Source organism: Macaca nemestrina, chromosome 5 (genome assembly GCF_043159975.1).
Source record: "Macaca nemestrina isolate mMacNem1 chromosome 5, mMacNem.hap1, whole genome shotgun sequence".
Taxonomy (NCBI): Eukaryota; Metazoa; Chordata; class Mammalia; order Primates; family Cercopithecidae; genus Macaca; species Macaca nemestrina.
In genome coordinates, this window is record NC_092129.1 from 68,192,451 (window position 1) to 68,327,654 (window position 135,204).

General features: G+C 39.0%; 1 protein-coding gene across 2 annotated transcripts; it reads left to right on the forward strand.

Annotated features, from left to right (window-relative positions):
• The first annotated feature begins 10,889 nt into the window (after positions 1-10,889).
• On the forward strand, positions 10,890-101,817 carry LOC105489001 (TGF-beta activated kinase 1 (MAP3K7) binding protein 2). 2 transcript variants are annotated; one of them, XM_011753555.3, is made up of 7 exons: positions 10,890-11,227; positions 61,179-61,369; positions 68,856-70,356; positions 88,008-88,168; positions 88,379-88,472; positions 89,555-89,635; positions 99,862-101,817. In XM_011753555.3, exons 2-7 carry the CDS (start codon positions 61,268-61,270, stop codon positions 100,002-100,004), a joined length of 2,082 nt encoding a protein of 693 aa, XP_011751857.1. In that variant the 5' UTR covers positions 10,890-11,227; positions 61,179-61,267; the 3' UTR covers positions 100,005-101,817. The 2 variants fall into 2 exon arrangements, with proteins under 2 accessions (XP_011751857.1, XP_011751859.1); XM_011753557.2 differs by lacking the exon at positions 10,890-11,227 and adding an exon at positions 68,084-68,148.
• Positions 101,818-135,204: the final 33,387 nt, after the last annotated feature.

Sequence of the window (135,204 nt, forward strand, 5' to 3'; positions counted from 1 at the left end):
CACTTGCTGTGTGCTGGGCATCCTGCCACTGCTGGGTTCAGCAGGGCAGGAAAGTTGCGGGTGGGGATGGGGAGAGGGAAACTGCATGTACAGAAATACAAATACAGGAAAGACCATACAGAGTTTATTTTCTTAATTTGTAGTTTGTATACTTTTGAAAACAGGAACTCCTTTTTAATCTGTGTTTCAAAATGTTGGTCCCCACATGACAGTAATTGTCTTTTTGTCTATTTCGTTTTCTAAACTTGGGACCTATATGAAATCACAGATTCATTACAATCACCCCATAGTCCCCAAAGGCTGCCCCTCCTCCAGCCCCAACATCTGGGGCTGAGACATCCTTGTTGTCTGTTCATAGATGGGTAGTGTTGTGAGTTACAGAGCAATTCTGCTGCAAATATGATCAGCATTAGGCCCCCAAGTCTCACAAAAGACTGGGTTGAATTGGGGAATTTTTCTGCCACCTTAGCACAGTTGCAAAGCCAAGAGAACTCTATGTCCAGATAACAAGGCAAATAAGATGAAATTCAACCAGGATGGGAGAAGAGTGACACGGACAAGGTGAGTCCTAAAGACTACTATTTGGGGAAATTTATGAAGTTTGGGGAACAATAAGGCCAGTAGCAAACCAAGGAAGACGTGAAATCCTCATTTATCTTCCATTCCACCACACCCCCACCCCTGCCAAGGAACCCATTTCAGAGAGGTCAATGCTGCTCAGATTTTTTTGTCTGCTGCCCTCTCAAGATTTCTTTTTCTTCAATACTTTTAACTGTTGTGGAAATGAGGTCAGTACTCTGTGATTGTCATTTTGTTCCAAATTCTTGGAATATTTTATTATTTACAAAGGTTTCCCTACTGACTTAGGACAGGAAAAAATATAAATGTGCAAAACCTGAGAGTCCGAATAATACAAATTTCAGTTATCATGGCTTTGGTTAAACCAAAGTTATTCCCAAAGAGTTTTTCAGAAATATTTAGGAACAACTTTTGAATAATTTTATTTTGACATCTTAGTAATCTAGTCATTGCTAAAAATTCAGAAAACGCCAGCAAAAAGGTACAAAGAATAAAACAAAGATCACTCCTAATTTTACCACCCCAAGGCATTCTGTTATGTTTTAGAATCTATCTTTCCAGACTTTTTTCTATACATACCCACATTCAGACATACACCCACATTTTTTTAAATTGGATCATAGTATTTTTGACAATCTATCATGAAATCTACCTCCTTCACATAATATTATATTATGACATCTTTTCATGTCAATGTGTATAAATCTACATTCTTTTTAACCACTACATCATATTTTATTGTACCAATGCACCATAATTTAACTCATTACCTAGTAAGACGTATTAGGGTTGTTTTCTTTTTTTTTTTTTTTTACTATTATTAAGGAATGTTGAGGTAAGTAAGCATCCTTTGACACACATCTTCAAATATACACCCAGTTATTTCTTCCTAGGAGTGGAAGAGGTCAAACAGTTTACATATTTAAAATTCCAATACATGTCGTCAAACAGCCTTGCAGGAGGCTTACGCTGATTATACTCCCACTCCCAGGATACAAGAATGCCTCTGTCTCCACCATACCAACACTGGAGTTTGGCTTTTTAAAAAAATCTTTACCATTAATAAACAAACGAAGAAAGAAATGTATCTTATTAGTTTTTTCAAGTGAAATTGACTACAGAGATTGAATTTATTTTCCTATATTTTTAACCATTAGTGATATTTTCTTTTTATTTATTTATTTATTTTTGAGATGGAGTCTCACTCTGTCACCCAGGTGGGAGAGCAGTGGTGCAATCTCGGCTCACTGTAACCTCCGCCTCCCAGGTTCAAGCGATTCTCCTGCCTCAGCCTCCCGAGTAGCTGGGATTACAGGCATGTGCCACCACGACTGGTTAATTTTGTATTTTTAGTAGAGATGGGGTTTCACCATGTTGACCAGGATGGTCTTGAACTCTTGACCTCATGATTCACCCACCTCAGTCTTCCAAAGTGCTAGGATTACAGGGGTGAGCCACCGCACCCAGCTGATATTTTCTTTTTAAAAAATTCTTTGGACCCTGTGGGTTTTTCTCCCTTATGATTTTTAATAATCTTTTGCATATTAAGAATATTAACTCTTAGTTTCTGTAGACTATAAGTTCCATGAGGGCCAGACCATCTTCTTAATCATCATATACATAGCCAGCCTCTAGTGTAACGCCTGACCCAGGATAGCTATTAAAAAAAAATTTGTGAAATGACTGACCTTGCTCATCATATATGTTCTAAGTCTATTTTCCCCATTTGCTGTGTTTCATCTTATTTTTTTAATTTTTTCTCTTCCAAAAGTTTTTAAACTTCATATAGTAAAAATCTATCGATATAGTCCTTCGTGATAGATGGCATTTAAGTCATACAGTTCACATATCAAGATTGTGACAATAATAGCAACAAATATTTATGTGATACTTCACGTGCAAAGCCTTTACATATGCTGTTTTACATATACTTTACATATGCTTTACATATAGTGTTGCAAACTCTTTACATATGTTTATTTATTTAATCCTTGTAACAAGTCTTTTATGACATTGGTATGTCATACCAATGCCTCCCCACCCCAACACCAATAATTCCTCTTTTTTTTTGAGACAGAGTCTTGCTCTGTTGCCTGGCTGGAGTGCAGTGGCGTGATCTTTGCTCACTGCAAGCTCTGCCTCCCGGGTTCACGCCATTCTTCTGCCTCAGCCTCCAGAGTAGCTGAGATTACAGTGGTGTGCCACCACACCCAGCTAATTTTTTTGTATTTTTAGTAGAGACAGGGTTTCACCTTGTTAGCCAGGATGGTCTCGATCTCCTGACCTCGTGATCCACCCGCCTGGGCCTCCCAAAGTGCTAGGATTACAGGTGTGAGCCACTGCACCCGGCCTCAATTATTCCTCTTTAAAAAAAAATGGTCTAACTATTCTTCTTCATTGATTTCATTAATTTTGATATATAATGTATTTACATTTTCAAACTCAGAAATAGGAAAGGGGATGAAATGAGATGTCTGTCTCTCCTTTGGTTGCCCATTTCCCTTCCCTTCCCAGGACAGTGTGTGTGTGTGTGTGTGTGTGTGTGTGTGTGTGTGTGTGTGTGTGAGATTTTTCCTTTCTTTACAGCAATCATAGCATGCTATACACAGTGTTCTGCAACCTGGTTATTTTATTTCACTTAATAAAATATCCAGGTGCTTTTAAACTCATTTTGTCAACTTTTGACTGTGACTGAGTTAAGCTTATAATCGCAGGGCAGGGTGCGGTGCCTCATTCCTAAAATCCTAGCACTTTAGGAGGCTGAGATGGGCCGACTGCTTGAGCCCAGGAGTTTGAGAACAGTCTGGGCAACCTGGTGAAACCCCGTTATTACCACAGATACAAAAAAATTAGCCAGGCATGATAGCACGCACCTGTGGTCCCAGCTACACAGGAGGCTAAGGTGGGAGGATCGCTTGAGCCTGGGAGGCGGAGGTTGCAGTGAAGGAGGATCGTGCCACCGCACTCCAGCTTGGGTGAGAGTGAAACCCCATCACAAAACAAAAACAAAAACATAAAACAGAAATGTGGGGGCAATTTTCATTTTTAAAATATTAAAACTTTCTATTCAAGTATATGTTATTTCTATTTATTTCCAACTTTCTTTGTCTTTCAATAGACCTTTTAGATTTCTTCTTACAAATCCTATGTTTTTCTTAAGTTTATTGCTGAGTAGTTTGTCTAGTTTGTTTTCTCAACCTTTATGTAATAGGCTGGAAAATAATATATTCTTTTTAAAAAACTTGCATTTACATGATTACCAATGAGGCTGAAGTCTTTTGTACGTTTATTGCCCATTTGCATTCTCTGTAAGTTTGGCCTCTCATCCTTTTATATCTGAATGACATAGAAGGCTCAAGAAGGCCCCCAGGAGAACTAAAATCATTGTTCAATACATGAAAAACTCTAACTCATTATTCCCATCAAAAGCAATATCTCTACATTACTTTACTATTTGTGTTAATAGAATAACAGTTCTCCATTATTCAGTCTCAAAATCACATAGTCTTCTTTGATACCTTTCTCCCTCACCCCGTGTTTTCCTTCATTTGTCTAAAGTGATAAAAAAGAAAAATCTACCATGGAAATTTATCTTGCTTCTCACTCTTTTTTTTATTGCCACAAGTGTGTTTGGGTTCCCCATACCTTTGCTGAGTGATGACTGACTCCATGGTCTCCCTACTTCCGCTCTCTTCCTTCTCCACCTGAATTGAGGGTAGATCAAGCATAGATCTAATTATGATCTAATTATGTTCCATCATTCACTAAACTTGAATGGTACACCTCCACCTACCAAATTTAGTTCACACTGCTACCTGCTTTGTCTTGTCTCCCACCGCTATCCTACATTTTTCCTACAGTTCTGCAACATCAGCTACTTCATGTTCCCTAAATATGCTCTATCTTTTCTGACTCTCTGTCTTTTTCTCCAGCTATCACAGACACCTGAAATGCCCTCCTGTTTTTTCTGTCAATTGAAATTTCAACTCTTGTTCAAAGTTCATGTGGAATATCTCCTCCAATAACCCTCTCCTGTGATCTTCTCCTCTCGAAACTCCCAGAGTAACTTAGTTTCTCTTAAACTGCCTACCCATTTTATTATTGTCATTAATAGTTGTTTGAAAATTGTTAAAGCACAGAGAATATGTCTTGCATGATGGTATGGTGAGGGGACCCAATGTATGGGGTCAGAAGATCTATTCAAAGCCCCGCTGTTCATTTACTAGTTGTTTTAGATTATGTAAGTCATTTAACCTCTTAAACCTCCCTATCTTTAGTTGTGAATTGGTAGTAGTAGTAATGATACCACTATTAATGCTAGTCGTAGTAACTGGTTTATAATTAGTAAATTTTGTATGCTCTAAATTCCTATCACATTCGTGCTTTACAACCTTGTATCAATATGCCATGTCCTACATTTAGCAATATTTTCTAAGATCTTATATTGGAACCTAGTCTCAAAAATGGAAACCATCATTGTTGGCCAGTTGGGAAGATAACAGAATTTTTAAACAACAGTTTGATAGCTATCCAAAGGTGAAGAAGAACCTTAAATGTATTGAGCACCCAAGTTCAGCTTAAAGATAGGTGATGTTATGACAGATTGTAAATAATTGCCAATTATGCTGACCAACACCATTCTGATTTTTATGAAAGAGACGACAATATGTCATGAAAGGAAGGGAGAGATGAGAAGATTACCTCATTCTAATTCCTTCTGTTTTCAAGTCTAGTCCTGATGCAAAGGGTAACTGAGTAGGTGAACAGGACTGCTGATTTCTCATGGACCCCACTGTTAGTATTCTCTGAAATAATTTTTTAATCATTCATAACAACTTCAGGTGCTTCTCCCTACAGTGGCATCACACAACACATACATATCACATTTTGTGCACATAAGAGCATGCATACATAAATTACCTCATGTATGTTAGAGAAATAAGACAAAAATGAATGAATGATGCTCTTCCTTTACATCACATCAGTTGATATCTCCTTTCCATGGTTTTTTTTTTTTAATTTTTATGTATTTATTTATTTATTGAGACTGAGTCTCACTTGTCACCCAGGCTGGAATACAGTGGCAGAATCTCAGCTCACTGCAACCTCAGCCTCCCGGGTTCAAGTGATTCTCGTGCCTCAGTCTCCTCAGTAGCTGGGATTACAGGTGCATGCCACCACGCCCAACTAATTTTTGTATTTTAAGTAGAGATGGCATTTCGCCATGTTGGCCAGGCTGGCCTCGAACTTCTGACCTTAAGTGATCCACCTGCCTCAGCCTCCCAAAGTGCTGGAATTACAGGCATGAGTCACTGTGCCCTGCCTCCATGTGTTTTGAAACCCCTAAGATTCTTTGCTTTTCACATATTTGAGAGGATGGAGGCCACCACAACCTCTCTACCGCTGGGTGAAAAATTCTGTGTATTGATCATGTACAACACGATATCTTGAAGTGTATACCTTGTGGAATGGCTGAATTGTGATAACGTATCACCTTACATAGTTATTTTTCGTGGTGAGAACACTTAAAATCTACTCTCTGATTTTGAAGAGTACAATACTGTAGCCACCACGTTGCACAATAAATCTCTTGAACTTATTCCTCTTGTCTAACTGAAATTTTGTATCCATTATCTTATCTTCTCATACTCTCAATCTTTCACCTTTGAATTTTATTCTCAGCCTAAAAACGTGGACGTGGCATTTTATTTCTTGCCTAAACAGACGTTTTTTTAACCTTACGGTTCCATCAGATTACCATCCTCTCTCTTTGCCACCTAATATTTTAAAATATATGCATATATATTATTTTTATTATTTATTGTTTTGAGACAGGGTCTCAGTCACCCAGGCTGAAATGCAGTGATGCAATCATGGCTCATTACAGCCTTAAACTCCCACGCTCAAGAGATCCTCCCACCTCAGCCTCAGGAGATCCTCCCATCTCAGCCTCTCTCTCCACAGCTCCTAACACTGTTGGCCCTCCTGAAACTCCATCTGTTGCCCCTGATTTCTGTGCTATACATGGCCCAGGTTTGCCTAGCTTGCTGACCGTGCCTTCCCTGTTTGCACCTCTCCCTCCAGGGTTGCTTTGTGGGCTCTCCTCACCCTTCCTCTCCTTTGGCAATCTCATGGCTTTATTTATTCTGTTTCTGCAGATGACTTCCAATGTACATCCTCAACTTTGATCTTCATTCTCAGCTCCAGTCCCATGTTTTCACCTGCTGGTCATATCCAGCTGGACATCTCTTTAGCATCTCAAACTGAGGACTATTACAAAAATCTTCTTTCCTCCCACAACTTCTTCTCTTCTCTTGTTCCCTACTCATTTGGCTCAAACCCTCAGAGTCATCTTTAACTCTTACTTCTCCATCTTTGACTCCTTGACACTTGTTCCACCATGTAGACCAGGGACTGATTCAGGAATGAGCATGCGATCCAACTATGGCCTAGGAGATGGGAGAGGAAGGGAAGGGAATTCAGTCAGGAGGTGTAGGGAGCAGTTTTGGGAAACATTTTCCCTCTCTTAAGATGATCTCTCTTCTTCTGGACTTGGATGCTTCTTCTGGACTTGGATGCTTGGAATGACCACTACCATATTCCATCTTACTATTAACCAGACAGTGATGCCTGCACCCAAGATAGCAAAGCAGAAATAGAAAGGACCTGTCCTTGATGATGTTATTGAGTTTCTGAATCCTTCAGACCTGAAGTCTATGCTACTTTGGAATTTCCAAATTTCCAAATTTGTGAGATATGAAATTCTTTATTACTTAAGCCATTACAGATTGGGATTTAACTTTAAACATATGCAATAGACCACACTATATCAACTCTCCATTATCTCTCATTTGGACTATTACAGTGCTATCTGGTCTTTCTGCCTTCGAACCTGATCTATTTCATGTACCTGCTAGATTATCGTGCCTAAAGAACCATTTGTTCATTTTGTCTGTCTTGTTCAAAGACCTTTACAAACTTCCTATTGCCTAGAGAACAGCAGCTCAGCATTTGTGGTTTCGTACAGCCCTACTCTCCCTCCTCTACCTACCTCCTGTTACAGATACACAGAATGAAGGGCTCTCACAGATATCCCTCCCTTTTCTGCTATGTGCATGTTTTCTCTGCCTGGAATACTCTTGCTTCTTGCTTCACTTTCACCTGTTTATGTGCAATTTTTTAATAACTTTCCTTGATATCTCTTCCACTTCCACCCTGTGCAAAGTAATCCCTTTTCCCCTAAGTTTCAATGGTATTTATTGCCAGCTACCTTGCATCAATGCTATTTATATAGTGCAGTCTGTTCTACTACAAGCCCTGTTCGATAGAACAGATGGAACACATGGTTTATTGAGCACTTAAAATGTGGCTACTGCAACTGGAGGTCTGAATTTTAATTTTGTTTAGCTAATTTAAATTCAAACAGCCCCCGGTAGCAAGTGGCTACTGTATCAGGACCATACTAGACTAAAAAGCTCTTGAACATAGTCCAGGACCTTTTTTTTTTTTTTTCCCTGTAATGACTACAGAGAGCACCTGAAAGCCACAGTCTTGTTTTTTCCTTTTTATTTTCTCCAGTCTTGAAGATAAAAGACACTGAATATTTACTGAATCAATAAATACAGAAATCACATTTACCAAATACACAAGGACTCCTCTAACTATTTTTGTCCCAAATTCAAACAGATTAAATAAGGAAGAAGAAAAGGCTGAATGACCAAAATTCCAGTTAGTTACTCAGAACAGAGGGATAGTTCCATTGTAAAAGGATCTATCATCTCTCTATAACAGTCCTCCTCTTAGTGAGATAAAGGAACTCTCTGAAGTTTAAAGCTCTTGGGTTTTAAAAAACTATTTACTTAGCAATAATTTCACGCTTACCAAAAAATTGCAAGAACAGTACAGAAACATCCAGATTCACCAATTTTTAATTGTTTTATTTTAAAAATAACCCAGATTCACCACCAAGGTTTAAATTGCATCAATCTCTTCTTTCTGTATATGTGTATAACAGAGATGTGTGTATGTGTGTATATGCATGTGTTTTATTTTTTCTGAACCATTTGGGAGAAAATCACATATATCATATTCTTTTACCCCTTAATATTTCAGTGTGTTTTCTTATAAACGAGGATATTCTCATGCAAACATATTCAGGAAACTTAACATTGATACAATTCTTTAATCTACAGCCCATATTTCAACTTCACCAATTATCCCAATAATGTCCTATATAACATTTTTCTCCTCCAGTAAAGGATCCAGTTTAGGGTCACGTATTGCATTTCCTTACCATGTCTTTAGTTTCTTCTAGTCTGCAGTCTTTGTCTTTTATGACATTGACTATGATTTAAGAATACAGGCTAGTTATTCTATATTTTATTTTCCTCTACTTGGGTTTGTCTGATGCTTCCTCATGACTAGATAGATTTAAGTTCACTGCTGGTGCAAGGATGTATTTCTTATACATACCTTCTCTGCCCCCCGCTGGTTTTTAGACTTGACCTACTCACACCTGTAAGTCTATTAAGCATTATATTTCTATTAAAATACGTACATATACATTCCATAAATTTTTAAAAATTTGCATAAAATACATTATCCTACCATTTCAAAAGCAATTGTTGGCTCTGTACTTTATAATGGTTTCAAAGACAAGTTAAATTTACTGACTGGATTCAATTTATCTAAAATTATTTAATCAATTATTTTATCATTGAGTATGGAAATAATTCCTCAGAGAACTGCTGTAAAGCATTAAAGTTGATGATTTCTTCTTGCCAGTAAAACTAGAATCTTTCCAATTTTGTAAACCCTAATTTTACTTTTGCTTCTCTTAATGATATCACCAATGGAGAATAATTAAATTCCGATATTGTAAATCATAAGTACGTTCAGCTTTTGAAGTGGCAAAGTATTTGAATTGGTGCTATAGCCCAGACTTCAGGTATTTTTTAAAGGATGAATGAGGAAAAAGGAAGTGGGGAGAAAGAACTTTAACTGTGGGGAAGGCTCTGTTACTTAAAAGATGCTTTAAAAAAATTCTCACTGTAGCTACAGTGCTCACACTGGAAATATAAGAATAAAAATGGTCCTTTAGGATTTTTCTCGGGAGTAAGAATTGTTTCAAGGAAGAAACTGGCAGGGATATGGACATTTTGGACAGGGGCAGAAAAATGCCCTAGTGTTTTGGACACCATGAAAGCGCTAGAATTTTTAAATAAATATTTTACATTGTGAGACGTGTCTGAGTGTTAAACACTTCTTTTCCCCCTAGGGGGAAACTAAACAAATATTTATTTAAGGAGATAGAAACTTGAAGGCCCCCCTCCTCCCCACAAAGCTAAAGCGTCTTTGGCTCTGCTTCTAGGACTTCTAGGAACGTGCAATTAAAATAAATCGAAACAACGAAACCCTCGCAGCGTTCAGATTTCTTTTCTCCCCCTCAACTGCTCAAGAAAAGTCAGAAGCCGACACTTTTTTCAAGTCTCGAAGTTGCCAGTTGTGAGGCTCCCAAGAGGTCTCCCGCACACCCCAGGGACGATTCCGCACGGGTCCCTCCCGTTAGCCGGCGGCCTCGGTGCGGTCGGGCTCCAAGGGGGTGTGTCCCGGCCCGCAGGCACCCGGCGCCCGCCTCCGCCGCGGGCCCACCTGCTCCTCTCGACCGCCGCTGCGCCCCGGGGTCCGCCCGGACCCCCGGACCCCACCCGCGCGGCGCCGCGGGCCGCCCCGCAAGTCCCGCCACCCGCTTCCGTACCCGGCCAGCCCCTCCGCGAGGTGCAGCTGGGACGCGAGCTCAGTTCTTTTCTTCCCTCAGCCCAAACTGCTAGCGGCCCCCGTGGCGGGAGGTGTGACCCGCACCCTACCCCCAAGGATGGGGGGCCCAGGCCGAGAAAGGGGGTCCCAGCCCTCCCCCGGCTGCCCGCACCGGCGCCCGCCTCGCACGTCCCCAGCGGCGGCCCGCGTCCTCCATCCAGCCCTTGTAAGATAGGCGTAGAGACTGCGAGTGTCAGGGGAGGGGTACGGGGCGGCGAAAGAGCATCCACCGTCCGCAGCCCCGCCGGCCGCTCCCCCGCCGTTGGGCTAGGGGAGGCCTCGTCGCAGCCACCGCCTCAGCCGCGGCCGCAGATCTCGCGGTGTTTGCCGGCCGCCGCGCCGCCATATTGTGTGACAGTATTTTGATTTGGACTGGGCTGGCAGAGCCGCGGCGAGAGCGAGCGAGAGCTGGGGGGGTGGGGGGAGGGCAGGCGAACGCGAGGGGGGTGGGGGCAGAGGGAGGTGGGGAGGCCGAGCAAGCCGGAGCTGAGGATCGGGGAGCGGCGACGCCGCCCAGCCGTCGTTTTTGATCTGCTGCAGCCGCCTGCGGGGCGACCCAGCCCGACCCCCTCCCCTCCCCCTCAGCCAGGAGCGGTGGCGGCGGCGGCGGCCGGAGGGAGTTGGCGGCGGCGGGCGAGCGGAGGGGGCTGAGCGGGGAGGGAGGGAGGGCTGAGGTGTCCCCCCTGCCGGGTGGAACCGGAGGCGGCGGCGGCGCTGGCGGCGGCCGTGGTGGCGGAGGCGGCGGCGGCGACGGTGGAGACGGCTGCCCTAGTGGGAGAGGCGGCGGCGGCGGCGGCCGAGGAGGAGGAGGGGGAAGCGGCAGCGGCGAAGGGTAAGCGGACAGCGCTGCCGGGCCTCGGCGGGATCCCCAGCCCGGCTCTCCCTTCATCGCCCCGCACCCCCCTCCGTCTGGAAGGGGCTCTGCCGCCTCGCGAGGCCCGTGCGGGGCGTCCGCTTCTAACTCACACTCTTCCTCCCTCCGTCTCTTTCCTTCCCCCAGTGGCGAGGCGGAGAGGGAGGCCCCCCGAGTCCCCCAGTCCGGTGGGGGTGGGGAGCATCGGGCCGGGCCTGGGCTCTGGGGCGTCCGTGCGGGGGGGAGGGGGAGCTTCATTGGAATCGTGCGCCGGGGAGAGCCCCGGGTGGGGGAGGGCCCAAGGGTCTGGGGAGGGCCCCTCCCTGCGTCGGCGCCCCCGACCCGCCCCCAGGCATGTGTGAGGTGGGGGCGGGGGAGGAAAAATCTCCTTTTGGGGAGCCGAGGTATAGTTAAAGATGATTTAGGGGCGGGGGTTTTTGGGGAGAGACATGGGGCAGTTATATGAGAATCGAGCGAGGGGGAGAACATCGTTCCCTTGCCGATCTTGATTTTCTGCAGCTCTTTGAAGTGGGGGGCAAGCCTTGCTCTGATTATGTGGCCCCTTAGATCTCACTGGATGTTTCTAGTTTTCTGTCCCATCAACCTCAAACCCTACGATTGTGGTTGAGGCAGGGAGGCTGCAAGGGTCTCTTGGCGTTGCCTAACAGGTGACAGGTGGATCTTTCTGTTGCTGATGCTCTGAGATGTTCAGGCAGAGTTGTACACCAAAGTGTCAGAGACCGTGTGAGTTTGTATTTATGTGTTTGGCCATGTTTCATTCCATATATAGTATATTTGAGATGTTAGGTTTCCATTCTTCAAGTCAGCTTAATTGTTGTGGATAAATTCTTCAAATGTTTCTGATAAGAGGGGTTTCCAGGAGAGTGGAGGGAATTTGCAGCTTCACAGGGGTTTCTCCGTAGTTCATGAAATTCAGGCCCCCAGTGCAGGCTGTTGAGTGCCCTTATTCATTGGAAAGTTCTTGAACGCTAAGATCGTATTCAGAGCAACTGTACGGCAATATAATTTTGCATCCATTTTGTCTGTTTTAGGTAAGTTTGTAAAGTGTCTTAATTTTGGGGTCAGATTGATTCACATTTTAGAAAAGGAATTTCGTTTCCGCTTTAGTATACTCTAAAGATTATGATGATCATTATGCAATTCCAGATTTGGCCGGGAAATTTGGTGGGCATGGAATAGAGTATTTGCTTTCAGTTTTTTCACTTCTGCTTACCACACTCTTCATACAGTAGCAGAGTATTGACACCTTTTCAAAAATATCTTTACATTCTTTGTAACAATGAAATCACGATTTTAAACTTTGACGGTTTGAAACTTTAAATTTTGAAACCATGGCAGTTTGTAATAAAGGAAGACTTGTTTTTCTTTTGTTGTATGCTTTGGCTGAGCATTTTAATTAGAAACAATGGGAAGAATTGTTAGATACTTGAGCTATAGGCTAAATTAGGGTACAGTTAGTTTAAGGATTCTACTGCTTTTAAAAAACATGTATGGAGAGAATATGTTGAACGATGGTACTATCAATGTGTTAACAGGAAATAGAACAAAAATTCCAGTGATTCAGAACTTCTGTTTGGGTTTTTCCCCCATAAGTCTAATCAGTTTCTAATAGAAGGTGCATAAGTTTTAAATCTTTCAAGAATCAAACTGAAAGTTGAATATATCAATTATAGATGAGTAAGTTATCCCTTGCATATACTCCATTATTTGTTTTTTCTCTTGTGTACATCGAATAACTTTTCCTGAGTTTAAAAGTATTCTCTTAACGACACCGATGAAATGCTACTATTGAATCCCCTTTAGTTAACTGTTTCATAGTAGAACGTGTGCTTTAGTGACTCATTAAGAAGTGGGTAAAATAATGAGAACCTCATCAAATACGTGTTCTCTGAAAAATAAATTTTAACTTAATCCCATTAGATTGAAATCACTCCTACACTTGGTCTTCTATTTAATGGAAAAAAGCACTTGCCTTCAGCTGAGGGTATTGCTAAGACTGGGAAACAATTTTTTTTTTAATTTTGTTTTTGTTTTCTTTTTTTTGTTTGTTTTTGTTTTTGTTTTTGTTTTGAGACAGTCTCGCTCTGTCGCCCAGGCTGGAGTACAAGTGCAGTGGTGCGATCTTGACTCATTGCAACCTCCACCTGCGGTCAAGCGATTCTCCCACCTCAGCCTCCCAAGTAGCAGGGATTACAGGTGCCTGCCACCACGTCCGGCTAATTTTTGTATTTTTAGTAAAGACGAGGTTTCACCATGATGGCCCGGCTGGCCTTGAACTCCTGACCTCAGCTGATCCACCTGCCTCGGCCTCCCAAACACCTAATGAAATGAGGAGGTTTTTAAACTCCGCAGTTACATAAGCAGATCCCCACTTAGGTCAGTATTGAGAATTGCTTCTTTAGTGTTAATAACATCTTAGACTTGGGTAAATGTCTTACTACATTTGTGTCTTGACAGAAATAGTTTATTCTACATCTGTAGTTTTCCCAGTAAGGAAAATTTATTTTCACAAAATACTGTTTAAAATGAAATGTACATATATGTATCTGTGAACGTACTGCATTTTGAAAAGTAAGTATAATGTAGGCTATTTTACTTTATGAGTTACTTGCAAAAAAAGTCCTTGAGGAATGTCTGTTTTCTAAAACAGCATTTTTTTTGAGTTATATAAGCAGATCAAGACTAAAAGTTTATTTTTTATCATATTTTAGAATTTTTGCCTTATTATAGATATTTTGGGGGAAGTTCCTGATAATCTTTTCAATATATAAAGTTCATAAATTAACCTGTAATTGAAAAATCGAAATTGTAATTCCATTATATCTCCCTCTGGCCAGATTCCCGTGACCCAGAACACTAGTAGCACTTTCCCTTTGTTTCACTTATGTCATCTTTATTTGATCTAATATTGGGTCTCTCTAGAATAGAAGGATTATGAGGTAGTAACAGAGGTACATGTGAAGATTGGGCAAAACAGTAATAAGGAAGAGAGACAGAGGATAAGATGCTAGCAGAGAATTGGATGAAAAGTTTTAGGCAGCTAGGAATGTGGAGATGTGGGCAGCGGTGGCTGCCAAGCACAGGAAAATGATCATGCTGAACTGTATGAAGGAGATTGCCTCTGAGCCGTTTCATAGGTTCTGGCACTCTCTATATGTCATCTTATTTAAAACCCTCTGTATTAAAATGATAAGAATTTGGAGACATTGAAATTATATGGAATTTAAATGTATGCATATTCATGTGTTTTTGCCTCTGACTCATATTTCCAGTATACTTAAAGTATTTTAACGTTTTGTTTCTGATTATTCTGGTCCTAAAAAATCAAGGACGCTGCTTAGTCAGAAAGCTAAAAAACCTGAGTAAGTACTCTTAGGAGTTATACTTTTTATGTTTTCTTTAGTTAATCACTAAACTTGATCTTGATAAAACTAAGGAATTAGAGATTGCTAAGAGGGTGCTATCTTTTTCTAAGTATCCCATCTCTCAAAACAACTTGTTTACTAGCAAGTGGTACTTTACCTACATTCATTCAGCCTCCTAAGAAAAGAAAAAGATGCCAGAATAATGATCACACAGCTCCTACATTGAGGTTATGCATTTTACTTGGATTTTTATTGGCTTATTTTACAGAATATGTTTACTTTATTTCCTGTTCCTGAAGGAATGAGCACAGTGAGAAGTGTCAGCTGACGAGTAATGTTTCAGGACATCCAAGTCAGAATTGTCACAAAGTAAAATTGTGTATGTTTATATGAATAAAAGATGTCTATGAAAATTGATTAAAGTTTTGGCACTTAAAAGTGCATTTGTTCAAAATTTAATTTACATACACCCCCTTACCTTTTGCTTCATAAATGAGGCTTTGCTGAATGTGACTTTTTGATTTGCCTTATTCATGTTTAATGTAAAACTTTAGTAAGAAATTTTATTTCATTTCTCATCATGTATTCCAGTTAAGAATATGATACCCAGGGAGTGATATCCTGCATAATAAAGGGAAAGGAACTAATATTTATTGAATGCCTACTGTGTGCCAAGCTTTTCTTCATTTCAAAAATATTTATTGAGCACTTATTATGTGCTAGGGACTCTTCCAGATGCTGGAGGTGCTGTATTGAAGAACAGACAAAAATAGCTGTTTTCATATAGTTTACATTTAGTGGTAAAAGACTTAATAAATGAGTACAGTGTAATATGCCTGGGAGAAAACAGTACTGTGCAGAAAAATAAAACAGAAAAGGGAATTAGGGAATGAACATTACTTATTGAACTTTTTAAAAGCTGTGTAATGGGTATTATCCTTGATTTCAAAAAGCAAAGCCTATCCCATACATAAAATTTTTGCTTTAAGAATACACTTCAAATTTCAGAACACAATTATATTTGTACTTCAAAGTTAGAGTTTCAACCGCGATTTCCTATTGTTAGTACTTCAGAAAGCTGTTTTATGGCTGGATAGAAAATTGGAATTTTGAATCCCGATTTTGCCACTTACTAGCTTGGCCACTAGATTTGGGACCAGTTACAATTCGTTAGCTTCTCTGAGCTTGTTTTCCTCTGTGTAAAATGGATATGATATCTTTCTTTTTCTGGTGAAGGAACATTGTGTCATATCTTGTTGAATAGGTTGATGAGCTGGATCTCAGCATTTTAACAAGTAAACAACAAATATTGTATAAAATTCCAATTCATGTAAATACTTTAAAAATACTTAGTACAGTGCCTGGCACATAGTAAGTATAGAGTAAATGTTTGCTTTTTGTCATTATTTTACTTGTTAATTCAAAGAATCTGTTACATAAATTATTAAGGAACGTTTTTGCAAAGATAAAATAACTCAAATTGTGAATGGGATTTTTGAGGAAAAGTGGAATAACCATGCAAGTTGCAATACTTATTTTCATGTTTAGACTGGAAGATCACGAAACAGCACCTCAAGGGCAAAACATGTCTTCCTTTCAGTCTTTACTTCACATTATTTTCAGGGCTTGGCCTGTAGTTAAGAGCTCAAGAAATACTGTGTGTTAAATGTTGAATGGTTCTTAGTGATCATTTTTCTGTAGATTACAGCTCTTTTTGTAGTAAACTCCTGAGTCTGAAAAGTGGCTGCACTGGAATCTCTACTTTTAATTTTAAGCACTGAATAAGGTATTATTATGCAAAGTCTTTTAAATGCTATGTTTTGAATCTAGCCAGAAGTTCAAAAAATATTCTAGAAATTGAGAGGAAGAAATCAATTATTTGTAGCTAGATTAGTCTTCATTAACCTATTTCTATGATGTTGTTGGCATCAAAGTGAAAAAGTAATATAGCAGTTTTTAAAACAGTAGAAGAAAATTCATGAATAATTATTTGCTCTTAACTGTTAAAGAACAAGTTTACCTTATCTTTTTAAGATAATTTCAATGAAAGTGTAGATTTGTCCTGGCTTTATGGATTAAATAGCTTAGTCATTTACTTACAATATTTCCTGTGATGCAGGAAATATTGGTGTTTTCACTGAAAAATGAAAACGTCCCACCAGCATCCCACCTCCCATCTTCACAGTAACCATTCTTAAGATGCTTAAATCTTAGTACCAGTCAACTCTTTCGTGTTCTGTTGTAAGTTATCCTCTACCTAAAGAAAATAATTTTAGCTTTCCCCAAACTTAAGTCTTCTGTCAAGTTCTGAGGCTTTTAGTCTTTTACCCAAAATATTTCTTGGATTTTTAAAAAGTTCCCGACAAAGCATGTATTGTGTGCTTTATATTTGAACAAATAGGGTGAAAAGTATTTCATTTTAGTATTTGGTGTGCCACATTACTATTTTAGAAATCAGATAGAAATACATACAACTGAACATTTTATACTCTTGTAATTTTTTTGTTTCTTTGCTTGTTTTGAACAACAACCATCTACTATAGGACAGAAATAATTCCTACAAGGTGTCAGTTTGAGTGGCTTCAGAAAGGAAGTCTGATTTACCTCCAACAAGTACAAGAGACAAGAGCAGTATAAGAATTTGTAGTATTTTAATTGCCTTGTTAAAAGAAAATGGAATTCTTGTTTCATTTAACAAGAAAAACAAAAACCGGCCTAGTACCAGTGCTCCTAGTACAAGTCACAGAAGCCAGATAATAAAGTAGAGGTTGGAAAGGTCCTGCAGAGAGACAGAGAGAGAAAGAGAGAGAGGGAGAAGGAAGCAGCAAGAGTATAGGAATGGGGATTTTAGCAGAGATTTTGGTAGAAATATGTGAATGCCGATTGTTAATAGTAGACTTGTCTAAAATAATGTATTTAAGTATGTGTGAAAGAGTAATTTTTGCTCTGTAAATTTTTATTCCCCAGTTTATTAACCATCATCTGAATCATTAAATAATATTATTCATATTTTGAATTTTAGCTTAAAGTTTTACTCTCACATTGATATTAAGGAAAATTATTTTTGACCTTTAATATCTTAATGTTTACCTTTTTAATGTTAGCAAAATTGAGCACATCACAAGTTTGCTTCCTGTCGGTTTGCCAGTGAAGCAGGCCAAAGATACTGCTTGGCTCATCAGTATAGAGCCAGTGGCAGTTCAGGGGAGTGACTTTCCATTCCTCATCAATGAGAGAAAATACTTGCTAATGCAGATGAAAACTTGAACTCAGCAACTTGACCTTGCAGAACATTGTCCTCAGGCCAGGCAAGTTTTGTTTAGTCAGAGAAATCAACAAAAGCAGTAATTCTGGTATGAACTGGGGCCATGGGGTAGAAGAGACTTTACCTGGTTTTAAACTGTGTAAAATACTCCTTTTTTTTTTTTTTTTTTTTTTTTGGAGTGCAGTTACACAATCATAACTCACTGCAGTCTCAAACTCCTGGGCATAAGCCTTCTTCCCACCTCAGCCTCCTGAGTAGCAGGGACAACAAGTGTGCGCCACTACACCCAGCTGATTTCTAAAAATTTTTTGTAGAGACAGGATCTCCCTTTGTTGCCCAGGCTAGGAAAATACTGCTTTTGATTTTGAGTTGATCTCTTTGTTAATTTGTCAGCTTCTCAGCCCCCACCGCTTTAACTAAATATCTTAACTTTACCATGTTGGAAGTCAGTGAAGTATAATAAGAAAAGCTCTGGGCTTTAAAACCGTATGAGCCCAAGTTCAAATCTGAGTTCTGTTGCTGACTGTAGCTATGTGGTTTTAGGCATCATTCACAATCTCTGAGCCAAGGAGTTTTCTTCAGAAAAATGGATATAGTATTACCTACCTTTCATAGAACAGGTGAATTCTTGTTCTAGTTACATTAGGATATGTAGTTTAAATAATGGGAAGTAATTTTACATTTGGAATTTTGCTTTGTTAGGTTTTTTCTTTAAGGTATCTGTCCACTTCATTTTTCTTCAACAAATATAATGAAAAAGAATTTATATACTTTTTAATTTACTGTAACTCTTTAGACCAAAGATGAAACAAACAGAACATCACCATTATTTTTTTAACTACATGCGGATTATTAATTATTTGTATTTTTCTTACCTATTCCTGTGGGAAAAGCTGCATTTTTGATTTGAAATTAGTCCACAAATCTATAATATAGTTCTTTGTAGGAAAAGCATTAGAAAATTGGCATGGATAAGCTTTTGAAAACACCTCAAATTATGAGGTTTAATATAATACTACAGAACTTGTGCCACTTGATCTGTGTACTTTTCTATTATATTTATGTTTTAAGGGAATGTCTCACTGTGTTGCCCAGGCTGGACCGCAGTGGCACAACCACAGCTCACTGAGGCCTTGACCTCCCAGGCTCAAGCGATCCTCCCACCTCAGCTTTCCGAGTAGCTGGGATTACAGATGCGCACCACAACTCTTAGCTTACTTTGTATTTTTTGTTGAGGAGAGTTCTTCCTATTTTGCTTAGGCTGGTTTGGAGCTCCTAGGTTCAAGCAATCATCTTGCCTTGGCCTCCTACCTAAATGTTGGGATTACAGGTGTGAGCTATCACACCCAGTCTGTTTTAACATTATAGCAATGGATTTATATTTCGGTAATAAGTTATCTATATTACTATAGTACCAGGAAGAGTAAACAAATGGTATTACTATGTTAAAATGTTAGTTACACAAATAGCATTCAATACTGATCATTACAGCAAAATAGTCTACAGCAGGTACACTGGTTTACTCAGTAGATTAAGACAAAAATTTTTAGCCTGGGTGACAAAGCAAGACCCCATCTCAAAAAAAAACAAAAAAACTCGTTGCGTTTTATTAAGTTCATAGGCTTAGAACATTCTGTAACGTATATACATGAAATCTCTTAGCCTAGAGGTAATAAATACTCTTTAATCTTACACATGTGCAGTTTTTGTGCAATCTGTACAATAAAACCAGAAGCGCAAATAGGAGATTGAACCGTTAATCACTGGATAAATGACATGTTATCATGGCAGAAAGAATTGTAAGGTACATGTTGGTCTTTTCAGCCGTGTGTGTGTGTGTGTGTGTGTGTGTGTGTGTGTGTTTTGAGATGGAATCTTGCTCTGTTGTCCAGGCTGGAGTGCAGTGGCACAATCTCAGCTCACTGCAGCCTCCGCCTCCTGGGTTCAAGCAATTCTCCTGCCTCAGCCTTCTGAGTAGCTGGGATTACAGGCACCCACTACCATGCCTGCTAATTTTTGTATTTTTAGTAAAGACGGGGTTTCACCATGTTGGCCAGGCTGGTCTCGAACTCCTGACCTCAGGTGATCTACCCGCCTCAGCCTCCCAAAGTGCTGGGATTACAGGTGTGAGCCACCGCGCCCAGCCTCAGCCATGTTTTTTTAAGTGGTTTTTAGCTTTTGCTGTTGGAAAAATCACATGTAGAGTGAAGTATTATGCACAGAAGTTTTATTTTTGTTTTGATGAAATGCCATTATTTAGAAAGCCTAACATTTTCAAATCCTTTTGGATAGGTCACTTCATATCAGTAATAATTAGGTCAGCAAATTAATTTTGCTTTTTTGTAGTTTGCAAGAGTTTATCTTATGTTCAGCAAAGCTAATACTTGCAGAAAAATTTAACTGGGAGAAACTGCCCTTTAAATATTAATATTCAGATCTGTGGTATAAAGCCTATTATATAGATATTTGCTTCCACATTCTTGATATCCTATGGACTATTTTGTCTTTTACGCTTTTCTTTTATACTAGCATTTCCTGGTTGTAGGTTTCTGTTAGTGTTGTCATCATTATAAAAAAAATAGGCAAGATGGTTGTTTTTTAAAAATTTAGGACAGATTAAATGTTCCTTTTAATTCATTGAGCACAAATTATGGCATAGTTGCTTGGTTAATTTTATTGATTTATTATTTATTTATTTAGAAATGGGGGTTTCGTTATGTTGCCCAGGCTGGTCTCAGTTCCTAGGCGCAAGCCATCCTCTTGCCTCAGCTTCCCGAGTAGTTAGGACTATGTATGGCATGCCACTGAGCCTGGCAACTTGGTTAATTTTTAAAAGGCAATTAGTGACCTGACAAACATGAGCGTCTGCTCTTCAGAAGTTAAGCAGCTGTATGTTGCAGATGTATGTAAGTGTCACAGTTAGGTAGTTACTAGAATTGTGAGAAAATGTGCTCAAGGAACCATCCAAGGGATCCATGTCAAGTAAAAGTTGCTAGAAATACAGATATTTTATAATTTGCGTTGAGAGGAACTGTTACTGTTTACCCTATGCTTAGCATGTACCTGAATTGTACTTGACTGAAGTACTGTTTGTCACTCTTAGGGTGATTTTATAGGAAATGGAAATATAAGCACATGGAAATGGGGATTTCAGAAGAAAATTCCCACTTCCACATATGACGATTCTGCTTTTTTGCGTATAAAAGTACATTGACACATGTTGAATGCCCTTTGAGATTTGTCTAGCTAAGGTTTGGCCTACATGAGACATACTCATTCTCTTCATGAGATATTTCCCCTCATGAACAATGCCATACATTTAAAGGATGACAGAGCCATTGCTGTAATTTTACAAGTGGAACAAGAAGTAAGTACTCTTATTGAAGGTACTTAGTTCATGGGAAGATTGAAGTGGTGATCCTAACCAAACCAAGCTATTTATCAGTACATCAACTTTTATAGAATATAAAATTATCAAAAGAACAGAAACTCCATAGAGCGTATTTCATATGTCCTCTATGACATGCTTATGCAGAATAGCTGTCTAACCCAAGAAATCTTGCCTTACTCATTCTTCCATTGTGTCTCATCTCTACATTCTGTTTGTTTGAGACGGAGTCTGCTCTGTCCCCTAGGCTGGAGTGCAGTAGTGCAATCTCAGCTCACTGCACCCTCCACCTCCCAGGTTCAAGCAATTCTCCTGCCTCAGCCTCCCAAGTAGCTGGGACTACGGACGCATGCTACCACACCCAGCTAATTTTTTGTATGTTTAATAGAGACGGGGTTTCACTGTGTTAGCCAGGATGGTCTCTCTCTCCTGACCTCGTGATCTGCCTGCCTCGGCCTCCCAGAGTGCTGGGATTACAGGCGTGAGCGACTGCACCCGGCCTCTACATTCCCTTATTATTCAAACTGCCTTACTTATCCAATACTTTTGAGTTCCTGCTGTGTGCCTATACTTTGCTAGGTCAAAGGGGTGGACAGATGTGTAAGATATAGTTCTTGTCCTTAAGAGACATATATACAAACAAATGTGATATACTGTGACAAATGCTGTGACAGGGTTAAACATAAAATACTTTAGGAATCCATAGGAGGTAGTATCTCCTATGGATAAGGATTAGGCAGTATCTCCTATTCAGTAAAGGATGAAAGGATATGACAGGGAAATCTTCCTAGGAAAAGTGACACTTAATCTGAGTGTGTATCAGATAGGCAAGGAAGAGAGTTACAGGTTGCAGTTAGAGAGGTCTTTTTAGACAGAGAAACACCATGCATGAAGGATGGAGGTAGGAAGGTCCACATGTACACTGTAACTGTGAGTAGTTCTACAGTGCATTAGGTACCAGTGGTGGGTTAGCTGAAAGTGAGGTGGAAAATTAGAAAAAAGAGCATTAAGATATCTGTATACTCCATAAAGGAGATTTGTGACTTCATCCTTCAAATGATGGAAGACAAGTCCTTAAATTAACATTCTAGAAAGATTCTCTGGCTGTAGTGCACAAAATACTTTAGAAAAGAGCCAGGCGTGGGAGGAAGAGGCAGGCATATAAGTATCTATTTGAGAGTTGATTAGGACCCGAACTAAGGCACTGATAATGGAGTAATTAAGAAGTATAGGTAATGTGTTTGAGAAGGAAATAGTGAATGTGAAGTAAAGCAGTGAAGATCGCACATGCCCTGGCTTGAGTTCCTGGGTGCATAGTTGTGATGGTGATATTCACCAATACATAACAGACCAGGGTTGCAACAGGTGAGGAAGACGTTTGAGTTCTGTTTATTAATTTTAAGGTTCTGTGGAGGGTGAAAGAGGAAGACTTCACTTTGTATGGAGGAGATAGAGAAAGCTTCTCTGACTAGATAACATTTGAGCAGGTACATGAATGAAAATAGAGGCAGTAGCAAATGCAGTGGCCTTTAAGTGGGATGTGCTTGCCATCTTCTAAGAGCAGGAAGGCAAATATAATTGGAGCTGAGCGGGGTTGTGGGGAGGAAGTAGGGTAGATGATACCCAACTTTGTATGCTGTTCATGTAGGGTGTTTGGATTGTGATAAGGACTTTAGGTTTTACTCAGGATGGGGTAAGAAGTCACCAAAGGGCTTTAAGATAAAATCTAATTTGTATTTTCCCCCCTCACTTCTTAGAACATTATTTCTTGGCATTTGTATGTGTGTGGTTCTGTAACATTATTATGGATATGTATAAATTCATGTGACCTTCACAATTAGGTTTTAAAACTGTTTCATCATAAAGAGACTCCTTTGTTTTACTCCTTAAGTTTCACCTTTCCTTCCAGCTTTAACTCCTGGCAACCACTTATCTGCTTCTGTTCTCTATCACTGTGTCACTTCAAGAATATTACATAAATGAAATCATACATGATGTTACCTTTGGAGATGGGCTTTTTTTCACTCAATATAATCCCCTTGAGATCCTTCCAAATTGTTGCATGTATCAATAGTTCATTCCTTTTTAATGCTACAGATTTTACCGTTATATGGATGTACCACAATTTGACTTTGGAATTTCCAACTTTGGGTTGTAAAAATAAAACTGCTGTGAACAGCTTTTACAAGATTTTATGTGAAAATACGTTTTCATCTCTGTAGGATAAATTCCCAAGAGTGCAGTTGTTGGGTTGTGTGATAAATGTATGTTTAAGTAAGAAACTGCCAGACTTTTCCAGAGTAGCTGTACCATTTTACATTCCCACCCCCAGTATGTGAGAAACCTACAGTTTCTCTGCATCTTCCCCAGCATTAGTATTGTCAGTATTTCTTATTTCACTCGTTCTAATAGTATATAGTGACCATTAATTTGCATATCCCCAATGGCTAATGATATTGAACATATTTTCATGTGCTTCTTTGCTGTCTGCGTATCCTCTGTGGTGAAATGTGTTCAAGCCTTTTGCTCATATTCTAATTGAATTGTTTTGTTTTCTTGTTGAGTTTAGAGAGTTCTTTACACATTCTAGATCCAAGTCCTTTGTTGAATACGTGATTTACAAATACTTTCTCCTAGTATGTGGCATGTCTTTATATTCTCTTAACAGGGTCTTTTGCAGAGCAGAAAAAAAATTAGCTTTGATGAAGTTCATTTTATGCATTTTTTCTTTTATGGATTGTGCCTTTCTTGTCAAGTCTGAGAACACTGGCTAACCTTAGGTCCCAAAGAAAAAAGACTATCCTTCCTTTATTGAATTGCTTTTGTACCTTTGTCAAAAATCAGATAGTCATAATTGTGAGGGTCTATTTCTGGATTCTCTGTTCTGTTCCATTGATCTTTGTGCCTGTCCCTCCACCAATACCACACTGTTTGATTACTATAGCTATATAATGTCTTAAAATTAGATAGTGAAATTCCTCCAACTTCATTCTCCCTTTTCAGAATTGCTTTAGCTATTCTAGTTCCTTTCCATGTGAAATTTAGAATCTATAGCAATGTCAGTTTCGGGGAAATTGATATTTTTATTTTGTTGAGTCTTCAATCCATGAATATGGTATGTCTCTTATTTAATTCTTATATTTCTTTTGTCAGCATTTTTTCATTTCTAGCATAAAAATCCCATGCATATTTTGTTAGATTTATACCTAGATGTATATTTTTTAGAACAATTGTAAGTGATACTGTGTTTTCAATTCTGATTTCCAATTGTTCATGTCTTATATGTGGCAGTATGGTTCATTGATTTCTGTGAGTGGATCTTAGATTCTGAGAGTTTACTAAATTACCAGTTTTAGGAGGTTTATTTTGTAGATTCCTTGGGTTTTCTGATGTGCCTGTGCATAGAGACAGTTATTTACATTTTTTTCTTCACAATCTGTATGCCTTTTATTTCCTTTTCTTGCTCTGCTACTTGCAATGCTGTTTCATAATAGTGGTGGGAGCTGACAAGCTTGTTTCTGATCTTAGTGGAAAAGCATTCAGTCTTTCACCATTAAGTATATGTTAGCTGTAGGTTTTTTGTAGATGCTGTTTATCAAGTTGAGAAAATTCCCTTTTTATTCCTAGTTTGTTAAGTGTTTTTATCATGAGTAGGTCTTCAATTTTGTCAAATGCTTTTTTTCCTACATCAATTGATATGGTCATATGGCTTTTCTTCTTTAAGCTGGTAACTCGTGGTAACTTACCTTTTTAAATATTCACTCTGTTATATGTGGAGTAGACTTTGGAGATAGAGCAAAGATTTAAATAGGGAAAATATATTAGAAATTAGTGTCTTGCTCTAGATAAGAGAGGATGGTGGCTGGGACCAGGACAGTAATAGGAAAGGGTGAGAACAGATCAGATTTTGGGTATGTTTCAAACTCTGTGTGGGAAGGAATTGCTGATGAATTGGATCTGAGGCATAAGAGAGAATTCAAGGATGACAAGAGATTTTTGGCGCAAGCAATTGGAAGTATGGAGTTGCCATTGACTCAGTTTGGGAGCGTGGTGAAGTAGCAAGTTTAGACTGAGCAATCAGGAGCCTTTTTTTTGGACGTGTTAACTTTGAAATGCCTTTTAGACATATAACCGGTGATATCAACTAGGCAATTCATTCAGTATAATGGAATTCAGGCAAGAGATTCAGACTAAAAATATGAATTTGGGAGTATCAGTGGAGTTGATGTGAAAGAAGTTACAGTGGTATTTGTTTAAAACTATACCTGTTACTGCTGTCTAGTTACTATAATTTCAGATTTATTAGCAAAAAGCCAGACTCTTCTAACATGTGAAAGAGCTTTGTGAAAATTTGGATTAGTTCTGCTGTGTATGTGACATGAAATGCAACAGAAATTATGGGATTGGGAGGTGATTTGGGGATGTATATTTAATATGTACTTAATCATACTTATTTGATAGGTAAATGGCTGTAATAGTGGTCATCTAATAGTGTCTTACTAATTTTTAGAGCTTTGCCCTAAATCTTTACAAAATGAAGTAACTACATGTCGTGGAAAGAAAGGGTTTGACGCTGTTATTAAGTGCCCTAATGACTTTCTGTGGCAACATTTATCTTACAGATAAAAACAGCCAGAGAGATAAATGAAAAATAAAGATGAAAAACAAGAATGTAAAATAGCTAGCAAGGAGAGGTTTAGGCCAGAAATACATCAGTAAAGGGAGCAGGTCAGTCTTAGTCACAGAGAATTTGTAGAAAGACATATCTTCTGAGTCCCGCTCTGACCGTGTTTACTTTAAATTAATGTAATTTGGAAAATTTTTAAAATGCCACACGTTTTTTCTGTTGTAACTGATTATTAGCTCCAATAATATTTCCTTATTGATAATTTATATCTTTCTAGCACTTTGTTTTATTTACCCCCATTTGCAAGATTACCATGTTGTATTCTAATTATCTATTTACCTTTCAGTTTCTCCCACTAAATGTCGGTTTTTATAGCATGAGTATGATACCTTGGCACTTGAGTGCTCAGTGAATATTTGTGAATGAGTGGACACAGACTACTAGAGTTTAAAGCTAGTAAACTTGATCGTTTTCAAAAGTAAATGAGTTTTTGGGATTCTGGAGTACAGGTTGTGGCTGAATGTCTTTCCGATGCTTCCAAACAAGCATTCTACCCCTAGAGATTGCACCCATACATAGCAGCGTCCCCAACCCAGGATTAGTGAGGCGTACATTTTTACCTCTCTTTTTTCTCTTTTCCCTAGTGGTAATGGATTTCTGCAAATTCATCTAAACTTTGGCCCAGATTTCTTGTGTTGAATGGAGTACACATTGCAAATAGTTGGCTAGGTTTAGAGTTGAGTCCATAATAGCATGTCTGCTAGGAAATTTCTTGTGCACATTTTAAAAGAAAGGAATGTTCATCTGACTATCTTCTACCCAGTCCTTCTGCCCATTTTCAGGTAGGTGGTAGATGTATAGGCCAAGTTTCTCTTCAGTGTTTTTATATACCTTTTCACTTTTGAGCTTTATAAGACAAAAATACCCTTAGCCCTTATTATTCCAATGCAGATTTAAATATTAGGAGATTCAGTACTTTTAAAACCACATATTCTTTTATTTCCAGATCCATTGTGTGTGTGTGTGTGTGTCTGTCTATATGTCTATATGTGTGTGCAGATACATATGTTGTGTTAGTCCATGGCAAATTAGTAAAGTTTGTAAGAAGAATGTCTTTCTCTTATAAACTTTGTATTGGTGTATTGTTGACACCAACATAGTAAGAATGTTTAAGTGCTTTGCATTAAGCATTTCAGAGACTAAGGAAAGGGAACTGTATAAAATAATTCTTTTTCTAGTAGGACAGAACTGTGTAGTTAACTGAGTCTCATATAGAGGTACCTGCCTCACATGATTATTGGGAGCATTAAATGAGTGAATGCATTGTAAGTCATTTGACCTAGTGCCTAGCACTTAGTAAATGTAAGCTATTAATAGAAAATTTATTGCTATAAAATTATAAAAATAATAAACTTTAAACTTCATAATCATTTTTGTTATAACTCTTCATTTGGCTTTCTTGATACCATTCTTCCCAGCATTTTCTCTGCCTAATTTTTCTGACTTACTCTAAGTTCTTCATCCTCAGGTCTCCTCTCTCTTGCCTTTTTTTCATTTTTTGTTTGTTTGTTTGTTTGTTTGTTTCATTGTTTCCTACGTCAGTGTCAACACCTTCTGCTGAAACTCACTACAGCCTATCTCTACAAAATCTCTTGCCTTTCTTAGGGAGGAAAGTGACATGATTCAGCCAGTATTTTAGGAAGCTAGCCAAGTTTGTTACCACTGTGGAATACAGTTTAGAAAGGCTTAGCCAGGCATGAGGCCTGTAATACCAGTGGCTTGAGAGGCCGAGGCAAGAGGATGGCTGAAGCCAGGAGTTTGAGACCAGCCTGGGCAACATAGCAAAACCCCATCTCTACTAAAAATAAAAAAACTAGCGGTGCAGGTAAGGTGCCCCTGTAGTCCTACCTACTCAAGAGGCTGAGTTGAGAGGATCGCTTGAGCCCAGGAGTTCGAGGCTGCATATTTATGATTACACGACAGCAGTCCAGCCTGGAAAACAGAGCAAGACCTTGTCGCTTAAAAAAAAAAAAAAAAAACTTTTTAAGAGTAGAACAAGCAGTCAGACAAGAGGTTATGGTGTTAGGTGATTGCCCAGGTAACAGATACTTGAACAAGGAGATTGTGGTGGAATAGAGAAATTTTTGTGGGAGTAATCAGTGACACTTTGCCATTGATTATATGTGGAGAGGAAAAGAATTGAGAACTCTGAAGTTTCTAGCTTTAGAAGCATGTCATTTATAATTAACAGAGAAATACATTAGTGAGTAGGAGACAGTGAGTTGAGTTTTGGACAAGATAGCTTTAGGTTGCCAGCATAGTATTGTCAGGCTATTAGTTTACTTGCTGCAGTCCCACCCCTCCCTTCCGCCTCCCTCCCTCACTCACTCACTGAATTCCATTGCTATTAGTCTAAGAACTTCGCTTTAGGAAAAGTAATTTTTTTTTAGTCACAGTCAGCAGTAGAGCTTGAAATGTGTGGAGACCAATTCCTCATTTCCTACCCACATTCTCATTATCCTCTTTTGGTCTGTTTCTCCAGGGAAAAAAGATTAAGATTATTTAGAATAATACCTACTACCATCATTACTACCACACCACCCTCCAGGAAATTGGTAGAAAAGTTTGTGTGTGTGTGTGTGTGTATATATATATATGTACACACATATGCACATACATACATATATTTGAAACAGTGTATTACTCTGTCACCCAGGCTGGAGGGCAGTGATACAATCATAGCTCACTGCAGCCTTAACTTCCTGGGCTCAGCCTTAACCTCCCACCTTAGCCTCTCAAGTAGCTGGGACTACAGGCACCAGCCACCATGCCTGGCTAATATTTTTTTTCTAATTTTTTTGTAGAGGCAAGGTTTTGCTGTGTTGCACAGGCTAGTCTCGAACTTCTTGGCTCAAGTGATCCTCTTGCTTTGGCCTCCCAAAGTGTTGGGATTACAGGTACGAGCCACTATACCTGGCCTAGTGTTTTATTTTTATATCAAATAAACGAAGCAACTTGGCAGGGCTCTTTGAAGAAAAATGCAATTTTATGAAGTGTTTCTGATTAAACTATTAATAAGCAGAGTAACACCTCATTCATCTAGTGTAGTTAGGTAGTAAGTACATAAAATGATTGAAACTTACCCCAAATCTATTTTAGAGATTTTATAGAGATTTTACAATATATTATATATATTATGTGTAGGTAAATATAGATATTCATACCTCCAAATCTATTTCTTTATAATGTTTCACATACTTTGCTGCTTTCTGAAATAGTAACACCTCCTCCCCTCCCCACCCTTTTACCCTGCATAGTAAACCTTTTCTGGAAGATAGAAATAATTTTTTGTTTCAGAGCTTCAGAATGAGTCAGGAACCCCAGGTTCTAGTCCAAGGCCTGGCACTAAGTTACTATATGAGAACTGAATCATAGACTCTAGAACAGTGCCTGGCATGTAGTAGTGCTTAACCAATATGTTTGGAATGAATTATTGTCTCATGCTGACTTTAGTGCTCCTTCCTTGATTTATTACTTGGAATTCATTGCTGCCTAGTAAATAAGCTTCTGGGTTCTTAATTAAATAGGAGTATCTAGGTTCTGATAGAGGTGAACTATAAGCATAATTTATGTCTGTTTTAACACCTTAGTGGAACTTTTGGCTTATCTTGATGTATTTTCTGGTGCTGAAAGTTGCCAAACAGATGATCTTCTGTGCTTGATTTATTGGGGGCACTTGCTGAGTACTTTATATGTGCCTGCATTATGTATAGGCAGTGTTGTAAACATAAGCACATAGCACATGTCTCCGGGGATCTTATAACTTACATGTAGAGACACAGAAGTAGAACTATGTAAGAAAATAATTAAATGTTGAATCATAAAGCATTGACCTACAGCTACATTAGTAGTTCTGGGAAAAGATCCATGTGGGCTAAAGCGGGATAAAAATAATTCAAGTAGAAGGTGAAATTGGAATTGGTTTTGAAGAGGTAGTTAAGATTTTGATAAGCCTCTAGATGAAGACATAACATTCTAAGCAAGGGCAGTAGCATAGTAAGCAAAGAAAGGAAAGTGTGGATTGAACATGTTCAGACAAGCCTGCCCAGATTCCTAAGGGCGTGGGGACTGCTGGGAAATAGAAGCAGGTGAGTTTAATAGAGTAGTTTTAATCTGCACGACCCTGAAGGGATCCAGGGATAGAATTTAGAGGGCTGCATGCATTTAGATGAGAAAAAAAAAAATGACATCTTTATATTTTTATTAACTTTGAAATGAAATTTAGCATTTCCTTTTAATGAGAGTTTAAGCAGCAGACTACAGTAGTATTAGCAGTACCTGTATCTTTTTATTACTAATAGGAAAAGCACAGATATTTTCAGATTACTTTACAGTTGATATCTCTAAATATATTTTATGCATATTACTACTTCAGAATTATGGTTTTTGTTAGACTCCCGCTAGATTTTATTGTATTAAGTATTACTAAAGAAGCATATGTATAAATATATCACATACAAGGTTTTTAAAAACACTTGGTAACTGTTTCAGTATAATCGGTTTTCTTGGTAATATAAATTTTATTTTATGCATTTAAAACCATACTTTCAAAAACAACTATATTTTAGTAAAACTGGTTTTCTTTATAATCTTAGGTATTGTAGTTTATGTATTTAAAACCACTCTGAGGGGGACTCTGTAGCTTTCTTCAGACTGCCAAAGGGATTCATGACCCCTGATCTAGTGGAACCAAACTGGAGAAGGCAATGAAAACCACACTGAGGGGGTTGTAGCTGAAGAGAAATATCGGCCCCCTGCAACCTCCACCTCCCAGGTTAAAGTGATTCTCCTGCCTCAGCCTCCCTAGTAGCTGGGACTACAGGTGTGCACCACCACGCCCAGCTAATTTTGTACTTTTAGTAGAGACGGGGTTTTGCCGTGTTGGCCAAGCTGGTCTCAAAACTCCTGAGTCGGGTGATCCACGTGCCTCGGCCTCCCAAAGTGCTGGGATTACAGGCATGAGCCACCATGCCTGCCCTCAATAATTACTCTTGAAATTTGTTTAATTGTTTTGTTTATATTTTATATAGCTGTAGGCCTTTACTTTACAATTCATAAGTAATAAGACTAATTTTTTTCTGTGTTAAACTTTTATTTGGATTCTACTGACATATTATTTTAACTTTATGTTTTTCTTCTATTAAATAAGGGTGTTGGACTAGATAATCTATAAGGCTCCTTTCAACATCAGATCTATGATTCAGAATCTTTTAAGTTTCATCAAGTAGAATAAAAAGCTTAAACTACAATTTAAAGGAGATTCTCCTTAGATTATGCTGTGAGTGTAAATAAGATGCCAGAGGAACAACTGAGAGAATGAATGTTACAACTTTACACCTACATCCTTTTGGCAAACGTTAATAAGAGGCATAGAAATAAGAATTCTAAGAAACTAAAATGCAGAGTGTTGACCGGAAAAGAAGTTTTCAGAAAGAAAAGTATTAGTAATGTCGAGCTAGTACAATAAAGAAGGAACCTTGGACATGAGGTTAGAAAGCTACAGATACATTTCTGGTTTTAACTCTGCTGCTTATTGGAGTTTTGATAATGGGTAAAAATTACTCAATATGTTTTTTTAAAAGAGTAAAAGCAAATTCATTATAATTTGTAAATAACATTGTATACCTAGAAAAGCCAAGAGAATCAACTGAAATATTGCTGTAAGTAATGAGATTTCAGTAGGATGACTAGTTAAAAAACTTAAAAAGTAATGGTTTATCTGAAGTGGTTTTTTTACTTGATGGTCTTTAAACTGAAAGCCTATCCATATGGGTTACTGAATGGAAATCCTCAAACTTAAATACCCTTTCCCCTTCTTTCTGAGGAATACAGTAATTCAGTCTTATCTAAGTTTTAGTATATTTTGAATAAGACACTTCCATGTAAACTTTTTAAAACTATTTTAAAATAAAGTTGTGGCAGAGAATACACTTAAAACGACTATCAGGAAATCATTTTTAAAAATTCCTTGTGGCTTGTGATACTTGATCTGTTACTTGGTAATGTTAGAGAGGGTGTAATCTGATCTTTGAGCCTTATTTGGTAAATAATAATTTTGTGTGGAACCTACTGTTCTATCAGTAAGAGGAAAATTATTGCCCATATATAAGGCTTTTCTTTGCCCTTAAAACATTCCCTGACTTAAAGACCAAATTATATCATGCATTGATTGCTTGTATGTTTTTTTAAAAAGCATTATACCGGATCTATATATAACTTTTTAACAAGAGGTGTGTTGACAGAAGTATTTTATACTTTACTTGGAAGGAGAAGAATTCCATGTCGTCTTGTTTACTACTAACTCTTCTTATATCCTAAATATAAATTGTTATATTTTTATTTATCATCAGCTCTCAAAATTGACCTCTCTCATATACTCACTTTGTGGCTATTCTGGAAGATAATCAGTTATATGTCTTAGAATGTGATTATAGTTGAATTATTTAAACTGAAATCCTGCTACCTAGTTGTTTGCTTTAGCATTTGTGAAAACGAAAACTTAAGTATACCCACATGTTTAGAACAGGAAAATATGTTACATTCTTTAATAATGCAGAAAAATATATTGAATGCTTATATGTGCCACACTGTTAGGTGCTTTACATACACTTTAGCTAAATCTCATGGACAGTACAACAGGGTGGGTAGTGATATTCCATTTAATAGAAGGGAGATTTCTGCAGTTTAAATTCAAGGCCATACTGAAGTCAGATCTGAACTTAGACTTCTGTCTCGCAGAATTCTTTGTCCTATAATGTGCCATCACAATAGATGGGAAATTAATATTTTTCACAAAAACTACTTTTACTCTGTTTTGCTGTTTATATTGCTAGTTACTGGAAATGCAGGGAGTTCAGTGTTTGGATCTTTGTCTTCACTACTTTTTTTTTGTCCTATTATAATTTTCACAATATCTATGATCATTTGAGAGTAGAGGAAAATTCTATTTATTTTGACTCCTGTGGGATTAGTTTCTTAGAGAAATTCCTAAGGGTACCAGCCTACCAAGCATAAGGACATCATTTCCAGGTTTAGTAATCAAATAGTACAAATTCTGCCATTTGTAATATCTTATCATTTCTGTAACCTTCATAGTTGCAAGTTTGTTTTTGGTTTTTGTTTTATATGGCCCTAACAAAAATGTTTTTTTAAAAAAAATCCATTGAATCTATTTTGGTAATGGAAAAAAAAGATTTTCCAGTGCGGTTTAAGAACCACATCTTATGAGCTGTTCTTTGCCTCCCTCTTTAAGAATTACCAAGTATTTTTAAAAATTGGAACTTAACATTTAGTTCATTGCTTGGATATATCTAAAGCATTTCTTTAGAAACCCCTGGGAATTGATCGTAGGAAATCAGGGGAGCATTTAGAAGATGATTGGAAATACGATAGTGAAAGGGAAGAGCAAAATGACCTGAAAATGAGGACTTTACATTTCCAATTTTGGATTTTGTTGTTTTTCTCTTTCTGTTAGAGTTACTCTGTGGTCTCCTGTTGGACAGTCTGTTGCTAAAAGCCATTAGAGATTTCATAAAAACTACTGTTTTGAGTTGCTGGAATTGAGAGTCCAGAATAACGTTGGGTAGATTAAAATAATGACTTAAGTAAACCGCATCCTTGGTAACTTGCAATTTAAGAGACCCACTTTCCCTTCAGAATATTTTATGTGAGACTTTGGGGACTACCTTACTGCTATTACATCTCATAATGTTATCTGGTCACATTTCTTGTTCTGTCTACCTCTAGTTTACTCTAGTTTCTCTTCTGCTTTCAAGGCTCCAGACCCAGTTCCTGGACCTGCCCTGGAAAAGAAGTATCCTGTAGAGATGAGCTCACTGCAGTTACTTAATTAACAATTTGTAAGCTGCAAAAATGGCAATGGGCCAACCAAGAACAGCTACAATTTGAATTTTTCTATTTCCAGGTATGCTAAAGTCCATGGCACCAGTCAAGCTTAGCTTGTGTAACTGCCTTATTATTAAATCTATAGTAACTAAAACTTGACTTTCAAAATGTATAGTCATCTTGCTTTAAAGTATAGTAACACTAACATCTAGGTAACATGCAGCTAGTACTGAGTTTAACATACCTTTTGCCTGAATATTTCTAATTTAACTTGTTTGCTAGTATTAGCAAACTAATGCAAAAATATAAGAAAAATAAATTTGAAATGCTATTGAGTGAAGCCCTATAAACGTACAAAAAAAAAATTGAAAAAGAACAACAACAAAACTGCCTTCCTTTAAAAGGTTTACGTTGAGTACAAGCAGTATAGGGAATTCAGATAATGAAACTACTTCCCTCTTCCTGAGATCCTCAACTATTCTACGCTACTAATGCCTTTACCTAAAAAGTTAATATATTTGTACATGGCAAAACCCCGCCTCCACTAAAAATGCAAAAAAATCAGGCAGGCACGGTGGCCTGCGCCTGTAGTCCCAGCTGCTTGGGAGCCTGAGGCATGAGAATCACTTGAACTCAGGGAGTCGGAGGTTGCAGTGAGCTGAGATTGCGCCACTGCACTCCAGCCTGGGCAACAGAGTGAGACTCCGTCTCAAAAAAAAAAAAAAAGTTAATATATTCTTCAGTAATTGGAAATTATACATATTATTTCTGGATAGAACCAAGCAATGTTTTATAGTACTTTACCTGAAGAATTTAGCTATATTTTTAAACTAAGTGTATAACTAATATTTGCTAATTTTTTTACTTGATTACCCAAAAGAAGCTAGCCAAGGAAGTTATAAATAGTCGGAATCATCCTGAAGTGTAACAGCAAAACCAAAAACTGAGGTTTCCTAATGCCTTAGATTTTAACCAAGAGAAAGCTACTCATGAATGGCTAGAGGGCCAAGATCAATTAGCTTTTAAGGGTGTTCCTTTTACCAATTTATATAGGTGCAGAAATAGAATCCCTGAAAGATGAATTTATTTACTAGATGGATAGATAATCATACATGTCTTTTGATTTTAAAGTTCAGTTCATCTAGGTTAGAGATTACCCAAAATTGAAGAGGAATTTTGTATCCCAATTGTGAATTTAAAAGGCAATTCTAATATTCTAGCATGTACTTAACTCCTTCCTTATATCCCTTTCTGCAGTATTAATGCATAATGAATTTAATATCTAGCAATTTAGTCAGTGTTAATTCACTGATTGTGTGCCACATTATTTGTTTGGTGTTGAAAGAATTATGTGTCACTGAGTGTTTAATTAGAGCTGGAAAGGGAGCTACTAGTTAGGGTCATTACCACTGTTGTGTGAATTGAAGTAGAAATTAAAGAAGGAATTACATATGAATATCAAGTCTTAGTTATTTTCGGTGGTGCTATTAATGGTGAAATTTTTCTCCATTATTCAGTGTAAATTGTGTGTACAACAGTATGCTAGACACAGCAGGAATGTAGAAATGAATAAACCTTGTTTTAGTGAGCTTACAGACAAGTAATATGAAAGTGTCATAATAGAGATGCATACAGCATACTTAAGAGTACTGGAGAGAATCAGCTTTGTGGAGAAGGTAATGTTTTTACTGAACCATGAAGGATAGATGGAATTCTTTAGAGAAAGTGGCAAGAGTATTTCTAAGTTATGAAGATGAAAGTATTTAATATATTATAGAAATTGTGAGCAGTCCAGTATGCATAGAGAATAGTTGGATAGAGGGGTGTGATGGGAGATGGAGCTATGACATGTTTTTGAATGTCAGATGAAGGAGTTTGGACTTTAGTAGGAATGGGAATCCGTTGAAGATTTCTCAGAACTGGTACGTGTTAAATCAGTGAATATTTTGAAAAGCTGACTACTGTAGAGTGAAGGTTGAATTGATGAAGTTAGAGGTTAGGCAGTAGTAATGCCTAATAAGGGACATTTACTCTGTCAGGCATTGTGTAAAGAGTTTTACCCTCAGTTTCTCACTTAATCCTCACTACAGGAATATTGTAAAAAGTAGCTGAAATAATACATGTTTAAGGCATTTAGCACAGGACTTGGCTCATAGTAAGTGTAGAACCAAAGTGATTATACTCTAGGCTCAGAGAAAGCAGTGTGTCTTGTCCACCATTGTGTATGATAGTACAATAACTTTCCATAAAGATACTGTGTTTATTGGGGGACTCTTACATTTAATAGTAACAATAAGCCTACTTCTCTTTCTACCACCCCTTACCTCTTTCCTTTAATTAAATAAACCATCTCATTGGTAGATGTGTAATACTTAGTTTAAGTGCTTGAGTAATAAATAGTTCACCTTGAGGTAGCCTTTAGGTAAAAAAAAAAAGTCACCTGGCTTCTTTGTTTTAAACAAGGATTACAAATTATGACACTAAGCTTAGACATGGTTAATCATGGATGGACCTACATATATAAATTCATAAGTAACATTTAAGTTAGAAAGTAACTGTAAATCTCATCTATCAAGCATCCTGATGATTGGTCAATGCTGCAGCTGTAAACTGCACATCCATAACAGTTTTAGCATAGACAACACAGGCTTTGAGTTATTTGAAAGTACCTGTGGTTGGCTAATATGGTTACTTTCAAATAACTCATTCTGTTCTATTCTTACTCTATCTACATATCAGAATACAAGTAATGTTGTGGAGAAATAAGTAAGGAATAACTTTATAGTAATGCATGAATATGTATTATTATAAAAATTGGAACAGATGACTAAACCTCCTTGGAATACCTTTCATCCATGTGTCATTCTACTCAGCTGCCTCTCCAGAATAATTAGTGTGTGTATACTTTCAAAATATTTCCTATACAGTCATATAAAAATATCTGTTTAAAATACATCTATTTTCAGCATCATAGGAAGGGACAAAACATTTTTTAAAAGTTTTTTAATGTAATACATCTTTTGTGTATCTTTAGTTTTACACAAAAGGTATTATACATGGAATCTGCATCTTGATTTTTTTTCAATCAATAATATCTTATAGGTCCATATAATTATTTGGATATCATATTCCACTAAATAACAATAACAACAACAAAAAAGCTGCATGGTGTTCCTTAGTGTGGCTATGCAATAGTGTACTTATTTATTCCTCCTAGATGGCCATTGAGGTTGTTTTTAGAAACACACACTGGGATGACCATTCTTGTTTATGCCACTTTAAACACATGTGTGTTTTTTCTAGATTAGATGCTTTAATTCATGTAGCTGGATAGATGATGAGAGGGAGGAAGGGGTGGATGGGTGGATGGATAGATGGATAGAAAGCTAGAACTCTGGTACCCTATTAGTAGTAGCAAATATCCATGTACACTTTGTCTAACTTGTAGACTAATTATCATACTCCTAGTGCTATTGTGCACATGCCGCACGCGCATGTGCGCGTGCACACACATACACCCCTCTCCCTTAGCAGCTGGCCAGTAGTCCTCTATGGGACTATGGGAAAAAGTCAGCTGAGGGCCATGACATTAGAAAGAAAATGAGCAGAATTATATAAGATGAACAGGAAAAACCATGGGATCAAGTAAGGGATTGAAACTGCATGGGGATCAGTTGGGTGATACTTTTTTGTTGTTGTTTTTTGAGACAGTTTTGCTCTTGTCACCCAGGCTGGAGTGCAATGGTGCAATCTCGGCTCACTGCAACCTCTGCCTCCCGAGTTCAAGTGATTCTCCTGCCTCACCCACCCAAATAGCTGGGATTACAGGTGCCTGCCACCACAGCCAGCTAATTTTTGTGTTTTTAGTAGAGATAGGGTTTCACCATGTTAGTCAGGCTGGTCTTGAACTCCTGACCTCAGGTGATTAGCCCGCCTCGGCCTCCCAAAGTGCTGGGATTACTGGCGTGAGCCACTGCGCCCAGCCAGTGATACTTCTTATAACTTTCTCTGAATATTAAGGTGCCATTTTAAATTAATATTTAACCAAATTATTAAAATTTCTACACATCATTGAGTTAATTGGTTTGTTATAAATGTTTATGGTTGATGTAAGATGAAAATTGGTTCCTTCGGGTGCTTTTATTTTCTCCTCTTTCCCTTTTACCCATAAATAGGAACTTATTATCATACTTAGCTCCTGTTTTCTTTTATAGATGATATTTATGCACAGGATAGATTATCCAAAAATTAGAGTGAAAGAGGGCAGTGAATGATAATGTATTGCAAAACAATAATGAGATATGAATTATAAAATACACAAAAGGTAGTCAGTTATATAATATGTTTTGATGAAGTATAACCATTCCGTCTTAGATTTATTGCACTTTTCTTGATCCTTAGAAAATGTAGTACCTACCACAAAACCACAATACATAAATTGCCAAGTGTGGCCGACTTGCACATTCCTTTTAGAAGAACTTATAACTGGTAAGCCTGTTAACCATCAGAAATTGTCAGCATTCATGGCCTTAAGGCAGTGCATTAAATGAGAAAATGGGAAATTTTCTCTTTAAGAGGAAGTAGTGTGGATTATTATGCTACTTTATTTATTAATGTTTATTGTTATTCTTTAGAAAGTAAATTATTAAGGCTTATAAAATTATAAAATCTAGTTTTTAGTAACATAATCATTTGCTCCCTTTAAGTTTTAAATCACTCTAAATCTGAACATAATAGCTAACTTAAAATAAGTAGCATTTGGATTATATTATTTTTGCAGATAACTGATTATCTGTGTGAAATGATTTAGTATTATAACTGTTTTGTGATAAAGTTTATGGTAAAGATTAATTATAGTTATCTCATTTTTATCTTAAATGGAGATTAAGTAAAGTTTGCTTTGCCTTGATAGAATTGTAACATCATGCTCCAAGAAATATAATTCCAATAATTTACTACAAAAAGTAAGTTTAAAAACTTTGTTAAATTAACATTTATAAATTCTTTTAAAGTTAATTAAATCTGAAGTGCATCAAGTATTACCTAACTGGTATATGATATGATACTTGTATAATATGTCAATAATGTAAAAGGTATTTAAATAGTATATGTACTTAGGTAATATGATTCTTATTTTATGTTTAATTTTGAAATGTTCTTTGAAGTCAAAAGGTTTTAAAATTTGCTTTAATTCAAAAATATTATAGCATCATCCAGCTATTCTGACTGCATTATCAACACTTCTTTCTGTGGTAAAGATATTATTTAAGAGTAATTCATGGCAGTGTGGTAATGTCAGCCAATTCACAGAAGAGAGAAATTGTAATTAATAAGAAGCTGGGCCAGGCACAGTGGCTCACACTTGTAATCCCAGCACTTTGGGAGGCCAGGGTGGGAGGATCACTTGAGTCCAGGAGTTCTAGACCAGCCTTGGCAATACAGGGAGCTCCTACCAAAAAAATATAATAATTAACCAGTTGTGATGGTGCGCACCAGTAGTCCCTGCTACTCAGGAAGCTAAGGAGGGAAGATCCTTTGAACCCAGGAGGTTGAGGCTGCAGTGATTCATGATTGTGTCATTGCATTCCAGCCTGGGTGACAGAACAAGATCCTGTCTCAGAAAGAGAGAGAAGGAAAGAGAAAGATAAAGAAGGAAAGAAAGAAAAAGAAACTGTTAGCATCATTTTGACAACTAAATAGATAGACTGAAACATTCTGCCATCCCATTTGGCATCCTGGAGAGGTTAATGTTAATAGTCAGTTGTTGAGCCAGAGGCATGTTCCTAAATATCACCATGCTATGCAAAGTCACGCAAAAAAACACACAGGGCTTATGGGGAAAAATGGAATTATGGGTATAACACTTGGAAACGTCACCTGTGAACATTAAAAAAAAGATAAGGCCGGACGAGGAGGCTCATGCTTGTAATCCCAGCACTTTGGGAGGACGAGGCGGGTGGATCACCTGAGGTCAGGAGTTTGAGACAGCCTAGCCTACATGATGAAACCCTGTCTCTACTAAAACTACAAAATAATTAGCCGGGTGTGGTGGCAGGCACCTGTAATCCCAGCTACTCGGGAGGCTGAGGCAGGAGAATTGCTTCAATCCGGGAGGTGGAGGTTGCAGTGAGCCGAGATCACGCCATTGCACTCCAGCCTGGGCAACAAGAGCAAAACTCCATCTCAAAAAAAAAAAAAAAAACTTACAGATAACAATTTTATTCATGTTAAATAAATTAAGAAATAAATACATTAAGAAATATGTAAAATAAATTAAGAAATATGTAAATACTACAATGAATATTATACTTTTCCCTGAATAAGACCTAAAGTTTGCTTATGGAAGGGAACACAAGAAGAGTTGCAGGTTGTGAGTTATTGTAAAGTAGTTGTGGCTGGGCACCGTGTCTCACGCCTGTAATCCCAGTGCTTTGGGAGGCAGAGGTGGGTGGATCACGAGGCCAGGAGATTGAGATGATCCTGGCTAACACAGTGAAACCCCATCTCTACTAAAAATACAAAAACTTAGCCAGGCATGGTGGCATGCACCTGTAATCCTAGCTACTCGGGAGGCTGAGGCAGGAGAATTGTTTGAACCCAGGAGGCGGAGGTTGCAACGAGCCAAGATCGCACCACTGCACTCTAGTCTAGGTGACAGAGCGACACTGCATCTCAAAAAAAAAAAAAAAAAAAAGTTTTTTGAAATCAGTAATGTGGCTGGGTGTGATTAATAACATGCAGATCTGTTAAGCTGAGATAGCTGGTAAATGTTTCAGATGTTTTCATGTTTACTTTTTGTATATTCATATGAATACACAATGAATATATGAATATACGTTTTGTATATTCGTATATTCGTTTTAGCTCAATATGGCTTTTTGTGTTCACCTAGTGTTTCTTACAAATGAAATTACAGCAAAATTCACTTAATGTTCAAATTGTTCTTTCATATCAATCGTGATGGAACATATTTACATTTTCAAAACAGATATAGCAGCACTGACTTATAGGTGAGGTTAAGGAAAACGCTTGAGTTTGCGGGGATAGATAAACACTTTTTACAGTAGTCTAAAAGCTATATGTATTCTGATGTTTATTTAGAGACTTATTGCAACAAATATTTGCTGAGCATCCACTTGACATATACTAAGTAGTTAGGATACACCAGTGAAAAATAGTCTCTCTGTTTGGGAACTAACATTCATTCATTCATTCATTCATTCATTCATTCACGCAGAGATGGAGTCTCTCTGTTGCCCAGGCAAGAGGGCAGTGGCGCGATCTCAGCTCACTGCAACCTCCGCCTCCTGGTTTCAAGCAACTCTCTTGCCTCAGCCTCCCAAGTAGCTGGGATTACAGGCACCTGCCACCATGCCTGGCTACTTCTTGTATGTTTAGTTGACGCAGGGTTTCACCATGTTGACTAGGCTGGTCTCAAACCCCTGACCTCAGATAACCCACCCGCCTCGGCCTCCCAAAGTGCTAGGATTACAGGCATGAGCCACCGCGCCCGGCTGGGGACTAATATTTCTCACGTAAAGAATTTTCTTTGTGACCAGGGCTTGGTTTTAAGAGGTAAATTGGATTGACTGGGAGAAGAGGAAGTCTAACAAGGAGACGACTGGGCACCAAGGCATTTTTCAGATCTCTTGAATTATACTTTTACAAGATAACTTCCTAGAATTCTGTCCAATTCAGGATTTTATGATTTACAGAAAAAATTATTGCCTCTAATGGTTACTTTAGAAACCGGAATTTGCTTTTAGCGTATGTTGAAATGGAAAAATCTCCTTACATTCTTGTACACAAGCTAAGGAAGAATCCTAATGTGGTTGAGAAGTGAATTTTATGTATTTCTTCCTACTACTGTTTGATATTCGGCATGAACCATATTTTATGTCTTTTTTTTTTTTTTTGTAAGATCTCAGTCACCCAGGCTGGAGTGCAGTGGCGCAATCATAGTTCGCTGCATCCTTGAACTCCTGGGCTCAATGGATCCTCCTTCCTTAGCCTCCCGAGTAGCTGGGACTACAGGCGTGTGCCACCGTGCCCAGCTTACTTTGTTAACGTAATTAAATTTGTTCCAACAAAACTCATAATTATATAAGAATGGGGTAAAGATAAAATGATGTATATATAGTTGGACATATGTTAAAACCTTAGCATTAGCATATCTCAAGGTCTTCTTGGATAAAGACCACTATACCTTGAAACCTTCATTCATCTTCTCATCTTCTCCTGTAACTACTCCCCATCCTGAGTACCTTCTTCATAATCCCCTTCTTTCCTCTTTGTCCCTCCTGCAAGACAGGTAACACGATCCCCAGAATCTGCCTTACTTGTCTTCTTTTATACTTTAAGTTCCTATGCTTCAATACTTTCCTACTTCCTCCTCAGCCCAGCGAGATCCCTTTAAACACCTATTATAACACAGTTTATGCCACTTATCTAGTACTTTGCACAATGTAATACTGTTGAGTTTGTCATGTAGCTTTGTCAGATTTCCCCAACTGCAAGTTTTTTGTCCCATATACATTGAAAAGGAAAGCCCTAAAGACTCAATCCAGCCCTACAATATTCTGCAACCAGGGTAATGTGCAGCCCTGTAAGGTTTTGTTCCTTTGTACTTTGTGGAAGTCCATGATATTTAGAATAAATAATTACTACTACTACCAGTTTGTACTTTTTGCTGTAGGCAGGACAGATATAATGCAGTTGGGTTTAATTATGTTGTCACTATCCTTGAAGCTCTTCGAGTTGTTTTCTCCATTTTACAAAGAATGAAATGATAGTATTGATATTTTATTTACATGTGTACTTACTATGTGCTCTTTTTTATTATCTTACATGGATTACTTATTTAATTCTCATAACAATCCTATGAAGTAGCTACTCTGTCATCACCATTTTATAGATGAGGAAACTGAGGCACAGAGAAATTAAATGATTTGCCCAAGAAGTTACTGCAAGTAAGTAGCATATTAAACTTCATAAATGAACCCATGGAATCCTAGAATTTACACTTAACCAGCTGTCACTATGTATCAAATACTGTTTTATATACATTATATCATAATTGTCTCATCTAGTTAGATAAGACAGTGTACACTTATGAAACTGAGGTCGAAATATTTAGCAACATTAGGTTATCTCTGTTTTAAACTATTAACATGTTCTTTCACCAGAAAATTTTAGAAGCATGCATGGCTAAGATAGAATACTGTTTCTTTTAATCTTACTCTTAGGAAACTCTACTCTTCAGGAAAGTTTATGCCTGTCTCAGAGTGACATTTTATTTATTCATTGATTCCTTTTCTTTGTTAAGATTTTAATAGTAAAGGCCAATACTTTGTCAAGTTTAAATTATGTAAATTGAGTAGTTTATGTGAGATACATTACTAGTTATTCCTTTTATTTTTAAAAGTTAGATCTCTGGGAATTTAACTTTGCTCCACCATTTACTTTGTATGGCACCTTCTTGATAGTAAAAGATTTTTCATAAATTTACCTGCCCAAAAACAGCTTTTATTTTATAATAAGCTTCATTTTTAGCTGACCTATGGTGATCCACATGTGTTTATTGTACAACTACATTTTCCTACACTCCTAAATATATAGTAGCTGCAGAACCTGTTTGTGTATACTTAATAGAGGTAATTTTTTCTTCCCCTAGTTACTTCTTCCCCATTGAATCAAGTTACATAAAAGTTTCTAACCATTCCTGTTATAGGCTTGTTGGTAATTGACTTCATTTTAGTAAATCTTTTTATTTCATTGCCTTTCACCTAGTTTTTTAAACTCATGAAATTCCACACCCCTTTCCATCTCTATTTTCCTTCCTTAAATCAATACTTTACTATGAGCACCTCTTATATGTGATCCTTTGACCATAGTCATCTTGGTTTTTGATTAGTCCCTTCCCTGCCTTTCATTTACTGTGTTATCAACTAGAAGTCTTGTAGGAACTGGAGTAAACTTTACTTTAAGAAACATTCAGATGAGCAGTTGTCATGAGAGGGCTCATCACAGTGGATTCAGAGATGAATCAGTGAACATACTTGGACTTTATACTTAGGGACTTTGATTCAGTAGGTCCAGGATGAAGCCCAGTGATTTTGTTTCAGGTGGTCCACAGACCAAACTAAAAAATGCTGGTCTAGGAAACACACCCTTTTCTTGATGAGGAGAGAGTTGTCATTTTTGTACCATGTCTTAAATCTTAAGGAGCTTTTAAGGTTTTGGCTCCTGCTTACACACTCAACTTTGTTTGCTCTAAGATTTACCTGTTTTGAACATCATCAGCCTTGTAAAGTGGAATTATTGATTCCATGGTTCTCTACCTTGACTTCCTATCACAGTTACTGGTGGAGTATCTTATTTTTACTTTGAGTAACAGAGATGCATGTGTAGACCCTACGTCCAGAAATTCTAATACTCATTGTTAGGTTTGAGTTACCTCCCCAACTTTGGACTGTGCGTTTCAAAGCTCTGTAGGTGCTGCTGCTGCTGGGTTGTTGCTGCTGCTGCTGATGCTTTCTCCGCCTTACTCCTTCCCCTTACTTCCCTCTTTTACTAGGTAACACAGGAATATAATACATAATTCAACAAGCACAAAAAAGTGTACAGTGAAGAGAAAGTCTCTTAAGCCTTCCTGCCCAGCCTCTATTCTCCCAGATTCCCTCTTATTCCTCAGATAATCATTGTTACCAGTTTCTTCCCCAAGTGATTTAGATGTGCATCCAGAATGGAGAAACACTAACTTAGTGCTAGCAAGCAGGATATTACATAGGCATTAGGAAAAAATTAAGTGGGGAACGACCCCTTTAAGTCTTTATAAAATAATCTGGCCGGGCGCGGTGGCTCAAGCCTGTAATCCTAGCACTTTTGGAGGCCGAGACGGGCGGATCACGAAGTCAGGAGATCGAGACCAGCCTGGCTAACACGGTGAAACCCCGTCTCTACTAAAAAAATACAAAAAACTAGCCGGGCGAGGTGGCAGGCACCTGTAGTCCCAGCTACTCAGGAGGCTGAGGCAGGAGAATGACGTAGACCCGGGAGGCGGAGCTTGCAGTGAGCTGAGATCCGGCCACTGCACTCCAGCCTGGGCGACGGAGCGAGACTCCGTCTCAAAAAAAAAAAAAAAAACTAAAGGTTGACCTTCATATTGTTGCCTTGACATTGTGAATATAAAGTCATGTTCTGAGGAAATAATTTAAATATGGAAATTATCCATGTACAAAAATCTTTTTGCATAGCTTTCTAGAGAAAAATTGGAAATAACCTAATTACTTGTTTACAAGACTGGCTAAATAGTAATATATTGACCTGATGGACTGTTATGCAGTCATTTAAAACAATGCTTATTTTCTAACTTTTCTTCAGGTGTATATTTTATTTCTCTATATATAGAGAGAGATTAAGTATATATATTTATATATTTGTGTATGTATACATATGTAAAGAGACATACATACATGTATATATTTTTTAACGCCAAAATTTTAACCCATTGAAACTTTGGAGTTCAAATTACATTTATGCATAAAAGTTAAATCCTGCTTCTCCATTTGCTTGCTTCTCAGTGTTGACAGATGTCTAGATAAAATTTAAATTTCTCTACAGTGTCCTTTACTGGATATTGGTTTCTTTATAACATTCATCAAAACCTCAATTATGTGCATCTAATTGGTCCCAGCTTCTGCTATCCAAAATGCAATCATGCCCTTTGAACACAAACACCTGCTTACCTTAATTAGTGTATCTGTATGCCGTCTTATGTTACCACATCAGTTTGTTTATTTGATCCTGAAATCGAAAGAGAAGTAGGTAAACAAGCACTCTGTAGAGCCTCATTTTGGATTGTGCAAATCTCAAAACTTTTGATTAAATAAGTACTTAATATGTTAGAAAGGTAGATCGTGTCACAAAATCATGTCATAAAATGTAATCTCCATTTTAGAACTTCAGGTAATCTCGGACTACATAACACTTTGAAGCATCTTCATTTTCCCAAGTCTAAATTGTAAGATGAAATATAAAACACATTATTTTCACTTTCTATTGAATATTTTTTATTACAGAAACAATATATTAAATAAAATAGGTTTTTCTAATTTAAATTATTTATGTGTTTTTTTATTAGAGAAGATGTATAACGAAGAGTAAATCTCCCTTAATTGTGTTCCCTAAAGGCAGCCAGTGTTACCAGTTCTTGTGTATCCTTCCAAAGATGTTCTGTGCACGTAAAAGTGTGTGTGTTCTTGTATGTAAGAGAATGCAGAACACTGTTCTGCACTTAGTGGTGGTAGTTTTTAACTGAGTATTGTATCTTGGGGATTATTCCATATTAGCACCTCATTCTTTTTAATGGCTGTATAGTACATTATACTCTTGTGAATGACCATAGTTTACACATCGCTATTAACAGATACTTAAGTAATTTTTGGTTGTTTATCATTACAAACATGCTTTGGTAAATATAGTTTTCTGTGTGACTGTATCTGCAAACAGGTTCATAAAAGTAGAATTGTGAAGTGAAAAGATAAATGCAGTTTTAATTCTGATAGAGATTGCCAAATTGACAGCTATAGAGACTGCACTCTGAGGTGAAGATTCCCCTCACCAAGTGATGTATTAACAGACATTTGGATGTTAATTAAAGATGATTATTTTTTAATAAATCAAAGCTCCCATGATCCGCCACCCCATACTTTTTTGTTTTGTCTCCAATTTAAAATTTTCCCCGGTGAAAATGTTTTACATGATAATGTCTTGCTGTTTTTACCAAATATTACATGACTATTTCCTTGCCTTTTCTGAGGTTTTAATAAGTTTTAATGTCTGCATAATAGTCAAGTATTAATAAATTACAGTTCAAAAAGCTGCTTTCCAAAAGTTAAGCTGTTTGGTTCTTTTTTGGTTTTTACTGTTAGAAAACTATTTTAAACTTAGGCCAGTCATGGTGGCTAACACCTGTAATCCCAACACTTTGGGAGGCCGAGGTGGGTGGATCACCTGAGGTCAGGAGTTTGAGACCAGCCTGGCCAACGTGGAGAAACCCCCGTCTCTACTAAAAGTGCAAAAATTAGCCAGGTGTGGTGACAGAGACACGTAAACCCAGCTTCACAGGAGGCTCAGGCAGGAGAATCGCTTGAACCCAGGAGGTGGAGGTTGCAATGAGTCGAGATCACACCATTGCACTCCATCCTGGGTGACGAGCGAAACTCTATCTCAAAAAAAAAAAAACTATGTTAAACTTATGTTGAATTACTTCCTTAGCATAAATTCCTAAGAGAGAAGGGTACTGCTGTCTTTTGATTACCTTACTTACATGACACTGTTTACCTGTGTGCTTCCTACCTCAAGATGTTTATAGGTAAATAGGATCATGCCCAACTAAATTTGGGAAATATTGCGTCTGTTGCGGCTACCCAAAGATTCACAGTGGAGGTTAAAATCCAGAAATAAAGAAACTTCCTTAACTTTAAGTAACAGCATTTTCAAACATATTGCCAAAAAAAAAAAAAAAAACAAACTTATTTTTCCATGTAACACTTAACAAAAGCCATTGAAAGGCTCTTTGAGAAGTGATAAATGACAAAGTGATATATTGGGTTTTCAAATAGATTTCGTAAAATTTGAATTACTGAATCTGTTCTGATACCTCCTAATTTAATCATATTTCCTAATGTCCTAGAGAATTCCAAATGCTTATTTCCTTCTAACTAATGGTAATGGTAGTTCTACTTTAGCACATGGAAATGTAGGAAACTGCCATTCAACAGGTATTTGTAGAAAACTTAGTATGGCCTTATTAAAGGCAAGATTTCACAGTGCTTCTGTGACTAAAATTGGGGGTTAACTGAAAGTGAGACTCAGCTTCATTTTATACACATAGATGTGGATTGTCAAAATAAGCAACCATTAAACAAGGTTACAGAAATAAGATGATAATCTTAGTTTATTCAGGCTGCTGTAACAAAATACCATAAGCTAGGTAGCTTATAAACAACAGAAGTTTATTTCGTATAGTTCTAGATTCCAGGAAGTCCAAGATCAAGGCACCAGCAGATTGAATGTCTGGTGAGTTCCCACTCCCTGGTTCATAGGTGGCACCTTTTAGCTATGTCCTCGCATGGCAGAAGGGGCAACTGAACTCCCTCAGGCCTCTTTTATAAGGCTACTAATCCCATTCATGTAGGTTCCTTCAAACCTGATCACCTCCCAATACTGTCATCTTGGGGGATAGGATGTCACATATGAATTTTGAGGGGACATGACCATTCAGACCATAGCAGGCAAGGATGGATCTAAAGCAAAAAAATTTTTCCAAACTTCATCTGTAGATCTTGACATCAGATGTTGAGTATTCACTCTTGTAGTGTAGAATTTAGGAGTTTTTGTTTGGTTTGAAATGAATTCCAGCATTAAAACAAAATCTCTTATATGATTAATTTGCTACAGACAGACTTTTACCTTTCCATAGAATTTTTTTTACAGTAAATTATAAAAATGCACCTGTCAGTTCAAAAGAGCATACATTACTTTTTACAGATAACCTTGACTATTCAAATTATTTCATTCACCAGTATTATGACATTTGTAACAGTCTAGTGGCTGAAAACTGAAATAATCGTGTCTTTATTATTTACTTTTAATTCATTTTTACTTTTTAAAAGTAGTGTGTTTTCAGTGTAAAACATTTTAGCCGCATGCAGTGGCTCACGCCTGTAATCCCAGCACGTTGGGAGGCCAAGGTGGGTGGATCACAAGGTCAGGAGTTCGAGAGCAGCCTGGCCAATATGGTGAAGCCCCATCTCTACTAAAAATACAAAAACTAACTGGGCGTGGTGGCACGCACCTGTAGTCCCAGCTCCTTGGGAGGCTGAGCCTGGAGAATCGCTTGAACCCAGGAGGTAGAGGTTGCAGTAAGCCGAGATTGTGCCACTGCACTCCAGCCTGGGCAATAGAGGGAGACTCCATCTCAAGAAAAAAATAAATAAATAAAAGAAACACATTTTAGCCTTGATGGGTATAAAGTAATAGTAGAGACTCTTTATCAATATGTAAATGGGTTACATTATATATTGTTTAGTCATATACTTCTGCCCCCTTGAACGGTGTTAATGAACATCTGCCCATGTCAGTACATTTAGATGAACTTAATACTTTACAACATTTAGCTTGTTTCTGTATTTATCATGTTATAAATTATACTCTAATAAACATCTTTTCATATATATCTTTTTTTTTTTCTTTTTTTTTTGAGACAGAGTCGTGCTCTGTCACCCAGGCTGGAGTGCAGTGGTGCGATCTTGGCTCACTGCAACCTCCGTCTCCCGGGTTCAAGTGATTCTCCTATCTCAGCCTCCCAAGTAGCTAGGATTACAGGTATCCACCCCCAAGCCCGGCTAATTTTTTGTATTTTTAGTAGAGACGAGGTTTCACCATGTTGGCCAGGCTGGTTTCGAACTCCTGACCTGAAGTGATCCACCTGCCTTAGCCTCCCAAAGTGCTAGGATTACAGGCGTGAGCCACGACGCCCGGCCTTTTCGTATATATATCTTTACATGATTGTCTGTTTTCTCAAGTTCCTAGAAGTGAAATTGCTGGATCATAGGGTCTGCAAATTAAATTAGATCTGCAGTTATGTTCTCTCAGAAATGTGTATATATAAGTTGAGTATCCCTTTTTAGAAATGCTTGGGACCAAAAGTGTTTTGGATTTTGGATTTTTTCAGATTTGGGGATATTCTGTATATATATAGTATCTTCAGGATGGGACCCAAGCCTAAACACGATACTGATTTATATTTCATGTCCACCTTATACGCATAGCCTGAAGGTAATTCTATACAATATTTTAAGTTATTCTGTACATGAAGCAAAGTTTATCTTAAGTACTTATGTGAAATTTTCGACTCATGGCATCCTGTTGGACTCAGAAAGTTTCCGGTTTTGGAGTATTTCATATCTTCAGATTAGGGATGCTCAACTTGTATTATTCTGTCTTCTGGCATCGACTATGACTAATTAGAAGCTCATCAATCTAGTTATTCCTTTGTAGATTATGGCTCTTTTCTCTGATTGTTTTAAAGATAAAATCTTTGTCTTTGGTACTGTGCAGTTTCACTACAATATATCTAGGTGCAAATTTCTTTTTATTTTTCTCTTCAGAACTTTGTGTGCGTGTGTGTGTGTGTGTGTGAGCGTGTGAGCGCGCGCGTTTTCAGTATATTATAAAGAAACATACTGTCAGTGTCTCAACCATTATCTCTTTGAATTTCGCCTTTCCCTTATTCTTTCACATCTTTCTTTCTACAAGTCCTCTATTAGATGCAGTATGTATTTTCATTCTGTTTCTCATTTTCTCTTCCATATATTCCATTGCTTTATAAGCTCTGCTGCTTTCTGGTTGCTATTCTCTTACTCATCTTCCAGTTCACCTTTCTCTGTGGTCTCAAGTACCTTCTGCTGTTTAACCTATTCATTGATTGTTACATTTTATGATGATATATTTTCTAGAAGTCTTAATTGATTCTTTTTCAGATCTTGCCTTTTCACTTTATATCTTATTCTTATGATTTCCTTTTATCTCCACAGTCATTTTAAATATTTTTATTTTATAGCTTCTTTCAGGTTCTGTTCTTTTACATTCTTAGATATTAATCATCTAATTAGTGTTCCTGATCTTTACTCATGGTGGATTCTTTGTGCTTTTGAATTTTATTTAACATGAGCTCATTTTCAATATAATGTTATTTGTTTTTCATGTTTTACCTCTAGAAATCCTTTGCTTCCTGGGTTACAGAAATAAGTCCATAGCAGTTTTGCTTTTGTTTCTGCCAGAAATCCTATGGTATTACCAGCCTCAGACCAATTTTTTTGTTAATTTCTATTTTAAGTTTCTTTTTTACACCTGTAGTGTAAATTTGGATTCCACACCTGTGTATGGTGCAGGCTCATGTCTTTAATTTTGTGAGAGAGATGTTTCCTTCCCACTCGTGGCTCTGGTGAATTTCAGTTCTTGTGGCTCCTATGTGGCAATGGATAGAGGTTTAGCTGCTTTTTCCTAGTAAGGAAGGACCTTCCAGAATCTAGGCTTTATTTATGCAACTATTTCATTTAAATAAAATGTCTTCCTGGTGTGGTCCTATAGTGTGTCTTCTTTCCACATAGCATTAAAACCCCAGCTACAGTATGTCTAGTTCTAATAACTATCTCTCTACTTCGAAACACTTCTCCCCCACATGTCACCACAGTATTTTAACTTAAACACTTATTATAGTGGCTTTTAATTCTGTCTTTGTTTCTGGCACCAGGGAATTCTTTTCTTGCAAGCTCTGCTGTTATAAAACAAAAGCAATCATTTTTTCATTATTTTTGGTTTTTCATAACAGAAGAGGTTCTGAACTAGCTCAGTACACTATCATTCTGGAACTGAAACCAAGTTTTTTTCTCCCAAAAGTAAGACTTAAATTTTCCTAAATGTGCTTTTAGTATCTATTGAGATAATAGTATAAGTAGTCTCCATTAACTATTAATATAATGGAAGTACATTAATAAGTTTACTTTAAACTGAGATACCTGTAATAAATCCAGCTCTATAGTTTGTATACTGTTTCCTAATCTTTTATTCAAAATTTTTGTGCCAGTTTTTTTTAAAGTAAATGCTCTTGATATATAGGTATTTTGTTTATTTGCATGTTAAATTTCTACATCAGAAGATGATAGCCTTTTTTTTCTGAATTTTTTTTTTTTTATGTTAGCCTGTGTTAGTTTGTTCTTGCATTGCTATAAAGAAATACCCAAGACTGGGTAATTTAGAAAGAATAAGGGTTTAATTGGCTCCTGGTTCTGCAGGCTATACAGGAAGCATGTTGCTAAGCATCTGCTCGCCTTTTGGTGAGACTTCAGGAAGCTTACAATCATGGCTGAAGGCATAGGGGAAGCCATTGTGTCACATGGCAAGAGCGGAAGCAGGGGAGGAGAAAGTTTTAAACAGCCAGATCTCATGACAACTCAAATCATGAGAACAGTGCCAAGGCGGGTGGCACTAAACCGTTCATAAGAAATCCACCCTCATGGTCCATTCACTTCCCGGTCAAGGTCCCATCTCCAACATTGGGGATCATAATTCAACATGAGATTTAGAGAAGATGGCATCCAAACTATATTATTCTGCCCCTGCCTTTCCAAATCTATGTTCTTCTCACATTTCAAAATATAATCATTCCTTCCTAATAGTCCTCTAAAAGTTTCAGCTCATTTCAGCCTAGCTCAAAAGTCCAAAGTATCATCTGAGATAAACCAAGTCACTTTTACCTATGAGCCTGTAAAATTAAAACAAGTTATTCACTTTCAAGATACAATGGGGGTACAGGCATGGGGTAAACATTCCCATTCCAAAAGGGAGAAATTGGCCAAAAGAAAGAGGGTACAGGCTTCATACAGGTTTAAAACCCAGTAGGGCAGTCATTAAATCTTAAAGCTCCAAAATAATCTCCTTTGACTCCATGTCCCACCTCCAGGCCTTTGAGCAGCCCTGCCTGTGTCTGCAGGGTTCAGCCACCACAGGTGTTCTCATGGGTTGGAGTTGAGTGTCTGCAGCTTTTTCTAGCACAAGGTGTAAGCTGCTGGTGGACCTAACATTCTAGGGTCTGGAGGATGGGGGTCCCTTTCCCCAGCCCCACTGGGCAGTTCCCCCATGGAGACTGTGGGGCCTCAAACTCCACATTTTCCCTTCATACAGCCCTAGTAGAGGTTTTTTTGTAAGGGCTCTGCCCCTGCAGCAGGCTTCTGCCTGGCCCCCCAAACTTTCTCATACATCCTCTGAAATCTAGGTAAAGGCTGCCAAGCCTCCTTCACTGTTGGACTGTGCACACCTGTAGGCTTAACACCATAGATGCTGCCAGGGTTTATGGTGGCTTACATTCTCCAAAGCAGCAGCATCACAAGTTGTTCTTGGGGCCCTTTGAGCCACAGCTGGAGCTGGAGCCGCCTGGATTCAGGGAGCAGTGTCCTGAGCTATGCAGGGCTGGGCCTGAACGCCTGAACCATTATTTCCTCCTGGTCTCTGAGCCTGTGATGGGAGGGGCTGCTGTGAAGATCTCTGAAATGCCTTCGAGGCCTTTTTCCCATTGTCTTGGCTGTTAGCACTTGGCTCCTTTTTAGTCAGGCCAATCTATAGCAAGTGGTTACTCCATAGCCTGCTTGAATTCCTCTCCCGAAAAAGCCTTTTCTTTCTCTGCCACATGGCCAGACTGCATGTTTTCCAAACTTTTATAGGTCTACTTCCCCTTTAAATATAACTTCCAACATTAAGTCATTTCTTTGCTCCAACGTCTGAGTATAGGTTGTTAGAAACATCCAAGCCACATCGAAATTTCTTCTGTCAGATGCCCTAAATCATCACTCTTAAGTTGAAACTTCCACAGATCCCTAGGGCATGAACACAATACAGCCAAGCTCTTTGCTAAGACATAACAAGGATGACTTTGCTCTGGTTCCTAATAAGTTCCTCATTTCCATCTTAGTTTTTATCACCCTGGCCTTCCCTGTCCGTATCACTATCAAGATTTTGATTATAACCTTTTAACCAGTCTCTTAAGAATTGTCAGATTTTCCCTCATCTTCCTGTCTTCTTCTGAGTCCTGCAAACTCTTATAACCTCTGCCTGTTACCCAGTTCCCAAGTTGCTTCCACATTTTTCAAGTATCTTTATAGTAGTGCCCTATTCCCAGTACCAGTTTTCTGTGTTAGACCATTCTTGCATTGCTGTAAAGACATACCCGAGATTAGGTAATTCAGAAAGAAAAGAGATTTAATCGGCTCATGGTTCTGCAGGCTGTACAAGAAGCATGGTGCTGGGCATCTGCTCCACTTCTGGTGGGACCTCAGGAAGCTTACAGCTATGGCAGAAGGCAAAGGGGGAACCTGGATATCACATAGAGCTGGTGCAAGAGACAGGAGGTGCCACATGCTTTTGAACAGCCATATCTCACAAGAACTTACTATCGCGAGGACAGCGCTGAGGGGATGGTGCTAAACCACTTATGAGAAATCCACCTTCATGATTCATTCACCATCAGGCCCCACCTCCAACATCGGGGAATCACAGTTCAGCATGAGATTTAGGGGAGATAATACCCAAACTATATTATAACCTTTTAAAGTAAATTGAAAAGTGAAATTTGTCTGGACTTTGGAACAATTTAAACTACACAAAAATTACCTTTTTTTGGAAAGTTTTAGAAAACTATCCCATCTGGTTTGGTGTACTGGGAAAGGGGAGACTAGTCAAGAGCAGTTAGCTTCAATCTTTGACAGACTTTGCCATGTTTTTATAGTCATTGTTTTGGTGTTTTGTTTTGTTTTTAATATCAAGGCAGCTTGTTTTCCAGAAAATAATATATCTAATGTAAATCTATAAGTTAAGTACAATAGCCATGTTTCTCCCTTGTCCCCTCCCTCCCATTTCTCCCCATTTTCGCTAGTGTTAGAATTGCAAGAGCTTTGTTATTTTATCAGACTTGGTTGAATACCAGCTTTGGTCACATATGATTAATATTCTACAGTTTTTTTTAATTAAAATTATACTTTTCTTCCCTAAGTACCACTACAGGAAGGTACCTTGGAGATTTAGTCCATCCCTCATTATTGACTAAGTATCTAGGCTAACAGTATTTATAGGGGGAAAAATGTATTTTAATATTGATTAAACAAAAATTGTAAAATAAGCAACTGGGCCGAGGAGTATAGCAGTGGAGAGGTATGGTATATAAAATAAAGCTAAATCTTTATTTTCTCATAAATGGCACTAAACCATTTATGAGAAATTCGCCCCCATGATTCATTCACCACCAAGCCCCACCTCCAACAATAGGTAGGAATCAAAGGTGTAGAGACATGAGGCAGGAAAGTTTCCCTGATGAGCTTTGTAGCACTTGCTGGCTTTTTAAACTGTTGACATGTTTTCTTTCTTAAACATGTTTTAAAGTTTCATTACAGGATAATGCCACATTAAAATATTTTCTGAACAGAAAATTCATTAAGAGATTTGAAAATCCATCTTTAAACATACTCTTCAGTTTTTTGAGGATAGAATGTTGACCACTGTGAAAAAACTAATAATTATTATATAATGTTTTATCTATAATATAACTAATGATATATTTAAATTATATGGTAGGATTATCTCATTCACACTCAGGTTTTAATTAACGCCGGTATCAAAGATGCCTCTCACATTTTTCTCTGCAGGTCAGATCTGTCCTTTGAGCGCTAGACCCGTATATCACAACTCCCTGTATGATATCTGTATTTGGATGTTTTAAAGGTACCCTAGATTCCACAGATTCAGAAACAAGCCTGTAATCTTCTCTTTGTTTGTACTCTTTGATTTTTCCCCTTGTTTCCTAATTCAGAGATGAGACCACTGTCCAGTTGAGCAAATCAGAAATCAACCTTGACACCTCCTTCACTTTTACCCCAATTTCTAATCCATCACCAAATTTGTATATGTTTTTACTTCCTAAATATCCTTTAAGGTTTTCCACTTCTCTCTACCTAGTCTCCATTGCTATCCACAGTACAAGCTATTACCATTTCCTGGCTGAACTACAGCAGTAGTTTTCTAACTGGTCTTCTCATATATTCTTTAACCCTTTTTCCATACGATAGCCATTTTTTATACACACATGATTTCTTCATCATGTCACCTTTCCTACCTCTGAGCTTTAAATCCTTCAGTGGCTTCCCATTGTTCTTAAGATAAAATCCCCAATTTTAAAGGCACTTCATGATGTGGGACCTACCTATTTTTCTTGATCTTTGCTCTCTACAGTTTTTTCTAATGTACCATGTTCCCATGCTCTGCTTTGGAATGATGTGAAAGAGATAAAAACGGGCTGTGATAGCCACAAGAGAGATGGCAGGCAGCAGACCCAGTGCAGAAGAAGGTAGACAGAAGATAAAATAATGGGCAAGTTAAAATAGTTATCTAAATTATAAGCTTGTATTTGTGTGCCTTTAACCTAGCAATTTCTGTGATCTGCAGGGCAAGGACGTTGACTCTAATACTTGTACTATCTCCAACGTGGTATCTCCTGCATACTAGGCACTCATTAAATGTATGGTTGGTAGATAAATAGATGATAGTCCCAGTTTTAAATACTCTTATCTAGTTGTCTCATAAATGCCCAGAATTTTCATGAAACCTGTATATCCAGTCGCATTCTTTGTTTTTGTTTGTTTTTTTAATCTGGAGACATGGTCTCGTGTTAAACAGTTAGCTTTTGTATACTCTTATGGTCCTAGAAACATCCACCATGATAAACTGCACTGAATATGAAGCATAACTTGTAGTCTGAGTGAGCCATTAACCAGTGCCTAGTACTCTTCACTGTTGTAGTTACTGAGAAATCAAAAATTGTTTAAGAAAGGAAAGAATATGGCACATTTTATAAACCTTTCCAATATGTTTACTTATGTTTTGTAGTACTGTATGTACTCTGCTATTTAGAATCCTTAAGGAATTAACCCTCCTAGATCATTTTAGCTGGTGGAAGTTTAGATGCCAAAACTTTATACCTATTGCTGCGAACATTTTATAAAGTATGATTTCTTTATTCTTTTTCTCAGGAGAGGGGTTATTTTGCATCTTAACCTAGGAAATGTGTGTCTGTTTATTATAAGAAATAATTTTACAGAGTAAGTTCATAAGGTATTTCTTGGTTTTTATTTTGAAATGTAGTAAATACCAGTTGTTTCAGTAATGTGTTTGGGCTGTACTTACAAATGACTTATTGCTCCACAAAGGCTACATTTTCAAATAGTTATATTGCTTTCACTCTTAAAGTTTACTTTTGCTGGATATAGTATGTGGGTTGATAGACAGTTTGGTTTTTTCCTCTTTCAGCACTTATATTACGTCATTTCACTATCTTCTGATACCTCCATTGTTTCTGATGAGAGGTCATCATTCACTTGAATTGTTGTCATTCTGTTTCTTTAGCGTTTTCAAGATTTTCTTTTTGGTTTTTAGCAGTTTGACTGTCTTGTGCCTGTGTGTAGTCTTTGTTTTTTTCTATTTGGGATTTGCTGATATTTTAAATCTGTAAATTTATATATTTTACTAACAAAATTTTTAGCCCTAATTTCTTCACATTTTTTTTCTATTTCATTCTTTTTCCCCTTTCCTTCTGAATCTCCAATTACAGGTATATTAAAGCTTGTGATACCTTACCACGGATCCCTAAGGTTCTATTTCTCTCCTCTCCACTACCCATAGTCACTTTTCTATTCATCCTTCAGATTGGATAATTTCTATTGCTTTGTCTTCGAGTTCATTGACTCTGCCATTTCCCATCCATGGTTAAGTCTACCCAGTGAAGTTTTTCAGATATTTTATTTTTTAGTTCTTAATTTTTTATTTGCTTTATATATGTATAATTTCCATTTCTTTGCTGAGAGTTCCAAGCATATTTGCACTTATATCCTTTAGCATAGTTAAAATAGCTGCTTTAAAATACTTATGTGCTAATTCTAGCAGCTGGCTCATCTTGGGCTTGGTCTCCATTGGTTGCCTTTTCTCTTGAGTATGGGTCATTTTTTTTCTGATTATGTGTAACAATTTTGGGTTTTATTTAGGACATTATGAATGCCATGTAGAGACTCTGGATTCTGTATTCCTCCAGTGAGTACTGGTGTTTGGTTTGTTACCTGTTTCAAGCCAGATAACTTGACTACACTTAAAGTATAAGCTCTGAAATCTCAGTTCAGTTATTTTAACCTTATCCTTGCTGCTTGAATGGAATTTGTCATACGTATGTATAGTTTGGAGATCAAAGATATATACAGGGTTTATGCACAGAATTTAGGGCTTCCTCTCTGTGGTTCTCTCCTTCCTGTGATCTACTCACTAAGCTTTCAGCTGTTGCGATTGTGCCATCGTCTGTCCTTTTTGGTTCATCAAGCAAGTAAGACTACAGGTTTTTTATCTGAGTTTTAGCTACCCAAACTAATTGGGACCTGCTCTCTGAGTAAAAGCCATTAAAAATAGAAAGTTACCCTTGCTGTTTCCTTCTTCCAAGTGCTGACCCCTTCTTCTTCCCTCCCCCAATTTGTTTCTGCCTTCAGGTAGTTTTTTATGCATTTCTGCTGTTTATAGTTGTTATTCATGAGAGATTTGGTCTGGTAGGCGTTATTCAGCCATTACAGGAAGTAGAACCCATAAAATAAAATTGTACAATTGAAGAATGTTATCAATTGTGTAAGTCATAGTCTTTATTAGAAAAGCAGGCAAGTATGGTGAGAGATTTCAGTATATGTTTTAATAATGAAATATGTTGAAATTTGTTTTCAGGGTTCATCCTCCTTTAAATAATAAAAATGTGTCTCAGACTATTTGCCTCTCCCTCAAATTGTGTATAAAAATTTTTTTTTTCAAATCTAGATCATTTGAAATATGTTTTGGAAGCCTTGTAGAAAGAAACTATAAAGAAACCTTATAATAAAATATTCATTTTATTCAATAAATGTGTTGCATCTTCTGTGAACCAGGAATGATCTAGATCCTGGCGATAGATCAATGAACTTCAGAGTCCTTGATCCCGTTGCGCTAATGTTTTGCGGATGGAGAGATAATAAAATATATCACAGGTATTGATACAGGCTATGAAGAAAAAGCAGTATGAGGGTGCAATGGTGGGAGATAGGAAGAGTTATGGCATTATTTTAGATAGAGGGGTTGGTCAAGGAAACTGTCTCTGAAGAAGTGACATTTGATCAACATTCTTAATGACATAAGAGAAGGGAGCCATGCAAGTGGGTCTAAGGGAAAACTGTTCCAGTAGTAAAGGAGTGGCAAATCCAATAGCCCTAAGGAAAGAACAAGAGTGGCTTCTTTGAGAAATCACCAGACTGCCATTTTAATTGAGGGAACAAGGAGAGGGTAGAAGATGAAGTTAGAGGGGTGGTAGATAGCCAGATAGATAGCCTTGTTATTTTGAGCAGGGAAAATGATGACTCTGATTTACTTTTCACAAAGATCACTCTGCTCAGTAAAGAAAATACTAGGGGCAGGGGAAGAGGTAGTATGTTGGCAAAAAGAATGAAGGTGCAAGGAGACCTATTGAGGCCTTTGCAGTAGTAGTCTAGATGAATTATCATAGTGGCTTGGACAAGAGCAGTAACAACTGGGAAAAATTGGTTAGATTCAGAACACTTTTTATATATAAGCAAGGAAGTCTTGATGGTAGATTAGATGTGGGATGAGAGAAAGACCAACTGGATGAATGATGGTACCATTTACTGACATGGAAAAGACTGGGAAAGGATTTATTTGGATGGGGGAGGAATTAAGAGTTCGATTTTGGACATAACCAAGCTTGAACTAAGTTGATGCACAAAAGATATCAGTTAGCCAGTTAGATATGTTAGTCTCAAGGAAGAAATTGGAGTTGGAGATAATAATATGCCAAGCACCAATATATAGATATTGTTTAAAGCAATATATTTGAATGAAATTGTCTTGAAGAGGAATGTAGATATAGTTGAAAGGAAGCCATAGATCTGAACTCTACCAGCCATCAACATTCAGATGTCCAGAAAAGGGAAAGGATCCAGCAAAGTAAACTTAGAAGAATCTGCCAGTAAGTAGAAGGAAAGCCAGAAGAGTATAAACCTCAGAAGCCACATGAAGAAATTGTTTAAAGAATGAGGTAGTAGTGGTTGAATGGGTCCTGAGCTACAGAGAGATCTAGTAAGTTGAGGACTGAGAACTCATAAACTGAAAGTGTATGGTGGCTTTGGTAAGTGTAGTTTCAGTGGAGAAAAACTATGAAAGCCTGACTGGGGTAGGTTTAAAAGAGATTAGGAGGGAGGGAGGAAGTGAAGACACTTAACATATAAACAATCCTTTCCAGGAGTTTTAGCCCAAAATTGGGGGAAGGGGGAGAAATGAGCTGATAGGAGTCAAGGAAGGCTTCCTTAAAATGAGCAGTTCTATAGCATGATTATCACCACTTAAATTATTTTAAAATGTCACTTACTAATTTCTAGTACTTTCTCTCCTGCAACCCATTTATAGAAAAACTACTTTTGAATGCGAAAATTGTGTGTGTATGTTTACATAGAAATAACGTTTGGAAAATCTATAATGCAAATAATTTGATGTGGCAGTGATTTTATACATGAGATGAAACTAAGCTAAAGCCACACAGACAGAATAATTAAGTACAATTTAATCAAGTGATGATAAAAAACTAAAAGGCTTATTACTGTGCATGATATCTAAGTGAGCATTTATTTTATTGAGCACTGAGGAGTTCTATAACTAAATCTACTCAAAACTATTTTAAATATCTATTATGCTGAAGACTGTTTATGAAGTGCTAGATACACAATAATAAAAGAGACCGAATTCCTACATTAATGCAATATATAGACCTGTATTTTTAGGCTTATGTTAATGAGGTTAAAAGAGAAATACCACAAATAAGAAATTAGTTTTAAAGAGATTGTCTTCTTATGAAATTTGTCCTAATGAAAGGTGTCTTCAAATAGCATGATTTTAAATGTCTTAATATTTTAAGTTAATGTACTTACCTTCTATTTATATCCCCAAAAGATTTTTCAACATTAAACATGGTTTACATTAGAAACAACAGGAATAAAAATAAGATAGGTAGTTTTCAACTTCGACCACACGTTAGAATCACCTTGGGATCTTATAAAACTCCATATACCCAGGCTGCTCACTGCTCAGCCAATTAAGTCAAACCCCTTGAGAAATATTAGTATTTTTAAAATACTGATTTAATAGAAGCAGAGGTAATAAAATGCTACTAAGCTCCTGAGAATGAATTGATTGTGCATTTAAGGATTAAGTATATTTGAAAAATAAAGCAAAATATTGAATGCATTGGGTTTTGAATCATTAAGTTTTAGACAAAACAGAGTCATTTGTCATAACATATTTTTTTAGTATCCAAACTTTAAGAATTTAGATTACTTACCTCGAGGTAATCATTAAGAAAAAAATCAGTGATGCTATTCCTTCTCCCTTTTTAAAAGACTCTGGGAAGACAACCTTGACAGTAATTTCTTATTTGAATGCTTTTTGGCTTAGCCATTTATAGAGCATATAAATATATAGGAGTTAGACAATATAAAAGTTTACCATCAGAGTTTATACTAAAAAGATAGTATAACTATATGGAAAGCACTTTAGGTCTAAATATTTTTATAGTTTATAATGTTAAGTGCTAAAGCACATATTCTTTTGTACTGAAATTTTAAATCCACAATAATCCTTCTATAATCAGTTCTCATTAAAATTTTTTTTTCTTTCTTTCACAGAAAATGCTTGGACAGAAGAGATGAGTACTATTTCCACTAAGGCCTAGAATTGCCTACTGTACAAATAGTCTTGATCAGGCAATATACGAATGGCCCAAGGAAGCCACCAAATTGATTTTCAGGTTTTACATGACCTGCGACAAAAATTCCCTGAAGTACCTGAAGTTGTTGTATCCAGGTGCATGTTACAGGTCAGTGTTCAATGATTTCTGAATTTGTTAATACAAACCTGTTTTTTTTTAAACATTGGAAGAAAAGGTCTTTTAGGTTATCTTCTTGTTGGTATTAGTGTACTATGATGAAAAGAGATAAGCTTTGGTGTCTGATAGTCATGTGGCCTTTAGCAAGATAGAGCTTTCTGTACCATCTGTAGTATAGATAATACTTAACTTGTAGAGTAGATGTGAGAGTTAAATGAGATCTGAATGTAAAGCATTGATAATCTCTGTACTTACTAGATATGAGCTGTCTTAACTTTTCTCCCACCTGTTCTGCCAGAAGAGCTAATTTCAGATCTTAGTATGAAAGTGAGAAAAATGATTAAGGAGTCAGGAAACTTGGGTTATAATCCTAAATGGGCACCCCAAGCATATCTGATAAAGAATATGTCCTCTGTGCTTTAGGTTTTTTTAATCCGTAAAATAAAAGAGTTTGACTAGACAATGCCTAAGGTCCCAATTCCAAAGTGGGGAAAAAGTCTGTTTTTATATTTTTAAATTTAATTTGTAAGTTTTCCAATTAATATCACTAACCCTCTAATTTGTACATTGTTCTTAGTATACCCAGTTTTAGAAATTCACAATTCCAAATATTGAATGATAGTTGTGCCTTTCTGTTTTATTAAACTGAAAATCTTTGTATCAGAAATGTATTTGGGGCCATGTGCTGTGACTCACTCCTATAATCCCAGCACTTTGGGAGGTTGAGGTGGGTGGATTGCTTAAGGCCGGGAGTTCAAGAGCAGCCTGGCCAACATGGCAAAACCCTGTCTCTACTAAAAATACCAAAATTAACTGGGCGTGGTGGCCCACACCTGTGGTCCCACTACTCAGGAGACTGAAGCACAAGAATTGCTTGAACCCAGGAGGCAGAGGTTGCAGTGAGCTGGGATCGTGCCACTGCACTCCAGCCTGGGAAACAGAAAGAGACCCTATCTCAAAAAAAAAAAAAAAAAAAAAAGTATCTGGGGCTCAGTCAAGCATATTTACTCTTGAAGTGATTTTTAAAGTTTGAAATTATATGAAATTTTTATTGAATCTATACTTTATATTAAATGACTACATTTTGTTCACACCCTTATCACCGTTATCACCTTTTAATTGGTCTACCTGCTTTACCTAACCCAGTTTTGGTCTCTCCAATCTATCCTCTTCTGCCAGAGTGCAGAGCTGTTCACACACTTAAAACCTGTTGATTGTTCCCTGTGCCCTTCTGAATGACGCTCATATAGCTTGACTAGGGCATACAAGGTCTGTGATCTGGAATCCTGGCTGTTTCTACACCCTAATCTTTGTCCAGTCCTTCCTCTTCATACCGTATGCTCTAGTCATCCTGAGCTGCATGGAATTCTCCCACCAGCAATGCCTTTTCTTATGGTATAATGGTTAAGAGCATATCTTTTGGCAATAAACCAGACTGAGTTCAAGTTTTGACAGTTACTAGCAGTAACATAATTAACTTCTCTGACCCTCATTTTCTGACTTTCATTTCCTCAACTGCACAGTGGGAATAAAAAAACTTAACAGAGAGTTAAATCTGACAATGTAGGTAAAACAACCAATAGGGTAACTGATTCATAATGAGTATTCAATAAATGTTAGCAGCCAGTTCTAAAAGGAATAACAACAGCAGAAAGCCCATAATATATATTTGGTAAATGAATCAATAGTTTACACTTGTTAATATAGAATGTGAAAAAGAGAGAATAAAAACATGTAATAAGGATGGAGTCAGAAGTTAAAAGAAAGTGTGGGAAAGGAGCAGAGATAGTGGGGAAAAATAGTCTCCCCCCTAGAACCCAAGTAACTTCTCCCTAACTTTTCAAATAAAAGAGAATTTTGTGGTAAAAGCTATGCTATTCAGTAGGTTATTTAAAAACTAACAGGAAGATAACTATAAGTTCTTCGATAAATTTCTGTAGACTTCGTTTTGAAAGAACTGTCCAGAACATTTCCCTACATATAGTACAGGTATAGAGATTTTGAAATACCCTAACTGGGAGTAAAACATAGAGCCTTTTGTAGAATTACTTTAAAATATTTAAAAAAAAAAAAAAAAAAAAAAAAAAAAGAGCTCTAATGCACTCTTACAATATAAATCTCCAGTACGTGTTAAGAAAAACAAGATGCGGAGCAGAGTATATAGATAGAACAAGGCAAATAAATATCTACACACCCATGTATTTGTCCCTGTTTGCATAAAGAAATACTGGAAGAATTAAAAATGAAATTAATAAAAGATAGTTATCCATAGTAGGCCAGAGGGAACAGGCCAGATGGGACAGAGTTAGGACTCAGACTTCTCAACAGTTATCTTTTTTTATTGTTTTAACCTGTGTCAATGAATTACCTATTTAAAAGTAAAATAATTAAGCATGTTTTCAGCTTTAACCCAAAAATAAGAAATGAATGGTTTTCCATTTCCTTTGGGCATCTAGTAATATCACCTTCACAATGTTAATCTGGCTTTACAGAAGCAAACTCCTCTACTTAGCATGCTTCCCAACACCTCGTGTTAACTAAAATGAAATATTTTGCTTGCCTGAAACAGACCACACTTTTTAAAAGTGAGTTGATAATAATTTAGGGTATCCAGGTAATGTACTTTTTAGCTGATATAACAAGAAATCTGACAAGAAAGGCATAGGAAGAGCTCCTTCTTCTGTGGTTACAACTAGGGTGCAAGTTTCCCCAAATTTAGAGCAATATTTTTAAACTGAAAAGGCAAATTAAGCTACCTCTAAATGACAGCGTCTCTTTTGGGGCTGCTCTTCCTTTCTCAGTTGGGTGGGTTTCTGTTCTTCTGACAGACCCTTCCTACAGTATACTGGTTCAGAACTTTTTAAAAATAGTGAGGGATCATGCCGTGCTACCAGTTCTGTGTACATGTTCTTTATAGACATCTTGCTTGTCAGGAAGAGAACAAAAGTATCTATTCTCTGTTGTTCTCTTCTTAAGTTTATCTGTTGCACAGTTCCCTCTTTTTGAAACTACTCGTATCTTTTCCTTCTACTGTGAATTCTCTAAGATAGCTTATAACCAGCAGGTGTAATTTGTATCTTTAAAGTTGATTTTTATATTTGATAATTAAATCTTAAACCTTAGAAGAATATGAAAATATTGCATAGTTTTCACTTTGATTTTTTAACTGAATTTTTTACTGTTTTTAAATTCTCTTAACAGGACGATCGAATCTGTAAGTTTAAAATTGGTATTTCTTTTCAAAGTATTGCATTAATAAGTATTGTTCAGTATATGCAACACTTAATATTTAAGTGCCATGTACTTAGTGGAACCTTCTCAAATGACCTTCACCCATCGTCCTTACCCATATTTCTATGATAACACCTACCATGCTGCATTTCATTTGTGTTCACGTTAATCTCCTCCACTAGACTGTGAGATTCTTGGCGATCAGCGATCATATTCCTTTCTCCTTGCTCAGTAAATGTTGGTTAAAGGAGTGAATGAATGCTGTAGGGTATATATACTTTGATACTATCTGTAATTTCTGTGTCTGTGCAGGAGTTTGGGGAAAAATGAAAGAGAAACTGGAATTAATGATTCAGACCTTTTTATAGCTTTGAAGAGAATGCAGATTTGTGGCTGTATACCAAAAAGCAGTGATTTTCCACCTTTTAAAAACTCATATTCCACCCCTTTTGATACACTCCAAGAGAGTCCTCTACCCTTTCTCACTAAAAGTAACCAGGGCTTCTTTGAGAAATGGCTGATTCCAAGTCTGGAGTAGATGCATATGATGAGCTGGAACATCTTGTCATATCAGAAAGCAGAGAAGCTTTGAAAAACTACTGGATTCATGTCATATATCCAGGAGCCAACTTGAAGCTGTTCACAGTAACCTGAAGAGGAGATATAATGACCAAAAGTGATTGAAACACATCAAAATATTAAAGATACACGAGTTTATAATGATACTAAAAATAAATCATAGTCACCTTTGGAGGTTCCTAGGGACCAAATTTACTATTCTGGCAACTGGTGAAAAGAATTTTTTTATCCTGCCTCTTCTATGCAGAACATAACCAAACAGTTGAAGAGAGCAAGTGTTCAAGGAAGAATTGCTGCTAAGAATGAAGACTAAATCCTTTTTATGTTTTTTTGGAGACTGGGTCTCACTCTCACCCAGGCTGGAATGCAGCAGTAGGATGATCGTGGCTCGCTGCAGCCTCAACCTCCTGGGTTCAAGTGATCCTGCTACTTCAGCCTTCTGAGTAGCTGGGGCTGCAGGTGTACTACCATACCTGGCTAATTAAAAACAAAATTTTTTTTAGAAACAGGGTCTTACTGTGTTGCCCAGACTAGTGTCAAACTCCTGGGCCCAGCGATTATCCCGCCTTGGCCTCCCAAAATGCTGGGATTACAGGTGTGAGCCTCTGTGCCTGGCCAAAATCTTACAATTGGAACATTGCAGTATTACTGTTTAGCACCCCTAATGAAATAGTGTTTCTAAGCAATGATCATCAATAGCTGCTAAAAATCATTAGTTGGATCCAGCTGACAACATCTGAATCTACCAGTCAGTTTTAAAAATCACAAAAAGACAGGCAAACATTCCTGTGTCTCCTTGTGTGATTTGACAGTGGACGTCTATGATGGTCACCAAAAATTCAAACATGGACTTGATCACATCCATAGATATAACTACTAGTTTACAATGAAATGCAGGGGAAATTGATTGACCACGGGGTGCAGTCCAGAATAGGGGAAATTCTGCTACACAAATACCAAGTTTTCTCACAAACAAATGACTGGAAAATATTTTAAAAGAGGAGATGGGCTGGTTATTAAAAGAAACCTTAAAAGGCTTATCAGCCAAATGAAATATGCGGGCCTTATTTATATCCCGATTTAAGCTAACTGTACAAAGACATTTTTATGCTTTAATTTAATGCTATTTGAATATTAGGTGATACTAAGGATTATTGATTATTTTAAGGTATGATCATGGCATTGTGGTTATGTTTTTAAGTCCCTGTCTCTTACAGTACATATTGAAGTATTTACAGATGAAAACGAGATGATGTCTGAGACTTGATCTAGTTGTGGTAGGGGGAGTAGCTGAGGCATATATATCAAATGAAAAATGATGGGTGATAAGTATGTGGGAGTTTATCATATTTCCTCTCTACTTTTATGTATGTTTAAAATTTTCTAAAATAAAAATTTTAATAAAAAGTACATTTCATTTTCTCCTCTTGTAACCTTATAAAACCCCTGTAAGTTCTTTCATGTTTTGCTGATAAGAAAGTAATGTCTGTAGAGTGTAAATAATTTGAGTGCACATAAATTATGGCATAGCTGAGCTAGAATATTGCTTTTTAATATGAACATATTGAATAATTACAGAGATTACAAAGGATTAAAGGGAAAGATTTTTGAGTGCTCAAGAGAATTAAAGAGAAAGACTAAATATGAATATTAAACTTTTACAAAGGAGGTGTGGAATTGAATTTGGTAGGGAATGTAAATTTTAATTTGAGAATGATGACAGAGAGGAGGTGAGAAGAAGATAAAGTCTCTGAGCTTTGGCTAAGAAGGAAGACGAATTTACTTCGAATGGCAATAAATTTAACTTAAAGCAAAAAGCACCAATCAGGTTTGGCAAAAGATAAGATCTAATTTTAATAAGGAATCATTGATAAAGATTGTGATCAGTTTTTCAACTTTATTTGAAAAATTACTATGTATCAATTCAGAGTTATTAGTAGGATAAAAGGATTTCTGTAGCATGAGAGATTTAAGTTGTTGGTTTTAGGAAGGGGGAAGTCAAACCTTGCTCACTATCCTTTTAAATTACCGGTTGAAACAATGTGGACTGTCATTTCCTTAACAAGGCATCAGGATGCCTTTTTAGTCTACTTCTTTCTTAATAATATTTTATCTCATATCAAACTGCCTGTGGACATTTTAACTTGGTTATTCATATTTCTTAAGTCTAAAACTCTCCTTTCTGTCAGGTTCTTAATCTTCCAGGCTTATTTGAATTCTTTCTCTCTTGTGGCCAAATTGTGTTGACAATTTATATTCTTTTAAAATTTATTTCCATTATCAAACTCTCATTACTTTATGTCTTCTAACTGGTCATCTTGCCAAAGGTTTTTCATCTTTTTATTCATCTTAAGTATCAGTAGACTTCTCTTCCCTGAATACCCTTTGTGTTTTTACTTCTCTGTTCATCCACTTTCAGTAGCTTGCCTCATTGCTTATAATACAGTCAAACTCTACTGTGACTCATTTTTCAAAACTCCTTCGTTATTTAAATCCAATCTGCTTTTGCAACAATTTGTTCAACAACATTTTCATTACAAATCTTTAGCTCCAGCCAGATCTGTTCCAGCCACCTTGTTTGGAACATGCGTTTACTTAACTCTCACATTTATGTTCTTTACTCGTGCCATTCGCTTCACTAAGAATTATTGTTGTTGTTGTTGTTGTTGTTGTTGTTGTTGTTGTTGAAGTTCTGCATATTCTATGAAAAACATCAGGCCATACCTTCCTCATTAACCCATTCCTTTCTTCAGTAGCCTACAATATTAATTCTCTGTTGAACTTCATCACCACTTAATATTTGGCATGTACTCATGTTACCTTTTCAGATATCTGTGGTTTGTCTTCCTTTCTAGGGGAAAAGTTTGATTTTATATGTCTTTGATTCTTCCACAGGCTCACAGTGCTATGCATATAGGAGGTGTTTGGCAAACATTTTCGTGGATGATTTATGACTACTGGTTAGTCAGTGTCTTTTGAGAATTCTTTAAAAACAATCTGAGGGTTCCCCCCCACCCCGAGTAGATTTTTATGATGTTGTCTAAAGGCAGAGATAGGAACTAGTTCTTCTGGAGGCTACCTTGAGCCTCCAGAGAGAGAGGGGGGGAGAGAGAGAGAGATTACACAAGTTAAGAGGAAGCATGGGAAGAATTGAGATGACTTTGGTGTGAATTTCAGAACTTTAAATGCTACAAATGTAACTTTTTAAACATTTATTAGTTTAAACAAATGTGTATAGCACTTGATACATTGTGCTATATATCAAACATTGATATTTTTTCTATTTAGCTTTTTTAAAAATGTTTAATTATACAGTATTATATACGTAAGTTGAATGATTATATTTTGTTCAACATTAAAATTGCCTTTTAAATTAGATTATAATTTTAATATATCTGTCTGAATCCATTTTATTCCTTTTATCCATTGTAGCTGCTAAAGTGGAACAATGATTTGATTCACTTTGTTGGTCAGAGCTTTTCTATTACATTAGTAGTAAGGATTTTTAATTCAATCATTTGCATAAAAATACTTCTCAAATTTAAATATCCAAATATGTGTTATAATTGTATTAGCCAGTCACTTGTTCATCATGTATTTGTAGAGATGCAAATACAAGCATTAGCTTCTGATTGTTAACATCAATCAATTTATTTTGTTTTCATAGAATAATAATAACCTGGATGCCTGCTGTGCTGTTCTCTCTCAGGAGAGTACAAGATATCTTTATGGTGAAGGAGACTTGAATTTTTCAGATGATTCTGGAATTTCTGGTCTACGCAATCACATGACTTCTCTCAACTTGGACTTGCAATCACAGAACATTTACCACCATGGAAGAGAAGGAAGTAGGATGAATGGAAGTAGGACTCTAACGCACAGCATTAGTGATGGACAACTTCAAGGTGGCCAGTCCAATAGTGAACTATTTCAGCAGGAGCCACAGACAGCACCAGCTCAAGTTCCTCAAGGCTTTAATGTTTTTGGAATGTCCAGTTCTTCTGGTGCTTCAAATTCAGCACCACATCTTGGATTTCACTTAGGCAGCAAAGGAACATCTAGCCTTTCTCAACAAACTCCCAGATTTAATCCCATTATGGTAACTTTAGCCCCAAATATCCAGACTGGTCGTAATACTCCTACATCTTTGCACATACATGGTGTACCTCCACCTGTACTTAACAGTCCACAGGGAAATTCTATCTATATTAGGCCTTACATTACAACTCCTGGTGGTACAACTCGACAGACACAACAGCATTCTGGCTGGGTATCTCAGTTTAATCCCATGAACCCTCAGCAAGTTTATCAACCTTCACAGCCTGGTCCCTGGACTACTTGTCCTGCATCTAATCCTCTGTCACATACCTCATCTCAGCAGCCAAATCAGCAAGGCCACCAGACCTCTCATGTCTACATGCCAATCAGTTCACCTACTACTTCACAACCACCCACCATTCATTCATCTGGTAGCTCACAGTCTTCTGCCCATAGCCAATATAACATTCAGAATATTTCAACAGGACCTCGAAAAAACCAGATTGAAATCAAACTTGAACCCCCACAAAGAAATAATTCTTCAAAACTGCGTTCTTCTGGACCTCGAACCTCCAGCACTTCCTCTTCAGTCAATAGCCAAACCTTAAACAGAAATCAGCCCACTGTTTACATAGCTGCCAGCCCCCCAAATACGGATGAGCTGATGTCCCGTAGTCAACCTAAGGTCTATATTTCAGCTAATGCCACCACAGGAGATGAACAGGTCATGCGGAATCAGCCCACACTCTTCATATCCACAAACTCTGGAGCATCTGCTGCCTCCAGGAACATGTCTGGGCAAGTGAGCATGGGTCCTGCCTTTATTCATCACCATCCTCCCAAAAGTCGAGCAATAGGCAATAACTCTGCAACTTCTCCTCGAGTGGTAGTCACTCAGCCCAATACAAAATACACTTTCAAAATTACAGTTTCTCCCAATAAACCCCCTGCAGTTTCACCAGGGGTAGTGTCCCCTACCTTTGAACTTACAAATCTTCTAAATCATCCTGATCATTATGTAGAAACCGAGAATATTCAGCACCTCACGGACCCTACGTTAGCACATGTGGATAGAATAAGTGAAACACGGAAACTGAGTATGGGATCTGACGATGCTGCCTACACACAAGGTAATATGAGTACTAAAGGTGGGATAGTTTTCCATGCTGGGCTTGTTGGTGTACGTTTGATTTCACAACAGAAATGGGTGTTAGCATTATTATTTCATTGTTTAAATATTGCCCCAAATGATGTTATTGTAACATTTGAGAGTATTATACATATACATTTTAATTTTAATTTTATTTTATTATTATAAAACTGGAAGTTTGAGTAATTGGGTTATCACCTCTTCAGAGTAACCAACTCTGGTTGGTTGGTTTGTTAATGTTTATAACACTTTCTTTATACCTGTGGTGATGCTGACTTTCTCTTTAAATTTTCTGTAAATAAAAATTCCTAGAAACATATTTTAATAAGCAACTAGTTGACTCTCTTGACTAATATGATAAATTTGCCTTCTTTGACCAGATATTTGAAGAATAAGTAATTCGTGGCCAGGCATGGTGGCTCATGCCTGTAATTCCAGTGCTTTGGGAGACCAAGGTGGGAGAATCATTTGAGCCCAGGAGTTTGAGACCAGCTGGGGCAACATAGGGAGACTCTGTCTCTACAAAAAGTTTAGAAATTATGCAGGCATGGTGGCACACAGCTGTAGTCCCAGTTACTGGGTAGACTGAGGTAGGAGGATTGCTTGAGCCCAGGAGTTCAAAGGTTACAGTGAGCCATGACCGTACCACTCTGCCCAGCCTGGGCAACAGAGTGAGACTCTTCTCTGGGGTCGGGGGAAATTCTTCCTTTTTCTCATACAACATTTTTGACTTATTTTATTAAATCTGTTGCTGCATAAGTATTAGAATAATTTACATCAAAGAAGTTTGAATCTTGTTCCTGATATTCGTCCCTTTCATCCTCCCTTAAATGTTGGTTAATGTATTTCTTTTTATATGGAATTGTAAGGACATTACTTTCAAATCTATTTCAATTGATTATCCTTTTCTGAAATAGACTGTTTGATATTGGCATAATACTACATTATGTCTATACTAATTCAAATAGGGAAATTTCTGTCATATGTTTTATCTAACCTCTTAAGTTACATAATTTTCAGTAGGACTGTTAAATAAATTCATTGAGATAAGAAGGTGGAAGTTACTCGTTTTCTTGAATATTTGTGCCAGTTTGTAGATGAACTGAATCTTTTAGAGTAAAGGCGTATCTTAGTCATATATGTATCTGCAGGGAATTGTTTCATGTATCAGTTGTAGGTTGGAAAATACTGTAACATCACCCTTAGGCAGCATGCAGCCCCTACTATCACTAATATCCTCATCCTTTTTTACATTTCTGATCAAGTGATTTTACTGCTGAGTCTCATAGGGGGTCCTAATTGTTTTGCCTTATTTTATGTTTTAAACAGCTACACTAGTGATTCTTAATCCAAGCTGGGTTGTGGTCCTTTCGAATTCCATTATCATGCATGGAACTTTAAAAAATTAACTGGGTGCAGTGGCACCCACCTGTAGTCCCAGCTTCTCAGAAGCTGAAGTGGGAGGACTACTTGAGCCCAGAAGATTGAGGTTGCAGGACACCACTGCACTCCAGCCTGGGCAACATATCGAGACCCCTATCTCAAAAATAAAGTACCCAGGGCTCTACCCAAACATAAAGTGAATCCTAGGTATGCGTGTGCATGTATTTGTGTGTGTGCATTTTAGGAGTACATGAGTGATTTCAGTTGCCCTAGAAATTATGTTAAAACTTTTATTTTCCATATATCTGTGATTACAAACATTTTTGTTTAGTTTCCGCAGTTTATAAATGTTATATACTATTATTTTTTCCACTGATAACTTACTTCTCCTCTTCTCCCAAAATCGTCTTCTCTTCCTCTCCTTCCATCAAAACATCAGGTGTCCTATGGTTGGATAATTGCTGATTCTCAAGTAGCAAATTTTTCATGAAGATAATTTGATAAGGGAAATTTTCAAGTGAAATAGGCATTCATATTTAATATTAAAAAGATATTATATTCATGTTTAACTAGAATGTGAAAATAAAGTGTTTCATAAACTTGCTATCTCCAATTCCCCTCCTATTCTTTTTTTTTTTTTTTTTTTTTTTTTTGAGACAGGGTCTCACTCTTTCATCCAAACTGGAGTGCAGTGGCATGTTCACGGCTCACTTCAGCCTCAACCTCCTGGGCTCAAGTGATGCTCCCACCTTAGCCTCCCTAGTAGCTGGACTACAGGTACACACCACCACATCCAGCTAACTTTTTGTATTTTTTTGCAGACAAGGTCTTCCTATGTTGCCCAGGCTGGTCTTGAACTCCTGGGCTCAAATGATCTGCCTGCCTCAGTCTCCCAAAGTGCTAGGATTACAGGCATTATCTCCACACGTGGCCTGTGACTTCTTACTTCCCCTATCATCACTACTGTGGTCTGAGCAATCATCACCTTTCAAATGGGTTATTGCAGTGACCTACCTGTTCTCGTCCTTGCCTCCTTGCAGTCTTCTTTCAACTCAGCATCCAGGGAGATACTGTTAAAAACCATATCACTTCTGTGCACATGATCACTATCTGTTGCACACAGCGTAAAAGCTATGAAGTCTTCCAGGATCAGCAGCTTCTCCCCCCAGCTCTTTTCCTTTTGCTCACAACCTGCTCACTGTGTTCCAGCCCTCCTGGCTTTACTCTCTTCCTTAAACATAGAAGGCAAACCTTAGGGCCTTTTTACTTGCACTAGTATTATTTTTTAGATTAAAACATTGAAGAACAGATAGGTTAAGGAACTTGTCAAAGGACAAGGGCAGAGTCAAAATTCTAACTAGGGGCCAGGCACAATGGCTCACGCCTGTAGTCCCAGCTTTTGGGAGGCCGAGGTGGGTGGATCACAAGGTCAGGAGTTCGAGACCAGCCTGGCCAACATAGTGAAACAACATGGTCTCTACTAAAAGTACAAAAATTGGCTGGATGTGGTGGCATGCACCTGTAGTCCTAGCTACTCAGGAGGCTGAGGCAGGAGAATTGCTTGAACCTCGGAGGTGGAGGTTGCAGTGAGCCGAGATCGCACCACTGCACTCCAGCCTGGTAACACAGTGAGACTCTGTCTTAAAAAAAAAAAAAAGAAAGAAAGAAAGAACTCTAAACAATAAAGTAACACCCTGGATAGAAGTAGAGAGCACCTTCGGAGGGTACCTAAAAGTAAAAATTTAAAAACTTTCTGATGAGAGAAGTCTCTGGTTTGAGAGTTTAAGCCTACCAAGAAAGCAGATTTCTCCAGAATCTGCCACTCAAATTGCTTAACAGCCTTCGGACAGCTCTAACAACCTTGATAATCACCTCCTTTAAACATACCTACATACATACAGAATTTTATAACATTTGTATGATTACATAGTCTTGCATTATCTGTGTGTGTGCACAGTTTTGGGGTTGGTAGTGTTCTCCAGCTTTTCTCCTTGTTTCTGTTTACTATGGAACTGGTATTGATCCAGATGGACCTATCACCCAGTGACACAGTCTTTTTTTTCTGAGATGGAGTCTCACTGTCATTCAGGCTGGAGTGCAGTGGTGCAGTCTCAGCTCACTGCAACCTTCACCTCCTGGATTCAAGCAATTCTCCTGCCTCAGCCTCCTGAGTAGCTGGGATTACAGGCGCATGACACCACGCCCGGCTAGTTTTTGTATTTTTAGTAGAGACGCAATTTCACCATGTTGGCCAGCCTGGTCTTGAACTCCTGACCTCAGGCGATCCACCTGCCTCAGCCTCCCAAAGTGCTGGGATTACAGGCATGAGCCACCACGCCTGGCTCAGTGACACAATCTTGATCGAGTGTTTCATTCACTTAATTCAAGACAAAGGAGTCCTTTGCTGGAAAATACATCTTTTCTGCTTTTACCCTACATAGTTCACAAACACTCTGCAGTTACTAAACGGGGTGGCCTGAGTAATCCCGATCTTTAAGCAAGTATCTTTTCTAAACTCTATGTGGTATGGTAAGAAAAAGGAAAGAAATATCTCTGTCTCCTGCAATGAAACTGATTTTTCTAATGCTCCTGGAAATACCGTTTTAGAGTAGAAAAATAAGTTGAGCCAGGCACTAGAATGATAGGAAAATATTTTTTCCAAATTGAGAAGAGAACATATATATGTACATAAATTTGGTAACCAAAATGCATTTTTTTCTTTTTTCTTTTAATCTGCCATTTGAAATCTAAAAATACTGTGATAAAAACTATCAAAAGTGAGAATTTCTGTTTATGAAAGATACATTGTTTGATACAGCCTCTACTATAGAGTGATCAGAAGCAAAAGAAGTAAATTAATGAAACATCAAGACCCCACTCACCTCAGCACTAAGTCTGTCAGCACCATCATCCTTCCTAAAGGAAATAAATTAAACTTGATTCCTTAAAGTACTACAGGAATCAGAGACAAAAGTGAAAAGAACAAATTAAGGTTGGAGAGAAATTTTCAGTTTAAAGGTATGAAGGAAATTCTTATGTTACCCATTAAGAACAAGTATAGAAGTGAAATTTTCTTGCTGATAGTCAGTGGTCACATATAGCTACATTTTTCCCCCTTAAGTTATACCACCCAACTCTAGCTTCCAAAAAATATTGAAAACTATCATTCAGCATATTCTGAGACATTCTAGTGTCTTCATAGTGGTATGCCTGTTATAACACTGGCAACTTTTATAGGTATGGAGGACAAAGTGCATTATGCATTCCAACAAATTTTCGTGGTGGAGAGAAAAGGGCCTACTTTCTTACTTTGTTACAGGAGCCAGGAACTCTTAAAAAACTAAGATTGCTGCCAAATACGATTTCCACAGAACTCCATCTGTGGTATTGACTTAGCTGGTAAACTGTTTTTATTATTTAAAGAAAAAAATTACATATATAAAATCATAAATATTTTTAATGATACTTTAATATGGTTTTTCCTCAGTTATGTTTAAAGTCCTACCATAGTGTTAAGCAGTAGCCTTGACTTTGAACCTAAAATAGAAATACAAGGAAGAAAAATTATGAGTTGAAAATTAGCTTCTTGGACTTTGTGTTTCTCATTCCTCACCATTTTTCACCAGTACATCTACAGAAATCACAACACGTTTCTTTTTAATGAGATTTAATAAAAAATGTTTATTGTGGCACAAATTCAGTAAGATACTCTTTTCAAAAGGAAATATAATTTTACTTAGTTCAGATTCTAAAACTTGTACTCTGTTTAACTTTATGTATCTTTTGATTGGAAATGCCTTTTTGTTGTTCTTTGTTGACATTGAAATCACATTATTAAATAAAAGCCTAGTGCAGTAGCATGTACCTGTAGTTGCAGCTACTCGGGAGTCTGAGGCAGGAAGACTGCTTGAGTGCAGGAGTTCAAGACCAGCCAGGGCAATGTAGCAAGACTTTGTCTCTAAAATAATAATAATAAACTCAGTAATTAAGATTAGTTGACATTGGACCACTTACAGAATATTTTTTTAAATTAGCCCTGCTACTTGTAGGTCTCAGTCTTAAGACTAAATACCTTTTTAATTTGGGGTAAACGTCAAGAGTTGGAAGAGACTTTAAAGGACGTGAAGAATTCTACTCCATAGGTTATCCAGTCCACGTACACATCCAGCCTATCAAGTGTAAATCCATTCTGTACTTTAAATTCCTATGAGACACAAACTGCCTCCTAAGGTAGCATATTCTGGTTTTGGAGAGCTCTACCTGCTAATTTCTTACATTAAATCAATACCTTTAAAAAGTATTATGAAAATACCAGTCAGTAAAAGAAATTATAAAAAACAAATGCAATAAAAATGTGTCTCCTTTCAACCTTTGACCTGTCACTTCCTCCAGCTTTTCCATTATTTAACTATGAGGGATATTCTCCATTAGCAGTTACTTATCCCCTTCCTATTATATTCCCCTTCCCATTACATTCATTCCCATTATATTCACATACACATACCTGTGTGTATATATGTGTATACACACACTTCTTAAAGCAGGAACACACTATACACATGGGTCTGTGAACACGTGTGTTTATATAATATATACATATTCTACAGTATGTCTGACAGACATTCACTAAATGTGAGAACAGTACACTGTTATGTAAATCCTTTAAATTTTTTAAATGTTTAGACATTATTTTAACATCTTTATTGAGATGTAGTTAATATACAGTGCAATTGACTTACAGTAAACGTCAGTTTTTAGTTTATTCACTGATATGTGCAACCATCACCCAGCCAGTAGAACACTTTCATCCCCTCTAAAGGAAACCCCATATCCTGTAAGCTATCACCTCCCTATCCCATTACCCCCCACCCTCAGCACTAGGGAACCACTAATCTACTTTCTGTCTCTATAAATTTACATATTCTGGACACCTGATATAAAATGGAATCTGATCTTTCATGACTCATCTGTGGTGTAGCAAGATGTTCTTTCCTTGTTATGGCCAAATACGCCATTATATAAATATACTGCATTTCATTTATTCATTCATCAGTTGATGGACATTTTGGTTTTTTCCACCTTTTCAGCAGTGGAATTGTTGCCATACGGTTTTCCAAAGTGACTGCACCATTTTACATCCTCACCAGCTGTGTATGAGGGGTTTGATTTCTCCACATCTTCACCAACACTTTTATCTGACTTTGTGTTACTTGCCATCCTAGTGGCTGCAAAGTATCTCGTGATTTTGATTTGCATTTCCCTATTGGCTAATGATGTCAAGCATCATTTCGTGTGCTTACTGGCCATTTGCATATTTTCTTTTTTGCCTACTTTTAGGTTATTCATCTTTATTGTTAAGTTGTGTGAGTTCTCTATATAGTCTAGAAATAAGTCCCTTATATGATTTGCAGTTTTCTCCCATTCGTGTTGTCTTTTCACTTTCTTGATGGTGTCTTTTAAGCACAAATTTTTTATTTGGCTGAAGTCCAAACTCTATGTATTTTTCTTGCTCTTGTTTTTGGTGTCCTAGGAATCAGTTTCTAACTCTGAGGTGAGGTCATGAAGATACTCCTATTTTTTCTCCTGAGAGTTATATAATTTTGGTTCTTATATTCTAACCTTTGATCTTTCATCCATTCTGATGCAATTTCTATATCATGGCGTGAGGTAAGGATCCAACTTCATTCTTTTGCATGTGGCTATCCAAGTATTCCAGCACCATTTGTTGAAAAGACTTTTTCCCCTCATTGAGTGATTTTGGCACCCCTGTAAAACACCAGTTGACCATAAATGTGTGGGTTCATTTCTGGAGTCTCAGTTCTTTTCCATTGTTCTATATGTTCTTTATGCCAATACCATATGGCCTTAATTACTATAATTATTTTATTATTAAATTGGGACATGTGAGTTCTCCTGCTTGGTTCTTTTTCAAGGTAGGCTTGGTTATTTAGAGTCTCTTGAAATTCTAAGTAAATTTTAGAATCAGTTTGTCAATTTCTATATAGAAGTCAACTGAAATTCTGATAGGAATTGCGTTAAAATATTTTTCTACATACTTGGTTTTTTAAAAAACTGAAAATAGAACTAAAGGGTATATAGTGAAAAATTCCCCTCACTAGAGATAACTAGTTTCTCAAACAGTTCATTTTGTATTCTAGGATTATGTCTCTCTTTTTTGTCTTTATCTCTTTGAGAAAATTCCATGTCAGCAGGATCTGCTTTTTAAGAAATGGCTGCATAGTGTTGTGTACCATAATATCTAACCAGTCCATTCTTGATAGACCTTAAGTAGTTGCTAATCTTGTTTTTACAAACAGTGCTGCAATAAAAATCCTTGCGTATACATAGTTGTACCCATGTCCAAGTATCTTGGCAGACTGTGAGATTACTAGGAGTGAAACTGCTGTGTCCAAGGATATATGTGTTTTTAAGTTTGATAGATGTATCATTTAGGCTTGGTTATGTTGCAGTAACAAACCATGTCTTAAAAACAACAAAGATTTATTTCTGTCTCACATTTCTTATCCCATATAGGTTAGCTGGTGGCCTCTGTTCTGCCTCACCCTCACCCAGGAACCCAGGTTAAGGGAAGCTCCATTTCTGTGCTTCCATGACCAAGGAAACATAGAGGGTGAGCAGTGGCTCCTTAAGCCTCTGCCTCAACGCATGTTACTCTGTAGCTAAAACAAAGCACACAGCCACACCTAATTCAGGAGCAACAGGGAGGCACAGTTCCACCACATACCTGGGAGACAGACAGACAAAAGAATGTGGGGAAGGACACTAATGACTGCCAGTAAATGTTGCCAGTTGAATTTGAGGCTCTCTAAAGAGATTTTACCAGTTTATACTCCCATACTTATAAATGGGGAACATTTTTGGTAACATTTATAAGGATAATCTTTCCTCTTTCCCTTCTCCACACATCATATTTTGTAGGTGGTTGAAAAAAGTATATCTGTCAGTTTAATAGGTAAAAATATATTGTTGCTTTGGGTTTTTTTTAGTTTTCATCTTTTTCTTGGGAGCTTAAATTTGCATATTTAAATATGATTGAGGTTGAACATCTTTTCATGTGTTCTTTTTCCAGCCATTTGTATTTCTCATCTTGTGAACTTACATATTTCTGTAAAATGCCTAGTCTATTCTTTCTACTTTGTTACTACCTTTTACTTAGTCAATAAAATTTTTTCTGCCTTATAAATTTTTTACTTTTACATATTCAGACTTCTCAGAATTTACTCTTATGGCTTCTGGGTTTTTTGTCTTATTTAGAAAGCCTTTCCGTATTCCAAGATTTTGAGGGGGGGGGGAAAAAACTTTTTTTTTTTTTTTTTTTTTTGAGATCGAGTCTTGCTGTGTCACCCAGGCTGGAGTTCAGTGGTGCAATCTCGGCTCACTGCAACCTCTGACTCCCAGATTCAAGCGATTCCACTGCCTCAGCCTCCCAAGTAGCTGGGACTACAGGCACGCACCACCATGCCCAGCTAATTTTTGTATTTTTAATAGAGACGTGGTTTCACCATGTTGGCCAGAATGGTCTCAATCTCTTGACCTCATAATTATCCACCGGCCTTGGCCTCCCAAAGTGCTGGGATTACAGGTGTGAGCCCCTGCACCCCACCCCAGAAATTTTACAGTATATTTTCTCTTTAGTATTGCCTTGAAACCATATTGAATGGGTCTCATGGCATCCCTTCAAAAACTTGAAAACAGCTGCCATATCCTCTTTTAAAGTATAAAGCTGACCAGGCATGGCAGCTCATGCCTGTAATCCCAGCACTTTGAGAGCCCGAGGCGGGTGGGTCACCAGAGGTCGGGAATTCGAGACCAGCCTGACCAACTGGAGAAACCCCGTCTTTACTAAAAATACAAAATTAGCTGGGCGTAGTGGCACATACCCATAATCCCAGCTACTGGGGAGGCTGAGGCAGGAGAATCGCTTGAACCTGGGAGGCGGGGGTTGCCATGAGCTGAGATCGCGCCATTGCACTCCATCCTGGGCAACAAGAGAGCGAATCTCTGCGTCAAAAAAAAAAAAGTATAAACCTAAGCCATAAACACGCCCACGTCACATAATGATTCATCCAGTTTTATTGTTTTGAGGCTCTTTTGGTGCCTCTAGGCCTGTTTTCCTTCTGTCTAAAATAAAAGTTTTAGATAATACCTATATCTTAATGCTGTAAGATTACATGCAGAATCTTAATTATGTAAAATAAAGGCCAGCAAATTATCTAGCAAGAGGTCTCACCAGTTATGCTAAAATGACTAAAATTCATCTCTTATTAAGTTATTAAAAATAGTTAGAGATTAAGCATCATTCTTCATACTTTTGTTTTACATCTGTTGCCCAAATTGTGGGTCCAGTTGCAGCACTGATCTGATTTCAAACTGCCTTTAAAAATGACAAAATAGGCCGGGCGCGGTGGCTCAAGCCTGTAATCCCAGCACTTTGGGAGGCCGAGACGGGCGGATCACGAGGTCAGGAGATCGACACCATCCTGGCTAACACGGTGAAACGCCGTCTCTACTAAAAAACACAAAAAAAACTAGCCAGGCGAGGTGGCGGGCGCCTGTAGTCCCAGCTACTCGGGAGGCTGAGGCAGGAGAATGGCGTAAACCCGGGAGGCGGAGCTTGCAGTGAGCCAAGATCCGGCCACTGCACCCCAGCCTGGGCGACAGAGCCAGACTCCGTCTCGGGGAAAAAAAAAAAAAAAATGACAAAATAGATTAAAACAGTTTGCTTTAAAGTTATAATTGCCATCTTTAAATCTTTTATGACTCAGTCACCAAATAAGTGACTATGGTAATACAGTGGTATATAAAACAGATATGATTCCTGTTGTCAACAAAGTTACAGCGTAGAAAAATCTTGATTTATTTTAGAAGCTGACATTGTACTTTCCTAGCTACAACAACTTAGGCATGACTTAGGCATGTACCTGACTTAGACATGTAAAATTGTCATTACAGACAAAAAACAAAAAGATTCCAGAAGTAAGTACCTATTAGGTTGTTCAATAGCAAAATTTTTCTTTTTTCATTTAAACAAGCCTAAAATCTTTGTATCTACAAGTCCCTAGTATGTTTTCCAATGACATATGTCTCTTTTCAGTAAGCAAATTCTTGTGTTTTTGTTTTTAACTTCTGGAGAAATTTGACATTATTTACAGTAAAGAATAACTAAAATTAATAAAACTAACACCATCTGGAACTTCAAGTGTGTTTTTTAAATTTCAAATAAAATTGAGTAACAAAGAAATTTTCTTCATTGTTCATGAGCTGACAAAAGTTGGGTAAGTACTGAGCTTTCTGTATAAACCATTTAGAATGCTTGTAGCAGTGGTTTAAGAGCCCTGGTGCTTGAGTTCACTTAGTACTCACTTATTTTTAACAACCACCACAAGAGAGAGTTGCATGCTTAAATTACTTTTATCCATTAAAATTTAACTTTGAAAGAGGATTTAAAGGATACTGAATATTGTTTTCTTTACCTGTAATTCCTTCTTCATCATCTGTTCACTGCAAAGCCCAGGTATTTATCTGTTTTCCTTGGAATTGTTAATTTTTGTTGTTGTTGTTCTCTGTCTTTATCATATCCTTTCGGCACCTCCAAGATACCATCTGTTCGTTTTTCCTGGAGTTCTTTCTTCCCTGTTATAAATTAGAGTCACCATTCTTGGATCTTATATTGTCTTCTTTCTTGGTTTATGCCTTCAATTTGCTAGAACATGTCTTTAAGTATTTTCCTAATGAGACTTGGGAGGTAAATTCTCTAAGTCCTTAAATATCTGGAAATCCCCTCATACTTTTAGCTGGATATAGAATTATTGGTTGAATATCATTTCTCCACAGAAAAATGTAGTGATTTCCTTATTACTGAGGAAATATGATGTCAATATGATTCTTGTATCTTTGTATGTGATCTACTTTTTTTCTTTCTGGAAATTTTTAAGATCTTTCTTTGTCTTTAGTAGTCTGAAATTTTACAATGGTGTAGGGTTTTTTTTTTTTTAATCATCCTGCCCCACATTTAGTAGACTCGTCCGTTTTACAGGCTAGTGTCTCCCTTCAGCCTTGGGAAATTCTTTTCTGATCCCCACTATGGTTTCTTTATTGTCTGTTTCTAGACCTCCTCTTGTTCAGCTGTTTAATGTCCTGAATGAGCTTTCTATCTATTTCTCGTTACATCTTCAGTATATTTCACGTCTTTGTCTTTCTTGGAGGTGTCGGGCAGGGGCAGGGTGTCACTGTTGCCCAGGCTGGAGTACAGTGGTGCTGTCAGCTTCCTGTAGCCTCGACCTCCCAGGCTCAAGTGATCTCCCATTTCAGCCTCTCGAGTAGCTGAGACTACAGGTGTGCACCACCACGCCTGGCTAATTTTTGAATTTTTTTGTAGAGGCAGCATCTCTCTTTGTTGCCCAGGCTGGTAAAACTCCTGGGCTCAAATGACTCTTCCTCCTAGGCCTCCCAAAGTGCTGAGATTACAGGCATGAGCCACCATACCCGGCCCCTCCTTATCATTCCATTCTACATTGTAGGAGATTTCCTTAAGTTTTTTTCCAACTCCCATATGAAATTTTCATTTTGGCAGTTATGTTTTTAATTTCCAAGAGCTAGTTCTCTGATTGCTTTTCGAAGAAGATTGTTGTTTTATTGGTACAGTAGTGTCTTAAATCTCTTAATATTAGAATTTAAGTTCTTGTCTCTCTACTATGTTGTCTTCACTTCATCTGGATTTAGTTTTTTTCTCTGTTTATGCAGATCTTTCACATTCACATCAGATTTTCCTTTTTTTTTTTTTGGTGGGGCGAGGGGAGCGGACAGGGTCTCACTTTGTCACCCAGACTGGAGTGTAGTGGCGCGATCACTGCAACCTCTGCCTCCCAGGTTCAGACAATTCTCCTGCCTCAACCTCCTGAGTAGCTGAGATTACAGGCACAAGTCACTACCACCTGGCTAATTTTTGTATTTTTAGTAGAGATGGGGTTTCACCATGTTGGCCAGGCTAGTCTTGAACTCCTGACCTCAGATGATCCACCTGCCTTCATATCAGATTTTCTTCAACTATGTGATCCTTAAACCTACAGCTACCTTCCCTTTAGGATGGGGAGAAGTTGACTGTTCCATATACAGATAGCTAATTAAGCCTCTGTGTTCTGGCCCTTTCCTAACTCCTGCCTTCTGTTGTTACCTCCTTTTTCCAAAGTCAAGAGCCTTTTTAGGTTTCTGCTGGGCAGATGAGCTGCCATTTTGTCTACAGCACCCTCCTTGTGCATGAGACTTCAGCTTTCTCCACTCCTTCATTCACCTGTCATTTCATCTGCTTCTAGCTTTCCAGAAACTTGTTGACATCTGTTGTCAATTAATTGCCTTCTTTTTCTTATTTGTTGGTAGATTGAACCTTTGTCATTCATACCTCATTTTTATGGGGTTTCAGGAGACAGATTTTTTCATTTAGTGGAGGCTAATTAGAGCAAAACTGTCTTTGCTGTTTATCTACCAACATTGTTTCATATTGAATCTAATCACATTTTTTCATAATGGACAAATATTGGATATTATTTTGTATAGTCAAGGTTAAACTTGCAGACAAAACTCACAGCTCGAGAAGAGTTTTGACTTTAGCCGAATTTTTACAGTGATTTTTAGAAATTCACTTTGATCCCTTTTTTCTCTGTAATTCGTCTTTCTCAGATTCCTATCTAAAGATCTCAAACCACAAATGAAAAGTGAACTAGACACATAAAAATTCAGCCACTTAGAAGAAAAAATTGCTAAGAAATAGAGAACTGCTTTCCTAGTATATTCATAGCATTTTTAGCTTGTTTATAACAGCCATACCTAGACAAGTCAACCAACTAGGTATGTCGTTTCTAAGTAATACAGTCATTATAACTCTATAATTTTGTTTAAAGTGCAAAGAAATGCCTCATAAATAAGTTGTAAGTAATTGTAAATGGATTTGCAATATTTTACTTTAGAGCTTCAGACTAATCATAAGAGATACTTTGCCTTTACTCCCAAAGGTAAGCCACATCTTCAGCCATTGCAAAAACCCCTTTGAATATCTAAGGATGCAATGCTTATTTCAGATATATTCTGAAAAATTTATTTTTGAACCTCAAAACACCTCACAACCGTATGTGTAGCAACTGTGACTCTTTCAAGTCTCCTAAATCATCTTTGAATCAGATTTCTGCCTGCTGTTAAAGTCTGGCTCCTACTAATATTGGCCTTCTGTGTATCTCTCAAACTCTATGATTTACTTTCTTGTTTTGATAGAAGACGTTAGGGATATGGGATTGGGGATTGCTGATGGAGCTGTGACTGGGAGAATGCTCAACCTTATCCTGGAATGTATACTTTATAATGTATTTGTTGGAAAACAAATTAGATTGTTTTTATGATTTTCCATGCAGGGTTGTATACTAGCATTTTTTCCTTTTATCATTAAGTAAAGGACATCTTTATCTCATATGTTTTGCCCTAAAGTCAGATTTTTTTCTGAAATATATGAAAATCTTTGGTTTTCAGCACTTTGTGATGTGTCTAGGGGTTTTGTTTTAGCATTTTTTTGGTGATCTATAGGCTTCTTAGATCTGTGATTTGTTGTATTTCATTAATGTTGGAAAATTTTTGGTCTTTATCACATCAGATATTTCTCCTGCCTTTTTTCCTCCTCTTTTGCCAATTACACATAGACTGTTTGATATTGGTTCTGCAACTCTTAAGTTTTTTTTGTTCTTTTTTTCACTTGTTTCTTGGTGTATTCAGTTTGGGTAATTTTTATCTTCAAGTTCACTGATTCTTCTGTGTCCAGTGTGCTAAGTCTGTCCGAGGAACTCTTTATCTCTGATAAATAATTTTTTATTTCTAGCATTTGACCCTTTCATGATTTCCACTGCTCTCCTCAAATTGTGAATCTTTTTTTGCATGCTGTCCACCTTTTAAACTAGATCCTTTAACATATTAATCATAGTTAAATCTTTTAAGTTTTCTGTCAGGTAATTCCAGCTACATCATCTTTGAGTATAGTTTTGTTGATCACTTTATCTCTTGATGATGAATTCCATTTTTCTTCTGGTTTTCTGTATGTCTCATTTTTTATTGAATGCCACATATTGTATGTAAAGGAACAGAGGAGACTAAAGTAAATGGTATTTACACCCAGAAATGAGGACATCTCTTTTTCTTTCAGGTTATTATTATGAGTCATTGCATCAATTTAGTCAGGAGTGGAGCTGGGTTTGGGTTTTGTTGTTGCCTTCAGTGCACCACAGTCTTCAGATACTTCCAGCAATTGACTGCTATTACTTTATGCTTCTTAGAGTAGTGCCTGAAGTGCAAGATACTTATTTTACTTGAGTCCTTTTATTTTGAACCCTTCTGTGCTATGATAGATCCCCATTCTATTCAGAGTCCTTAATATGGTCAGCAAGGCTCTACATGGTCTGGTAAACAGCCAGATAGTATATCATTTAGGATTTTGTAGGCCACATAATCTCTGTCACAACTATTTAATTCTGCTGTTGTAAAATGAAAACAGCCATAGATAGCAAGTAAACAAATGAGCAAGGCTGTATTTTCCAGTAAAACTTTAATGACGAAACAGGCAGTGGGCTAGATTTGGCCCCTGGGCCATCGTTTGCCTACCTGTTTACCCTTTGTTTAGAGTCTTTCTCTTGCCCTACTCCCTGGCCCTGATCTATGCTCCATTGTAATGTGAGCTCCACAAGGGCAAGGATGTTTTCCTATTTTGTTCGTGGACTTCCAAAATGCCTACAACAACACCTGAAACCTAGACCCTCAACTTATTACAAGAATAGATAAGTGAATTATGTTTTGAGTGTTTTTCATAAGCCGCATATAGCTGAGTTTTTACAATTCAGTCTACTGATCTCATCTCAACAGATATGTTTAATTAGGTTGCATTCATTGTTATTTCTAGTATATTTGGAATTATCCCAGTCAGGTTTTTGTTTTGCATTTCTTTCCTTTATCCCCTCCTTTCCTGCTACCTAGGTTTAATTAAATTTCCCTCATTTCTCCTTAGGTTCTTTTAATTTAGAAACTGCACATTCTGTTGAACTTCTTTTAGTACTGATCCCTAAATACTGAGCATGTATATTTGGCTTAGCAACATTTAAGTGTATTCTTCTTAAATACCTTCAAGACCTTAGAATACTTCACCTCTGATCTTTGCACTTCAGTGTCTTGTTATTCTTTTCCAGTATTTTATTTTCACTTTGTTTTAAACAATGTCTGCTGCTCCCCTGCCCTGCCATAGTCTTTTCCTTTGTTTTATTGTCAGAGCTTTTTTTTTTTTTTCAGATTTACTCATCTTATTCCATTCTTTTGTATTTAATTTCCTTCTTATCAAAACATATCTTTAGTAGTTATTTCAGCAGCTATCTGTGATTGTTGAATTTCCCCAGACTTTGTTCTGGAAATACCTTTATTCATCTGTATTCTTGGATAATTTAATTAGGTGAACAAATTATTTTATCTTCTAAAATTTGTTACTTCCTTTTTTCCCTTCAATTTTGGAACATTTTCAGCCTGTATCTCTTCACATCTTGCCTCTTGTCTATCCTCTCTGTTGTCTCCTTCTAGAATTCTTTTCTCCCTGTCTTTCCCCACCCCACCCCCTACACCCCCACCCCCACCCCCAGCGGAGACGGAGTCTCACTCTGTCATCCAGGCTGGAGTGCAGTGGCATGATCTCGGCTTACCGCAACCTCCGCCTCCCGGGTTCAAGCAATTCTCCTGCCTCAGAGACTCCCAGGTAGCTGGAATTACAGGCATCCATCACCACGCCCAGCTACTTTTTGTATTTTTAGTAGAGATGAGGTTTCACCATGTTGGCCAGTCTGGTCTCAAACTCCTAACCTCAGGTGATCCACCCTCCTCAGCCTCCCCAAAGTGCTGGGATTACAAGTGTGAGCCACCGCGCCCAGCCTGGAATTTTTTTCTTAGATGTATGTGAGGCCTTTCAACTCTTCTCTCATGTTTTCTGTCACATTGTCTGTGCATTCTGGGTAATATTCTTACGTCTATCTGCCAGGTCACCAGCTGTCTTTGTATGTAATCTGTCTGGCTTTTTCATTTCAATGACTTTTATTTCTAGAGGTTGTTTAAAGTGCTTTTCCAAATCTGCCTTTTTTTTTTCTCAAGATAGAATCATCCCATGTTGTTTCTTTATAAAAAGTAGATTCCAGTATCTTCACTTCCAGTCCAGTATCCTAAAGGATGAGATTCATGTCCAGGGATAGATCACAAAAACATATACCAGTATTTGTAGTTTATTATGGTTTCCCAAGTAGTTCATTCATGCTGCGGGATTGATTGCTTATTTTGTTTCTCTAAAGATCTTGGAAAATATTTTCACAGAATATAATCTGAATATACAAAAATATAAGTGGCAATTGGGATAATTTAATGTTAACATTCATGTGGAGTAAAATCAATCTTCCTGTTTTATTTCTTGCATACATCAAAATGGATTCAACCCATTCTACATTCCCTGCTAAAATATCTATAACATTTTCATATTAGAATGCTTCATTCATAGACCAAACATGACACTCTGAAGTAAGAGAGCTTGTCCTTTCCGAGGGTAGATGTAAATTAGATATGGTAAGTAGGTTAATTAAAAATACTAAAACCTTTAGAGAAGTTGTAGCCTAAAAATGCTGTCTTCATTCATAAAGTGAATTTCTCCAAATCCTAAAAAAACATTTGAAAAGTAGCATTTATTTAAATAACTAAAACAATTTTTAAGTAAAAATTTTTGGAATTTGGCCAGGCACTGTGGCACAAGCCTGTAATCCCAGCACTTTGGGAGGTCAAGGCAGGCGGATCACCTGGGGTCAAGAGTTCGAGACCAGCCTGACCAACATGGTGAAACCTCATCTCTTTAAAAATACAAAATTAGTGCGGTGTGGTGGCAGTTGCCCATAATCCCAGCTACTTGGGAGGCTGAGGCAGGAGAATTGCTTGAACCCATGAGGCAGAGGTTGCAGTGAGCTGATTGCGCCATTGCACTCCAGCCTGGGCAACAAGAGTGAAACTCCGTGTCAAAAAAAAAAAAAACTTGAAATTTTAAATGCCTAAACATACCATATTTTGTTTTAATGTAGCTTTGGGATTTTTGACAAATTCTTGTTTATTTTGTTTTTCCAAGTCTGCTTAAAGGTTAATTGATTAAAGTGGGTAGGTCCTCATGTTTACTGATATGTGTTGCAGCTCTATTGGTACACCAGAAGGCCAGAATGGAACGACTTCAAAGAGAACTTGAGATTCAAAAGAAAAAGCTGGATAAATTAAAATCTGAGGTTAATGAAATGGAAAATAATCTAACTCGAAGGCGCCTGAAAAGATCAAATTCTATATCCCAAATACCTTCCGTAAGTCTTTATGTAACTGTTGTGATCTCTCTGCTTGAACGTGAGAGTAGGCCATCTAACATAAGTATAATATCTCGATCTAGTTTTCTTCAGATGTTCTTAACTCTTACTTGTTTTTCTGTCCTAACTTTCCCCTGCCAAACTCCATTCTTTATTAACTAATGACTAAGAATTCAGTGCAAATCTTACTTACATAGAATTATTTTTCAGCTTGAAGAAATGCAGCAGTTGAGAAGTTGTAATAGACAACTCCAGATTGACATTGACTGCCTAACCAAAGAAATTGATCTTTTTCAAGCCCGAGGTAAAGTTCAGTGTATACGTAGCTGAAATTCATCGTATTAATTCACCAGCAGTTTTCCTGTGGCTCAAAACAGATTTATCAATCATAATCTCACTGTCTCAGAACATGTGGCTTTAGAACCAGATACAGTTTTAAGAATATATTTAAAAAGTCACCCCCATCTCAATGGCACTATCTTAACTGATAAAATAGAGAAGATAATAAAAATAAGGTTTATACACTCTTTAGACAATGATAGTTTTTTATACTTGAGCTGTTAATGACAAGCAATGATTTATAGTAAATAATGTTTACAATTTAATTCAGTTCCGTAGAGAACTAAAAGGAAATGTTATCACTTAAACCTAATTCTGAAGTTGGATAAATAATAAAAAGATATAAAATGGAAAAGATAGGAAGGGGAAGGAATCTAACCGAAAGAGAAGTCTTTAATACATTTGGGACTGTGTTCCAGAATCTGTAAAACTGGAAGATGATTATTTTTATTTTTATTATTTTTAAATGTTGATTAAGCTATTTATCTTTAAACATTCATAGAAAAATACCATAATTTAACTCTGGAGAGAAAAAGTTGGTGCTATTCTAGAAACTACAATCCTTGAACTTACTCTTTAATTTTAACCATTCTATTACATTAATGCAAGGTTTTTATATTTACTTGAGGTAAAGCTGTTTAGTCCGTATTTGATCATTTAAAATTACATTTTAAATTGTGAAATTTTAAGTTATTTTAACTTGCCACATAGAACAGGGGTCTACTTCTACTTCTGTTAATGTCTTACCAGCATTACTTTGACTTCTTTCACAATTTACCACTTACCTTGAGTAAGTGGTAAATTTATGTTTATGAGTACTATGTTATACCTAAGATAATATATTTTTATGAGTACTACGTTATACCTAAGATAATATATTTGAAATATGTTTTGAAATCTTAGATATAATTGGAGATTAGAAGGGCAAAATAAATGAAAAGCATTTCTTATAGCATGATTTTTTTTTTAGAAAGAAATACTTGTTTTAAAAGGTAAAGTTGTTTTTGAGCTATAAGCATTGATATATTTACTTTTTATGTATTTCAGGACCACATTTTAATCCCAGCGCTATCCATAACTTTTATGACAATATTGGATTTGTAGGTCCTGTGCCACCAAAACCCAAAGGTTAGTTTATCCATTAAATGTGAAAACTGTTACTTTTGAAAAGCAAAATTTTAGAAAAATTTTCCTGTTCAGCAACCTTCCTCTCTAGAGTTGCTTCAAACTCTGGCATTCTTAAATGAATTCGTTAAGAAGATGTTTGTTTATTTTCATTTACATGCTTGGGGTTGGGGAGGATGCAAAGATGTAATATTCTTAGCTTTTTAAGAGTAATATGCACGAGCTTAGGAAGCACTATACACTCCCAACCAGCAAGTCTTGGTTAAAAAAAATTACTAAGTACTAAAATTTGTATCATTTAAAACCTTAGACAAATGATAAGGAAGATACCTTGGGGAAGTTTTTTTTCCCCCCATGAATATTCAGTTTAATTTATATATAACTTTAAGTAATCAAAATACCCTAAATTCCAGATGAATAGTTTTTTACCTTCTATCATTTTACATCATTGATATTCTCAGAATATATGCACACCAAACTAAGACATGTCAAAGTATATCTGTGTGTTTTGATCCAGGCATTAAAATATGCATAGAAATGGAAACAGGTACATAAATATCACTGCTGAAGGTAAAGATATAGACATATATATAGATTAACACTTAACTGTAGCATATAATTTACTTTCAACTCTAATTAAAAGGTAAAAATTTGTTAATGGATATATAGTATTAAAAGAAGCAAACTGCAAGAGCACATAAGTGTGGGTGGGTGAAGGTTGTAAAGATACAATAGTATTTTTGTATGCAATTGAAGTTGTTATCAACTTAAAATAGAAGAGTATAACCAAATACAATCAAAGTAAATCATGATTAAATGTCATCAAATAACAAAGGAAGACAATAAGAGGAAAAGAGGAGCAAAACAGTTGTCAAATAGACAGGAAGCAACAAACTGGCAATAGTAAGTCCTCACTTATCAGTAATTACCTTAACTGTAAATGGATTAAACTCACCACTCACAAGGAGTTTGTATGAATGGATTTTAAAAACAGGATCTGGCAGCAAGAACTGCCAGGAGTTCTTGGGAGGCCCCAAGAACTCCTGCTAGTGCACACAGTGGGAGGGGAGGGAGCCCATGACGTGCACACACCCTCTGCCTCATCCACCACTGTCACCTCCTGCTGCTCCTGCTGCTGCTTATGTGCTCGTTAGTTGCGGACTTGCCATTTCTTTTGTGAAGCAGCAGCTGAGGAGACTCCGGTGCTCGCCATGGCTGACGAAAAGCCCACAGAAGGAATCAAGACTGAGAACAAGGATCATACTAATTTGAAGGTGGCGGGACATGATGATTCTGTGGTGGTGTTTAAGATTAAGAGGCATACACCAATTAGTAAACTAATGAAAGCCTATTGTGAACGACAGGGATTGTCAATGAAGCAGATCAGATTCTGATTTGATGGCCAATCAATCAGTGGAACAGACACACCTGCACAGCTTCTTTACTCCAGAACGCTGTTCTTTAAAGACCACGATTATTACATTCTCAATTAGAAAACTGCAGTTTGGTTCCACCACATTCTGACTACTAGAGTATAGTTTATTCTTTTTTTCCTCTTCCACATTCCTTTATTATACATGACGTAACTGGTATATGTGCACAAGCATATTGCTTTTTTCTTCAAACCAAACAGCCAATGGTATGTTTTGATTGACATCAAGTGGAGACAGGATGGGAAAAAAATACTGATTCTGTGAAAATACCACCTTTCTCCATTAGGGGCATGTTCATTCAGCTCCTATCTTTATATTCCAGTAAGTTATTTTGCTCTTACTGTTTTAACAACCAAAAAAAAAATTCTCATATACGTTGTTCAATTGGAGGATTTTAATGTTTTTCGTTTATCATTGTAAAACCAAGGACAATTTTATAACTTTTGTGTATGTAGCTGTTACATGTAGGGCAATCCGTCTTTAAGTAGGGATAAATTACTCTAAAAAAAAGAAAGAATCCTAGAAAGTTTTCCCTTCAAGTCAAGCTTCTTGTTTAAATAAACTGTTTGTTTAAAATGAAATAAGAAAAATAAAAACAGGATCCAATAATACACGATCTACAAGAGACTCATTTTATATTTAAAGACACAGGCAGAAAGTGAAGGGATAGAAAAAGATTTTATATATAAACGGTAGCTCAAAGAAATCAAAAGTGGCTATATCAGAAACAATAGATTTTTAAGCCAAACTGTTGAGACAAGGATTATTATATAATGGTAAAAGGATCAATTTAACAGGAAAATATAAAAATTATAAATATGTACACACCCCACATCAGACTACATTAATATGTAAAGCAGATATTGACAGATCTGAAGACAGAAATTGACAGCAATAGTAGGAGACTTCAGTACCCCCCTTACAATATTATAGAATATCTAGACAGAAACCAAATAAATAGCTGGTTTGAACAAAATGCTAAACCAAGTGGATATAGCAAACACAGAACTCTCTGCCAACAGCAAAAAAAATATACATTCTTCCCAGGCACACACGGAACATTCTGTAGGATAGATTATATGTTAATTCACAAAACGAGTCTAAACAAACCTAAGAAGATACGAATCATTCCAGGTATTTTTTTCTAACCACAGTGGAATGAAACTAGAAATCAGTAACAGCAAGAAAACCAGAAAATTTGTGGAAACTTAAACACACTCTTGAATAATCATTGAGTCAAGAAGGAAATCAAAAGGGAATCTTAACAGTATCTTTGGACAAAAATGAAAACACAGCATACCAGCATCTATGGGACGCAACAAAAGCGGTACTAAGAGATAAGTTTATAGAGACAATACGTACGTTAAAAAAAAAAGATCTCACTTATACCCCAGGGACTAGTAGAACAACAAGCTAAGCCTAATGTTAGCATAATGAAGAAAATAATAAGGATTACAGCAAAAAATAGAGGATTTAAAAACACAGAAAAATGTCAGTAAAACTAAGAGGTGATTTTTTAAATCAACAAGATTGACAAACCCTTAGCTAGATAAATTGAGAGAAAAAGAAGACAAAATCAGAACTGAAAATGGAGACAACAGATGCCTCAGAAATAAAAGGATCATAAGGGAATATTAGGAACAATTTTATGCCAACAGACTAGATAACCTAGAAAAAAGATACATTCCTAGAAACGTACCACCTATTAAAGCTGAATCAAGAAGAATTAGAAAGCCTGAATAGGCCAATAACAAATGAGATTGAATCAGTAATCAAAAATCTCCCAACAAACACCCAGCATGGATTTAGAAATTTAAAAAACAAAACAAAACCAAAAAAACTCCCAACAAAGAGACATCCAGAACCAGATGGCTTTATGAGTGAATTCTGTCAACATTCAAACAAGAATTAATACCAACCTTTCTTAAGCTCTCCCAAAAATGAGAAGATGGACCACTTCCAAACTCATTCTGAGACCAGCCTCACCCTGGTACCGAAACCAGACAAAGACACTGCAACTAAAGAAAACTACAGACCAATATTCCTGGCGAACATAAACACAAAAAATCCTCAGTAAAATACTGGCAAACCAAACTCAGCACATTAAAAGGATCATACATCATGACCAAGTGGGGTTTATCCCTGGGACTTAAGGATGCTTCAGCATACACAAATCAATTAATGTGATACAGCACACACATTGAAGTAAAATGAAAGGAATAACCATGTAGTCATCTTAATAGATGTATAAAAAGCATTTGAAAAGGTTCAGCAATTGTTCATAATTAAAACTCTCAGGCCGGGTACAGTGGCTCATGCCTGTAATCCCAGCACCTTGGGAGGCCGAGGCGGGTGGATCACCTGAGGTCAGGAGTTTGGGACCAGCCTGACCAACATGGAGAAACCCTATCTTTACTAAAAATACAAAATTAGCCTGGCATGGCGGCCAGTGCCTGTAATCCCAGCTACTCAGGAGGCTGAGGCAGGAGAATCGCTTGAATCTGGGAGGCAGAGGTTGTGATGAGCCAAAATCACGCTATTGCACTCCAGCCTGGGCAACAGGAGCGAAACTCTTGTCTAAAAAAAAAAAAAATATATATATATATATGGAAGGAACTTAACAGAATAAAGGCCATATATAAAAACCCCATAGGTAATATAACAATGGAGAAAATCGAAAGCTTTCCCACTGAGATCTGGCACAAGCAAGGGTGCCATTCTTACCACTTACTTTCAGTGTAGGACAGGGAGTTCTAATGTAGTATCCATTTTTGTGTTGCTGTAAAGGAATACCTGAGGCTTGGTAATTTATAAAGAACAAAGGTTTAATTGACTCACAGTTCTACAAGAAGCATGTCACGGACATCCACATGCTTTCTGTACAGGAAGCATGTCACCAACATCTGCTCAGCTTCTGGAGAGGCCTCAGGGAACTTTTACTCATGGCAGAAGGTGAAGCAAGCAAGCAGAGGCATGTCACATGGTGAACGAGATGGGGGGAGGTGCCACACCTTTTAAACAGCCAGATCTTGCTTGAACTCAGAGCAGTATCTCATTATTGAGAAACTTGCACCAAGGTATTCATGAAGGATCCACCCCCACAACCCAAACACCTCCCACTAAACCCTACCTGTAACACTGGGGATTACATTTCAATATGAGATTTGGAGAGGACAAACATCCAAACCATATCACCTAGCCAGAGCAATTAGACAAGAAAAATAAAGGTATCCAAATCAGAAAGGAGGAAGTAAAATTATCTCTGTTTGCAGGTGACATGATCATATATGTTGAAAACCCTAAAGACTCAGCCAAAAACTTTTAAAAGTAATAATTGAATTTAGTAAAACTGCAAGACACAAAAACAATGTACAAAAGTCAATTGTGTTTCTGTACACAAGGAACTATCAAAGGAGATCAAGAAAATAATCCCATTAACAATAGCAAGAAGAAGAGTACTTAGGAATACACTGAAAATTGTAAAACATTGATGAAGGAAATTAAAGACACAGATAAATAAAAACATAGCCTGTGTTCATGGATTGAAAGAATTAATATTCTTAAAACATCCTTACTACCCAAAGTAGTCTATGGATTCAATGTAATCCCTATCAAAATACCAGTGGCATTCTTTACAGAAACAGAAAAAAATCCTAAAATTATATGCAACCAGAAAAAACCCTGAATAGCCAAAGCAATCTTGAGTAAGAACAACAGAGCTGGAGACCTCACATTCCTTGATTTTTAAAAATATTACAGAGTTATAGTAAAACAGTATGGTACTGACATAAAAACAGACATATTGACCAGTGGAACAGAATAGAGACCCCAGAAATAAATTGATGTATCTATGGTCAACTTATCTTTGACAAGGGTGCCAAGAACACACAATGGGGAAAGGATAGTCTCTTCAGTAAATGGATATTCACATGCAGATGAATGAAATTGAATCATTACCTCACACCATATACAAAAATAAACTCAAAATGAATTAAAAATGTAAACATAAGAACTGAAACCATAAAACTCCTAGAAGAAAACATAGATGAAAAGCTTCTTGACCTGGTCTAGGCAGTAATATTTTGGATATGACACAAAAAGCACAGGCAACAAAAGCAAAAATAGGCAAGTGGGATTACATTAAACTAAAATGCATCTACACAGCAAAGGAAATAATCAGCAGTGAAAAGACAGCCTTCAGAAAGGGAGAAAATATTCACAAACTATGTAACTCCTAAAGGGTTTATATTCAAAATGTATCAGGAACTCATGCAAATCAATAGTAATAGAAACCAATAACCAGATTTTAAAATGGGCAAAGGACCAGAATAGACATTTCTCAAAAGAAAGTATACAGATAGCCAACAGGTATATTGAAAGGTACTCAACCTCACTAATCATCAGGGAAATGCAAATTAAAACCCAATGGGATACCATCTTACAAACCTGTCAGAATGGTTACTATGAGAAAGGTGAAGATTACAAGCATTGATGAGGACATAGAGAAAAGAGAACCCTTGTACACTTTCATGGGAATGTAAGTTGGTGCAGCTATTATGAAAAACAGTACGGAGGTTCAAAAACTTTAACATTTTATGATCTAGCAATCCCACTTCTGAGCATATATCCAAAGGAAATTCAATAAGTATCTCAAAGAGATAATCTGCACTTATGTTCCTTTCAGCATTATTCACAATAGCCAAAATATGAAAACAACATAAATGTCTGTATATGGATAAAGAAAACGTGAGCGGTATACACATAACACACACACAGTGGAATATTTATTCAGCCTTAAGAAAGAAGGAAATCCTTTCATTTGTGATAACATGGGTGAACCTAGAGGATGTCATGCTAAGTGACATAAGCCAGAGAGAGACACATACTGCATGATCTCACCTATATGTAGAATTCAAAAATGTCAAACTCCTAGAAACAGAGAACAGAACGGTGGTTACCAGGGGCTGGGAGAAGAGGGTATGGAAAGATTGTGGTCAAAGGGGTACAGAGTTTCAACTATATAAGACAAAATCTGAAGATCTAGTGTACAACAGTGTGACTAGTTAACAGTAGTTTATTATATAACTGAAGTTTGCTAAAGGAGATCTTAAGTGTTCTCAACACAGTGGGGTTGGGGGCAGATAAGCTATATGAGGTGCTGAATATGTTAATTAACTTGACTGTAATAAGTATTTCACAGTGTATACATAAATCATCAAGTTGTACAGTTTACAATTTTTAACTGTCAACTATACATCAATAAAGTTGTGGGGGAGACAAAATAAAGACAGCAAAACAACAGTTTTCATTCACACAAATTCTGGAAGTCAGCAGTCATATGGTGAATCAGGTCAGCACTCATAGGGTTACATCATCCTCACTAGTGTGCTGCAACAAATACTCTAGACTTACAATTTGTTCCACATATGTTTATATTTTCAAATGTCTTCAGAGATACAAATTATTTGTGTTACTTCTTCCTTCCTAAGAAACATTATGGTTTGTAGGAACAGGAAAGTATGAATTGTGGACAGGAAAATGTACATTTTTCCTGTGAAGCTGAACAGGACACCCTAAAAAAAATGTATAGTTACTGTCATTGAGAAATTCAGTGCCTTACATAGGGGAGGAAAAGGAGAGGTTGAGAAAAACATTTTACGAATCAGGCAGTTGTTCACATGCTTACAAACTGGTAGGAATACTATGTTAAATTGGGTTTTAGAAGAGTGGCTGGCAAACAGTGACCCATGGACCAAATCCAGCCTGCCATCTGTTTTTGTCAATAAAGTTTTATTGCAGGAAATAAAGAAAAAGAAATGGGAACAAGGAAGAACTAGTATATTACTGGTCTTCAGTTTGTTACAAGAATTTTCACATTCTCCTTTCACATTCTCATTTATTGTGCTCTATTTCACTTTTTTGTTGTTGGTTTTTTTATTTTTTTGAGACAAAGTTTCAGCTCTTGTTGCCCAGGCTGGAGTTCAATGGCATGATCTCGGCTCACTGCAACCTCTGCCTCCCAGATTCAAGCCATTCTCCTTCCTCAGCCTCATGAGTAGCTGGGACTACAGGCATGCGCCATCGCGCGCAGCTAATTTTGTATTTTTCGTAGAGACAGGGTTTCTCCATGTTGGTCAAACTGGTCTCGAACTCCTGACCTCAGGTGATCCACCCGCCTCTGCCTCCGAAAGTGCTGGGATCACAGGCTTGAGCCACCGCACCCAGCCCCCTGCATTTTTATGTATAATTAGACGTAGGTCTGTCCTCGTATTTTATTTAAATGTTTTTAAATATAGCTAGAATACAATGAACAGTTATTACAGAGGATCAGAGTGAGATTAGGGCATTTGACACAGTAAGCAAATGTTCAGAGATTAGATGCTATTTGGATGTTAATTGAATAAAGCAATAGAGATGACAGCAGTATAAGCGCTAACTCTTTAAAAAATATGCAAGATGTGTATTTCAGACACTGAATGAGTTTCCTGAATACAATCTTCCTACTCTTTTTGAAAAATAAGAATTTTTTCTTATGAAAAGGTTCCTGTTTTGCTTCAACATAATCTGTTACTTCAGATTAATAATAATCTGTTATTTCACATAAGTGAAATAAAATTGGTCTTGACAGTTGTTGAAGTAGGATGAGTACATGTTCATTTTGCTATCCTCTCTACTTTTATATATGTTCGAAATTTTCCATAATAAATATGAAAGGTCCAATAAAAACATCCATTACTTAAAAGTTTTTACATGAAAGATAGAAGTTTGTATGCCGGCTGTTTTGGGAGAAATAAGGAATCAATAATTTTTTGCAATAAGGCTAAAATACATTAACTTCATGAATAGAAATTTATTTAGTCCTTGAAGTCAGTTCTGCTTCACAATGTAGAGATTTTTTTAACAGCTAAAATTAAATGTGTTTAGACCATTATTTGTTATCTAATTTCCTCTTTTTTCCGATTTTTTGGTTATTTAGTTTCCAAACACCTCTAATTTAAAAAAAAAAATCATAATTCTAAGTACCAAGTGAGTTTATAAGAAAACATTGGAGATTTTTCATTAAAAAAAAAAATTTGTAGATCCCTTATTGATTGCCTTAGATATTACTTAAATAATGAAAAATATGCTGGCATTTAGTAATACATTGAAGTGTAAAAAGGTACTTCTTTATGGTCACTCTTCCTAAAATTTTAACCTTTGCAGTTAAACAGAATCAACAAGGTTTTACTAAAAACGTGCTAGGTGAAAATGTTTTCTAATGCCTGAGACCAAAATTCTAATAAGTAGGATGGATCCCCAGATTAAAACAATTATTCTGTAAAATGTTTCCCAGATGTGGAATGTGAAATGATTTTACATGGTAAAAAGTCAAAGTTTTTAAAAATGTATTTCTTTTCATGTGTTTCTGGGCATAGTAACTGGTATTGTCAGATCCTTGATTTTTTTTAGATATTTTTACTTAGGATAAGACTTAATTCGATGTTTGTTTTAAAATTATTCAGTTTGGGGAAAATACTGTATAGATACTATTCAAGTTAGTTGTGCATATGGCAAAAATTGTGACAATGGAAAGCCAACACCTAAAGTTGAGGACTTAGCAAGAAAATTTCTATATAATGAGTAAGAAAGGTGTGCTAAAGGGATACAGAGTACCAAATATCATTTAATTATTTAAAATTTGTCATAAAATTTGACTTCTATATTTTTATCTACTTGTTACAATGTCTCTCTTTTAAAATAGAAAGGATATCAGTAGGGTAAGTAGAATTTGCATATTAATGTACATTGTTTTAACATAGGTTTGATGCTTTGAATTAATAACCTTGACCAGAAAAATTCAACAATGCATGCTCCTTTTACTTTAAACCTCCCAAAATTAATTTGTAGGAATACTGTTGTAATTTCATTGTGCGACCCAAATTTTTAAAAGTAGTTTTATAAATGTGATCGCTTGTTAGAGACAATCTTTGAGGAATATAATTATTCTCTGTATTTAAGATACCACTATCCATATAAACATTCTAGAACATTGGTCTCTTAGAGCTCCAGTGACCTTTATTTTATAAGTAAGAAACAAAGAGACCTACAATGTATATGATTTATCTGAGATCACGGAGCAAAATATTCAGAAATTAGTAGCAGAGCCTGGAACAGAACTCCATTCTCACAACTGTAAATTCTAGTGTTCTTTCTACTCTACGATACCAAATGTGATTTTAAAAAATAAAGTATGGTAAAATTTTTATATAGATTTACTTCTCCAGAGTCTGTGGATAAGACGTTAGATACTAGTTTATATTTTATTTGTGTCATCCAAGGCTTACATTTTTGGCAGATAGAGAACATGAATTAACAAAAAAACTTCCCTGTCTGGTAGAAAACAAATATAAATACTACTGCAGTGGGAAACGAAACTCTAACTTTAATGAGACTTACGTGCAGTGACAGTATTGTTTTGCAGCAGGACACCTTTTTACAATCTTGAGTAGTATTATGGGAATCTTTGCAATTAGATACCCTTTCTTCAACTATAAATTGGAGATAATGATGCTGTTTTCTCCTTTAAGGAGATATGGAGGTGATTACATCATGTTCATGTTGTATTTCCCAGAGGGAGAAGTGCCAACTAGATAGAGGTTGGTAGTGATCAAGCATATGTGTCAGTTTCAGCTAGATGCCTCATTTAGGGAGCAAGCTGCCTCAGGCTGTGCACTACAAATGGTGTTTAAAGTTGTCTGTAATTTTTTAGACTTTGTGATTTCTTACTTATAAAACCATTTCTTTTCTTTCTTACAGATCAAAGGTCCATCATCAAAACACCAAAGACTCAAGACACAGAAGATGATGAGGGAGCTCAGTGGAATTGTACTGCCTGTACTTTTTTGAACCATCCAGCCTTAATTCGCTGTGAACAGTGTGAGATGCCCAGGCATTTCTGAGCCAAATGGCCCTGTATCTTCTCTAAAACCACATCTAAATTTCAAGAAACTTGTCTGTCATCGGGAAAAAGTTTCACTGCTACATAGGATTTTGTCAAATTGAAGGTGTGACAAGATGGTGTTGTGCTAATGTTAAATGTCAGTCCACAGAGCTAATAATACCTCAGTATAATGTCATGAGCAGTTGAAATTCATCACATGAAAAGTAATCTGCTAAAAGACTTGGTTGCCCACTGCCTAACTGTGTACAGTGTTACCAGTATCCTATTATGGATAATTCTCAATATGTTAACGCCTAGGTGTTCCCATTACTTTTTTCCCCTCATGTCACTACTGAATTTTGACAGGAGGAAGGAATAGAATGATAGCTTGTTTTATTTGTAAAGCTTTCAGTGAAACACTACATACATGAAGAAAAGGAACAAGGTTTAACTATTTAAGAACTGTTTGCTGCCGCATAGTGCCATTGGATAGGGGAAGAACTTCAGAAATCTGTGGTACTCTTGGCCTTGTCTTTGTCTTCCCTGAACACGTCTCCACTCTGTGAAGCCAGCATCTAGGGGCTAAAGATGCAAAGGAAAGCAGCATGCATTGTCTGTACAAATGTGCAGTGAAATACCCCCAAAGCTTTTCCTACTGTACAGATCTCTCGAGTCTGCTTCAAGTGATTTCTTTTCTTCTTGATTATTTTCTTATATTTCTATATGTATAGTGTAATAGCCTTTTGTTAACTAATTTTCTTTTTTCCTTTTAGTAATTAAGCACGATCATGTCCCTTTTTACGCCTTACCTGAGAGGAACAATGCCTTAAAATAAAAAAGCATTAATGAGATGAAACTATGCACAGAATAACTTTCCTCTACTTATTCTGTACTTTGCCCTCATGAGTTCCAATGTTGTGTGAAGACAGGGAGATGCTGCACAGTGAATTGCAGATGATATTACAGAAGTGATGTCTGTAGGTCACATTAAATACTGACTTGAGCAGTGGGTGACACAACACAGTGTTTTGTCTTCCACAGGGAAGCTTAAAACAAAAGATATTTTTAACCCACTGACAGAACAACAAGGTTAAACTTCATCTGCTTGGTGTCCCACAGAACTTGCACAAGCGATTGTTATTGGGAAAGTACAGTCTCAAAACCACCAACAGCAGCAGTACCTGCAGCCCTTTTTTTGGAGAGAAGTTTAAATGCTTTACTGTTGGGGCAGTCCATTTTTAATCCTGACTTGGTGACAGTATCATGTGTATTTATAAAACAAGGCTAGCCATATTTAGGACAACTGAAGAAAAGCTGGAAAAAAAGAAAAACAAGCAAACTTGAACACTGAAGCAACCTCAAGCATCTCTTTATTTTGATGATATATTTTTGTAAGGAAAATAAATATTCAGATGATCAGGAATGTATATAACTAAATGAAATCAAGAAAAAATAACAGTATGCATTTAAAAGGACAGAATTATGAAATTATATGAGTGCTTAGAATGGGGCTAAGGGAAGTGCTGAAATAGAGCAAAGGATGGAAGATAATATAGACTATCACCCACTGTAAATGTTTGCAAGTGGCTGTGTTTTAAATGGGATTATTAAAGTTGATCTCTATGAATGTCAGAGCCTTAACTTTCAGGCTTTGCATTTTGTATATGGGAAGAAATAAGACAATCCTAGGTAATTAAACCGTAGACCCAAAGCCCTTAGGTTTGATGCATTTTATTTTAAAAATAGGCCTTGTTTTTCAGCTTCATCTGCAGTTCTATGTGAAGATTGATAAATCAGTTTTTACTTGTTTTATTAATAAAACGTAATTTGGATATCTTGAGTTGATGGTTTTGTGATTTAGCTGGGTAAACTATCTTTGTAACAGATAAGTTATTTATAAAAATTAAAAAACTTATATTCTAATGTGGATTTTGTGACTTGTTTTCAGTTTGTGGGACAGGAGATAATTTATACATCAGATCAGATTTAATGGAAATCAGAGAAAACTTATGTAGAGTCTCCTTGTGACATTATGACATTCAGCTGCATTTCTTGGAGTATTTTTATCAGTTGCCCTAGACTTCTTTTTTCATAGTTTGTGATAGCTTTCCCTTTGATTTCCTTTGGATTTTTCAAAACTTACCCCATTGTTAAAGACAAATGTGATTTATGGGACCATTTAACCTGAAGTAAACACTTCGTTAATATTAGTTCTGTCCCTTGATGTGTAATGCAGTTCATGAGGATGGTGGTGCTTCTCTTGAAGATAATTTTTATATTTACAGTTTTCAAAAAATTACAAAAACTCAGGTGTTTTTCTCAGGCTGAAAAGAACAAACTAGCATTTGCTGATCTCGCCATGATGCAGTTGTAGAAAGGTCTTCCTTAAGTGATCTTTTAATAGGAAGGAAATACTCTTTGTCAATGAATATGAGGACTGGACATGTTGGTCATTTGGGGTTCGGAGGTAGAGGAACTGGCAGTTCATGTAAACTAGACTTCTCAGGAAAATTTTTATATTAACAAAATGTCAGCCAAATGCCTCCTGTGACAACTAATACTTTAGACAAAGATGTGTGTTACACTGCGGATATTTATGGGAAAAAAAATTTGAAATTTTATTTTTCTTTCAAAATTTTTGTTTAAATGACCAACCTGTGTTGCCTTTGATCTAATATTAATTAACTTTATATTGGGGAAATTATGCAGAAAATCAGCTGCACGGGTAGTCCAAAACTCATTGTTAGCTTTAAACTTATTAAAGCAGCTGTAAATAGCAAAACTAGCTGACGTGTCACCAGTATTCTCTATCCCAACATAATGTTGACAAGCAATTCTAGTGAGCAAGGATAGGTTTAAGAGGTAAACAGTATGAGATAAAATATTCAGACTGGGCACAGTGGCTCACACCTGTAATCCCAGCACTTTGGGAGGCCAAGGTGGGTGGATCGCTTGAGGCCAGGAGTTTGAGACCAGCCTGACCAACATGGGGAAACCCCATCTACTAAAAATACAAAAATTAACCAGGCATGGCAGCACACGCCTGTAGTCCCAGGTCCTCTGGAGGCTAAGCCACAAGAATCGCTTGAACCCAGGAAGTGGAGGTTGCAGTGAGCCGAGAGTGCACCACTGCACTCCAGCCTGGGCAACAGCACAGCTCTGTCTCAAAAAAAAAAAATGAAAGATAAAATATTCAGCCCATGAGTAATGGAAGTTGGCCATATTGCCCTAGAAAATAACATAGTGGCACCAGGGACTGCTCCAGATTTAATAACTATATGCTGGATATCAGCATAGCTTCCCATATAATATCACAAAGTACTTCTATTTCTGTATGGCAGATGAATATATTTTTGGCTTCAGCTTTTTTGGTGCTTCAATTTTATATCCATTTTACTTGAAATGGCTCAGCTGCATTTTGTATTGCTTCCATCTGAAAATACAATTAGACAACTGAGAGAAAAGGCCTAAGAAAACCAATTTTTTTTGTTTGTTTGTTTTTAACGAAACAGAGTCTCACGCTATCACCCAGGCTGTAGTGCAGTGGAGCATTCTCGGCTCACTGCAACCTCCGCCTCCCGGGTTCAAGCAGTTACCCTGCCTCAGCCTCCCCAGTAGCTGAGATCATGGCGCACGCCATCACGCCTGGCTAATTTTTTTTATATTTTTGGTAGAGAAAGGGTTTCACCATGTTGGCCAGGCTGGCCTCAATTCCTGACCTCAAGTGATCCTCATGGCCCAAAATGCTGTGATCTCAGATGTCTTCATGGATTTACTCTGTAATCCTGGCACAGTTCCTTGCTTGTATTGCCTCTCCTTGTGGAACCAAGGTAATTAGATTAATGCTAAACCCACCTCACAGGGGTGTTGTAAGGATTAATGTAAAACTATCATCTGAGCCAACCCCTTCTCTTTGACTAGGAACTGCGTTGTCCTAAAGGTGGGTCGTGTTTTTACATGAATGGGTTTTGAAGTATTTTTCTCTCAACAGTATTAACAGGTAAGTTTGCTATCTATCTGAATTGGTCTAGGCACATCTCAATGGATCAGAATTTGATGTTTCAATCACTGAGATTGAATTGTTCCCTCAATGTCAAAGGTAGGTAGCTTTGAAAAGATTAAACTTTGGAAGGCTGACCTGAAGATCAGGTATGTTTATATTTCTATTATATGTTCAGCTGTCTAAAGAATGTACATTTTATGATGGAGTATAACAAATTATTTCTCCAGGATAAACAAATAACTTACTGTAGTGTTTGCATGTCTGCATATTTGTTTTAAGCCTAAAATGAACCCAAAGCACACTTCTCTCTAGTGCCTCGCTCTTTACGGATTCCCTTCTTTACTCCCTTCTTCCTCTTCTGAGGGCAGCCTTCCTCTGACATGACGTGGAACCAATACAGCTTACTGATCTTATTCCAGAAGTATTTATTGATCCTCATAGCCGTGAACAAAGACTGCCATATCTTCACCATGGAAATGCTTTCCAGTGGTTTTTGGTTTTGTTCTTTGGAGACAAAGTCTTGCTGCGTTACCTCGGCTGGCCTCTTCTTGGGTTCAAGCTGTCCTCCCACCTTGGCCTTCCAAGTAGCTGGGACTACAGATGCATGCCACTGCACCTGGCTACAGATTTTTTTTTTTTTTTTAATTTTCACCTTTGAACTCATCTATGGATTGTTGGTAGGCTTTGTCCCTTTCACACTGTGACCTAATTGATTCCAAGTTCTTACTCTTTCCTTGCACACTGCAGCTAGATTACAGTATATTACAGAAATAACACTATGCCCACGCTCCTGTTCAGAAATCTTTATTATTTCCCCATTGTTCACTGGGCTTACTTGTAACACTTGTTTGTTCCTTACCCGTCTCTTCAGGATCATTACTTTCCAACAGAGCCCTCTTAAAACTAAATTGGTCTGATCACTTCCCTTAATAGGCCTTGCACCTCCCCACCAGTGTACTTTTGTCCATGCCATTTGCCTTGTCTTTGTACTTAAATTTAACTTCCAGTGATCAGATCAAGGGTCACCATCGTGACACCTTTCCAAACTGCACCTTTTCTCGTAGCACTTGCTATATTTTCTGCCTACTGGGCACTCATTGCTACTTTGACCTCTCCACTTAGATACAGACATACATTGTTTTATTGTGTGTCACTTTATTGCACCTCACAGAAGTGTTTTTTACAAATTGAAGGTTTTACAAATTGAGGTAACCTTGCATTGAGCAAATTTATTGGTGCCATTTTTTTCAGCAGCGTGTACCTCTGTGTCTTTTGTATTACGTTTTGGTGAGTCTCACAATATTTCAAACTCTCATTACTGTTATATTCGTTATGATTTGTGATCTGTGATCTTTGATGTTATAATTGTTCTGGGGCACCACGAAGCATATCCACGTTAAGGCTTAATTGATATTTGAACCATGTCTGTGTGAGACTTAACCAATACTTGATAATATGTGTTTTTTTGTTTGTTTTTGGGACGGAGTCTCACTCTGTTGCCAGGCTGGAGTGCAGTGGCGCAATCTCGGTGCACTGCAACCTCCGCCTCCTTGGTTCAAGTGATTCTCCTGCCTTGGCCTCCCAAGTAGCTGGGACTACAGGTGTTTGCCACCACGCCCAGCTAAGTTTTTGTATTTTTAGTAGAGACAGGGTTTCACCGTGTTAGCCAACATGGTCTCGATCTCCTGACCTCATGATCTGCCTGCCTCAGCCTCCCAAAGTGCTGGGATTACAGGCGTGAGCCACTGTACCCAGCCAATGTGTGTGTTCTGACTGTTCACCAACCAGTCATTCCCCTCTCTTTCTCCCTCTCCTTGGGCCTCCTATTCCCTGAGACACAACAGTATTGAAATTAGGCCAATTAATAACCTGACAGTGGCTTCTAACTTTAAGTGAAAGGAAAAGTCACACATCTTTCACATTAAATCAAAAACTAGAAATGGTTAAGCTTAGTGAGGAAGGCATGTTGAAAGCCAAGATAGCCTGAAAGCTAGGCCTCTTGCACCGAACAGCCATGTTGTGAATGCAAAGGAAAAGTTCTCAAAGGAAATTAGTCGTGCTACTTCAGTGAACACAAGTGATAAGAAAGTGAAGCAGCCTATTGCTGATACGGAGAGTTTTAATCGTCTGGATAGAAAGGCAGACCAGCCACAACATTCCCTTAGGCCAAGGCTTAATCCAGAGAAAGGCCCTAACTCTTCAATTCTATGAGAGAAGTGAGGAAGCTGCAGAAGAAAGTTTGACAATAACAGAAGTTGGTTCATGAGATTTACAGAAAGAAGCTATCATAACATAAAAGTGCCAGGTGAAGCAGTAAGTGCCAATGTAGACGCCACATCAAGTTATCCAGAAGATCAAACTAAGATAATGTGGCTACATGAAACAACAGATTTTCCATGTAGATGAAACAGCCTTAAGGTGGAAGAAGGTGTCGAGATGCCATCCAGGACTTTCATAGCTAGAGAAGAGAGATCAATGCCTGGCTTCAAAGGACAGGCTGACTCTCTTGTTAGGGGCTAATGCAGCTGGTGACTTGAAGTTGAAGCCAATGCACATTGACCATTCCAAAAATCCTAGGGCTCTTAAGAGTTATGCTAAATATACGCTCTCTGTGCTCCAGAAATGGAACAACAGAGCCTGGATGGCAGCACATCTGTTTATAACATGGTTTACTGAATTATTTTAAGCCCACTGTTGAGACTTACTGCTCAGGAAAAAAAAAAAAAAAAAAAAATTTCTTTCAAAATATTACTGTTCACTGACAATGCACTTGGTCACCCAAGAGCTCTGATGGAGATGTACAAGGAGATTACTGTTTTCATGCCTGCTAATGTATCCATTTTGCAGCCTGTGGATGAAGGAATAATTTAGATTTTGAAGTCTTATCACTTAAGAAATACATTTCATAAGGCTGTAGCTGCCATTGATAGTGATTCCTCTAATGGATCTGGACAGAGTAAACTGAAAACCTGGAAAGAATTCCCCATTTTAGATGACATTAAGAACATTCGTGATTCATGGGAGGAGGTCAAAATATCAACACTAATAGGAGTTTGAAAGAAGTTGATTTCAACCCTCATGGATGACTTTGAGGGCTTCAAGACTTCAGTGGAGGAAGTCACCGCAGACGTGGAAATAGCAAGAGAACTAGAATTAACAGTGGAGCGTGAAGATGGGACTGAATTGCTGCACTGTCATGATCAAACTTGAACAAATAAGGAGTTGCTGTTTATGGGTGAGCAAAGAAAGTAGTATCTTGAGATGGAATCTCCTCCTGGCGAAGATGCTGTGAACATTATTGAAATGACAACAAAGGATTTAGGATATTATATGAACTTAGTTAATAAGCAGCCACAGGGTTTGAGAGGATTGATTCCAATTTACTGTGGGTAAAATGCTACCAAACAGCAACACATTCTACAGAGAAATCTTTCATGAAAGAAAGAGTTGCTGCAGCAAGCCTCATTGTTGTCTTATTTTAAGAAATTGCCCCAGTCACCCCATCCTTCAGCAGCCACCACCCTGATCGCTCAGCGACCATCAAGACCCTCCACCAGCAAGAAGATTATGACTTGCTGAAAGCTCAGATGATTGTTAACATTTCTTAGCAGTAAAGTATTTTTAATTAAGGAATGTATATTTTGTTTTTAGACATAATGCTGTTGCACACTTAATAGGCTGCAGTACAGTGTAAACATAATTTTATGTGCACTGAGAAACCAAAAAATTCATGTGACTGTATTGTGATACCTTATTATGGTGGTCTGGAACCAAACCTGCAATATCTCCAAGGTATGACTGTCAGGGCAGGTGTGTCTTTGTGTCCCCATAGCAAATATCTTCATATGTGGCAAAAGGTCAGTAGTTGATGATGATTCTTTTTTTTTTTAAGATAGGTTTTCACTATGTTGCCCAGCCAGGACTTGAACTCCTAGGCTCAAACTATCCTCCCACCTCAACCTCCCAAGTAGCTGGGACTACAAACACGCCCCACCGCACCCAGACTTGATGATAATGACTCTTACTTAACGTGAAGTCCAAGTTAATTTCTAACATTTATTCAAGTTAACCAATGTGTACAGCCATTTTGAATGTAGTGTGTATTTTCCCCTAGAACTAGTATTACAAGCAGTAGGTTCCCAGGCCAGCCCACTAATTAGCTGGAATGCTTTGCATTTGAAAAACTGAAATAAGCACAGGCCTGTATTGGGATACATAAATGTAACAATGAAACCAAGAAATAATGTTTCTGGTATCTTCCGTGTGGTGCCAGAGGGGAATGAAGAAGTAGAGATCTTTGTGGATATTCTGGAAAATTCAGAAATTGGCATTTCAACCTGAGGCCTCTGTTACATCTAACTTTACTTCAAAGTTTAAAGTTTGCTTTTTCATGGACCTAAATGTTTGAGTGGCTTCTTCTTAGACATAATGAATGTCTTTTTTTTTTCCTCAAAATTGAAGCACAGGGACATGGGAGAATATTTTTCTGGAGAACACTGGTCAAGAGAAAAGGAAAGAAAGAAGAAAATTAAATACAAAGTATGTAATAATCCTGTCTTCTTTCCTAAGAAAGGTGACAAGCCAGGCTTCTGACTAAAGGATTAGCAGTGGAGAGCAGAGACTCCACTGGTTATACTCCATTGGTCTGATAACCAAGACATTGCCTGATGGTGAGTGACATGAAACAAGCCTACATTTTATTATCTGAACTGAAGTCTTAACTACTACCTTTTAGTTTTTAACAGAAGTCTTTCACATGCCCTTTTGCTGAACTGCCAAATTATTTTTGTAATAAAACAGCATACAAATCTTAGAACACCAATTTGCTAACCCAGACAACCAACCTCTGCTAAGGTAATGAATGAGAAGCAATATGTGCAATTTCCATTCCAGTGAATGACAATAGGTGATTTTTGTTATGAAGTATCTCAAAACATGATTATATTCAATATCAAATGACAAAAACACGCAGCAAAGATTTTTAAACTTCCACCTGTATTACTCTATTAACTACAATCTCTTTCCTTTCTACTGCTTATTTTATTTTGTTTTGTTTTGAGACAGAGTCTAGCTCAGCCACCCAGGCTGGAGTGCAGTGGCGCAATCTTGGCTCACTGCAACCACTGTCTCCCGGGTTCAAGCGATTCTCCCGTCTCAGCCTCCCGAGTAGCTGGGATTACAGGCACCTGCCATCATGCCCAGCTAATTTTTATATTTTAGTAGAGACAGGGTTTCACCATGTTGGCCAGGCTGGTCTTGAACTCCTGAACTTAGGTGATCTGCCCGCCTCAGCCTCCCAAAGTGCTGGGATTACAGGCGTGAGCCACTGCGCCCAGCATCTACTGTTTATTATTAATATGCTAACAGTTAACAGGTAACTACTGGCTTCACATTACAAGAAACAAGGGGCTCCCAAATTTGGAAACAAGTAAAGAATAAGTAGTACTCACTGAAAACCTTAGGTCAGCTGTCATCTTGTCCCTTTGATTCCAGTTTGTTCTAAGGTAGCGATAGTAATTTATCAGCTCTCAATCTGCAGAATCATCTTTATATTTCAAAAATTTCACATTTCAACTTTTCTACTTCCTCCTTTTGCTAGTCTTCCTAATCTTAGCCACATTCTCTCATTTCCTTCACTGCTTTGTACCCTGCTCCCAGCTTAGGCCTGGCACATAGTACGTGGGCAACAAATTTTACGTTATAAATTTGATGACAGGATCTATCTTTATTTTTCTATGATTTTCTACAAATGCTTTTCAATATCACATTCCTGCCATGTCAGGCAGTGTGTTTGATGACATGGGAGACAGTCACCATCTTAGAGCTCATAAAGGAGAAGTAAGCATGCAAGTACAGTCATTATCTGTGGATTCGTTTGTGAATTTGCCTATTCACTAAAAATTTTCATGGCACTTTCATAGTCCTTTGCAGATATGTGTAGAACAGTGACAAATTTCAGTCACCCAATGCTCGTATTCCCATCTCAGGTCAAGCCACACAATGGTCTGCCTCTTGTGTCAGCTCCTGTACTGTGAACCAAGTGTCCTTTCTGCAGTCTATTTAGTGATACGTTTTTTGCATTTTTATTGGTGATTTTGCAGTTTAAAACGCCCTTAACATTGCTGAAATGCTGTCTAGTGTAAGCCCAAGAATGCCAGGATGGGCCTTAGCGAGAAAATACGTGTTAGAAAACTGTTCATGCGCAAGTTGTAGCCCCATTGGTTATGAGTTCAATGTTCATTAATAAAGTATCTTTAAACAGAAACACATAAAACAAGGTCATGTATTCATGGGCTGGTGAAAATATCATGGGCAGAGGCTCGTGGGAACCTAACCCTGCATTTCCCCTAGGAGCAAGTCACTGTTCACTCTTTGCTAAATCAGTGTTTGTGGAGACTTTATAGAACATAACTACCACTTATTAATAATGAGATTAACTGTGGGCAGGTGCTATACAAAAAGCTACAAAGTTCAGTGAAGAGAGACAATTTCTCGTGGTTGAGTCAGGGACAGTTAATGAAAAGGATGCATTTGAGATGAGACTCAAATGGTGGGTGAGACTCTGACAGAGGGGGAAACATTCCAGACACAGGAAACAGTGTGAGCTATGGTGGAGTTTAGAAACTCTAGGGGTGGTATAGGGATCTGCAGGTAACCTTGTTTGGCTAAAAGCTGGGGAAGATAAGATGGAAAATACATATTCTGTGGAGGACAAGTAAGAGTGTACTTAATGAAATGGGCAAAAATTAGCCATGAAAAGCTTGGGGATAATTTCCCCAAGAGGAATGAAGAAATCAGTCCATATAAAGACTTAAATGTTGAGAGCAGCTTTATTCATAGTGGCCAAAAACTGGAAACCACCCAAATGTTCATCAACCCTGGATGGTAAACAGATGCTGGTGTGTCTACATATTGGAATGCTACTCAGCAGTAAAAAGGAACAAATACCAGCCTGGGCCACATAGTGGGACCTCATCTCTACAAAAAAAAAAAAAAAGAAGAAGAAGAAGAAGAAGAAAAAAAAAAAAAGAAAAAAAATTAGCCAGGCATGGGGTACCTGTACACCTGTAGTCCCAGCTACTCTGGAGGCTTAGGCAGGAGGATTGCTTAAGAACGGGGAGGTCAAGGCTGCAGTGAGCTGAGATTGTACCACTGCACTCCAGCCTATGTGACAGAGTGAGACCCTGTCTCAAAAAAATTAATAAAAATAATGTTTTTAAAAATCTTTAGGAGACGAAATGTTTACTGTGTTTACATCCATGAGAAAGACCAACGAGGGGAAAAGCAGAACACAAAGCAAGCTACCCACGAGGTACTGCCTTAGTAATGATCAGATGTGAAACAGAACCTCGTCGTATCTAAAGCCAAAGCTACGAGATGCCCTCCTGTGTGATAGTCCATTACCCATACTGTTGCTAACTTCGGTTTTATTTAAAACTCACTTTATACTAGTAATATATATGCCAGTTCCTCTATAATATATCACCACATATCTGCATGGTTTTCTTCTCCAACCATAACACTACTGAATTAATGCTGAGAAAGATAACTGCTTGTGGTCACCCTGTGTTAGGAGCATTGTGTCGTCATCATTTTCTTCCAGGGAGCTCGGTGTGACCCACTGACTGTGCAAGTGAATGTTGCCATAGGTACACCAAGATCCATGCCATCCTGGTACTTTGGTCTTCCGGTCCTTGCTGAGGATCACTCTTTTGAGGGAGGAAAGAGCTGCCTTGTCCTAGTGGTGCCCACACTCCCATGCAACCACTATTTGATGGTCGATAAAGGGATACCAACGTCAGGGATGGACGTCCTGCAGGCATGGCCTCTGGCCTCCTCACAGCTTGGATTAAAGAGATGTTCTCCAGGGAGCTGCCTACCTCTAGTTCTGTTTTCGAGTATCTTTTCCATTAAATTATTCCGTCATCCCTCGGAATCCACAGAGGTTTTACTCGAGAACCTCCATGGATACCGAACCCTCGGATGCTCAAGTTCCTGATATAAAATGGCGTTGTATTTGCATATAACCTATGCCCATCCTCCCCTGCGCTTTAAATCAGCTCTAGACTACCTATAATACCTAATACAATGGAAATGCTCTGTAAATAGTTGTTATATTGTATTGGTCTTTATTTTTTGTTTGTTTGTTTTGTTTTGTTTGAGATGGGGTCTTGCTCTGTCACCCAGGCTGCAGTGCAGTAGCATGATCATGGCTCCCTGCAGCTTCGACTTCCCCAGCTCAAGTGATCCTCCCATCTTAGTCTCCCAAATAGCTGGGACCACAGGTGCACGCTACCACACCAGTTAATTTTTTTATTTTTTGCAGTGGTGCAGTCTCCCTGTGCTGCCCGGCTGGTCTCGAACCCGTGGCCTCAAGCAATCCTCCCACCTCAGCCTCCCCCAAAGTGCTGGGATTACAGACGTGAGTCACCACACCCAGCTTATATTCTATTATGGTATTTTTTTCCTAATATGTTTGTCTTCCTAATATGTTTGATCCACAGATGCAGAACCCGCAGATTCAGAGGGCTGACTGACTGTATGTCCAGTGATTCTCTTTTATATAAAACTAACTCTGGTCACATTCACTAGGTAGCATCTTATGCTGCCTAACAAATCCCAGACAACTATCAGACACCTCTGCTTCCCAGAGTTAAGCCTTGATTTAGAAATCTTACTTGTATTTGCTTCACTCAGAGTGCCGTCCCATGTGCCAAGCCTGGCCTGGGTTCTGGGGATACCGCAGTGAACAAGACACAAAGACCCCTGTGTTCACCTACCGTCCTGGCTCCCCTGGGCCTGGACTGGCTGTCAGGCCCTGTGCATGCTGAAGACCCTGCTCCATGTGCTGCCATGTGCTTTGAGAGTGGTCTTGCTTTATTTTCATTGTAGATTCCCTCTTTAGTAGCATATGTTCAAATCCAGAAGAATAAATAAAATTCTGAAATGAGAAGGAGGCAGGTGGGGTGGCTCATGCCTATAACCACAACACTGAGAGGCCAAGGAGGGAGGATTGCTTGAGGCCAGGAGTTTGAGACCAGCGTGAGCAGCACCCCGTCTCTACAAAAAAAAAAAAAAAAAATTTAATTAGCCAGGTGTGGTGGTGCACCTGTCGTCCCAGCTGCCCGGGAGGTTGAATGTGGGACGATCCCTTGAGCCTGGGAGTTTGAGGCTACAGTGAGCCATGATCATGCCACTGCACTCCAGCCTGAGTGATAGACTGAGACCCTGTCTTAATAATAAACAAATAAGAAATAGATGCAAGGGAACTTTACTAAAAAAAACTATAAACCTAAAACCTTAATGCTTTTCCTGGCTTCTGCTTTTTGTGATATAATAAAGAAACTCATTAGTCAAGGGGTGTTGCTAAATGCTAAAAAATAAAAACAATTTTAAAAAGAAATAAAAATTAGCTTTTAAGTACTTGGTACTGATTTTGCCTGTGATGTTGCTGCTGTTGTTGAGGTGGGGTGGAAAGAGAAATGGGAAGTAACAGCTTTGGGCCACAACTCCCTGAAGGCCGGCGGCTTCTGCTCCAGATACTGCACTAGCAGCGTCTTGCAGTTGTGGTACCTCAGCCACATCTGATGATTTCTTTTTTCTTTGTTTTAGGTTGGATGGATTCCTAAATCTGATCATCTGATCTCTCGCTCTCTCTCGCTCGCGCTCACGCTCTCTCTCTCTCTCTCTCTGTCTCTCTCCCATCTTTAATAGGAAAGGGAGAGTGGAGGGCATCTCAGAAAGATCATTCCTCTCCACGTTAACTGCTGTGTTGGGGAGGGAAGCCGCGCGTCTGGTTTCTTTATTTGGGCTCCACTTTCTTGCTTTCTAAGCACATCACGAGGCTGTCCTTCGGTCAGCTGATCACTGTGGCATGGCCCTTAACTGCTGAATAAACAGAATGGAAGTCAAGCAAAAGAAAAGCACAAATACAGACAGAGGCATAATTACAAGGGAACATTTTCAGTTAAAAACATTGCTCACCGGGAAAAACTTTACAGAGAAAAGTTTAAGCTATTTTCAGCATTCCCTTCAGAAATATTTTCTTACAGGGCTGCTATTTCCATAGTTCAAAAGAAACTATTAGAGCAGAGTATTAAGGTTTCAATTAATTCCAAAAGACAGCACAAATGAGGTCCAGCCAACTTCAAAGTGCCTGATTATTGATCATAGGACATGAGTGCCAAGCAGAGGAAGCAACAGCTTCACTGCAGGGCTTCGGGCTGCAGGGAGCAGTCGGGGTCCGAGCCCTCCTGCCGTCCTCTCCCAACTCTGTCTCAGAAGAGGCTGTTTGAAAACCAGAGTGAAGCCATCACCTTTGCTGCATGAGAATGAAGTTCTGCCTACAATAGGCACTTCCCCACCACCTCCATTTGCTGTGTTAGGGCATTTACACTTACGTGTGCCCATCTACAAAGCAGACATGAGAAAAATACGCATCAGTTACCACCATATAAGGGCAAACTTCCACCTGTGCTGGGGAAACCAGGAGTGCCCAGTGCGTTTTATACCTGTGGTTCTCAGAGGCCAGACTTCACATCATCCCCAATCCAGAACTGATTTTTTTTTCAGTGATTTGTAGCAAATTTTTTTTTTTTTAAAAAAGAACAAAATGCTGAATTCTTACAGAGCTAAATTGATTTTTTTTTTTTTTTTCTGAGGTGGAGTTTCGCTTTTGTCACCCAGGCTGGAGTGCAGTGGCACAATCTCGGCTCACGGCAACCTCCACCTCCTGGGTTCAAGCGATTCTCCTGCCTCCGCCTCCTGAGTAGCTGGGATTACAGGCATGTGCCACCACACCAGGCTAATTTTTTTTTTTTTTTTTTTGTATTTTTAGTAGAGACAGGATTTTGCCATGTTGACCAGGCTCCAACTCCTGATCTCAGGTAATCTGCCGCCTCAGCCTCCCGAAGTACCGGGATTCCAGGCATAAGCCATTGCACCTGGCCAGCTTAACTGATTTTTTAAGGCTGTCTTTTATTTGAACATTTTCAAATTTCGTTATAGACCTACACCCCTTGAGAAATGGGCCGGCGATGGATCTTTTACATCCAAAAAACAGCTCAGCTGCAGCAGCCACCGAGGCCTGGCTAGAGGCACAGAGAGAAGGGGTACATGGGGAATGGGAGAAGGAAAGACCAGATGGACAGGCTCCTGGGCTGCTGTGCCAGGCTGAGAAAGGGCTGTGGGAGCCCTCGAGCTGCAGCTGTCTTTATGGGTGACCTGCATCAGCACCCACTGTGCTGGTCCGTGGCTAGAAACAGCCTGTAGGAATCCTGGGCACAGACGTGGTACTGTGTGCCCTACCCACAGGCACGGACACCCTCACTGCCCAGCAGGGGACGGCATCCCCTTCACAGTGACTTCACAGGTCCTGTTCCACACTGCCCTGCCCAGCAGCAGCGATCGAGTGCAGAAGGGGCTTCTACAGGCACAGTTTGCCCAGCTTAGCAGTCGCAGGGGGTGGTGTATGAGTAGATTGGACCGAATGGAGTCGCGGGTGGCTGTCCTCACAGAGCCGTCCCACCAAGAGGCTTGGCATTGGTGCTGGCGGGCTGGGAAGTCAGAGGCAGGAGCAGCTCGGCTGGCCTTGGTGAGCAGGGTCTTGCCTTGAGCCACTTCTCTTTCTACTCAAAGTGGATGGCCAGGGGCACTGCTCGTTGTTCCACCCAGAGAAAAGGTTTTCCCTCTACTGACACTCACAGCCACCCCATGTCACTGGAATGTAGTCACCATGCATTTTCAGCTTGTACCCCCATGCTGAGCTGACCCACCCTTAAACCAAGTTTGGGCTCTGTCCCCCTCCTTAACTGGTTGTATAGGACCCTCCCTGGTGGCCATAGGTGTGAGCTGAGGAAGGGAGTGACAGGAAGTCAGGACCACCTTCCTGGCTCATGCAACCTTGTGCCATCTGATTCTGCTGGGCCTGACCCTCCATGCCCCCCGTGAAATGGACTGATGGTGGGGCCATTCAACTTTACGACTTGTGAATCTGGCAGAACCCAGCTCATAGTAGACACTTCTGGATGCCTGGCCACTTGGTACCCTGTGATCAAGGGCCCGTAACATGCCAGGAGCTACTTTTCAAAAGCAGGCTAATTCTTGGCTATGGATAGCACCGCCTTCTCCAAAGTTCCGAGCTCTGCGCTGGGATTCTCCCACTGAGCTTGCTGTAAGCTCTACCCAGCATCTCTTTCTACCACCTGCACCTTCAGCACCACGAGGTTGGCTGGGCCTTACAGCCCAAGCAACAGGGCTGCTTAGTGGGAGCCTGGACCTGCGAGGGAGCCGCTTCTGCTCCTAAGCCCACGTGAAGCTGACAGTTTTTCATGTCACCTGGTATGTGCGCTGCAGAAGTGTTCCTAGGTGTGAAACGTGTTGCCTCCAGAACCCAAAGAGGCCTACCAGGCACTTTGTTTTCTTCTGTGTGATTGTTGATGCAGGATGCGGCAATTTGTCTTTAATTTTGGGGAGCGGATATGCGGGCATGCCCCTAACTGCTGGGCCTCCGAACAACTCGCTGAAGTGGCAGGTCCTTGAATCTTCATGGGGTTTGCCTCCCACCTGCTAGTGGGCCTGCATCTTACCTAGGCTTTGCTCACTCGCCACCTTTAGCTCGTCCTACCTGATGGGCATGCGTGAAGTCATCAGTGCACTGGGCCCTGTGCTGTTCTATGAGAAGGCCACGTAGTTCAGACCGCGCTGGCTTAGATTATGAGGGAGGGCAGTAGAATTAACATAGCCCTGAGGTAAACTGTGAATGAATATTGTTGTCCATCCACATGAATGCAAACTTTCTGATCCTCTCTTCCAATTAGAATAGGAAAGGATACATTTGCCAACTCAAAGGCCTTCTTTGTCCCTTAGGCCTTCTCATTTTGCTTTAACAATACCGTACCCGACGCTACAGTTGACATCAGAGCTTTTATCGGGTTGAGCCTGCAGTCCATGCTGTCTCTCCAAGATCTATCCAGTTTCCACAGGGGCCAGGCCAGTCAGTGAAATGGAGGGAGATATGATGGGACCACCTCCTCTTTACTCTTTACATCTTTCCTGGGGTTATTAATCGCCACCATTTCTCCTGGGGTGCAATGGTGTTTTTGATGTATGTTTTCGGCAGGGGATGGAGGTTGGGGGGAGTGGGAATAGAGAATCCCACGGGTCAAGGACCCCAGATAGTGGTGACACCAACTGCCAAATACATCAATTCCAATTGCGCACTCACGGACTGCAGAAATGGTCACAGGTGGGACCGTGGACTCAGCGGACTACTGAGAGCCAAATTGTAGCTGGAATTCCATCTATTACCCCAGCCCCAGTAAGCTACTTCTCCAACAATAGGGTCCCAGAGTTACTCGGGGCCATGCATGTCAGTGTCAGTGCAGACCCTGTGTCCACCAGTCCTCGAAATGTCTGGGCATTGCCCCTTCCCAGCATCCAGCCACCTGAGTCAATGGCCACGGTTCCCTTTGGGGGAGGGTTCGGGGGCTCAGTATGGGATGCATGTGACACAGTGTTATGAGATCCTACTTCCTAGAAATGTGGCCACCTCCTCAGTTAATTGGTCCCAGATCTGAAAATAGACGCTGGTGCATGACCGAGGAAAGGCTCATGACTTTATTTGGGCAGCTGCAGCTGCCCTGAGCTTTCTGCTCTTCCACTTTTGCCTTTTTCTGGTTGTAGGTGTTAAGCATCAGCCCACTGGCCACCCGTCCATGTGGCCTCTAGGGTCACCATGCTGTGATAACCACCTCCACCACACCCATCTTGATGCTCTCCAGGGTCACTGCAGCCTGAGGTCAGGCTGCCACAGCTCCTTTACACCATGGGGTGGGTCATGACCGTGAATGAGCACAGCTCTGCAACCATCCCTTCTACCACCAAGCCTGGGCTGCAGAGGAAGCCACTACAGATCACCCCAGTGACGTCAGTGTCCCTCTCATCAGGGCATTCCTGACACCCTCAGTGTGCCCCAGGGCCCTCTCTGGAACACAACTTGGGGTCTTCTGGTCTCAGTAAGATGATTTACAGCATGACCACTCAACTAAGGTTCTTTTTTTTTTTAATTCTGCCTCACTCTATTGTCAAGGCTGTAGTGCCGTGGCACAGTCATAGCTCACTGCAGCCTCAAATTCCCAGACTCAAGCAATCCTCCCTCCTCAGCCTCCCTAAGTGCTGGGATTACAGGTGTGAGCCCCCTCAGGCTCTTTATTCCTTCCTGTCTATGTGTTAGAGCCACGTGGGCATTGTCGCTTCGCTCTGTGTTGCCTGTCACACTTCCAGGCTCCCAACAGCACAAAAGCAGGAGTTTTCCCCATCCTCTGGAGTCCTTGCCAGGGTGTTAAATCCTGTGTCCCCCAAGTACACCCCCAAACTGATGGATTCTTGCTTATCCAATCTTATATTCTGGCCTCCTTGATCAAGCCCCCTCAAAATGCAATCTCAGAGGTGCTCTCCTGACTCCTGCAGGCACATGCTGGCCAACCCCTCAGATCCTTTAGAGGACAATTGCTGTCCTCCCTGGGCAGCTGCAGGTGTGTGCTGGGATTGAAGCCTGTCTGCAGTTTGGCAGCCAGGAGAGGAGGTGACTGCAGCTCCTAAGGAGGCACCTGTGGCTGGGCAGAGGCCTCTGCAGTGTCTCCCAGCACAAGGCACCTCTCACTAGGGAAGGGTGGGCCAAATCTGCAAGCTCCGGGGGCTCTAGGGGTCTGCAGAGCCCATGTCCTGGGAGGCATCTATGTATATGCTCCCATCCCATGCTTGCAAGCTGTGTTTTCCCAGACAGATGAATGACCTCAGCACAACACAGCTGCCTTGACTGAGTATTTAAACATCCCCAAAGTCCTGGGACTATCAGATCCTCAATCCACTAGTCAGCTGCGTCAGCTCTTTCACTACAGGAGACAAAAGCCTCCTCAGAAGCTACAGAGAGGCCACTGGCTCTCACACCCAGCCTCAAACTGCTCATTTGCTCTATTATCCTTCCCGGGGACTCAATACAGCTCAGCAGTCACAGCAACTCCACTCTCCCTGCAGCCGCTGTGCCCCCCCATATATTTCAAATATCTCCATAGCCTGATCATGGCCTAAACTGTATTCTGCCTGGGCAGTAGGAAGAAAGGGCTTCATAAGGGCACAGGATAGCATTGGCTGGATGGCTATTCCTACGAATGCTCTGGATCCAGAGAAAGCTGTAAAAGTAGCCGTGATGTCTGAAAAGAAGAGATTTTGGGGCAAGTCATTTACCCCTGCCTGCCTTCGTGTTCTCATCTTAAACCCTACTTTCTGATTGGCTGCAAGGATGAAATGGTAATGTATGGAAGTCACTGGGCACAATGCCTGTGATGGGGGAGCACTCAAACAGCAGCAGGGGGAAGCTGGCTCCGGGCTCCTCCTCCTTCCCCATCCTCCCTAATGCAAACAAGCCCGGACTCATTGCTCATTACCATATCACGTGTCTGCTAAGAAACGCTCTTCCTGATTTACCATCATCCTCACTCTTCTTGTCAGGATCCAGAAAGCTGTAAAGAGGGCTTCAGTGACATCTATAGGAGTCTCATTCTTTTAAAAATTCAAAGCACGTAATGGCTAATGGTAGCATTTATAAAATCTGAGTAGTAGACGCTATATGTTATGACATTTTCTGCACTTCTATATGTTTAAAAACTTTTTTTAAAGAAAGTATGGGGGGCAAAAAGACAATTTACATAATCCAGAGGGAATTTCACAGAACTCACTGTGGGGACGAAGCCACGGGCAGGTGAGGGCAGAACGACCAGGAGGTTTGGTGAGAAAGTGGACAGAGGGGGAATCGGGAGTGTCGCCCGCGACTGGTGGGGGTGGCCAGGTGGATGACTGTGGCATTCATGGATTTAGGGAACACAGAGAGCAGTGGGTACATGGGAGCAGCGCAAGGCCAGGGGGACATCCAATAGAGCCATCAGGGGCAGCGGGCCCCTGAGGTGTGTTCCCAGAGAGAGGCAGCCACCTGTCAGTGATGGTTCAAGCACAGAGTAAAATGGCCAATGGGAGGGGGCCAGACAAAAAGAGCCGCGCCGGCACTCACAGCCAGGCAGAGCAGCAGAAAGCGCTGGAAACAGGAGAACTGCAAGCATCGCTACGTCAAAACAGCCGAATTTTAAAAAGCAAACAGAGGAAAAGGTTCACAACAAATAAAACAGACAAAAGATTGCTATTCTGAATAGTTACAGTGTTCTTACCATGAATAAATTAAAAACACCAAGATTCTGATCACCAAGCAGGTAAAATACTTAATAGATGATTCACCAAAGAGGAATTAAACGTGTTAACAATCCTATGGGGGGAAAAAGTTAAAGAAATGAACCTGAAGCTTTTCACTTACCACGTTGCTGGTGTGGTGCTGATGACAGTAGTTTGGGGGATTGTTTTTAATGAAGTCTTGCTGGTGAAGAAGTGATGACGTGCATTGCTGGTGATGGTGATGGTATGCGATTGCACGGCTTTCACAAAAGCAGCTTGAGAACAGGCGTCAGAGGCCTAAAAATATCACATACTTTGCTTGCATCTAATTGGGTCAATTTATGCCAAAGGTATTTTTATTTATAATAGCAAAAAAGGAGACATAATGTGCAATAAGTTTAGTCTCTCCACTGCGGAAAATGTAGTTCCCACAGATCATCCTTACAGAGTTTATAGTAAGATGAGGAAATGCTCACGTTATTATAAAGAGACAGAGTTTCACTCTTTTCGCCCAGGCTGGAGTGAAGAGGCACGGTCTCTGCTCACTGTAACTTCCACCCGCCACCGGGTTCAAGCGATTCTCCTGCCTTAGCCTCCCAAGTAGCTGGGATTATAGGCGCCCGCTACTATGCCTGGCTAATTTTTGTATTTTTAGTAGAGACGGGGTTTCGCCATGTTGCCCAGACTGGTCTCAAACTCCTGACCACAAGTGATCCACCCACCTCGGCCTCCCAAAGTGCTGGATTACAGCTGTGAGCCACCACGCCCGGCCATAATATTATTTTTAAAAACAGACTTTTTTTGATCAGTGCTAAAGGAGAAAATTAACTGGCTTATCCCATATGCAAAGATGAAAGAGAAAAATGTAATGATCTCAATAGATTTAGATAAAGTATTCAGGGAATTCAAAGTTTATTCACACACACAAAATACACCAATAACAGACTGTGAAGGAAAAAGAACCCGTTCATAATAACAATAGTGGTAGAAATCTACGTGGTACTCAGAAATAATTTTAATAAACTATGCACTTGTACATTTGTAAAGAAAATTACAAATCATGATTAAAAGAAATAAAATATTAATGCAAACATGGCAAGGTGTTAAACTGCTGAGCTCAAGTGGTCCTCTTGCCTCAGCCTCCCAAAGTGGCTGCCTGACTTGAATTTTGAGACAGGCCTGGGCAACATGGCCAAAAATACAAAAAAATCAGCCAGGTGTGGTGGTGCACACCTGTGGCCCCAGCTACTCGGGAGGCTGAGCAGGAGAATCACTTGAACCTGGAAGACGGAGGCTGCAGTGAGCCAAGATCACGCCACAGCACTCCAGCCTGGGCAACAGAGTAAGACCCTGTCTCAAAAAAAAAAAAAAATCAGGCATTTGTTACAATAGTCATACTTACACTAATTTTATGTATGTTCAAAATAGTTTCTTATGAATTTTAAATGAAAATGTATTTAATTTGCCGTAGCTGTTACATCTTCCATCACAAAGAGCTGTAACTGCCAGGGTGCAAGTGCCGGTGCTTTTTCCTGTATTTTATCATCATCATCCTCAGCTGTTCACTGGCTGCTGACCTGGGGCTCCGAGCTGCTAGGCCTGTGGGAACCCCATGACACGGGAGAGAGCCAGTGGCAGTTCCACCGCGAGCAGGTTCAGAATAGTCGCCAATCCAGGTCAATGCTTGTTGTGCTACAACGGCGCCACCTACTGGTCGGTTCTGGTTCTGACATGCGTCCCCGGGTCTGAAGGGATACCACCATTGGGTATTGGGTATTGGGTATTGGGTAGTCTGTTTCTAGCCACTCTGTGTAAAGAGAATAAAGGATTCAGGACTGGAGCAGATTACAGTTGCTCAGCTCCTTTCTCAGTTAGCTGAAGCAGACCAATGCCTTCCCCTCCAGAGAATTTCGATTGTGCTTTTCCTCCCGCCTTGCAGAGGTTAAAGGAGTGGAGTCCTATGTTCTGGAGGGCTCCCTCCCGGCATCCTTGCCAACACCACGGCAATGTTTGAAGCTCTTTAAAAAGCATGCCTCAAACCCACATTTGAAGTGAGATTTGAGGGGGAGAACTATTTCTGTAGTAGGATAGGAAAAAAACCGCATGAAATGAGAACATACTTTTTTCCGTTTCAAAGCAAGTTGGTCAGCGATGCTATGTAAACGTGTTGGGGTGGTTTTTAGAAATCGTGGAATGTTAGGGCTGGACAAGACCTTAGAGATATGTTACTAATTCCCCACGAGGCATTTGAATATCGAAATGTCCAAGAATGTAAGTGTGAAACTAAGAACAAAATTGACCCAATAATACTATATACTAAAATTACTAAATTTTACTAAATATACTAAAATACTAAATACTAGTATTTCTAGCACTACATACATGTGTTCCCACACCATGCGATGAGGCGTACCTTTCTCCTTCCATGCTGTTTATCAATTCTCTGCATCTGCACAACAGCAGACCACTAACGAAGCTGACTGCTTACTTGTATTGATGGTGAAATCATCAACAGCCTGAGTACTTTGTGCTTCAGAATTACTGAAAATCAGGCCAGGCACAGTGGCTCAAACTTGTAATCCCAGCACTTTGGGAGGCCGAGGTGGGAGGATCACCCGAAGTCAGGAGTTCAAAACCAGCCTGGGCAACATGGCAAAACCTTGTCTCTACTAAAAATACAAAAATTAACCAGGCGTGGTGGCACATGCTTGTAATCCCAGATACTCGGGAGGCTGAGACAGGATAATCACTTGAACCTGGAAGACAGAGGTTGCAGTGAGCCAAGATGATGCCACTGGACTCTAGCCTGGGCGACAGAGTGAGACTCTGTCTCAAAGTAAAATAAAACAAAATAAATAATAAAATAAACATTAAAATAAATTACTGAAAATCTATATCTTCATGGAGCAATATTTGTGTCACAGAGGCTACAGAGCATCCCCTAGTCACTTCCTTCAATTAGTTTTATGATTTACTTGGATAACAATGTAATGATCATTGCCAGCATTTTGTGCTGTAAGTTGTCAAGCACTGCACTTGGGGCTCTAGTTACAGTAGCTCATTTAGTCTTCTTGATGATCCAATACGTCAGATACTCTTTGCACCCTTTTTACTAATGAAAAACTTGAAGTTCAGAGAAGCTAAGATACTTTCCTAAGGACACACAGCAAATGGTAGGAGGTAGAGCTGATATCAGCAGCTAGGCTGCCTGAGGCCAAGGCGGGCTTACTTAGCCACAAAGCAGCAGGTAGCAAAGAAGCCCTGTCCCAACACTGCCCACAGGTGTACTGGAGAGATCCCTGGATTGGCCCCTGTCCTTCACAGTTGGAACCCAATACCCATCAGCTGAAGGACTCAGACAAGTCACCCCATGAGCCTCAGTTTATCCATAAAATGGGACTTAAAACCTACCTCACAGCATATTAATGGTACTTTCGCCGTTAATATGAAAAGTACATAATACAGTACATGGAAATGTACATAATACAGTAAAGTACATCATACAGTAAATGGAAATTTGCTTGATGAATGCCAACGTGCCACACAAATGTAAGTTGTCTGTATTACAATAGCTTTCCCTCCTAGTTTTAGTTAACCATTTTTGGAAGCTTGTTTTTTGCAATGACTATCCTTACTCAGCAAAGCTTCTGAAATGTTCCTTAATTATGATCTTATGAAATGTTTGTTTGTGTGCCCACTGTGTGACCATCTAGCAAGTCAGTCATTCTTAGCTACTCTTTAAAAGTCAAAAAATAAAAGATGTTGGCAATGTTGCAGAGAAGAGAACGCTCATACACTGTTTGGTGGGAATGTAAATTATTCAGCCCCAGTGGAAAGCAGTTGGGAGATTTCTCAAAGAACTAAAAATACAACCACCATTCACCCCAGCAATCCCGTTCCTGGGTATGTACCGAAAGGAAAATACATTATTCTACCAAAAATGCATCTGCACTCACATGTTGATTGCAGCACAGTCCACAACAGCAAAGCCGTGGAATCCACCTAGGTGCCCATCAGTGGAGGACAGGATAAAGCAAACGGGGCTTCTCTTTGCAGCAACGTGGATGCAGCTGCAGAACATTATGCTAAGTGAATTATCACAGAAACAGAAAACCACTTACAAGTGGGAGTGAAACGATAGGTATACACAGACATAAAGATGTAAACAATTGGCCGGGCGGGGTAGCTCACACCTGTAATCCAAGCACTTTGGGAAGCCGAGGTAGGATGGCTTCAGGCCAGGAGTTTGAGACCAGCCTGGGCGACATAGTGAGACCCTGTTCCTACAAAACATAAAAATAAAAAATGTGACTCACGCCTGTAATCCCAGCATTTTGGGAGGCCAAGGCGGGTGGATCGCCTGAGATCAGGAGTTTGAGACCAGCCTGACCAACGTGGAGAAACTCCATCTCTACTAAAAATACAAAATTAGCCAGGCATGGTGGCGCATGCCTGTAATCCCAGCTACTCAGGAGGCTGAGGCGGGAGAATCACTTGAACCTGGGAGGCAGAGGTTGTAGTGAGCCGAGATTGCACCATTGCACTCCAGCCTGGGCAGCAAGAGCGAAACTCCGTCTCAAAAAAAAAAAAAAAAAAAAAAAAAAAAGTCATTCTTAACTCATTTTTACCAAATATAATGTTAAAAAAAAAAAAAAAAAAAAAAAAAAAAAGATGTGTCCTGACTCTCAGTTTTATGAGACATTCTGAATGGGTGCCATGATGTGGAGCCAGATTAAGATGGGGATTAATGGAAAAGATTTGGGTGTTTACTTCATATTTTTCCCATTAACATTCAATCGTCTTTTCTTTTAAACTTTTAAGAAAAAATTAAGTAGATCCATTAATGAATAAAATGATGTTATTGGTCCACTAAAAGGATGTGAGTATGGAAAGTGAGGTGCGATAAAACTGACAGATGAAATATCTGGCAGATGAAATAATACACATGATTTTTGTAACTGATACAGTGTAAAATAAAAGCAAGACATGTATTCTTGTGTGATTTTTGTTTTTTTGTTTTTTGTTTGTTTTGAGACGGAGTCTCACTCTGTTGCCGAGGCTGGAGGGCAGTGGCGCAATCTCGGCTCACTGCAAACTCCACCTCCTAAGTTCAAGTGATTCTCCTGCCTCAGCCTCCTGAGTAGCTGAGACTACAGCTGCCACCATCCCAGCAAATTTTTTTTTTTTTTTTGGTGGAGACGAAGTTTCCCTATTTTGGCCAGGCTGGTCTCGAACTCCTGACCTCAGGTGATCCACACACCTCAGCCTCCCAAAGTGCAAGGATTACAGGCGTGAGCCACCGCGCCCAGCTTCTTGTTGTCATTATGACAGGCTGCTGAGGGTTCTCTGGACGTGGGAGAAGGTCCCGTGCCGCAGGGTGGGAAGCCCACAAGGCGCTCCAACCTTAGCCCCAGGAAATGGAGACAGAGAAGACAGAGCTGCCTCCTCACTCCTGCGCGTGGACCCAAGAAAGGTCTTCTTCCCCCCAGATCACGCCTCCTACGCTGTCTTTATTGAGAGCAGGTTTTGACAAGGACATGAAGGAGGACGGTGGAGAGAGAATGGGGTCAACCAAGGGCCCTAAGTGATTGTCCCACATTAGTCTCTTACCCTGGGCTGGTGGTGACTTACCCCTTGACAACTTACCTGCCTCTGAAGGTCATGACGTGACCAGAGCAGGGAGATGATAGACTCAGCAGTGACAGTCAACTCCCCAGAGGTGACAATAGGGGTTGGGGAAGGCCGGTGGCAATGGGCGCAGGGCTGGCCTCTGCTGTGGACTCTTCCCAGGACCTTGGTGCAGCCAGCTGCCTCATCGCAGGCCCAAAGCTCTGCCATCTGGCTTCTTATGATTTCTATTTCGAGGCTCACAGCAAGACCATCCTCCCCACTCCTCCAGATGTTCCTGTCTCTGCAGACACTGGAGCAGAGGAGGGTGAGAGCCAGTGCTCAGAGCTTCCCAGCCATTTGCCTTCAGGGCCCGTGGGCTTGTGAGGAGGCAGGGTGACCCTCATCCAGTTTGCCCGGGACTGACGGGTCCCCCAGGATGCAGGACTTTCAGTGCTAACACTGGGATGGTTCTGGGCAAGCTGAGTGATGGGTCACCAAGGATTTCCAGGATTCCAAGTGGCTCCGGGCTCTTTGTCTCCCTCCATTTGGAGACTGTGTCCGTCCTGCACCCACAAAAGCGTTCAGTGGCCTCATGGCCCAGGGGCTCTGTGACTGGGTCAGCTGCAACTTGGGATCCCTGATATTTTCTCCCTGGGGCAAGAGTGATGGGTGCTTGGCAGCCACTGTCACAGCCTTTGATGTGATAACAGCGCTGTCGTGGGCCACAACCCCCAGCGGGGGCTGAAAACAGCCACAAGCCTGCCTGGACTCGCAGCCACACTGAGATTAGTGCCAGCGAAGTGCCCTCTGTAGGTGGGACAACTGTGCACCCTCGACTCACTCTGCGAGGAGCATAATGACAGCCCTAAGGTGCCAGGGCCTGGGGTCGCGGAGCTCCCATAGCCGAGGATAGTGCTGTTATCACATCATGCCCAGCACTACCATGCCCACCTAATTTTTTTATTTTTTGTAGAGACAGGGTTTCACCATGTTGCCTAGGCTGGTCTTGAACTCCTGGCCTCTACAAGGCCTTTACAAGTGATCCACCCGCCTCGGCCTCCCAAAGTGCTGGGATTACAGGTGTGAACCACCACTGAGCTATCACTTCCGGCCAGACACCACATTTTTTTTTTATCCACTCATCGGTTGATGGGCACTTCGGTTGAATCCATATGTCTGCAATTGTAAATTGTGTTGCAATAAACATATGCATGCAGATGTCTTTTTTTAATTAGTATTTAATGACTGAATTTCCTTTGGGTAGATACTCAGTAGTGGAATCGCTCCATTGAATGGTAGATCTACTTTTAGTTCTTCGAGAAATCTCTATACTGCTTTCCTTAGAGGCTGTGTTAATTTACATTCCCACCAGCAGGGTATGGGCATTCTTTTTCTACCACATTCGTGCCAACATCTATCAGTTTTTGACTTTTCAGTAATGGCTATTCTGGCTGGGGTAAAGTGGTATTTCGCTGTGGTTTTAATTTGCATTTCCCTGATGATTAGTGATATTGAACATTTTTTCATACATTTGTTGGTCATTTGCATATCTTTTTGAAAAATGTCTGTTCATGCCATTTGCCTACTTTTGTAATGTGATTATTTGGGGTTTTTTCTTGCTGATTTGTTTTAGTTCCTCGTAGATTCTAAATATTAGTGCTTTATCAGAGGCATAGCTTGCAAATATTTTCTCCCATTCTGTAGGTTGTCTGTTTCCTCTGTTGATAATTTCTTTTGTTGGGCAGCTTTTTAGTTTAATTAGGTCCCATTTATTTTTGTTGTTATTGTTGTTGCATTTGCTTTTGGGGTCTTAGTCCTAAATTCTTTGTCTAGGCCTGTTCAGAAGAGTTTTTCCTAGGTTTTCTTCTAGAATTGTTATGGTTGCAGGTCTTAGATTTAAGTCTTTCATCCGTGTTGAGTTGATTTCTGTATACAGTGAGAGATGGGGATCCAGAGGGGGATCTACACATAGCAATCCAATTTTCCCAGCAGCATTTATTGAATAGAATATCCTTTCCCTAGTGTGTGTTTTTGTGTGCTTTTTGAAGATTAGTTGGATATAAGTTATTTGGCTTTATTTCTGGATCCTCTATTCTGTCACATTGGTCTTATGTGTCTATTTCTGTATCAGTACCATGCTGTTTTAGTTACTATAGTCTTATAATATATAATTTGAAGTTGGGTAATGTAATGCCACCAGATTTGTTCTTTTTGCTTAGGATTACTTTAGCTATATGTGCTCTTTTTTGGTTCCATGTGAATTTTAGGTTGAGGGTTTTTCTAATTCTGTAAAAAATGACCTTGGTATTTTGACAGGAATTGTATTGAATCTACATATTGCTTGGGGCATTATGGTCATTTTCACATTGATTCTTCTAATTCATGAGCATGGAATGTTTTTCCATTTGGTTATGTCATCTATGATTTCTTTCATCTACTTGCTTTCATAGTTCTCCTTGTAGAGACCTTTCATCTCCTTGGTTAAGTATATTCCTAGGGTTTTTGTTTGTTTGTTTGTTTGTTTTGTTTTGTTTTGTTTTCTTTTGTTGAGACAGAGTTTCGCCCTTGTTGCCCAGGCTGGAGTGCAATGGCACGATCTTGGCTTACCACAACCTCTGCCTCCAAGGTTCAAGCGATTCTTCTGCCTCAGCCTCCCCAGTAGCTGGGGTTACAGGTATGCACCACCACGCCCAGCTAATTTTGTATTTTTAGTACAGACGGGGTTTCTCCATGTTGGTCAAGCTGGTCTCGAACTCCTGACCTCAGGTAATCCATCCGCCTTGGCCTCCCAAAGTGCTGGGATTACAGGCATGAGCCACCGCACCCGGCCTTTTTGGTAGCTATTATAAAAGGAACTGAGTTCTTGATTTGACTCTCAACTTGGTTATTGTTGGTGTATAGCAGTGCTACTCATTTGTGTACATTGATTTTGTAACCTGAGAATTTGTTTATCAAATCTAGGTGTCTTTTGGATGAGTCTTTGGGATTTTCTAGGTATAAGGTCATATCATGGCAGAGATAGTTTGACTTCCTCTTTTACAATCTGGATGCCCTTTATTTCTTTCTCTTGCCTGATTTCTCTGGCTAGGACTGTCAGTACTGTGTTGAATAGAAGTAGTGAAAGTGGGCATTCAGGTCTTGTTCCAGTTCTTCAGGGGAATGTTTTCAACTTTTCCCCATTCAGAATGATGTTGGCGGTGGGTTTGTTGTATGTGGCATTTATTATTTTGAGCTATGTTCCTTCTATGCCTAGTTTGTTGAGAGTTTTTATCATAAAGTGATGCTGAATTTTATGGAATACTTTTTCTGTATCTATTGAGATAATCGTATGGTTTTGTTTTTAATTCTGTTTATGTGGTGAATCACACTTATGGACTTGTGTATGTTGAACTATCCCTGCATCCCTGTGATGGAACCCACTTGATCATGGTAAATTATCTTTTTGATGTGCTGTTGGATTCACTTTGCTAGAACTTTGTTGAGGATTCTTGTATCTGTGTTCATCAAAGATATTGGTCTGTGGTTTTCTTTGCTGTGTTCTTTCCTGGCTTTGTTATCAGGTGATATAATTGGCTTCATAGAATGAGTTAGGGAGGGTTTCCTCCTTAATCTTTTGGAATTGTTTCTGTAGGATTGATAGCAATTCTTCTTGGAATATCTAGTAGGATTTGGCTATGATTCCACTGGGTCCTGGGCTTTTTAATGTTGGGAGATTTTTTATTACTCATTCAATCTCACTGCTTGCTATTGGTCTGTTCAAGATTTATATTTCTTCCCGATTCAAGCTGGGTGGAGGTGGGATTTGGGGTTAATTTTGTTTTGTTTTGCTGAGGTCAGTGGGAAGAGTCAGCTCAGAAGCTGAAAAGCAGCCTGGAATCCCAGTCCACCAACCCCTTGCTTTTCCCCCATCTAGCCCAGCCTCAGTTTATTCTCCCAGCAAAAGAAAGAAACCAAAGCACTACTGGCAGATCTTCACAGGTTTATGTGTGGGTCTGAGGCCTGAGCCAACTAAGCACATATTTTGAACATCCCACTTTTCAACAATGAAAAATTATTTCTCATTTCCTTTCTGCTAAATTAACAAGATTCCAGCATCTATTTCTGTAACAGTTATTAGGCTCTCAGGTCCCTCCTCTGGAGAGAGAAACCCCAATTAGGGGCCTTCAAATGCTAACCAAACAACCTTTCATGCAGATTAGAGTACTTTTTTTTTTTTTTAGACGGAGTTTTGTTCTTGTTGCCCAGGCTGGAGTGCAATGGCACAATCTCAGCTCACTGCAACCTCTGCCTCTGGGATTCAAGAGATTCTCCTGCCTCAGCCTCCCGAGTAGTTGGCCACCACATCCGGCTAAGTTTGCATTTTTAGTAGAAACGGGGTTTCTCCATGTTGGTCAGGCTGGTCTCAAACTCCTGACCTCAGGTGATCTGCTCGCCTCTGCCTCCCAAAGTGTTGGGATTACCAGCGTGAGCCACCACACCGGCCCCTAGAGTTACTTATAAATGCGTTCATACTACTATTTACACTGAAATCTTTTTAGCCTAAGTAACCATAAAGATAACACAAAACCAACCTTTGGCAAGTTGCTTCCAGCACCTCAGTTTTCTGTTCTATGAGACAGAATTAATGGCGTGCATCCCAAAGGCTGTTGTGAGGGTCCCAGGGTGATTCAGAAACAGGGTAGAAGGAATGTGCACAATGAACCCAAGCTTTGTTTTGAACCAGAAGGTGAGCTCTGCGACAGCAGGATTTTCCCCAGGTCCTAGAACGGAGGGCATGGATCGGGGCCTCAAATAGCGTGCTGGATAAATGAATGAATGAACCAGGACATTTTTTCAGAAATCCCTAAACTGACAGAAAGACCCTAGGGCCACAAGCTCCCCCTGTGCCTTGAGGCCTCCTTGGACAGGCGTCCCCTCAGGACCTCTGAGTTTCCTCCAGACTCTACCCCACAGTGAACAGACCAAGCCACACACAAAAGTACACAGGCCCAAAGAACGAGGCCCAGGATTGCTCAGGGTCCCTAACCTGCCCCAGGAGACCTCCTTCCTTGCACATCAGCCCAGCTGCCCACGGGTGCTGCAGGCGCCAGCTGCACTCGCACACTCTGGAAGGAGGCTGACTCGTCAGAATTAATAATAATAGTAATTCATCCGCTCTTCCTCAACCCCTCAGCTGTGGAGGGCCAGGAGCCCAAAAGGAGGTGGGAAGAGGCCAGGCGGCGGGAGGCAGGGCAGAGCAAGACATGCAGCTCTGGGGACTCTCTCGGGGGATTCTCAATGAGGATTGTGGGCCAAGGAATATGAATGACACGGCCCAGGGCATCCAAAGGATAACTGCCATTCTGTATGAAATATGAGTCTGAGCCCCTCCCAGGCTGTGAACCCTGATGGCAGGGGCCATGCGGTCAGGTCTTACAGCGGAAGACATGGGAAACCTCTTGCCACTGAGGTTCCTAAATCACTCTGGGTAAATAAGCAAAGGAAAACCTCCCCACGACCCCAGGCAGAGCTTTGACAACAAATCAAAGGTCAGCAAAGCCATAAATCTACTGCCTTTGCCACAAACAGATCATGAAGAGCTATTTTGAAAATGACTGGGCCAAAAAAATTCCCTGGAGCCGAATCAGCTCAAAGAGCTCAAACAGAGAACGGGAAAATCTTCCTCCTCTTTCCCAAGAGACCAGACCATGAGGCCCCAGAGCCAAGCACCCACAGTGAGGGCTGCCTCCTTGCACTGATGAGAGCACAGTCCCTAATGCCAGACCCAGGACCGTGTTGGCAGCCTTGGGGGCTGCAGACTGACAGGTCTTCCCCCAATAGCCACTGCAGCCTGCAGCTGGCGGCTTCCTAGAGGAGCCTCCCAAGATCCTTCACTCCCCGCCCCAGGAGCGAGGGCCCGCATAGGGTTTTCTAGCAGGGCAACCAGGCATGCTGCTCACCTGGACTGTACGCGTGGGTTCAGGTCTGACAGCCCTGGTGCTAGCCAGGGACCTGGTCCACAAGAATTTTCTTTCCATGAAATATGTACACATGCCTGTATGTGTGGAAAACGGCCTGAAACGATCCACACTAGTATTATCAGATGTCACTGCAAGATCCCTGAATTTTACAATGGCTACATTCTGTACAATAATTTTTTACAAAGATGACTGAATTTTCTGAATAATGAATGTGTGTGTTATACTTTTAAATATAGCACTGTTTGGTAAAATTTTTTTCATGTTACCAAAGTTATTAAATACAGAGATTTAGAAAAATAGAAACCAAAATGGGGAGAAGATCACCTGTAACCATAATCCTACTATCGAGATCTATTCTGATGGTCTTTTAGTGAATTCCCTTGGTATTTTCCTATAATAAGCATTTTTAATAAAAAAAAAAAAAAGATTATATAGGACATTCTTTTCCTTTCTTTTCTTTTTCGAAACGGAGTTTCGCTCTTGTTGCCCAGGCTGGAGTGCAATGGCACGATCTCGTCTCACCACAACTTCTGCTTCCCAGGTTCAAGCGATTTTCCTGCCTCAACCTTCTGAGTAGCTGGGATTACAGGTGCATGCTACCACACCAGCTAATGTTTGTATTTTTAGTAGAGGTAGACTTTCTCCATGTTGGTCAGGCTGGTCTCAGACTCCCAACCTCAGGTGATCTGCCCGCCTCAGCCTCCCAAAGTGCTGGGATTACAGGCGTGAGCCACTGTGCTCGGCTGGGACATTCTTGTTTATAACCTAGTTCACTGCTTCACAACACGTGCTCAACACTTTCTAGCTCATAAGCATCCTTTGCAATATCATTTTAATGCCCTGTGGTATTCCAGTCAGTGGATGTACCATGCTTCATTTAACTCATTCTTTCCTTCAGGATTTTCAATCCGCAAGTGTTTCTCTCTAGGCTTCCACAGGCAGATTGTCATGAGTGCTATTCTCCAAATATGTCAACCACGTGCAAACAGTGGGATCATGCTTTCTTGTCCCTAGAAGTTAGGTGTTGCCATGTGACTTGTTTGGGCCAGTGAAATGGAAGCAGCAATGACATCTGGACAGAAGCTTCAGGGTCCAGTGCACATTTCTGAACATTCTCTTTCCTGGAGGTAACTCACTGTGAGGCTGGAGGCAGAAGCTGCTTCCACCCAGGTCTCTGCATGCAAGCCCCAGCCAACCTACCATGGGCATCTAGCACAAACCAATAATCAACTCAGTGGTCTTACTCACCGGGATTCAGGCCTGCATTGTTTCTGAGCTTGTCCTGACTGACTGGCCTCAGGGCTGATGCAGGAACAAGGCTGAGACAGAATCCCAACCCTCCGAGTGTGCGTGGACCAGCTGGGGAAGTCCAGCCTACATGTAAGGGAAGAGTTCAATGATGCACAACAAGTAACCATTCAAAGCAGAACTGTTGCCAGCGTGGACCAGTTGCAGAGTGGACCAGTTCTGCCCTGAAAGGACAGCGTTGAAGCAGTCTGAGAATAAAGGGGGCTCCTGGCACTGGAATGGCCTGGGCAGATGCCCTGGAAGAAGGGTCAAGGGGAGGCCTCTGAAGGATGGAGAGATTTGAGGCGTATGGAGATAACAGATGGAGAAGGGTGGGAGAGCAAAGGGGTCATGATGAAGCAAAACACAGAGCCCAGAGGACTGCAGATGGGTGATTGCTGTGAAGTCGGAGCTCCAAAGAACTGAGAACTGGAGACAGCCTCCGAGAAAGAGCAAGGAGCCAGATGGGGAAATCACCCCCGTCAGGGGAGGAACCTCAACCCCCTCCTGTGCTTCCCAGGCTTCTTTTTGGGGGAAATGTTTCTGTAACTGCCACATTCAGGAATGCCCTCTGTGAAGCCTAACTTTGGAGGCTTAATCTGGCTTGATGTCATCACACGTATGTTATAATCAGGAGTAAGACTGACTGCAGATAAAGTCAAAACCACTGTGATTTGCTAATTCTATTTCAGTAATCACTCTCAACAGCCAGCCACAGGTCCTGGCCACACTTCAGTGTCGTCAGCTAGTGCCACTCAGCCAGTGTCAGTCAGCCAGTGTCAGCCAGTGTCAGCCAGTGTTAGTCAGTCAGTGTGTCAGCCAACCAGTGTCAGCCAGTGTGTCAGCCACTGTCAACCAATGTCAGCCAGTGTGTCAGTCAGCCAGTGTCAGTCAGCCGATGTGTCAGCCAGTGTCAGTCAATGTCAGCCAGTGTGTCAGTCAGCCAGTGTCAGTCAGTGTCAGCCAGTGTCAGTCAGCCAGTGTCAGTCAGTGTCAGTCAGTGTCAGTCAGCCAGTGTCAGTCAGCCAGTGTGTCAGCCAGTGTCAGTGTCAGTCAGTGTCAGTCAGCCAGTGTCAGTCAGCCAGTGTGTCAGCCGGTGTCAGCCAGTGTCAGCCACCCAGTGTTTCAGTCAGCCAGTGTCAGTCAGCCAATGTGAGTCAGTGTCAGTTGGCCAATCATTGTGTCTGTCAGCTAGTTGGTCAATCAGTGTTCATCCATTAGTCTGTCAGTGTCAGTCTGTCAATCAGTGTCAGTCAGTCATTGTCAGTCACTTGGTCAGTCAGACAGTGTCAATGAATCAGTGTTAGCCAGCCAGCCCATCACTGTCAGTCAGTCCATGTCAGCCAGCCAGTTAATAAGCACAGTGTTCAGGTGGTTTCTGAGCACTGGGCCTGTTTGCCTTTCTGTTTATTTAACCAGCACCTTTCCTGTTTCTGGGCATTTGAATAGGTGTGTGTCATCCCTCCGTGAGGACAGAGAACTGTCCCCAGGAACTCAGGACAAATTAATTACCCAGCTGGGTAATTAAAGGACCAAGGTCACCTTCTGACTCTGCAGAGCCTCTTCCTCCCCGACAGGGGTTTTTGGTGGTGTGCCACAGCAGGGCTCCTCTGGCCACAGTCCCAGCATTGGCGAGATTAACATGATGATACCTCTGGCTCTGTGGCAGCGGCCCTTCCACCTTCCTCCCACAGGAGACCGTGTTGTCTATGGATGGGCGGACACAAGGGTTTTCCTAACAGAGCCGCCGCTTTCTCACATAGGACCAGGGTAGAGGGTGGAGGAGGGCAGGGCCATGCCGAGCCTTGGTGTGGTACCCAGGTTTGCACATTGCTGTGGGCATCTGCGTTGTTTGCCTAAACAGTGTCCCCCCTTCTCTGAGGGCACTGCTTATCTCCCTCTCCCCAGCCCCCACCAACCACATGGGTTCAGAGATGAGGTGAGGAGCCAGAGGTGGGCCTGAGATCCAGGCTGGACCAATTGTAGTACTTCCTCATCCCACAGTGATTGGTCCAGGGATGGGCACGTGACCCAAGCCAGGCCAACCAGAATCCTTCCCCAGGATCTTTCTGAGGCAGTCTCCTCAAGTCCTTTAGTTGGAAAGATGTGTGCTTAAGCCGGCCACGAGAATGGCTCTC

Bases quoted from the DNA above. Each gene is read 5' to 3' on its own strand.
- LOC105489001 (XM_011753555.3), top strand. From the start codon at position 61,268: ATGGCCCAAGGAAGCCACCAAATTGATTTTCAGGTTTTACATGACCTG. The intron at 61,370-68,855 runs GTCAGTGTTCAA...TTGTTTTCATAG, and splicing joins TATCCAGGTGCATGTTACAG to AATAATAATAACCTGGATGC. The intron at 89,636-99,861 runs GTTAGTTTATCC...TCTTTCTTACAG, and splicing joins TGTGCCACCAAAACCCAAAG to ATCAAAGGTCCATCATCAAA.